The sequence below is a fragment of the Prinia subflava genome, chromosome 12 (assembly GCF_021018805.1).
Source record: "Prinia subflava isolate CZ2003 ecotype Zambia chromosome 12, Cam_Psub_1.2, whole genome shotgun sequence".
In the NCBI taxonomy this organism is placed as follows: Eukaryota; Metazoa; Chordata; class Aves; order Passeriformes; family Cisticolidae; genus Prinia; species Prinia subflava.
Genome location: NC_086258.1, coordinates 21,482,192 through 21,623,387, shown reverse-complemented (window position 1 = coordinate 21,623,387; position 141,196 = coordinate 21,482,192). Strand labels below are relative to the sequence as shown.

General features: G+C 52.7%; 1 protein-coding gene across 1 annotated transcript; it reads right to left on the bottom strand.

Annotated features, from left to right (window-relative positions):
- Positions 1 to 29,397: 29,397 nt before the first annotated feature.
- Positions 29,398 to 133,670, bottom strand: LOC134557152 (uncharacterized). Its single transcript, XM_063409844.1, has 4 exons — positions 133,349 to 133,670; positions 30,349 to 30,546; positions 30,022 to 30,084; positions 29,398 to 29,703 (listed from the first exon to the last, which is right to left on the bottom strand). The coding sequence occupies exons 1-4, from the start codon at positions 133,668 to 133,670 to the stop codon at positions 29,603 to 29,605; spliced, it is 684 nt and encodes a 227-aa protein (XP_063265914.1). The 3' UTR covers positions 29,398 to 29,602.
- Between the last annotated feature and the right edge of the window lie 7,526 nt (positions 133,671 to 141,196).

The following is a 141,196-nucleotide window of genomic DNA, read 5'->3' as shown; positions in this document are numbered from 1 at the left end:
GCAGATGGAGGGAGGACAGAGAGCTAGCTGCTTGACAGGTGGCCTGGCTGCAAGCAAAGGTCAGGAGGAGAAACTCACCGGCAGGGCAAAGACTCCTGTGTTGTCCCCATGGGAGGTGTACACAGCCTGCAGTGGCCAGGGGCTCAGCACTGCGCCGAGGATCTGCAGCGCCAGCTCCGCAGTCCCGCTCGAGGTCATGATGGCCCTCCACATGGCGGCGGCAGCTCTGCGGGGTCACAGCTCTGTCTCAGGGAGGTCTCGGCCACAGCACCGTGGCCTGGGCAGCTGCAGGGGCCCGCTCTGGCCGTCAGCCCTGCCTGTGCCACTGCCCCCGGCTGGCAGCACCCAGCCAGCCCAGCTTGGTACAGGCCCCGAAAGGGCAGCGAGGGAGCGTGGCAGCAGGCTCAGGGGCTGACATGGCAGCACGGGAAAACACAGGAGCCAGAGAACCCTGCAAGTCTCTGCCTGTGTGGCCGTCAGCAGGGACAGGCTCTCGAAGGGTGGCAGGGCCCGTCAACCCTAAGGCCTCAAAGCAGCTGGGGCTGCTCTACCTGTCACACGATGGGGCCCAACGCAAGAGAGTCATCAGCACGCTGCAGGGATATTCCTTGGTCAGCTTCACAAGGGACTTGTCCAGCCTGTGCTCAGCAGACTCATTGGCCGTGAGCCAGCGGTGGATGAAGCTCACCATGCCTGGCACCTGCAGAAGGCCCAGGGAGACTTGGAGAGCTGCCAGAGCAGCCATTTGCCCAGCCTGCCCTGACAAGGGCTTCCCTTGCCACCACCTTGGGCTGGGCCTCAAAGGCTGAGGGAGCCCAGCAGAGGCAGCCTGAGGTGTCACACGATTTGTGGGGCAATCAAGGCCTGGCCACAGGCTGCTTACTTGTTTTGCATTGGACACACCCTTGTCCACAAGCAAATCCAGCAGGCCAGCACTGGTGTCGGCATCCAAGAGGTGAAAGTGTGCCGAGAGCCCAGTGCCCACACCAGTGGCGTCTTCCTGGCCAAGGCACACGAGGAATTCACAGATCATCTGCAGGAGAAGGGCAGCAAGAGAGGGAGAGTCCATGGAGTGCTGCAAGCGCGGTGCTGGGCTGGGCAGGGACAGCAGGCCCAGCGCAGGTGGGGGTGGCTGCAGGTACCTGCGCTGCCCTGCGGAAGCGGCCACGGGCAGGGTGCTGCTGTTGTGTGCGGTCCCTCCCTGCATCTGGTAAAGAGCGAGCGCAGCCAGAGCTGAGGGGCCATGGGAGAGGCCAGAGAACACAGCCCAGCCCTGCACTCCCCAGGCAGGGACAGCCCCGCGGGATGGCCCGGGGATGGAGCCCAGCTGCCAGAGGGTCCAGCCCCAGCCTCTCTTCTGCCCTATCCATGGGCAGGTGGGATGGGGCGGGATGGGGCAAGGTTGGCTCTAGGCACCAGCCCTTCTGGCCCAGCTCTGCCACTCACCTTCGTGCAGCAGCTGGAAGTGCTCCAGCTCCTGAGGCTGCTGTGCTGAGGTAGCTGCAGCCTCCTCCTCCTTCAGCCCGGCCAGCACAATGCGGGGTTTCTGCTCCATGTCACTCTTTGGAGTTGGGACTGTTGGCAGGAGAGATGCTTCAGCAAAGCTCCATAGCAGCAAGTGCTGCAATTGTGCCTTGAAGGCACCTCCAAGAGAGAAGCCTTGGCAAGGCTACAGGACAGCAAGTCTTGCAGTCTCTCCTGGAGGCCACCGGCCACAGGGATGCCTTTGGAAATGCTCGGGCTCACCAAGTCGTGCAGCCTGGCCTCGAGGTCACCTGCACAGGGAACGCCTTGCAAGAGCTGCGGCTCAGCGAGGAACGAGTTGCCTGTGTGGGGGCTCCTCACAGCGCTGCTCTGTCCCGTGCTGTCCCACTGCGTGCACCAAGCACTGTGGCGTGGCCGTGTCAACGCCAGCACCTATGTGCCGACGCGTCACAAAGGGTCACGGTTCTACGCTCCGCGCCCACGTGTCACAAAGAGCGCTAGGACACACCCTGCCCTGGGGACACGCTCAGCCCACCCAAACTGCCCCAGCTTGCAAAGAAGTTCTTTTCAGGCTAGAACTACGTAAACAAAGGACGGTGAACAAAAAGAAGAAAGCTTGTTTATGTTGCAAAGTGTGAGCAAGTGAAAAACTGACCCTTCCTATTGTACAGAAACTAGAGAGCTGACTCCTTCTTATGAACAAGTAGAAGGCTTTCAAAAAACTCAGAAAAAGCAGGGCAACGCCAAGGGCAACTTTAGGAATGGCTCAAACAACAAAGCACATGCTCCTCTGCTCTGCCTGCTCAGGGCAGCAGAAGGAGCCCCCAGGGCTGCTGGTGCAGCTGCAGCAGGAAGGTCACAAGGACCTTCCAGAGATGCTGCCACGGCCTCTTTGGGCCATGTGCCGGGGTTGGGTGGCCCTCCTACACACAGGGCTGTGACACAGACACGAGGGCGTGTGCCCCAGGGCACCAATGCTGCTCTGAGCCATGGGGCCAGGGAGCACGGACATCAAGAGGCGTGGCAGAGTCCCTGCCAAAGCAGAGCTGCCACCCCCCAAGCCCTGCCAGTGCTGGTGCCCCTGTCCTGCCACACACACCTGTGCCCCTGGGGACTTCTCTGCCACACAGCAGCCAAAGCCAACTTGGTGCACTCGGGCCTGTGCTCCTTTCTGCACGAGCACCTGCAGCAATTGGTGGCAACACTCGGTGTGTGTCACATGTTGCTCCTTCCTGGAAGGATTTTGGTGTGGCACTGCTCATCTGCAGCGCAAACCCACCAGCCACTCTTGACTTCCACAGGACAAGGAGATTCTTACAGAGATAGTGTTTCCTTCTGTTCCAAGTTTTCCTTCTGATACAAGTTTCCTTCTGTTCTTCTGCCTGTTTTTCTTGCTTTCTGCACAGAAACATCAGCCCGGTGTCTGATGCCCAGTGCTGTGGCTGCTGCCAGGCTGGCTGCGGCCAGCAGCTCATGTCCAAACACAAGCGGGTGCCTGCGGGGCAAGGGAATGGACAGGCACGAGCAGCGATCTTCCCTGGCAAAGGTGGCAGGAAGGTGGGCAGGTGCAGAAGATGGGGAGAACTCTGGCATGAGAGAACCTGCTGTGTGTCTCTGATGATGGTGCCAGCAGCGTGAAGGAACAGCCAAGACAAGTGCTGGAAGCAGACATCTCCTGCCACTTGCTGCTGCACCAAGGGCATGGAACACACTTGTTCGCACGGCTCCACAAGGCTTGATCCAGGAACAAGAGAGGGCCTGCATTGGTAGGGAATGGCCTTCAACAAGACCAGAGCAGAATGGTCGTATGAGCAGAGCCTCAGCTTGTGACCTGGGCCATGTGTTCAGCAGACACCAGAGTGCTTCCTTCCCTCCGTCCCTGAACCTCAGCCACACGAGTGCTGCTTTTCTTCAGCATCTGCTGCTTGTCCCTTTGTTCTCAGCAAGTCTAGGGTTTAGAGGCTCCTAGGGCTTTTGTTTCAGGTGTCTGACTGGAGGAGAGTGTCAGCTGCTGCAGCTCAGGCCTTGTGTGCCACCGCAGTAAGGATGGCAGCAATGCTGCTGCCTTGGGCCACACAAGTGTGGAAGGTGAGTTTGCCTTCAAGCACAGCCATTGAAGACACTCAGGGGGACAGGCTGCAGCCAAAGCAGCCAAACGTTGCTGTGAGGCTGGCAAGTGCCGAGAAAGCCACGGTGAGCGCTTTTTCTGACACCTTCTGCCAACCTGAGTAAAATGGTGCCCATAGCATGCCCTCTTTTGGCATCATCTCAGCTGGTGTGGATGCCTTGCTGAGGAGGCACAGCCTTCAGGCTCCCGTTGTTGCCATGCACACTCTGGTGCTTTTTCTCTGGTGTGCAGAGCCACGTGGACAGCAGCGACTCGGCAGGCCAGCTCAGTGAGACGTTGCCCTTGCCATGGTGGCAGCAGCTGTGTGGGCCCTGAGCTCTGTGCCAGGGGGCTCTGGGCCACACAGCACCGGGGCCTGGGCAGCTGTGGGGAGCCCGGCTGAGCAGCAGCCCTGCCTCTGCCCACTGGCCCTGGCCAGCAGCAGCCAGTGGCCGTGCCCCAGCAGGGCCTGCTTGCCCTCCCTGTCCCTAGCCAAAGCAGCCTGGGCACCTCGGGGATGTCCCCACCGTCCCGCTGAGGCTCAGCCTCCAGGCCTTCTGCCGCAGGCATGAGAGGTGCGTCGGGGAAGCGCCAGAGCAGCCGTGTGGCACAAAGAATGTGGCTGTCTGGGGGCTGTTCATGGCTTCTGCCACCCAATTGCTCAGGCCTTCCCACCAGCCCATCCAAGTACAGTCCTCCTGTCCCGGCATAGGCTCCCGCCACTCAGCACCACGTGCATCCCCCTCGCGCCTTCCCACTGCCTCCTCCTGTCAGCCCTCGGCAGCCCCGCATCCCCTCGTGGCCTCCCTCCGTCCTGTCCCCTCCAGGCCTCCCCCAGGCCTGCCTGGCTGCTGAAGGAGCTCCAGAGGAGCCCGATCAAGAGGCAGCCAAGAGCCCTCAGCAATCCAGCCAGCAACACACGGCCACGACACAGATGGCGCTTCCAGGCTGGCACAGGGCTGGTGGCCATCTGCAGGGACCCCTCTCAGGGATCCCTGCTGCAGGGTCGGCCTCTGCCCACCCGCTCTGCCGCAAGCCTTAAGGCTTCAGCGCAAGCACCAAAGGCCAAGGGCTTTTTGGACGCTTTCCCTTCCACACCGCATGCTTGGGCACCTTGCTGAGCACAAGCACCCTTTTTCCTCCCTTCCCTGTGCGTCTGAAAACTCTGGGCACCAAAAGAAAACTCCTGCATCTCTGTGTGTGACAACAACAATTTAACAATCCTAACACAGAAGAATTGAACAAGCCGAACATTGAACAATTTAACAATCCTAACAATATAACAATTTTGCAATATAAAAATATATCAAAATAACAATATAATAATAGAACAATAAACGAATTAAAAAAACCAATAGAGCAACAGAAAAAAAGAACAATAGAACAACAATATAACACTATAACAATACAGCACTATAACAGTATAACATCAAAACACTATAACACAATACTATAACACTATAACAGTATAACAGTATAACAGTATAACAGTATAACAGTATAACTGTATAACAATATAACAATATAACACTATAACACTATAACACAATACTATAACACTATAACATTATAACAGTATAACACTATAACAGTATAACAGTATACCTGTAAAACAATATAACAATATAACACTATAACAGTATAACATTATAGCACTATAACACTATAACACTATAACACTATAACTATATAAAAATATAAGACTATAACAGTATAACAGTAAACCAGTATAACAATATAACAATGTAAGTGGTGTGAAGGAAGAGCTGTCAGAGGAGAGGTGTTCTCTGTAGGTGCAGGTGGCTCCAGCAGATGCAGCCTCCCGCATCAGTTGTGCAGTGCGCTGCAGCAGGAGAAGCAGGCACAGAAGGAAGGCCATGACCTCCAGAGGTGCTGGTGTTGATTTTGCATCCTCTGGAGTTAGGAGGAGGGAATGTTGTGCACAGCTGAGAGGATGTGGAATGTTTGAAGTGCCAGGCATGAGATGGCAGGGCTGGGGTCCTGTGCCATGTCCTGAAGGGCTGGAAGAGAGAGAAACAGAGCCACAATGAGAGCCTGCATCTGGGGGCGCTTGGGGAGACCCTCCTGACACGTCCATCCCACCCAGGACCCTCTTGACACATCCATGCCACCCAGCCTTGCCATGGCCTGGAGGAAGCAGGAGACAACGAGGAGCAGCTGCAAGGTGATCACAGCATGCCCTCCAACAAGAATCAGCTGGCCACCAATCTCCCACAGGCCCCTGAACTGTGTCAAGTGCTGTGAACGGGGAGCAGAGCCCTCGGCAGGCGGGGCAGGGGCCGCAGCTGCCAGCGGCAGCCCCTGCTGGTCTCACTCACCCCGCCAGATGATGTGGAGCTCTTGGTGCTGCTGCTGCTGAGTCAGGTACCTGCCGGCCATGCCTGCAAAGACAGAGCGTGTCTGGGCCCCAGCGGCACAGCTGCCCCACCACGGGCGCTGCCAGCGCTGCGGCCACACGGCCTCCTGGCCCGGCAGGGCTCGGCCGGGCCCTGCCGCATGCTGCCGCCCAGGGGCGGGCACGGCTGCGGGAGGGCGGCAGCAGCCCCGAGGACAGGCGCTGCGCCCGGAGCCTGCTGCAGGGGCAGCGAGCGGGGCTGGGGCCCAGCTGCCCCCGGCGGGCCGAGGAAGGAAGGCTCGTGCCTCACCGATGAACCTGACGGCCGCCTCTCGCAGGGGCTCCTGTGGGCTGCTCACGTACGACACGGCCAGGTGCAGGTGGTCCGGCACTCGGCTCCTGTGCTCTGCCAGCTGCAGAGAGCGGCACAAGGGCAGGGTTGGCGCGGGCTGTGGCCCTTGTGTGGGCGCCCGCGGAGCCCTGTGCTGCTTCCCCTGCCCGCACGGCCCTGAGGCCCGGGCAGCAGCCGCTGGCGCCGGGCTGTGGAGGGCGCAGAGGGCCCGGGGAGCAGCGCTGCTGCCCCGCAGCAGAGCCCAGCTGAGCTGGGGCTCCATCGGCACCCGGCTCGGGGCCACAGGAGCCTGGCCAAGAGCCTGCACAGCCCAGGCAAAGGAGCGGCGTGTGGGGCACAGGCCAGTGCCGCTGGCTGCAGCACCTGCCAGGGGCCACCGCTGCCAGCCCCGCAGACCGGGCATCGTGGGCTTCTCCAGGCTGGGGCTGGGGCTGGGGCTTGCGGGCTGTCCTTACCAGGCACTCGGCAAGCCTCCACATCTGATCTGTCTTCAGCAGGTGCTTGAGATCCCTCCTGTTCAGGAATCTCACAGCAGCAAGCAGCGTTTGCCGAGAGGCCTGCAGGGCAGCAGAGAGGCAGCCATGGCACCGCAGCCCGGGCCACAGGACCCGCGTCCCTGTGCCAAGGCCAGCAGGAGGCTGGAGCCCGTCAGGTGCCAGGCTGCTGGGGGAGAGTCGAGCCCCCTCCCACGGGGACACAGCGCCCACGAGTCCTCACCTTTGCCACAGGCCCGTTCTCATCATGGCAATGGAAAAAGAGTGGCAGCAGGCTCTGGCTCACAGGCCTCTTCAGGGCCTTCTTTCCCTTTGCCGCTACCAGCTTCATCACCTCCTCCAAGAGCTGAATGGAGAGCAGCTGCACAAGGCTCTTCTCCTGTTGGAAAGGAAGCAAAAGCCCTCCACATCAGCTGCTCCAGGCCCCCCTGTGTACACGCCCCCAAGTCCATGGGGCACCACACCTGCGGGCAGCAGCCAGTGCCCGTGGCTGGTGGCACAGAGCCTTACGTGGTCAAAGAGTTGCCACAGCGCCTCAGCCATGTGCAGGGCAATAGGGCCGGATATTTTGAGGTCCTTGTGCGAGAGCAGAAAGCCCAGGACGACAAGGGTCATCTCAACGATGTCTTCCTTCACATGCCACAGCAGGTGCCCAAGGCTTTCTGTCAGGCTCCTCAGTCTTTTGCTCTGTGTGGAACACAAGGCTGGTGTCCAGCTGGGCAAGCCCACGCTGCTGCTGCAGGGCCCCGAGGCCGAAGGCCTGCCCCAGGGCACTCAGGCAGCTGAGCAGCGACGCACGAGAGCTGGCAGCAGCTGCCACAGCTGCCAAAGCCCAGGCAAGCCCAAGGGGCTGCTTTCCCCAGCCCCACGCTGCCAGCACAGCTTCAGCTGCTGCCTCCTTCTCACCATCCAGGGGTCTTTGCTGAGTCCCACGAGGCCTCTGAGCACCAGGCGACGCATCTGCGTGGACTTGCTCTGCAGGTGCCTTGGCATGATCTCCAGGATGTTTTCCCGGCATCCTTTCAATTGCAGGCACTCCAGGACCTGAAAGGCACAGAGCAGTGGCAGGGGTGCCCGGCTGGCAGGAGCTGAGAAGTGCACAAGGCAGTTGTGCACCGTCCCAGGCAGCTGCAGCTGTGAGAGGGCAGAGAGGTGGGAGGCCGGGGGAGCGCCCGGCCGGGTGGCCCTGAAGCTTGGCCCTGAGCCAGGTGTGAGCCCAGTGCCTCCAGAGGCAGGGAGATGCAGATGGAGGGAGGACAGAGAGCTAGCTGCTTGACAGGTGGCCTGGCTGCAAGCAAAGGTCAGGAGGAGAAACTCACCGGCAGGGCAAAGACTCCTGTGTTGTCCCCATGGGAGGTGTACACAGCCTGCAGTGGCCAGGGGCTCAGCACTGCGCCGAGGATCTGCAGCGCCAGCTCCGCAGTCCCGCTCGAGGTCATGATGGCCCTCCACATGGCGGCGGCAGCTCTGCGGGGTCACAGCTCTGTCTCAGAGAGGTCTCGGCCACAGCACCGTGGCCTGGGCAGCTGCAGGGGCCCGCTCTGGCCGTCAGCCCTGCCTGTGCCACTGCCCCCGGCTGGCAGCACCCAGCCAGCCCAGCTTGGTACAGGCCCCGAAAGGGCAGCGAGGGAGCGTGGCAGCAGGCTCAGGGGCTGACATGGCAGCACGGGAAAACACAGGAGCCAGAGAACCCTGCAAGTCTCTGCCTGTGTGGCCGTCAGCAGGGACAGGCTCTCGAAGGGTGGCAGGGCCCGTCAACCCTAAGGCCTCAAAGCAGCTGGGGCTGCTCTACCTGTCACACGATGGGGCCCAACGCAAGAGAGTCATCAGCACGCTGCAGGGATATTCCTTGGTCAGCTTCACAAGGGACTTGTCCAGCCTGTGCTCAGCAGACTCATTGGCCGTGAGCCAGCGGTGGATGAAGCTCACCATGCCTGGCACCTGCAGAAGGCCCAGGGAGACTTGGAGAGCTGCCAGAGCAGCCATTTGCCCAGCCTGCCCTGACAAGGGCTTCCCTTGCCACCACCTTGGGCTGGGCCTCAAAGGCTGAGGGAGCCCAGCAGAGGCAGCCTGAGGTGTCACACGATTTGTGGGGCAATCAAGGCCTGGCCACAGGCTGCTTACTTGTTTTGCATTGGACACACCCTTGTCCACAAGCAAATCCAGCAGGCCAGCACTGGTGTCGGCATCCAAGAGGTGAAAGTGTGCCGAGAGCCCAGTGCCCACACCAGTGGCGTCTTCCTGGCCAAGGCACACGAGGAATTCACAGATCATCTGCAGGAGAAGGGCAGCAAGAGAGGGAGAGTCCATGGAGTGCTGCAAGCGCGGTGCTGGGCTGGGCAGGGACAGCAGGCCCAGCGCAGGTGGGGGTGGCTGCAGGTACCTGCGCTGCCCTGCGGAAGCGGCCACGGGCAGGGTGCTGCTGTTGTGTGCGGTCCCTCCCTGCATCTGGTAAAGAGCGAGCGCAGCCAGAGCTGAGGGGCCATGGGAGAGGCCAGAGAACACAGCCCAGCCCTGCACTCCCCAGGCAGGGACAGCCCCGCGGGATGGCCCGGGGATGGAGCCCAGCTGCCAGAGGGTCCAGCCCCAGCCTCTCTTCTGCCCTATCCATGGGCAGGTGGGATGGGGCGGGATGGGGCAAGGTTGGCTCTAGGCACCAGCCCTTCTGGCCCAGCTCTGCCACTCACCTTCGTGCAGCAGCTGGAAGTGCTCCAGCTCCTGAGGCTGCTGTGCTGAGGTAGCTGCAGCCTCCTCCTCCTTCAGCCCGGCCAGCACAATGCGGGGTTTCTGCTCCATGTCACTCTTTGGAGTTGGGACTGTTGGCAGGAGAGATGCTTCAGCAAAGCTCCATAGCAGCAAGTGCTGCAATTGTGCCTTGAAGGCACCTCCAAGAGAGAAGCCTTGGCAAGGCTACAGGACAGCAAGTCTTGCAGTCTCTCCTGGAGGCCACCGGCCACAGGGATGCCTTTGGAAATGCTCGGGCTCACCAAGTCGTGCAGCCTGGCCTCGAGGTCACCTGCACAGGGAACGCCTTGCAAGAGCTGCGGCTCAGCGAGGAACGAGTTGCCTGTGTGGGGGCTCCTCACAGCGCTGCTCTGTCCCGTGCTGTCCCACTGCGTGCACCAAGCACTGTGGCGTGGCCGTGTCAACGCCAGCACCTATGTGCCGACGCGTCACAAAGGGTCACGGTTCTACGCTCCGCGCCCACGTGTCACAAAGAGCGCTAGGACACACCCTGCCCTGGGGACACGCTCAGCCCACCCAAACTGCCCCAGCTTGCAAAGAAGTTCTTTTCAGGCTAGAACTACGTAAACAAAGGACCGTGAACAAAAAGAAGAAAGCTTGTTTATGTTGCAAAGTGTGAGCAAGTGAAAAACTGACCCTTCCTATTGTACAGAAACTAGAGAGCTGACTCCTTCTTATGAACAAGTAGAAGGCTTTCAAAAAACTCAGAAAAAGCAGGGCAACGCCAAGGGCAACTTTAGGAATGGCTCAAACAACAAAGCACATGCTCCTCTGCTCTGCCTGCTCAGGGCAGCAGAAGGAGCCCCCAGGGCTGCTGGTGCAGCTGCAGCAGGAAGGTCACAAGGACCTTCCAGAGATGCTGCCACGGCCTCTTTGGGCCATGTGCCGGGGTTGGGTGGCCCTCCTACACACAGGGCTGTGACACAGACACGAGGGCGTGTGCCCCAGGGCACCAATGCTGCTCTGAGCCATGGGGCCAGGGAGCACGGACATCAAGAGGCGTGGCAGAGTCCCTGCCAAAGCAGAGCTGCCAACCCTCAAGCCCTGCCAGTGCTGGTGCCCCTGTCCTGCCACACACACCTGTGCCCCTGGGGACTTCTCTGCCACACAGCAGCCAAAGCCAACTTGGTGCACTCGGGCCTGTGCTCCTTTCTGCACGAGCACCTGCAGCAATTGGTGGCAACACTCGGTGTGTGTCACATGTTGCTCCTTCCTGGAAGGATTTTGGTGTGGCACTGCTCATCTGCAGCGCAAACCCACCAGCCACTCTTGACTTCCACAGGACAAGGAGATTCCTACAGAGATAGTGTTTCCTTCTGTTCCAAGTTTTCCTTCTGATACAAGTTTCCTTCTGTTCTTCTGCCTGTTTTTCTTGCTTTCTGCACAGAAACATCAGCCCGGTGTCTGATGCCCAGTGCTGTGGCTGCTGCCAGGCTGGCTGTGGCCAGCAGCTCATGTCCAAACACAAGCGGGTGCCTGCGGGGCAAGGGAATGGACAGGCACGAGCAGCGATCTTCCCTGGCAAAGGTGGCAGGAAGGTGGGCAGGTGCAGAAGATGGGGAGAACTCTGGCATGAGAGAACCTGCTGTGTGTCTCTGATGATGGTGCCAGCAGCGTGAAGGAACAGCCAAGACAAGTGCTGGAAGCAGACATCTCCTGCCACTTGCTGCTGCACCAAGGGCATGGAACACACTTGTTCGCACGGCTCCACAAGGCTTGATCCAGGAACAAGAGAGGGCCTGCATTGGTAGGGAATGGCCTTCAACAAGACCAGAGCAGAATGGTCGTATGAGCAGAGCCTCAGCTTGTGACCTGGGCCATGTGTTCAGCAGACACCAGAGTGCTTCCTTCCCTCCGTCCCTGAACCTCAGCCACACGAGTGCTGCTTTTCTTCAGCATCTGCTGCTTGTCCCTTTGTTCTCAGCAAGTCTAGGGTTTAGAGGCTCCTAGGGCTTTTGTTTCAGGTGTCTGACTGGAGGAGAGTGTCAGCTGCTGCAGCTCAGGCCTTGTGTGCCACCGCAGTAAGGATGGCAGCAATGCTGCTGCCTTGGGCCACACAAGTGTGGAAGGTGAGTTTGCCTTCAAGCACAGCCATTGAAGACACTCAGGGGGACAGGCTGCAGCCAAAGCAGCCAAACGTTGCTGTGAGGCTGGCAAGTGCCGAGAAAGCCACGGTGAGCGCTTTTTCTGACACCTTCTGCCAACCTGAGTAAAATGGTGCCCATAGCATGCCCTCTTTTGGCATCATCTCAGCTGGTGTGGATGCCTTGCTGAGGAGGCACAGCCTTCAGGCTCCCGTTGTTGCCATGCACACTCTGGTGCTTTTTCTCTGGTGTGCAGAGCCACGTGGACAGCAGCGACTCGGCAGGCCAGCTCAGTGAGACGTTGCCCTTGCCATGGTGGCAGCAGCTGTGTGGGCCCTGAGCTCTGTGCCAGGGGGCTCTGGGCCACACAGCACCGGGGCCTGGGCAGCTGTGGGGAGCCCGGCTGAGCAGCAGCCCTGCCTCTGCCCACTGGCCCTGGCCAGCAGCAGCCAGTGGCCGTGCCCCAGCAGGGCCTGCTTGCCCTCCCTGTCCCTAGCCAAAGCAGCCTGGGCACCTCGGGGATGTCCCCACCGTCCCGCTGAGGCTCAGCCTCCAGGCCTTCTGCCGCAGGCATGAGAGGTGCGTCGGGGAAGCGACAGAGCAGCCGTGTGGCACAAAGAATGTGGCTGTCTGGGGGCTGTTCATGGCTTCTGCCACCCAATTGCTCAGGCCTTCCCACCAGCCCATCCAAGTACAGTCCTCCTGTCCCGGCATAGGCTCCCGCCACTCAGCACCACGTGCATCCCCCTCGCGCCTTCCCACTGCCTCCTCCTGTCAGCCCTCGGCAGCCCCGCATCCCCTCGTGGCCTCCCTCCATCCTGTCCCCTCCAGGCCTCCCCCAGGCCTGCCTGGCTGCTGAAGGAGCTCCAGAGGAGCCCGATCAAGAGGCAGCCAAGAGCCCTCAGCAATCCAGCCAGCAACACACGGCCACGACACAGATGGCGCTTCCAGGCTGGCACAGGGCTGGTGGCCATCTGCAGGGACCCCTCTCAGGGATCCCTGCTGCAGGGTCGGCCTCTGCCCACCCGCTCTGCCGCAAGCCTTAAGGCTTCAGCGCAAGCACCAAAGGCCAAGGGCTTTTTGGACGCTTTCCCTTCCACACCGCATGCTTGGGCACCTTGCTGAGCACAAGCACCCTTTTTCCTCCCTTCCCTGTGCGTCTGAAAACTCTGGGCACCAAAAGAAAACTCCTGCATCTCTGTGTGTGACAACAACAATTTAACAATCCTAACACAGAAGAATTGAACAAGCCGAACATTGAACAATTTAACAATCCTAACAATATAACAATTTTGCAATATAAAAATATATCAAAATAACAATATAATAATAGAACAATAAACCAATAAACAAATTAAAAAAACCAATAGAGCAATAGAAAAAAAAGAACAATAGAACAACATTATAACACTATAACAATACAGCACTATAACAGTATAACATCAAAACACTATAACACAATACTATAACACTATAACAGTATAACACTATAACAGTATAACAGTATAACTGTATAACAATATAACAATATAACACTATAACACTATAACACTATAACACAATACTATAACACTATAACATTATAACAGTATAACACTATAACAGTATAACAGTATACCTGTAAAACAATATAACAATATAACACTATAACAGTATAACATTATAGCACTATAACACTATAACTATATAAAAATATAAGACTATAACAGTATAACAGTAAACCAGTATAACAATATAACAATGTAAGTGGTGTGAAGGAAGAGCTGTCAGAGGAGAGGTGTTCTCTGTAGGTGCAGGTGGCTCCAGCAGATGCAGCCTCCCGCATCAGTTGTGCAGTGCGCTGCAGCAGGAGAAGCAGGCACAGAGGGAAGGCCATGACCTCCAGAGGTGCTGGTGTTGATTTTGCATCCTCTGGAGTTAGGAGGAGGGAATGTTGTGCACAGCTGAGAGGATGTGGAATGTTTGAAGTGCCAGGCATGAGATGGCAGGGCTGGGGTCCTGTGCCATGTCCTGAAGGGCTGGAAGAGAGAGAAACAGAGCCACAATGAGAGCCTGCATCTGGGGGCGCCTGGGGAGACCCTCCTGACACGTCCATCCCACCCAGGACCCTCCTGACACATCCATGCCACCCAGCCTTGCCATGGCCTGGAGGAAGCAGGAGACAACGAGGAGCAGCTGCAAGGTGATCACAGCATGCCCTCCAACAAGAATCAGCGGGCCACCAATCTCCCACAGGCCCCTGAACTGTGTCAAGTGCTGTGAACGGGGAGCAGAGCCCTCGGCAGGCGGGGCAGGGGCCGCAGCTGCCAGCGGCAGCCCCTGCTGGTCTCACTCACCCCGCCAGATGATGTGGAGCTCTTGGTGCTGCTGCTGCTGAGTCAGGTACCTGCCGGCCATGCCTGCAAAGACAGAGCGTGTCTGGGCCCCAGCGGCACAGCTGCCCCACCACGGGCGCTGCCAGCGCTGCAGCCACACGGCCTCCTGGCCCGGCAGGGCTCGGCCGGGCCCTGCCGCATGCTGCCGCCCAGGGGCGGGCACGGCTGCGGGAGGGCGGCAGCAGCCCCGAGGACAGGCGCTGCGCCCAGAGCCTGCTGCATAGGCAGCGAGCGGGGCTGGGGCCCAGCTGCCCCCGGCGGGCCGGGGAAGGAAGGCTCGTGCCTCACCGATGAACCTGACGGCCGCCTCTCGCAGGGGCTCCTGTGGGCTGCTCACGTAAGACACGGCCAGGTGCAGGTGGTCCGGCACTCGGCTCCTGTGCTCTGCCAGCTGCAGAGAGCGGCACAAGGGCAGGGTTGGCGCGGGCTGTGGCCCTTGTGTGGGCCCTCGCGGAGCCCTGCGCTGCTTCCCCTGCCCGCACGGCCCTGAGGCCCGGGCAGCAGCCGCTGGCGCCGGGCTGGGGAGGGTGCACAGGGCCCGGGGAGCGGCGCTGCTGCCCCGCAGCAGAGCCCAGCTGGGCTGGGGCTCCATCGGCACCCGGCTCGGGGCCACAGGAGCCTGGCCAAGAGCCTGCACAGCCCAGGCAAAGGAGCGGCGTGTGGGGCACAGGCCAGTGCCGCTGGCTGCAGCACCGGCCAGGGGCCACCTCTGCCAGCCCCGCAGACCAAGCATCGTGGGCTTCTCCAAGCTGGGGCTGGGGCTGGGGCTTGCGGGCTGTCCTTACCAGGCACTCGGCAAGCCTCCACATCTGATCTGTCTTCAGCAGGTGCTTGAGATCCCTCCTGTTCAGGAATCTCACAGCAGCAAGCAGCGTTTGCCGAGAGGCCTGCAGGGCAGCAGAGAGGCAGCCATGGCACCGCAGCCCGGGCCACAGGACCCGCGTCCCTGTGCCAAGGCCAGCAGGAGGCTGGAGCCCGTCAGGTGCCAGGCTGCTGGGGGAGAGTCGAGCCCCCTCCCACGGGGACACAGCGCCCACGAGTCCTCACCTTTGCCACAGGCCCGTTCTCATCATGGCAATGGAAAAAGAGTGGCAGCAGGCTCTGGCTCACAGGCCTCTTCAGGGCCTTCTTTCCCTTTGCCGCTACCAGCTTCATCACCTCCTCCAAGAGCTGAATGGAGAGCAGCTGCACAAGGCTCTTCTCCTGTTGGAAAGGAAGCAAAAGCCCTCCACATCAGCTGCTCCAGGCCCCCCTGTGTACACGCCCCCAAGTCCATGGGGCACCACACCTGCGGGCAGCAGCCAGTGCCCGTGGCTGGTGGCACAGAGCCTTACGTGGTCAAAGAGTTGCCACAGCGCCTCAGCCATGTGCAGGGCAATAGGGCCGGATATTTTGAGGTCCTTGTGCGAGAGCAGAAAGCCCAGGACGACAAGGGTCATCTCAACGATGTCTTCCTTCACATGCCACAGCAGGTGCCCAAGGCTTTCTGTCAGGCTCCTCAGTCTTTTGCTCTGTGTGGAACACAAGGCTGGTGTCCAGCTGGGCAAGCCCACGCTGCTGCTGCAGGGCCCCGAGGCCGAAGGCCTGCCCCAGGGCACTCAGGCAGCTGAGCAGCGACGCACGAGAGCTGGCAGCAGCTGCCACAGCTGCCAAAGCCCAGGCAAGCCCAAGGGGCTGCTTTCCCCAGCCCCACGCTGCCAGCACAGCTTCAGCTGCTGCCTCCTTCTCACCATCCAGGGGTCTTTGCTGAGTCCCACGAGGCCTCTGAGCACCAGGCGACGCATCTGCGTGGACTTGCTCTGCAGGTGCCTTGGCATGATCTCCAGGATGTTTTCCCGGCATCCTTTCAATTGCAGGCACTCCAGGACCTGAAAGGCACAGAGCAGTGGCAGGGGTGCCCGGCTGGCAGGAGCTGAGAAGTGCACAAGGCAGTTGTGCACCGTCCCAGGCAGCTGCAGCTGTGAGAGGGCAGAGAGGTGGGAGGCCGGGGGAGCGCCCGGCCGGGTGGCCCTGAAGCTTGGCCCTGAGCCAGGTGTGAGCCCAGTGTCTCCAGAGGCAGGGAGATGCAGATGGAGGGAGGACAGAGAGCTAGCTGCTTGACAGGTGGCCTGGCTGCAAGCAAAGGTCAGGAGGAGAAACTCACCGGCAGGGCAAAGACTCCTGTGTTGTCCCCATGGGAGGTGTACACAGCCTGCAGTGGCCAGGGGCTCAGCACTGCGCCGAGGATCTGCAGCGCCAGCTCCGCAGTCCCGCTCGAGGTCATGATGGCCCTCCACATGGCGGCGGCAGCTCTGCGGGGTCACAGCTCTGTCTCAGGGAGGTCTCGGCCACAGCACCGTGGCCTGGGCAGCTGCAGGGGCCCGCTCTGGCCGTCAGCCCTGCCTGTGCCACTGCCCCCGGCTGGCAGCACCCAGCCAGCCCAGCTTGGTACAGGCCCCGAAAGGGCAGCGAGGGAGCGTGGCAGCAGGCTCAGGGGCTGACATGGCAGCACGGGAAAACACAGGAGCCAGAGAACCCTGCAAGTCTCTGCCTGTGTGGCCGTCAGCAGGGACAGGCTCTCGAAGGGTGGCAGGGCCCGTCAACCCTAAGGCCTCAAAGCAGCTGGGGCTGCTCTACCTGTCACACGATGGGGCCCAACGCAAGAGAGTCATCAGCACGCTGCAGGGATATTCCTTGGTCAGCTTCACAAGGGACTTGTCCAGCCTGTGCTCAGCAGACTCATTGGCCGTGAGCCAGCGGTGGATGAAGCTCACCATGCCTGGCACCTGCAGAAGGCCCAGGGAGACTTGGAGAGCTGCCAGAGCAGCCATTTGCCCAGCCTGCCCTGACAAGGGCTTCCCTTGCCACCACCTTGGGCTGGGCCTCAAAGGCTGAGGGAGCCCAGCAGAGGCAGCCTGAGGTGTCACACGATTTGTGGGGCAATCAAGGCCTGGCCACAGGCTGCTTACTTGTTTTGCATTGGACACACCCTTGTCCACAAGCAAATCCAGCAGGCCAGCACTGGTGTCGGCATCCAAGAGGTGAAAGTGTGCCGAGAGCCCAGTGCCCACACCAGTGGCGTCTTCCTGGCCAAGGCACACGAGGAATTCACAGATCATCTGCAGGAGAAGGGCAGCAAGAGAGGGAGAGTCCATGGAGTGCTGCAAGCGCGGTGCTGGGCTGGGCAGGGACAGCAGGCCCAGCGCAGGTGGGGGTGGCTGCAGGTACCTGCGCTGCCCTGCGGAAGCGGCCACGGGCAGGGTGCTGCTGTTGTGTGCGGTCCCTCCCTGCATCTGGTAAAGAGCGAGCGCAGCCAGAGCTGAGGGGCCATGGGAGAGGCCAGAGAACACAGCCCAGCCCTGCACTCCCCAGGCAGGGACAGCCCCGCGGGATGGCCCGGGGATGGAGCCCAGCTGCCAGAGGGTCCAGCCCCAGCCTCTCTTCTGCCCTATCCATGGGCAGGTGGGATGGGGCGGGATGGGGCAAGGTTGGCTCTAGGCACCAGCCCTTCTGGCCCAGCTCTGCCACTCACCTTCGTGCAGCAGCTGGAAGTGCTCCAGCTCCTGAGGCTGCTGTGCTGAGGTAGCTGCAGCCTCCTCCTCCTTCAGCCCGGCCAGCACAATGCGGGGTTTCTGCTCCATGTCACTCTTTGGAGTTGGGACTGTTGGCAGGAGAGATGCTTCAGCAAAGCTCCATAGCAGCAAGTGCTGCAATTGTGCCTTGAAGGCACCTCCAAGAGAGAAGCCTTGGCAAGGCTACAGGACAGCAAGTCTTGCAGTCTCTCCTGGAGGCCACCGGCCACAGGGATGCCTTTGGAAATGCTCGGGCTCACCAAGTCGTGCAGCCTGGCCTCGAGGTCACCTGCACAGGGAACGCCTTGCAAGAGCTGCGGCTCAGCGAGGAACGAGTTGCCTGTGTGGGGGCTCCTCACAGCGCTGCTCTGTCCCGTGCTGTCCCACTGCGTGCACCAAGCACTGTGGCGTGGCCGTGTCAACGCCAGCACCTATGTGCCGACGCGTCACAAAGGGTCACGGTTCTACGCTCCGCGCCCACGTGTCACAAAGAGCGCTAGGACACACCCTGCCCTGGGGACACGCTCAGCCCACCCAAACTGCCCCAGCTTGCAAAGAAGTTCTTTTCAGGCTAGAACTACGTAAACAAAGGACGGTGAACAAAAAGAAGAAAGCTTGTTTATGTTGCAAAGTGTGAGCAAGTGAAAAACTGACCCTTCCTATTGTACAGAAACTAGAGAGCTGACTCCTTCTTATGAACAAGTAGAAGGCTTTCAAAAAACTCAGAAAAAGCAGGGCAACGCCAAGGGCAACTTTAGGAATGGCTCAAACAACAAAGCACATGCTCCTCTGCTCTGCCTGCTCAGGGCAGCAGAAGGAGCCCCCAGGGCTGCTGGTGCAGCTGCAGCAGGAAGGTCACAAGGACCTTCCAGAGATGCTGCCACGGCCTCTTTGGGCCATGTGCCGGGGTTGGGTGGCCCTCCTACACACAGGGCTGTGACACAGACACGAGGGCGTGTGCCCCAGGGCACCAATGCTGCTCTGAGCCATGGGGCCAGGGAGCACGGACATCAAGAGGCGTGGCAGAGTCCCTGCCAAAGCAGAGCTGCCACCCCCCAAGCCCTGCCAGTGCTGGTGCCCCTGTCCTGCCACACACACCTGTGCCCCTGGGGACTTCTCTGCCACACAGCAGCCAAAGCCAACTTGGTGCACTCGGGCCTGTGCTCCTTTCTGCACGAGCACCTGCAGCAATTGGTGGCAACACTCGGTGTGTGTCACATGTTGCTCCTTCCTGGAAGGATTTTGGTGTGGCACTGCTCATCTGCAGCGCAAACCCACCAGCCACTCTTGACTTCCACAGGACAAGGAGATTCTTACAGAGATAGTGTTTCCTTCTGTTCCAAGTTTTCCTTCTGATACAAGTTTCCTTCTGTTCTTCTGCCTGTTTTTCTTGCTTTCTGCACAGAAACATCAGCCCGGTGTCTGATGCCCAGTGCTGTGGCTGCTGCCAGGCTGGCTGCGGCCAGCAGCTCATGTCCAAACACAAGCGGGTGCCTGCGGGGCAAGGGAATGGACAGGCACGAGCAGCGATCTTCCCTGGCAAAGGTGGCAGGAAGGTGGGCAGGTGCAGAAGATGGGGAGAACTCTGGCATGAGAGAACCTGCTGTGTGTCTCTGATGATGGTGCCAGCAGCGTGAAGGAACAGCCAAGACAAGTGCTGGAAGCAGACATCTCCTGCCACTTGCTGCTGCACCAAGGGCATGGAACACACTTGTTCGCACGGCTCCACAAGGCTTGATCCAGGAACAAGAGAGGGCCTGCATTGGTAGGGAATGGCCTTCAACAAGACCAGAGCAGAATGGTCGTATGAGCAGAGCCTCAGCTTGTGACCTGGGCCATGTGTTCAGCAGACACCAGAGTGCTTCCTTCCCTCCGTCCCTGAACCTCAGCCACACGAGTGCTGCTTTTCTTCAGCATCTGCTGCTTGTCCCTTTGTTCTCAGCAAGTCTAGGGTTTAGAGGCTCCTAGGGCTTTTGTTTCAGGTGTCTGACTGGAGGAGAGTGTCAGCTGCTGCAGCTCAGGCCTTGTGTGCCACCGCAGTAAGGATGGCAGCAATGCTGCTGCCTTGGGCCACACAAGTGTGGAAGGTGAGTTTGCCTTCAAGCACAGCCATTGAAGACACTCAGGGGGACAGGCTGCAGCCAAAGCAGCCAAACGTTGCTGTGAGGCTGGCAAGTGCCGAGAAAGCCACGGTGAGCGCTTTTTCTGACACCTTCTGCCAACCTGAGTAAAATGGTGCCCATAGCATGCCCTCTTTTGGCATCATCTCAGCTGGTGTGGATGCCTTGCTGAGGAGGCACAGCCTTCAGGCTCCCGTTGTTGCCATGCACACTCTGGTGCTTTTTCTCTGGTGTGCAGAGCCACGTGGACAGCAGCGACTCGGCAGGCCAGCTCAGTGAGACGTTGCCCTTGCCATGGTGGCAGCAGCTGTGTGGGCCCTGAGCTCTGTGCCAGGGGGCTCTGGGCCACACAGCACCGGGGCCTGGGCAGCTGTGGGGAGCCCGGCTGAGCAGCAGCCCTGCCTCTGCCCACTGGCCCTGGCCAGCAGCAGCCAGTGGCCGTGCCCCAGCAGGGCCTGCTTGCCCTCCCTGTCCCTAGCCAAAGCAGCCTGGGCACCTCGGGGATGTCCCCACCGTCCCGCTGAGGCTCAGCCTCCAGGCCTTCTGCCGCAGGCATGAGAGGTGCGTCGGGGAAGCGCCAGAGCAGCCGTGTGGCACAAAGAATGTGGCTGTCTGGGGGCTGTTCATGGCTTCTGCCACCCAATTGCTCAGGCCTTCCCACCAGCCCATCCAAGTACAGTCCTCCTGTCCCGGCATAGGCTCCCGCCACTCAGCACCACGTGCATCCCCCTCGCGCCTTCCCACTGCCTCCTCCTGTCAGCCCTCGGCAGCCCCGCATCCCCTCGTGGCCTCCCTCCGTCCTGTCCCCTCCAGGCCTCCCCCAGGCCTGCCTGGCTGCTGAAGGAGCTCCAGAGGAGCCCGATCAAGAGGCAGCCAAGAGCCCTCAGCAATCCAGCCAGCAACACACGGCCACGACACAGATGGCGCTTCCAGGCTGGCACAGGGCTGGTGGCCATCTGCAGGGACCCCTCTCAGGGATCCCTGCTGCAGGGTCGGCCTCTGCCCACCCGCTCTGCCGCAAGCCTTAAGGCTTCAGCGCAAGCACCAAAGGCCAAGGGCTTTTTGGACGCTTTCCCTTCCACACCGCATGCTTGGGCACCTTGCTGAGCACAAGCACCCTTTTTCCTCCCTTCCCTGTGCGTCTGAAAACTCTGGGCACCAAAAGAAAACTCCTGCATCTCTGTGTGTGACAACAACAATTTAACAATCCTAACACAGAAGAATTGAACAAGCCGAACATTGAACAATTTAACAATCCTAACAATATAACAATTTTGCAATATAAAAATATATCAAAATAACAATATAATAATAGAACAATAAACGAATTAAAAAAACCAATAGAGCAACAGAAAAAAAGAACAATAGAACAACAATATAACACTATAACAATACAGCACTATAACAGTATAACATCAAAACACTATAACACAATACTATAACACTATAACAGTATAACACTATAACAGTATAACAGTATAACAGTATAACTGTATAACAATATAACAATATAACACTATAACACTATAACACAATACTATAACACTATAACATTATAACAGTATAACACTATAACAGTATAACAGTATACCTGTAAAACAATATAACAATATAACACTATAACAGTATAACATTATAGCACTATAACACTATAACACTATAACACTATAACTATATAAAAATATAAGACTATAACAGTATAACAGTAAACCAGTATAACAATATAACAATGTAAGTGGTGTGAAGGAAGAGCTGTCAGAGGAGAGGTGTTCTCTGTAGGTGCAGGTGGCTCCAGCAGATGCAGCCTCCCGCATCAGTTGTGCAGTGCGCTGCAGCAGGAGAAGCAGGCACAGAAGGAAGGCCATGACCTCCAGAGGTGCTGGTGTTGATTTTGCATCCTCTGGAGTTAGGAGGAGGGAATGTTGTGCACAGCTGAGAGGATGTGGAATGTTTGAAGTGCCAGGCATGAGATGGCAGGGCTGGGGTCCTGTGCCATGTCCTGAAGGGCTGGAAGAGAGAGAAACAGAGCCACAATGAGAGCCTGCATCTGGGGGCGCTTGGGGAGACCCTCCTGACACGTCCATCCCACCCAGGACCCTCTTGACACATCCATGCCACCCAGCCTTGCCATGGCCTGGAGGAAGCAGGAGACAACGAGGAGCAGCTGCAAGGTGATCACAGCATGCCCTCCAACAAGAATCAGCTGGCCACCAATCTCCCACAGGCCCCTGAACTGTGTCAAGTGCTGTGAACGGGGAGCAGAGCCCTCGGCAGGCGGGGCAGGGGCCGCAGCTGCCAGCGGCAGCCCCTGCTGGTCTCACTCACCCCGCCAGATGATGTGGAGCTCTTGGTGCTGCTGCTGCTGAGTCAGGTACCTGCCGGCCATGCCTGCAAAGACAGAGCGTGTCTGGGCCCCAGCGGCACAGCTGCCCCACCACGGGCGCTGCCAGCGCTGCGGCCACACGGCCTCCTGGCCCGGCAGGGCTCGGCCGGGCCCTGCCGCATGCTGCCGCCCAGGGGCGGGCACGGCTGCGGGAGGGCGGCAGCAGCCCCGAGGACAGGCGCTGCGCCCGGAGCCTGCTGCAGGGGCAGCGAGCGGGGCTGGGGCCCAGCTGCCCCCGGCGGGCCGAGGAAGGAAGGCTCGTGCCTCACCGATGAACCTGACGGCCGCCTCTCGCAGGGGCTCCTGTGGGCTGCTCACGTACGACACGGCCAGGTGCAGGTGGTCCGGCACTCGGCTCCTGTGCTCTGCCAGCTGCAGAGAGCGGCACAAGGGCAGGGTTGGCGCGGGCTGTGGCCCTTGTGTGGGCGCCCGCGGAGCCCTGTGCTGCTTCCCCTGCCCGCACGGCCCTGAGGCCCGGGCAGCAGCCGCTGGCGCCGGGCTGTGGAGGGCGCAGAGGGCCCGGGGAGCAGCGCTGCTGCCCCGCAGCAGAGCCCAGCTGAGCTGGGGCTCCATCGGCACCCGGCTCGGGGCCACAGGAGCCTGGCCAAGAGCCTGCACAGCCCAGGCAAAGGAGCGGCGTGTGGGGCACAGGCCAGTGCCGCTGGCTGCAGCACCTGCCAGGGGCCACCGCTGCCAGCCCCGCAGACCGGGCATCGTGGGCTTCTCCAGGCTGGGGCTGGGGCTGGGGCTTGCGGGCTGTCCTTACCAGGCACTCGGCAAGCCTCCACATCTGATCTGTCTTCAGCAGGTGCTTGAGATCCCTCCTGTTCAGGAATCTCACAGCAGCAAGCAGCGTTTGCCGAGAGGCCTGCAGGGCAGCAGAGAGGCAGCCATGGCACCGCAGCCCGGGCCACAGGACCCGCGTCCCTGTGCCAAGGCCAGCAGGAGGCTGGAGCCCGTCAGGTGCCAGGCTGCTGGGGGAGAGTCGAGCCCCCTCCCACGGGGACACAGCGCCCACGAGTCCTCACCTTTGCCACAGGCCCGTTCTCATCATGGCAATGGAAAAAGAGTGGCAGCAGGCTCTGGCTCACAGGCCTCTTCAGGGCCTTCTTTCCCTTTGCCGCTACCAGCTTCATCACCTCCTCCAAGAGCTGAATGGAGAGCAGCTGCACAAGGCTCTTCTCCTGTTGGAAAGGAAGCAAAAGCCCTCCACATCAGCTGCTCCAGGCCCCCCTGTGTACACGCCCCCAAGTCCATGGGGCACCACACCTGCGGGCAGCAGCCAGTGCCCGTGGCTGGTGGCACAGAGCCTTACGTGGTCAAAGAGTTGCCACAGCGCCTCAGCCATGTGCAGGGCAATAGGGCCGGATATTTTGAGGTCCTTGTGCGAGAGCAGAAAGCCCAGGACGACAAGGGTCATCTCAACGATGTCTTCCTTCACATGCCACAGCAGGTGCCCAAGGCTTTCTGTCAGGCTCCTCAGTCTTTTGCTCTGTGTGGAACACAAGGCTGGTGTCCAGCTGGGCAAGCCCACGCTGCTGCTGCAGGGCCCCGAGGCCGAAGGCCTGCCCCAGGGCACTCAGGCAGCTGAGCAGCGACGCACGAGAGCTGGCAGCAGCTGCCACAGCTGCCAAAGCCCAGGCAAGCCCAAGGGGCTGCTTTCCCCAGCCCCACGCTGCCAGCACAGCTTCAGCTGCTGCCTCCTTCTCACCATCCAGGGGTCTTTGCTGAGTCCCACGAGGCCTCTGAGCACCAGGCGACGCATCTGCGTGGACTTGCTCTGCAGGTGCCTTGGCATGATCTCCAGGATGTTTTCCCGGCATCCTTTCAATTGCAGGCACTCCAGGACCTGAAAGGCACAGAGCAGTGGCAGGGGTGCCCGGCTGGCAGGAGCTGAGAAGTGCACAAGGCAGTTGTGCACCGTCCCAGGCAGCTGCAGCTGTGAGAGGGCAGAGAGGTGGGAGGCCGGGGGAGCGCCCGGCCGGGTGGCCCTGAAGCTTGGCCCTGAGCCAGGTGTGAGCCCAGTGCCTCCAGAGGCAGGGAGATGCAGATGGAGGGAGGACAGAGAGCTAGCTGCTTGACAGGTGGCCTGGCTGCAAGCAAAGGTCAGGAGGAGAAACTCACCGGCAGGGCAAAGACTCCTGTGTTGTCCCCATGGGAGGTGTACACAGCCTGCAGTGGCCAGGGGCTCAGCACTGCGCCGAGGATCTGCAGCGCCAGCTCCGCAGTCCCGCTCGAGGTCATGATGGCCCTCCACATGGCGGCGGCAGCTCTGCGGGGTCACAGCTCTGTCTCAGAGAGGTCTCGGCCACAGCACCGTGGCCTGGGCAGCTGCAGGGGCCCGCTCTGGCCGTCAGCCCTGCCTGTGCCACTGCCCCCGGCTGGCAGCACCCAGCCAGCCCAGCTTGGTACAGGCCCCGAAAGGGCAGCGAGGGAGCGTGGCAGCAGGCTCAGGGGCTGACATGGCAGCACGGGAAAACACAGGAGCCAGAGAACCCTGCAAGTCTCTGCCTGTGTGGCCGTCAGCAGGGACAGGCTCTCGAAGGGTGGCAGGGCCCGTCAACCCTAAGGCCTCAAAGCAGCTGGGGCTGCTCTACCTGTCACACGATGGGGCCCAACGCAAGAGAGTCATCAGCACGCTGCAGGGATATTCCTTGGTCAGCTTCACAAGGGACTTGTCCAGCCTGTGCTCAGCAGACTCATTGGCCGTGAGCCAGCGGTGGATGAAGCTCACCATGCCTGGCACCTGCAGAAGGCCCAGGGAGACTTGGAGAGCTGCCAGAGCAGCCATTTGCCCAGCCTGCCCTGACAAGGGCTTCCCTTGCCACCACCTTGGGCTGGGCCTCAAAGGCTGAGGGAGCCCAGCAGAGGCAGCCTGAGGTGTCACACGATTTGTGGGGCAATCAAGGCCTGGCCACAGGCTGCTTACTTGTTTTGCATTGGACACACCCTTGTCCACAAGCAAATCCAGCAGGCCAGCACTGGTGTCGGCATCCAAGAGGTGAAAGTGTGCCGAGAGCCCAGTGCCCACACCAGTGGCGTCTTCCTGGCCAAGGCACACGAGGAATTCACAGATCATCTGCAGGAGAAGGGCAGCAAGAGAGGGAGAGTCCATGGAGTGCTGCAAGCGCGGTGCTGGGCTGGGCAGGGACAGCAGGCCCAGCGCAGGTGGGGGTGGCTGCAGGTACCTGCGCTGCCCTGCGGAAGCGGCCACGGGCAGGGTGCTGCTGTTGTGTGCGGTCCCTCCCTGCATCTGGTAAAGAGCGAGCGCAGCCAGAGCTGAGGGGCCATGGGAGAGGCCAGAGAACACAGCCCAGCCCTGCACTCCCCAGGCAGGGACAGCCCCGCGGGATGGCCCGGGGATGGAGCCCAGCTGCCAGAGGGTCCAGCCCCAGCCTCTCTTCTGCCCTATCCATGGGCAGGTGGGATGGGGCGGGATGGGGCAAGGTTGGCTCTAGGCACCAGCCCTTCTGGCCCAGCTCTGCCACTCACCTTCGTGCAGCAGCTGGAAGTGCTCCAGCTCCTGAGGCTGCTGTGCTGAGGTAGCTGCAGCCTCCTCCTCCTTCAGCCCGGCCAGCACAATGCGGGGTTTCTGCTCCATGTCACTCTTTGGAGTTGGGACTGTTGGCAGGAGAGATGCTTCAGCAAAGCTCCATAGCAGCAAGTGCTGCAATTGTGCCTTGAAGGCACCTCCAAGAGAGAAGCCTTGGCAAGGCTACAGGACAGCAAGTCTTGCAGTCTCTCCTGGAGGCCACCGGCCACAGGGATGCCTTTGGAAATGCTCGGGCTCACCAAGTCGTGCAGCCTGGCCTCGAGGTCACCTGCACAGGGAACGCCTTGCAAGAGCTGCGGCTCAGCGAGGAACGAGTTGCCTGTGTGGGGGCTCCTCACAGCGCTGCTCTGTCCCGTGCTGTCCCACTGCGTGCACCAAGCACTGTGGCGTGGCCGTGTCAACGCCAGCACCTATGTGCCGACGCGTCACAAAGGGTCACGGTTCTACGCTCCGCGCCCACGTGTCACAAAGAGCGCTAGGACACACCCTGCCCTGGGGACACGCTCAGCCCACCCAAACTGCCCCAGCTTGCAAAGAAGTTCTTTTCAGGCTAGAACTACGTAAACAAAGGACGGTGAACAAAAAGAAGAAAGCTTGTTTATGTTGCAAAGTGTGAGCAAGTGAAAAACTGACCCTTCCTATTGTACAGAAACTAGAGAGCTGACTCCTTCTTATGAACAAGTAGAAGGCTTTCAAAAAACTCAGAAAAAGCAGGGCAACGCCAAGGGCAACTTTAGGAATGGCTCAAACAACAAAGCACATGCTCCTCTGCTCTGCCTGCTCAGGGCAGCAGAAGGAGCCCCCAGGGCTGCTGGTGCAGCTGCAGCAGGAAGGTCACAAGGACCTTCCAGAGATGCTGCCACGGCCTCTTTGGGCCATGTGCCGGGGTTGGGTGGCCCTCCTACACACAGGGCTGTGACACAGACACGAGGGCGTGTGCCCCAGGGCACCAATGCTGCTCTGAGCCATGGGGCCAGGGAGCACGGACATCAAGAGGCGTGGCAGAGTCCCTGCCAAAGCAGAGCTGCCACCCCCCAAGCCCTGCCAGTGCTGGTGCCCCTGTCCTGCCACACACACCTGTGCCCCTGGGGACTTCTCTGCCACACAGCAGCCAAAGCCAACTTGGTGCACTCGGGCCTGTGCTCCTTTCTGCACGAGCACCTGCAGCAATTGGTGGCAACACTCGGTGTCTGTCACATGTTGCTCCTTCCTGGAAGGATTTTGGTGTGGCACTGCTCATCTGCAGCGCAAACCCACCAGCCACTCTTGACTTCCACAGGACAAGGAGATTCTTACAGAGATAGTGTTTCCTTCTGTTCCAAGTTTTCCTTCTGATACAAGTTTCCTTCTGTTCTTCTGCCTGTTTTTCTTGCTTTCTGCACAGAAACATCAGCCCGGTGTCTGATGCCCAGTGCTGTGGCTGCTGCCAGGCTGGCTGTGGCCAGCAGCTCATGTCCAAACACAAGCGGGTGCCTGCGGGGCAAGGGAATGGACAGGCACGAGCAGCGATCTTCCCTGGCAAAGGTGGCAGGAAGGTGGGCAGGTGCAGAAGATGGGGAGAACTCTGGCATGAGAGAACCTGCTGTGTGTCTCTGATGATGGTGCCAGCAGCGTGAAGGAACAGCCAAGACAAGTGCTGGAAGCAGACATCTCCTGCCACTTGCTGCTGCACCAAGGGCATGGAACACACTTGTTCGCACGGCTCCACAAGGCTTGATCCAGGAACAAGAGAGGGCCTGCATTGGTAGGGAATGGCCTTCAACAAGACCAGAGCAGAATGGTCGTATGAGCAGAGCCTCAGCTTGTGACCTGGGCCATGTGTTCAGCAGACACCAGAGTGCTTCCTTCCCTCCGTCCCTGAACCTCAGCCACACGAGTGCTGCTTTTCTTCAGCATCTGCTGCTTGTCCCTTTGTTCTCAGCAAGTCTAGGGTTTAGAGGCTCCTAGGGCTTTTGTTTCAGGTGTCTGACTGGAGGAGAGTGTCAGCTGCTGCAGCTCAGGCCTTGTGTGCCACCGCAGTAAGGATGGCAGCAATGCTGCTGCCTTGGGCCACACAAGTGTGGAAGGTGAGTTTGCCTTCAAGCACAGCCATTGAAGACACTCAGGGGGACAGGCTGCAGCCAAAGCAGCCAAACGTTGCTGTGAGGCTGGCAAGTGCCGAGAAAGCCACGGTGACCGCTTTTTCTGACACCTTCTGCCAACCTGTTTAAAATGGTGCCCATAGCATGCCCTCTTTTGGCATCATCTCAGCTGGTGTGGATGCCTTGCTGAGGAGGCACAGCCTTCAGGCTCCCGTTGTTGCCATGCACACTCTGGTGCTTTTTCTCTGGTGTGCAGAGCCACGTGGACAGCACCGACTCGGCAGGCCAGCTCAGTGAGACGTTGCCCTTGCCATGGTGGCAGCAGCTGTGTGGGCCCTGAGCTCTGTGCCAGGGGGCTCTGGGCCACACAGCACCGGGGCCTGGGCAGCTGTGGGGAGCCCGGCTGAGCAGCAGCCCTGCCTCTGCCCACTGGCCCTGGCCAGCAGCAGCCAGTGGCCGTGCCCCAGCAGGGCCTGCTTGCCCTCCCTGTCCCTAGCCAAAGCAGCCTGGGCACCTCGGGGATGTCCCCACCGTCCCGCTGAGGCTCAGCCTCCAGGCCTTCTGCCGCAGGCATGAGAGGTGCGTCGGGGAAGCGCCAGAGCAGCCGTGTGGCAGAAAGAATGTGGCTGTCTGGGGGCTGTTCATGGCTTCTGCCACCCGATTGCTCAGGCCTTCCCACCAGCCCATCCAAGTACAGTCCTCCTGTCCCGGCATAGGCTCCCGCCACTCAGCACCACGTGCATCCCCCTCGCGCCTTCCCACTGCCTCCTCCTGTCAGCCCTCGGCAGCCCCGCATCCCCTCGTGGCCTCCCTCCGTCCTGTCCCCTCCAGGCCTCCCCCAGGCCTGCCTGGCTGCTGAACGAGCTCCAGAGGAGCCCGATCAAGAGGCAGCCAAGAGCCCTCAGCAATCCAGCCAGCAACACACGGCCACGACACAGATGGCGCTTCCAGGCTGGCACAGGGCTGGTGGCCATCTGCAGGGACCCCTCTCAGGGATCCCTGCTGCAGGGTCGGCCTCTGCCCACCCGCTCTGCCGCAAGCCTTAAGGCTTCAGCGCAAGCACCAAAGGCCAAGGGCTTTTTGGACGCTTTCCCTTCCACACCGCATGCTTGGGCACCTTGCTGAGCACAAGCACCCTTTTTCCTCCCTTCCCTGTGCGTCTGAAAACTCTGGGCACCAAAAGAAAACTCCTGCATCTCTGTGTGTGACAACAACAATTTAACAATCCTAACACAGAAGAATTGAACAAGCCGAACATTGAACAATTTAACAATCCTAACAATATAACAATTTTGCAATATAAAAATATATCAAAATAACAATATAATAATAGAACAATAAACGAATTAAAAAAACCAATAGAGCAACAGAAAAAAAGAACAATAGAACAACAATATAACACTATAACAATACAGCACTATAACAGTATAACATCAAAACACTATAACACAATACTATAACACTATAACAGTATAACACTATAACAGTATAACAGTATAACAGTATAACTGTATAACAATATAACAATATAACACTATAACACTATAACACAATACTATAACACTATAACATTATAACAGTATAACACTATAACAGTATAACAGTATACCTGTAAAACAATATAACAATATAACACTATAACAGTATAACATTATAGCACTATAACACTATAACACTATAACTATATAAAAATATAAGACTATAACAGTATAACAGTAAACCAGTATAACAATATAACAATGTAAGTGGTGTGAAGGAAGAGCTGTCAGAGGAGAGGTGTTCTCTGTAGGTGCAGGTGGCTCCAGCAGATGCAGCCTCCCGCATCAGTTGTGCAGTGCGCTGCAGCAGGAGAAGCAGGCACAGAGGGAAGGCCATGACCTCCAGAGGTGCTGGTGTTGATTTTGCATCCTCTGGAGTTAGGAGGAGGGAATGTTGTGCACAGCTGAGAGGATGTGGAATGTTTGAAGTGCCAGGCATGAGATGGCAGGGCTGGGGTCCTGTGCCATGTCCTGAAGGGCTGGAAGAGAGAGAAACAGAGCCACAATGAGAGCCTGCATCTGGGGGCGCCTGGGGAGACCCTCCTGACACGTCCATCCCACCCAGGACCCTCCTGACACATCCATGCCACCCAGCCTTGCCATGGCCTGGAGGAAGCAGGAGACAACAAGGAGCAGCTGCAAGGTGATCACAGCATGCCCTCCAACAAGAATCAGCTGGCCACCAATCTCCCACAGGCCCCTGAACTGTGTCAAGTGCTGTGAACGGGGAGCAGAGCCCTCGGCAGGCGGGGCAGGGGCCGCAGCTGCCAGCGGCAGCCCCTGCTGGTCTCACTCACCCCGCCAGATGATGTGGAGCTCTTGGTGCTGCTGCTGCTGAGTCAGGTACCTGCCGGCCATGCCTGCAAAGACAGAGCGTGTCTGGGCCCCAGCGGCACAGCTGCCCCACCACGGGCGCTGCCAGCGCTGCGGCCACACGGCCTCCTGGCCCGGCAGGGCTCGGCCGGGCCCTGCCGCATGCTGCCGCCCAGGGGCGGGCACGGCTGCGGGAGGGCGGCAGCAGCCCCGAGGACAGGCGCTGCGCCCGGAGCCTGCTGCAGGGGCAGCGAGCGGGGCTGGGGCCCAGCTGCCCCCGGCGGGCCGAGGAAGGAAGGCTCGTGCCTCACCGATGAACCTGACGGCCGCCTCTCGCAGGGGCTCCTGTGGGCTGCTCACGTACGACACGGCCAGGTGCAGGTGGTCCGGCACTCGGCTCCTGTGCTCTGCCAGCTGCAGAGAGCGGCACAAGGGCAGGGTTGGCGCGGGCTGTGGCCCTTGTGTGGGCGCCCGGGGAGCCCTGCGCTGCTTCCCCTGCCCGCACGGCCCTGAGGCCCGGGCAGCAGCCGCTGGCGCCGGGCTGTGGAGGGCGCAGAGGGCCCGGGGAGCAGCGCTGCTGCCCCGCAGCAGAGCCCAGCTGGGCAGGGGCTCCATCGGCACCCGGCTCGGGGCCACAGGAGCCTGGCCAAGAGCCTGCACAGCCCAGGCAAAGGAGCGGCGTGTGGGGCACAGGCCAGTGCCGCTGGCTGCAGCACCTGCCAGGGGCCACCGCTGCCAGCCCCGCAGACCGGGCATCGTGGGCTTCTCCAGGCTGGGGCTGGGGCTGGGGCTTGCGGGCTGTCCTTACCAGGCACTCGGCAAGCCTCCACATCTGATCTGTCTTCAGCAGGTGCTTGAGATCCCTCCTGTTCAGGAATCTCACAGCAGCAAGCAGCGTTTGCCGAGAGGCCTGCAGGGCAGCAGAGAGGCAGCCATGGCACCGCAGCCCGGGCCACAGGACCCGCGTCCCTGTGCCAAGGCCAGCAGGAGGCTGGAGCCCGTCAGGTGCCAGGCTGCTGGGGGAGAGTCGAGCCCCCTCCCACGGGGACACAGCGCCCACGAGTCCTCACCTTTGCCACAGGCCCGTTCTCATCATGGCAATGGAAAAAGAGTGGCAGCAGGCTCTGGCTCACAGGCCTCTTCAGGGCCTTCTTTCCCTTTGCCGCTACCAGCTTCATCACCTCCTCCAAGAGCTGAATGGAGAGCAGCTGCACAAGGCTCTTCTCCTGTTGGAAAGGAAGCAAAAGCCCTCCACATCAGCTGCTCCAGGCCCCCCTGTGTACACGCCCCCAAGTCCATGGGGCACCACACCTGCGGGCAGCAGCCAGTGCCCGTGGCTGGTGGCACAGAGCCTTACGTGGTCAAAGAGTTGCCACAGCGCCTCAGCCATGTGCAGGGCAATAGGGCCGGATATTTTGAGGTCCTTGTGCGAGAGCAGAAAGCCCAGGACGACAAGGGTCATCTCAACGATGTCTTCCTTCACATGCCACAGCAGGTGCCCAAGGCTTTCTGTCAGGCTCCTCAGTCTTTTGCTCTGTGTGGAACACAAGGCTGGTGTCCAGCTGGGCAAGCCCACGCTGCTGCTGCAGGGCCCCGAGGCCGAAGGCCTGCCCCAGGGCACTCAGGCAGCTGAGCAGCGACGCACGAGAGCTGGCAGCAGCTGCCACAGCTGCCAAAGCCCAGGCAAGCCCAAGGGGCTGCTTTCCCCAGCCCCACGCTGCCAGCACAGCTTCAGCTGCTGCCTCCTTCTCACCATCCAGGGGTCTTTGCTGAGTCCCACGAGGCCTCTGAGCACCAGGCGACGCATCTGCGTGGACTTGCTCTGCAGGTGCCTTGGCATGATCTCCAGGATGTTTTCCCGGCATCCTTTCAATTGCAGGCACTCCAGGACCTGAAAGGCACAGAGCAGTGGCAGGGGTGCCCGGCTGGCAGGAGCTGAGAAGTGCACAAGGCAGTTGTGCACCGTCCCAGGCAGCTGCAGCTGTGAGAGGGCAGAGAGGTGGGAGGCCGGGGGAGCGCCCGGCCGGGTGGCCCTGAAGCTTGGCCCTGAGCCAGGTGTGAGCCCAGTGTCTCCAGAGGCAGGGAGATGTAGATGGAGGGAGGACAGAGAGCTAGCTGCTTGACAGGTGGCCTGGCTGCAAGCAAAGGTCAGGAGGAGAAACTCACCGGCAGGGCAAAGACTCCTGTGTTGTCCCCATGGGAGGTGTACACAGCCTGCAGTGGCCAGGGGCTCAGCACTGCGCCGAGGATCTGCAGCGCCAGCTCCGCAGTCCCGCTCGAGGTCATGATGGCCCTCCACATGGCGGCGGCAGCTCTGCGGGGTCACAGCTCTGTCTCAGGGAGGTCTCGGCCACAGCACCGTGGCCTGGGCAGCTGCAGGGGCCCGCTCTGGCCGTCAGCCCTGCCTGTGCCACTGCCCCCGGCTGGCAGCACCCAGCCAGCCCAGCTTGGTACAGGCCCCGAAAGGGCAGCGAGGGAGCGTGGCAGCAGGCTCAGGGGCTGACATGGCAGCACGGGAAAACACAGGAGCCAGAGAACCCTGCAAGTCTCTGCCTGTGTGGCCGTCAGCAGGGACAGGCTCTCGAAGGGTGGCAGGGCCCGTCAACCCTAAGGCCTCAAAGCAGCTGGGGCTGCTCTACCTGCCACACGATGGGGCCCAACGCAAGAGAGTCATCAGCACGCTGCAGGGATATTCCTTGGTCAGCTTCACAAGGGACTTGTCCAGCCTGTGCTCAGCAGACTCATTGGCCGTGAGCCAGCGGTGGATGAAGCTCACCATGCCTGGCACCTGCAGAAGGCCCAGGGAGACTTGGAGAGCTGCCAGAGCAGCCATTTGCCCAGCCTGCCCTGACAAGGGCTTCCCTTGCCACCACCTTGGGCTGGGCCTCAAAGGCTGAGGGAGCCCAGCAGAGGCAGCCTGAGGTGTCACACGATTTGTGGGGCAATCAAGGCCTGGCCACAGGCTGCTTACTTGTTTTGCATTGGACACGCCCTTGTCCACAAGCAAATCCAGCAGGCCAGCACTGGTGTCGGCATCCAAGAGGTGAAAGTGTGCCGAGAGCCCAGTGCCCACACCAGTGGCGTCTTCCTGGCCAAGGCACACGAGGAATTCACAGATCATCTGCAGGAGAAGGGCAGCAAGAGAGGGAGAGTCCATGGAGTGCTGCAAGCGCGGTGCTGGGCTGGGCAGGGACAGCAGGCCCAGCGCAGGTGGGGGTGGCTGCAGGTACCTGCGCTGCCCTGCGGAAGCGGCCACGGGCAGGGTGCTGCTGTTGTGTGCGGTCCCTCCCTGCATCTGGTAAAGAGCGAGCGCAGCCAGAGCTGAGGGGCCATGGGAGAGGCCAGAGAACACAGCCCAGCCCTGCACTCCCCAGGCAGGGACAGCCCCGTGGGATGGCCCGGGGATGGAGCCCAGCTGCCAGGGGGTCCAGCCCCAGCCTCTCTTCTGCCCTATCCATGGGCAGGTGGGATGGGGCGGGATGGGGCAAGGTTGGCTCTAGGCACCAGCCCTTCTGGCCCAGCTCTGCCACTCACCTTCGTGCAGCAGCTGGAAGTGCTCCAGCTCCTGAGGCTGCTGTGCTGAGGTAGCTGCAGCCTCCTCCTCCTTCAGCCCGGCCAGCACAATGCGGGGTTTCTGCTCCATGTCACTCTTTGGAGTTGGGACTGTTGGCAGGAGAGATGCTTCAGCAAAGCTCCATAGCAGCAAGTGCTGCAATTGTGCCTTGAAGGCACCTCCAAGAGAGAAGCCTTGGCAAGGCTACAGGACAGCAAGTCTTGCAGTCTCTCCTGGAGGCCACCGGCCACAGGGATGCCTTTGGAAATGCTCGGGCTCACCAAGTCGTGCAGCCTGGCCTCGAGGTCACCTGCACAGGGAACGCCTTGCAAGAGCTGCGGCTCAGCGAGGAACGAGTTGCCTGTGTGGGGGCTCCTCACAGCGCTGCTCTGTCCCGTGCTGTCCCACTGCGTGCACCAAGCACTGTGGCGTGGCCGTGTCAACGCCAGCACCTATGTGCCGACGCGTCACAAAGGGTCACGGTTCTACGCTCCGCGCCCACGTGTCACAAAGAGCGCTAGGACACACCCTGCCCTGGGGACACGCCCAGCCCACCCAAACTGCCCCAGCTTGCAAAGAAGTTCTTTTCAGGCTAGAACTACATAAACAAAGGACGGTGAACAAAAAGAAGAAAGCTTGTTTATGTTGCAAAGTGTGAGCAAGTGAAAAACTGACCCTTCCTATTGTAGAGAAACTAGAGAGCTGACTCCTTCTTATGAACAAGTAGAAGGCTTTCAAAAAACTCAGAAAAAGCAGGGCAACGCCAAGGGCAACTTTAGGAATGGCTCAAACAACAAAGCACATGCTCCTCTGCTCTGCCTGCTCAGGGCAGCAGAAGGAGCCCCCAGGGCTGCTGGTGCAGCTGCAGCAGGAAGGGCACAAGGACCTTCCAGAGATGCTGCCACGGCCTCTTTGGGCCATGTGCCGGGGTTGGGTGGCCCTCCTACACACAGGGCTGTGACACAGACACGAGGGCGTGTGCCCCAGGGCACCAATGCTGCTCTGAGCCATGGGGCCAGGGAGCACGGACATCAAGAGGCGTGGCAGAGTCCCTGCCAAAGCAGAGCTGCCACCCCCCAAGCCCTGCCAGTGCTGGTGCCCCTGTCCTGCCACACACACCTGTGCCCCTGGGGACTTCTCTGCCACACAGCAGCCAAAGCCAACTTGGTGCACTCGGGCCTGTGCTCCTTTCTGCACAAGCACCTGCAGCAATTGGTGGCAACACTCGGTGTGTGTCACATGTTGCTCCTTCCTGGAAGGATTTTGGTGTGGCACTGCTCATCTGCAGCGCAAACCCACCAGCCACTCTTGACTTCCACAGGACAAGGAGATTCTTACAGAGATAGTGTTTCCTTCTGTTCCAAGTTTTCCTTCTGATACAAGTTTCCTTCTGTTCTTCTGCCTGTTTTTCTTGCTTTCTGCACAGAAACATCAGCCCGGTGTCTGATGCCCAGTGCTGTGGCTGCTGCCAGGCTGGCTGTGGCCAGCAGCTCATGTCCAAACACAAGCGGGTGCCTGCGGGGCAAGGGAATGGACAGGCACGAGCAGCGATCTTCCCTGGCAAAGGTGGCAGGAAGGTGGGCAGGTGCAGAAGATGGGGAGAACTCTGGCATGAGAGAACCTGCTGTGTGTCTCTGATGATGGTGCCAGCAGCGTGAAGGAACAGCCAAGACAAGTGCTGGAAGCAGACATCTCCTGCCACTTGCTGCTGCACCAAGGGCATGGAACACACTTGTTCGCACGGCTCCACAAGGCTTGATCCAGGAACAAGAGAGGGCCTGCATTGGTAGGGAATGGCCTTCAACAAGACCAGAGCAGAATGGTCGTATGAGCAGAGCCTCAGCTTGTGACCTGGGCCATGTGTTCAGCAGACACCAGAGTGCTTCCTTCCCTCCGTCCCTGAACCTCAGCCACACGAGTGCTGCTTTTCTTCAGCATCTGCTGCTTGTCCCTTTGTTCTCAGCAAGTCTAGGGTTTAGAGGTTCATACTCTTGTTTTTTAAGGTGTCTGATTGATAACACTCTGGTCCCACTGAGTACTCTATCAGACCTCCATGTGCTCCTTCTGCTCCGTGTCCTCTGCCCTCCCCATTCCACGACCAGTGACCCAGAGATAGTGGCTCTGGCAAAAGAAGCCAGGCCTGGGACACATTCGGTGCCCGGGGAGCTGAACCTCCACATCCCACATGTGGCTTCCTGCTTACACTGGAGGACAGGAGAACAAAGACCTGCTTCTTGAATTTTTTCCAGCAGTGACATCTGTTACCAGCCCAGGAACCCACCTTGCTCAAGGGACCACAGTGTGGCACCACTGTGGGCAGCTGTGCTTGCTCAGTGCGTTCCTGGGGGGGGACACAACCCTTAGGACTCATCAATCATAATTTAATTCTTGCTCAGTAACTTAGAAAATGTTTTTCAGGCTGCTGGTGTGACTTCACCCACAGTGAGGATGATGTTGTGTGTGGTGACAATTCCAGCAGGTACCATGGTCTGGTGAGGTCAGTGACCCTGTGTGTTGTCCCTTAGTGTCCAGGACACAAGGACAGGCCAAGGTTATAATTCCCAGAGCACTTTCCCAGCTCCTGAGGCAGACTCTAGGCTTTGTTCCACTCTGGGCTTCCAGCACAGCTGCATTTCTTGCCCAGATGAGATTAGCTGTCAGTGAAGAAGATCCCATCATGCTCCAAGAGCAGAGCTGTCTGCTGGAATGCTCATCCCAGCAATCTCAGGCTCAGAATTTGATATGACAAAGTTCAAATTAGCTGTCTTGTTCCTTCCCACAAGTGCCACGGTGCATGAAGTTCTGCCTGTGTTCATCCAGATCCACTGGTAGATCTCTCTGTCAAAAAGTCTAACTTTTGAGAAGAATCCTTTGGGATGAAAGGCACTGAATAATATCATTATTATGTATCTGATCCTGAAATTAAAATCAGGTGCTCCAACACTTTGGGGAATTTTCTGTGTTGTCCTTTGAAGAATCATCTCCAGGGCAAATCCTTCTCTAGTTGAAATCTAGGATTTTACACATGAATGCTGCCCTTTGCTGGGGGAAGGAATGTCTAGGAAATGGACCTTGAAGCAATAAGTAAATGCAGCATTTTCTCCTGGCGTGCAGCTGCTGAAGCAGTGAAAGACAGAGAAATATGAAGGACAGGCTGCTGTAACATATGAGCTCTGTCAACAAAAGAAATGTCATGTCAGCCTTGGATGAACACCCTCATATCAACAGCGGACATTGGATTGACTCAGCCGGTGTCAGGATGTCCTATTAAGAGATGGATGACTTCAGAGGGAGAATTTCTCAATCCATTTATATGAAGAATTTGCCTCTAAATTCAAAAGGAGGTTCTCAGCAGAATTGCTTTAAAATTTATAACCCAGCATCTGTATCTCTTTTGTTTCCCTGGTGAGGCAGAGGCAGGAAGGTGAAATATTCCCAGAGTGTGTCTGGACCTCTCTCTCCTGCCCAGACCCTCCACATTCCCTGCTCTGGGACCCATAACTCTTCTCTCTCCCTGTTCCTGGCACTCCCTCTGCTTCAGCCAATATAATCCAGTGCTGATCATAATTCACCTTATGGATTTGGGCTCCACACTGCTCTGGTCAGAGGCTTTGGGAGATGCCTTTTGTCCTGAAAGCTGCAGTCAGGAGAAATTAATTTGCACTGGCAGGCTGGGAAGGAGGGCGGGGAAGTGCCATCTCTCTCTGACCCCTTGGATTTTCACACGTGCTCTTTATTTTTTGCAAGACCCCAGGCCACCAGATTGGTGTTCCACTCTTCCACTGGTGAAATTCAGCAGCGACTAAAGGAAACAGGCTGAGTTCAAATGGCATCAAAACACCTAAACTTAGGCACCAGTGGCATTCCTCTATCCTTATTTAAATCCCTTGAGAGCTGGGCTTGGAGCAATCCTGGAGATCCCCTCTGGGGTAGGTGAGCATGGTGAGGCGATCCCACAGAGCTGTGTGGAGGCTCATTCCTGCCTGGTGCTCACAACATCTCCCACCTGGACAGGAGAGGCCCCAGGGAGTGCAGGGAGACCTTGGTTGCGTTCGTTCTGGGGATGGCAACATGGGAGCCTCTCCATGAGGAGCAGGTGATGCTGGCTTGGTTTAAGGACAGGCAACTCCAGGCAAGGAGACAAAATAACATCTTGGGAAAGTCCAGTTCTCCAGAAAACAAAAGCAGGATTCCATCGTGGGCTCCATCACAAAATGCCTCCAAGTCTGAGCACAGAAACCACAGCAGAAGTGAGTTGTAATTACAAGTGCACCTGCAATTCCAAGCAAACCTCATTCACCCAGAGTAAAGCAATTTGGGACCCCAAACCTTGAAGTGGCTGCACTCTGCCTATTAGTCCTGATCAAATACTATTTTCTGAATAATACATTTAGTGAGTCATCATATTTGTTAAACGATTAAACAAAGAATTCCAACAACAACATCTCTCACCTGGACAGGAGAGGCCCCAGGGAGTGCAGGGAGACCTTGGTTGGTGTCCTTGGGATGGCCTGGGGTGGCTGCACTCCCTGATGTTCCTCTCTGTGGGATAATTTGTGCTCCCTGGGCTCCCTCACCAGCTGAATGCAGCTCACAGTGGTGGGAAGGAGAGGAGACAAGAGGCACACCTGGGCTTTTGACCTTCCCAGTGAACATTCCAAGTGCTTGTGAGTGGAACCACTCCAAAGGGCAGCTCTTGTCCCTCTAAGCTCCTTTCCCAGCAGGCACTCCCAGACCATTCATTCCCATTCCCTTTTTTACCAGCTGCAACCTCAGCACAACCTGCTGTGGGATCAGCAGGCCCTGCTCTTGTGGTCACATCACATCAGACAATTTCCCTGACTTTCCTTCTTTCTGAGAAATCACATGGTCTGAACTGAGCTGCACTTCCACAGCCTTGGGAAACTTCTGGTGTGGGTGATTTTCCAGCAAATGCTGGGCACTGCCTCCTCCTGGGTTTCTTTTATGGGTTTACCCAAACCCCGGTGCCTCTGACCTGTGTGGTGCCTTTTCATCCAGAAGTGGCTTTAAACAGAGCTGGCCAAAATCCCCCTCAGCAGCAGCAAGGCTTTGTGAGTTTGTCAGATGTTCAGTTTCTCAATGGCTGCTTAATATTTCAGTTTAACTGGTTTTAAGTCAGAATTAGGAGTCATGAACACAGCTCATTCATCTGCATAATCTCTAGATTGTTATTCCTGTGTTGGAAACTGAAAGCTTCTGCTGTCAGTGCTGTCAGAGCTGATGGTTCTCCCCTGAGTGAAGAGTGCTGTAAGGAATTCATGGACCACTGCCCTTATCATCAGTGGTATCCCAACAAAAACAGAGGAAAAGCTAAAGGGACATCCCATGGTCTGGTTTGGGCCCAGGCAGGGATGGTCACCTGTGTGATGTGGGACGAGGGACATCCATAAATTCATGGCTGTGGCAGATGCTGCACAGATCTCAGGGTACCTCTTACAGCTCCTTCCTGTCTGGGCTGTTTCCAGCTGGCTGCAAACTTGGAGCTTTTTGTTTCATTTTCAGGGGGAAAAAATGTGCTTTTTAAATGCTTGTATGGAAAACACTCCTCTTTCCCTCTGCTCCTTGGGCTCTGTTTGTTCTCTTCCCAGTGCCTCATGTCAAGGAAGAGGGAAATGCTTCATTTCACAACCCTGTGAGCTGAGACTGGGCAGATGTGTGACTAAACCTGCCCCAGGACACAGCTGCTGTCCTCAGCCAGATCTTGTCACACTTTGGCATTTCTCAGTCTTGTTTTGCTGCTCACGATGAAGGCAGCCCCTCCTGGGAGCTGGGAAACACCACGGGCCTGGTTCCTCCCCCTGCTGTGCCTCACACAGGCTGGGTAAGGGGCTGTGACAGGTACAGCCCAGTGCCACCCCTTGGGAGGGCAGCTGGGGGCACAGCTGGCACAGCCAGTGCCTCCCCGCTGCCCCTGCTCCTGCACAATGAGATGTTCACTGCCTGCTTGGTTCTGCCCCAGCTCCTTGTCACTGACCTGGGCACTGCTCACTGCCACAGGTGTCCCTCCTGTCCTGTGCTCCTGCTGGGAGGGGCTGTAACAGTGAGGAGGATGTCCAGACACACCTGTAAGGGTTAAAAGGATGGCCAGGAACACCTGTAAGGGTTAAAAGGATGTCCAGGCACACCTGTAAAGCTTCCAGCCTCCCACGCTCTGGTTGAGCATGAGGTTTACTCACTTCAAGGGGCAGTGGGGTGGGGAGGGCTGGCACTTCATGGAACAATCATGGGATGGTTTGGGTTGGAGGGAACCTTAAAGTCCCATCCCATCTCATCCCATCCCCACCTTCCACTCTCCCAGGCTGCTCCAACCCCCATCCAGCCTGATCTTGGACACTTCCAGGGGTCCAGGGGCAGCCACAGCTGCTCTGCTTGCTCTGTTGTTCATGACTACACAGGAACTTGTCACAGCATCCACCACCCCAAAAGCTCTCCTGGGGCCTGGGGGCTGTTTTGGGGCTGGGAGGCTGCTGGTAAAGCAGAGGGGTGGCAGGGGATGGGGTCCTGGATGTGTCACCACGCTGTCCCTCCTGCTCCCAGCACATTGCCTGGGTTTGGGGACTCCTCTCCTGCACCAGAGATGTTTTTGGGGTGTGTTCCCACAGGGAAAGGAGAAGCTGGAGCTGCTGCAGGTCAGAGGATGGGGTTTTGTTGCTGTTCAGCTGCTCCTTGTGTTGGTAGAGAAGCATCGAGGGAGTGCCAGGATAGCTCTGGGCAGGGGGTGGGGTGGGCACTGGGCCCCTCTGTCCAGCCTCTCCCATTTTTCCCTCTTTTCCCCAAGGATCTGACTGTGGAGTGCAGGAAGGAAGCGCAGGCAGCAGCTACACAAGTGAAATAAAATGAAAAATAAGGCCCCAGAAAGACTGATGGCAATTAATGTGTGTTGGAAGTTATGAACTGCAGATCACTGTCACGCTGGAGCACCTGGGAGAATCTGTGGCTGGCACAACAAAGGGATAAAAAAAGCATAAATTTTGATGAACATAAAGAAATCAATCTGTTCTGAATTTGGGAAGAAGCGGGGTGAATAGTACATGAGGAGGATGAATTATTTTCCAGCCGTTTGACAGGGAAGGATGATATTAAACAATATTTGTCATCAGGGAAAATATTTATATTACAAGCATAGAAAACCTGTGCTGAGGAGCCTAGAAAGGGCTGGCTCCCCTGGGGAGATCCCTGAGGGTCAGAGGGCTGTTAAAGCCCTGCCAAAATCCTGAGGGGCTTGGGAGTTTGACCCCAGTCATGGGAACACTGGAGGAGCTGAGATGGGATTCTGTCAAATTGGGACTATATTTAACACAAGTCAACAACCTCAGAGAAAGTAGGTCCCATCTGACTAACCTGAGCTTTTCTATTTTTAATGATATGCAAAATAGATTGGTAATGATATTTACAGAGGGGTGGTAAAATATTTCATAACGCTGGGATGGCAAAACTGTTCATTGCAGGATAGATAAAGCTGAGGGAATGAGGGATCCAGCACCTTCTGCAATGGCAAAAACATTGATTTTTCCTCATATAACCAAACAACCCGGGCTGAGCACAGAGCTGCTCCTTTCAGAGCCTATTTACCTACATAATTTCAGTTTGGAGTTACTTGTACCTTTCTTTAATACCTGGTTTGTAGAAATATCAAAAATTATTTTGCATTTCCTCCGCAGTATTTGTCTCCTTCCCTGGAATCCAATCCTCCTTTATCATGGGCATATTTCCCCTCATTTCTGCCTTCTCTTCATCTCCCAGTTTTCTTGCTTTCTGCTGTGTCCTTAACAGTAGAATTTTTGTTTGAGAGGCCCAGGGCAGCATTCCTCTGAGAGATTTCCAGGTCTGCAGTGCAAATATTTACATCTGAGCTGGGCCAGGTTCCCTTTCTAGCTGCAGGTGTTTGATGCACATCCTCTCATCCTGGGGTGAGTGTCTGTGCTGGGGCAGCTCAGTCGTGCTCCACAAGGCTCTGCTCCCTCCTGCCTGCTGAGGAACTCCAGGATAACAAGCTCACATGTTATTTCCTACAACAAATCCCACGCTCTGGAAAGGAAACAGCCCTGAAAAGAGGATTTGCATCCAAAAAAAATCGCCAAATTATCCACACAAGATTTGGGTTTACCTCCCAGTGTCCTGCAGCAAAAATGATTTTCTGATTGTCTGGTCTGGATTTGAGATCTCTGCAGTCTGGCTGGGCTTTCTGATCCGTGGGTCTTGCACTTGGAGGTGCAGTGGGAAGTCCCAGTCCCTGCTCAGAGCTGGAATGGGAATAAAGACTGAACACCATTGCATTGATGCCTTCAGTTTTGTCTTCCCTGTATTTCAGACTCTGTGCTGCCCAGGGGTGCAGCTCTGAGCTCACACTCAGGCTCACTCAGCTCTGCACACAGCAGGGACACAAAACAAATCCTTTTCCTGCTGCACACCAAGGACAGCTGGGACAAGTGTTCAGGGCAAAAAGCACAAACAAGGGTGGCTGAAGGGAGGAACAAGAAGGATGGGACTGCATCACCTGCAGCTGGAATGGGACAATGAAACCCCAAAATGCAAATGGACCAAAACTTACCAAAGTGTGAGACCTTGTGACAGTTTGTCCATTTTGTGTCCGTTTTGTGACCATTTTGGGTCCACCTTGGATGTAGCCCTGACCAGGCTCTTGTCCTGCACAAGGTGTACCCTTAAAAGCCTTTCAATGAATCTCTGCTTTTTTCTGTAGCTCTGTCCAGTCTCTGTTCCAGCTCAGCCTTCCCAAGGCACCAGCACCCTGGCCTGATCCCTGGGCACTGTTAGAGCCTGCAAGGTTCTTGAATAGAATTTTGTTCCTTCCTTCCTTCTTTCTGTTTTGGGATTTTCATTCCTTCAGGACTTTGCAAAATGATCGTGGTTTTTTTTTTAATTTCATTTTTTTTATTTTTTCCCCCAGGTATTGTGTCTCTGTTCAAAAGCTGACACTGTCCATGTTGTTCTTTGCAAAAAAAAAATAAATGATATATAAAAAGAATCCTTTCTTTAGCTTCTCACAGGCTTCTCAAGCTGTTTGTTGTTGTCCTGTCCTTGGAATATCCTCTCTTGCTTTTCCTCTGCACACTCCTTGCATTTTGACAGCTCAGTCACCTGCAGCTTCCTTGCCTTTCCCTCAAAGTCCATCCAACAATCTCACTCTGTCTTACCACCAGGAAACTGCTGTGGATTTTGTAAATTGAAGTGAAATCCACTTTTCTGGGGCTGGATCCCTGCTGGGATTCCCTCAAGTTCTGAACCCCACAGAACTGGGCCTCACTCTGGAGTCTGCTCCTCCTCGTTCTCCAGTCCCTCAGTGGTATTTTTATCTTGCACTCTGCTCTTCTCCATTTGTTTGTTAATTTTCCAAGTAACTGCACTGACCTTCACGAAAGACAAACTTTCCCTGAAATTATTCCAATTATTTGCCACCTTCCTGGAAAGCCTCAGCTGTGCCTGCACCCTGAGCTTCTCCCTGAGCTCTTCTCTCTCCATCCCTTCCCTACTCTGTTTATTTTGTGGGCACTTTCTCCTTTTCTACTTTGATTTTGCCCTTTTATACTTTGATTTTCCCCTTCTCCACTTTTTTTTCTTTTTCTACTTTTATTTTTTCCTTTCCACTTTGTTTTTTTCCTTTTCTACTTTGATTTTCTCCTTTTCTACTTTGATTTTGCCTTTTTATACTTCAATTTACCCCTTTTCTACCGTTTTTCCTTTTCTACTTTGATTTTTTTTCCTTTTCTACTTTGATTTTTTCCTTTTTACTTTGATTTTCTTCTTTTTCACTTTGATTTTTTCCTTTTCTACTTTGACTTTTCCTTTTCTCTTTTCCTTCCCATGTCATGGTGGGGCTTGGGTGATGATTAAAACCTTGATTCAAACAGGAGAAGGAGAAATTTGTGGGGGAATGAGAAATTCCTCGTGGGCTGAAGATGCTCTGATGGAACAGGAGGTCTGAGCTTCCCAGATTTCTCTCTGCAGCAGAGAAAAATCAAATCCTTTGCAGTGAGAAGCTCTGGAGGCCCCTGATTCAAGGATAATCATTATTTCCCTCCTCAATTTTTCCTTCCTCCTCTGTAACTTTTAGGAGGTGTGAGTAAAAACCATCAGAATCTCTTCCACTCCGTAGCACTGCCATGATACAAACATTTTATGAGTGTATATTTAAGCAGTTACAGAGCTTAACATGAATTTATTGAGATTTTTTATTTTGGAAATTTGTTTCTTACCCAGTTATGCATTTTTAATTGAGAATTTGTCTCAAGCTCGCTTGAATACCAATTAAAATTCAATCAAAATGCACTAAACTAGCATTGTTAAATGGACTTTAAATTAAGTATGTGCAGGGAAAAGTCTATCTAAACTCGGTCTGCATGAAAAAATTATCCAAAAATCACTAGTTTGAGCCAGAACCCCCTCCACTGCTGCTTCTGGTGGGCCTGGGATGGGGCTGAAGGGTCTGCACATCCCAGAGGATTCCTAAAATCCTTTCATGCGAGAGGCTGACTCAAGGCAGGGCTTTGTGTTTCCCAGAAAACTGGGGATGGGGTGTTCTCCAGGTTTGGAATTGTCAGCTGGGTCAAACAAAATTCTGGCCAGCAGCACCTCAGCACAGCCCCAAAGCTGAAATGAGAACAACTCTGCTCCAGTGGCTCAACCTGCAGGAACTGGATTTTAGGGAGTTGGGAGGAATGAGAGGAAATTAATTTGGTTCAGAATTCCTGAGCTCTGCCAGCAGAGTTTCCCCTGCACAAAAATCCCAGTGCTTTCACCTAAACTTGTTCATGAAAGGCTGGAGATGTGGTCCTGAGAGGATTTATTTCTTGGGACCCTCCATTTTCCACGTTATTTGGGAGTTGAAAAGGAAGGAAAAATTCTGAAGGAGATACCAAGATATCCTATTGGATAATTCTGGTGCTTAATTAGATGTTAATGGCTTTTCCTCAGTGCAGCAACCTGTGCTCTTTATCAAATGAGAAGCCTCTTGCAAGAGGTTAATTTCGGAATATCTTGTAATAAAGACGAATATTTGTGTAATAAAATTGGTGTGTCTGTGTCCTGTGAGAGAAATACTCAGTGTGGGACTTCAGCAAGGTCACTTGATGCTGCAAGTGCTGCTAAAATAGGAATTCATCCCTGTGTAAACATTAGTTATATTAATTGGGGAATTAGTTATCTGCCAGTGCTTAAGCAAGTCTCCTACCGAACTCAGAGAGAGCAGAGAGACATCTGAAAAGATAATTGAGATGAGACAATGCCTTCTTTAAAGATCATTCACCATTTAAACTTCGTTAAATAATTAATTAGGCTCCGAAAGATCATTCTGAGAGCTGGTGAACTCTGCATGGAACAGGAGGACCTAATTTAAGGCAGAGCATCAAACATCTGCTCAGATCTTACAGAAGTGAAGGTAGAGCTCAGAAAACAGCAGGAACATGGAAAAAAGCCCATTTTAATGAAACTCCAAAAATTTCTTGCAGAAACACCTCCAGGAATGATGGGGAGGCAATGAAAACAGTGACAGGAGGCGTTTCTAGCACCTGTTTTGGAGCTGTACCCCCATGCCATGCCATGCCATGCCATGCCATGCCATGCCATGCCATGCCATGCCATGCCATGCCATGCCATGCCATGCCATGCCATGCCATGCCATGCCATGCCATGCCATGCCATGCCATGCCATGCCATGCCATGCCATGCCATCCCATCCCATCCCATCCCATCCCATTCCATCCCATCCCATGGATCCCTCTGGATCCATCAGTGCTCTCTGCTGGATTCCTGCAGGATAAGGATCACCAAAACCTGGGATTGTGGTGACTGAATGGATTTGTCAATGAGAGCAGTTTGCTCATGGCCTCTCACAGTGGAGCTTTGAATATCTTGGAGCCTCTTCCAGAACCTAAAGGAGTTTGCAGAGAGCTGGAGAGGGACTTTGGACAAGGGCATGGAGTGGTAGGAAATGGTTTTAAACTGAAAGAGAATAGATTTAAATTAAATATTTGGAAAAATTGTTCCCTGTGAGGGTGGTGAGGCCCTCCCCGGGGGATGCTGGTGAGGAGTAGGGTGGTGGAAGGCTGTGCCCTAATGAGGAGCAGTTTGTGGTGGCTGATAAGAACTATTTTACAGCAGAACATAATCTACTGTAACACTTTATTATGCCTAATGCAAGGGGAGAGTAAACAGGGCTGCCGAGAATTAAAATCAATCGCATTCTCCTCTCCACAGCGATATCAGCTCGTCAGTAATTACTTGTTTGTTGTCTTCATTGTGAATCCCAACAATTCCAAGGTTGTTAATGCTCCAAGAGAGAAAATGAAATTACATATTCAATTTATTCTGCACGGAAACAAATTACCAGGAAGAAAAGGGGATTTATTTGCATTCCTGCGGTGGAGCCGGTGCCATCCTGTGGGATGGAGCTGCCTCCTTGCCGGCTCCCTGGGACTGGGAATCTCCTCCCAGCCCCACCAGTGAGAGCCTCATTGGTGCCCAGCTTGCCAGAGCTGCCTAGAGCCCCATCTCTTGTCCCTTTTCGGGGGGCAGGAGCAGTTTGGGGTTCCCTGCAGGGACACCTGGTGACGCTGTGTTGCTTTCGATATGAGGCAATGGCGACCTGGTTTCAAAGAGTCAGCACGGCAGCTCGACGTCCTCGAGCTACTCGGTCTATCTACACGCTGACACTAATGTGGTGGACGGCAAATGGCGGTTTATTGTATTACATATGGGGTTAAATAGTCTAAAGGGTCTTCTACTATGTCAGTGGGAGGGCAAAGGATCTAAAGGTCAGTGGTTGGTGGGAAGCTAATGGGGCTAGGAGGGGCCACTACCGAAGGGACGGGGGGAGGGTCCTTATCTTCTCGTGACATCACGTGATCTTCCGAGCGCCTGTCCCTAGCTATCACCCACACGCTGGAGTGCTGGCGTGGGGACACCAACCCACACGTGACTTGTGCTGCCCAGAGCAGCCCAGACCTCTGTCCCTGGGATCACCTCCTCAGCAGCACTGGCTGCTTGTCCGTGTCAGCAAACATTGGGGGACCCAGGGAGAAGGGAGAGCGTTCCTGCACTCAAGTGTTTGACTTGGCTTAAGCTCTTTACTCCAGGAAATGCTTCTCTTCATGCAGTTAATTTCTACAATGCTTAGATTTATCTTTCTGCAAGTCTGACTTAAATATTAATGTTGCCTTGCATTTCTGGTGCTTTTTATGTGCTCAGTTTCAATATAGGGCTGGAAGAAAAAGTAGTTGGGAGGCAGGGGTTGCTTTTAACATCCTTGAGGTGCTAAGATATAATAAATCATTGGCTGGACCTGCTTCCACTCAAAACCAGGCTGAGTTTCACCTCCTGGAGCAAGGTCCAGCCTCAGCGAGCCTCTCTCATGGTCTGGTGAGCAGAGCAGGACAGGACAGCTCAGCTGATGAGGACAGGGAGCTTTAACAGCACCTCTGGTGATTAAATATGGATGGCACTCCAGCTGGGATGTGACTGGGTGAGATACCCAGGGAGGAGGTTCCAGAGGGAAGGTCGTTGTTTGGTGCCCAGGAGCAGAGGTGGTTTGTGACGAGGCTCAGGACAGCTCTGAACCCATTTGGCAGGAAAAGAACAGTCAGAGACAGGGACAGGGACACGGATTCCTCTGGGAATGGGGTGTCCTGCAGCTGGGGGAGGGGGCTGGGGCAGCACGTGGGGCAGAGGGATGAGACTGGGGAATGAACTCATCACTGAGCACTGCAGGTGGGGTGGGGTGGGATGGGATGGGATCCATGGGATGGAATGGTTCAGGATCACAAAGGCACAAAGGATACAAGGTTCAGGATCCACGCTGGCACAAAGGCTGTTCTGGGCAGGCCTATCAGGGTGGGAGGGCTGTGGGTCTGTGCAGGGGAAAGGCTGACACTCTGCCTGTCCCCAGATCCTGCAGGGCCTTGGCTGCAGTGCCATGGCACTGGTGGCCAGCTGTGCCAGCCAAGCTGCTTCCAGTGGGGAGAAAAGCTGGCACTGATGGCAGATGTGCCCAATCCTGCTAAAAGCCACCCTCAGCCCCTTTGGCAGGGCTGCAGATCCAGGACCTGCCCCTGTCCTTCAGATTTCGGGATCCTTGTGTTGCTCTTCATGCCCCTCGGGCTGTGTGATCAGTGGCAGCTGATGATCCATCCACTCCAGAGCCTCCTGGAGTGCCCACAGGGATTCAGGAACCAGCCTGAGGTTTCAGGGGCTGTTCAAGCAAAGCAGCTGCACCATGTTGAGCCTGCTCCAGGCCCAGGGAAAATGATAAAGAGGCAACATTTGCCAGGAAAGAATGCAGAACTAAGTGGGGAAAATACATTTTAATGAAATGCTAATACTGTTCCTGGCATCTAGGAGAGAATTAAAAGCATAAATAAATAAATGGAAGCCAGGAGTGAGCGTTTAGAACCAGATTTGAAGTTTTGCTTAAAGGGACAGGGCCAGCTGATGAGGGCCTGAGTTTCTCCACATTCCTGAGCACTCCTTCTATCCTGGTTGAGTTTAGAGGGCTCCAAAGTTTGACTTTCAAGCCTGATTCAAGTTTTTGGAGGATTACTCAAGCAGAGGAAGTGCCAGTGCACACAACTCCTCAGCCTCAGCAGGGCTGGTTGTGCTCCCCAGCTCCACAGCACTCCCAGGGGAGCTTGGCAGGCACCAGGGATGGATCCATTGGCCCCATTCTCTGTTTTAGGCCTATTAAACCTCCCTGACAGTGCTGGCTCACACCACCCTGCCTGTGCCCCGGGGTTGGGCCACAGCTCAGCCCCACAGAAGGGGCAGCAGGATGCTCCTTTCCCCACAGATAAATCCTGACCCCATGGATTGCTCAAGTCCCATGGATGCTCCTGTCCCCGTGGATTGATCCTGTTCCCATAGATTGCTCCTCTCCCCGTAGATTACTCCTGGCCCCACAGATTGCTCCCTGTTGCCAGACAAGGCCAGAAACCCTCTGCTGCAGCCTTGCAGGCCATGCAGAGAGCCAGAAGTGCTGATTTCTCTGCGTGGCTCCTGTGCAAATGTTTTGCCTCTCCTGCCCTGATTCAGCACTTCTGCAAAGCCCACAAGGAGCCTGTGGGGAACTTCAGGCCCGAATAACTTTGCAAGTGTTATTTTCCTGAGCAACATTATTTTCGTTAAAGACTACCCTGTGAGCATAAAAATCTCTCATAATGATTTCCCTGTCAGCTGCTTCTTTTCAAGACCTTTTTCTCCTTCCTAGAAATGCATGACACACTATGGAAATTATGTAAAGCTCCTGCTCTCCGTGGCTATGAATAGTGTTTTCTGCTCTGTATTGGTTTATATTTGGGTTTGATAATCACACTCATATTTTAAGTTTAACCAAGGCACAATTTCTCTAACAAGGGCAGCAAACAAAGCAAGGGGTTTAAGCAGAGCAAACAAGTGCAGAAGTGGATCCTTTACTTTCGTAATGCTCCCCTGCTTCAAATTATTCCCTGCGCGTTCCATTTAGACAACGGATACAAATGATTTGTAGGAGTTTTCCACCCCCAAAACATAATAACACAGCAGGGCTGTGCTGCTCCCAGCTCCATTCCTGCTCATTTCAGAGCAACTCCACGCTTTTTTTGTGGCAGCCCAGCCCATTTGTTCTTTATTAAAAAGAAAATTAGCATGAAAGCCAAGCTCTCACTTAATGGGCTCCGACGCTGCCTTGCTGATGCTTTTTGTAAACCAACCCCGGCCTCTGCTGTAATTCTGCTTTCCCAAATGGAAGAGGAAATGGAAATGAAGTGAAATTTTCTCCCTGTGAGCAAGGAGAAAAGCAGGGAAGTGTGCTTGGAGTGTGTGCTGTTAGTTCTGGGCATGGCACGGCTCCCAGAGCTCACTGAACAGGGATGGAGCAAGAGATGGGCCTGGAAAGTGGCCTCTTGCAGGCTCTGCCCTTCCTGCTGAGGTTTTGGGATTTTATGTGTGTTCAGGGAGAATTGGGAAGCAATTCAGAAGGGGTGTGCCACGAAAATGGCCCTTCTCTGGCAAACCCCCCTTCAGCTCCAGTAAATCTGGAGGTATCCATGAGCCTGGGCTGAAGGGTCCTTGCACTGAGTCACCTGGAAAGGAAAACTTCAGGGCAAAGTTTTCCTTTCTGGAAAGGCAAAAACTGGCCAAGGAAAGCAGGGCAGCAGTTCTGGAGCTAAAGCACCAAGTATCCTGATCACCTGCGGTTATTTCATATGGAAAATGGCTTGGGATGCTCAAGAATCCCATGGGATTTATCTCCCTGCAAGTCCCAGCTTTGCCCTGAACACTGAGAAACCATCACAGAACATCCCCAAATGGGAGGGATCCACAGGGATCAGCAATTCCAGCTCCTGGCCCTGCACAGAACAGTCCCAAGGAGCCCACCCTGGGTCTGAGAATGGGAATGATCATTATTTTTTAATCCTAAATATCTTCTACACAAGGCTTCTAGAACAGAGAATTACTGCCCACTTTGAACAGTCTGGACATTTTTTTCCTGGGAATTCAAGTTCTAGAAGGAACTGCCTTGTGAAAGAGCAACAGTTTAATGAACAACTACTTTTGTCAAGTTAGTTTTTCTTTCTATTTTTTCCATAAGGAAATTCAGACTCTGAGAAAGAACTTTGAATTTCCTTGGCCAAAGTTGAAAGCCAAATGTGATTTGGTTGGGCTTTTTTGGATGGTTTTGGTCAAAAAGTGACCACTTACCTTCATTATCAATGAAATTTCCATCTGGGCTTTGGGAGGACTCACTCATTTTGGAGATACTTTCCAAGGATGAATCTCTCAGGACCTAATTCCAGATATTGATGCTGACAGAAGACAAAGTGTTTGGAGCAGTCAACTGCGTCTGCTGCTTTCTGCTTGGGTTCTCAGCCTGGTCAGATAAATCCCTTCAGAAGTCAGTGCCCAGACAGACTGTCTGTCTCCCTCTTGTCTGGACACAAAGTTGACAGAAGAGCTTTGAAAACCCATTTTGGGAAGTCTGATGGAGCCATTCCTGATTTTTCCTGTCTGGTTTAAGGGCAGCCCTTCTCCTTGGGATGAGACCTTGGAGCTCAAGTGTGACAACTGCTGTGCCCTGGGCTCAGGGTGTTGGCCTGACCTCTGCCAAGTGCTGAGCTCTGGCTGGGTGGCACTGGATGATCTTTAAGGTCCCTTCCAGCCCAAACCATCCTGGGATTCTGGGATGCCCTGGGGTGACTTTAAGATCTTTGCTTGTATTCTCAATTGTCCTAAAGCAGGACAGGGGTTCCCTAGGAGGAGCCAGCAGCTGCTCCAATGGTTGTGTTAATGACAGCAGTGTCACCAGTCCCTACCTAATGTTGCATAAATGTTTTTGGTGTCTCACTGTGGGGTTTGCAGAGGGCTGGGGGTACTCCAGTGGAGGGGTTGGGTAGGTGGGGACAGTGACACTTCCTGCAGGTGCCAGCTCTGCCCAGGGCACTCAGCAGGTGACAGGGACACCTGAACTCTGAGCTGTGCCAGGGGGACTTCCCTGTTCCAGCCCCAAATCTGCTGCTGCAGGCATGGCAAGAGCATGGAGAGAGGAAGATGGAAGTCCTGGGTGGTTTAATCTCCCTTTGGGGCTGGAGCCCTTGCAGTTGGTTCTGTGGGAGTACACAGGGCACACCAGAGGTGAAATCCCTGCAAGAACGTCCCCTTTGGGACCCTGAGCAAGGGGAGGTGGTGAGCAATCCGTGGTGTGTGTGGTGAGGTGAGCTGAGGCAGCACCCCAGGAAATCCAGGGCTGTGGAAATTCCAGGCTTCCCTTTACTGTGTGGGCTCCCAGCACTGCACCCTCAGCAGGAGAAGGGCTCTGCTGGATTTCAACTGCTACCCACCTGGCCAGAATGTCCCAGAAAGCCTTTGAGGGTGGCCCAGCCAACATCAGAGAGCTGCTGACATTTCTAACGCACACAAAGGTCCCCCCTGCCCTCGCGTTTCTGCAGGGCTCAGGTCTGACCTGTGCTTCTGCCTCAGCCCTGGCTGTTACAGCAGCTCGGGCTGGGCAAACGTTCAGCAGCTGCCTGGCTCTCATTATTTACTGACTGCAAGCCAAAGGGCACAAAATGTTCCTCTATTCCTTCACAACAGGCAGGGGAGCTCCTGCCTGCTCTCAGAGTGAAGGATGTGATCACCAAACCTATTTCCCCTCATTATTTCCCTGAGTTTTGTGCTGCAGCAGATGGATCTTCATTAGGCTGATTGCAACTTTTAGGGTGAAGCTGCTTTCATTGTTAAAAAAGCTTTTGCAGTAACCCCGGCTGTTTTATTGAGATTTACAGGAAAATGGCTGAGAAATACAATGTCAAAATAAAGATGCCTTTAACCAGATAATGGGAAAGCATTTCCCTCTCCTGAAAGGTCGTGCACAGGAAGTGGGAAATGGAGCTCAAGTGGCTCTGGGTTAGGCTGAGTGCCTGGGTAGGGACAGGGAGGATAAATCACAGACAGGCACCTCTGGAAGGAACCCAAAGCCCTCCCCAGCAAATCCCATTTACCAGGTTTATTCTCAGGATAGAACCCCCAGAAATTCCAGGCTGTGTGCTGACGGACAGGCAACTCTGGAGACTGGAATAGCACCTGGAAAATGTCTGTAGGAGGTTACAGGCAAGCCTGGCTGAGCAGGAGGAGGGAGAGCTGCTTTCCTTCACACTCTGGGCTCCCCATTTCACCTGGACTCCTCCTGGCAGGGGTTTGGTGTCTCCTGAAGGAAGGTGGAGCAGGTGATGGAGGGGTGGTGTGGGGTGCTGAAGGCTCCAGAGCAGCTCAGCCTCCCCTAAGCCCCTGCTCAAAGTGAAACACAGCCCTGCCCTGGTGCCTGGCAGGGAGCAGGGTCAGGCTGGGGTTGCCCTGCCCTCCTGAGGGCACAGAGGAGAATGTGTCTCCCTTTCTCCTGGGAGGTTTATCTTTTTATCATTTGATCCTTTGCAGGAGCACAGGCTGAGCTGATGGGGGGACACAGGGGAGTGGCCACAGCACAGGACCCAAATCCTGCTTCCCCAAAAGGACAAGGCAGAGTTACAGGAATAGAGAATTCTGCTTGGAGGGTCCTCAAAGCCCACTCAGTGCCACCCCTGCCATGGCAGGGACACCTCCCACTGTCCCAGGCTACTCCAAGCCCTGTCCAGCCTGGCCTTGGGCACTGCCAGGGATCCAGGGGCAGCCACAGCTGCTCTGGGCACCTGTGCCAGGGCCTGCCCACCCTGCCAGGGAAGTCCGACATGGTTTATCCATGTCTTGACAGGGATTTTCCTGCAGAAAAACTGGGAAAGCTGCTGGAGAAGTTTATCTTCAGTGCACTTTGTAATCTACAGAGTTCTATTTTTATCTGGTCTGGGTTCAACATTTCTGCTCAACTCTTTTGATGCAAGGACTGGATTCAGAACCATCAGCTGTGCATGGAACGATCCAGAGGATTCCTGCCTCAAGGTCACCCTCATCTAATAAAATCCTTCCTTATATCTAAATCTCTCCTCTTTTAGACATTGTAGTGATTTTAAGTTTGCTTGTTTCTGTTTTTTTAAAATTATGTGTAGTGGTTTGAGTGTTTCCCAAAATTATTTATTTTCTTTTGCTGTGAGGTAGGCTTAGGGCTCTTCTCCTGGAATTCTCCTGCAGCACTGGCTGTGGAGACACTGAATGTGCCCTGCTCCAGGCATTCTGCTTTGGAAATCCATGGATCTGCCCTGCCAGGAGAGCAGAGCTGGGAGTTCTCTCCTCCAGGCAGGGCTGGCCTTGGCCATTCCCTGAAGGAGCGAGGCAGGGCAGCCTGTGTCCCAGTAATTGCTGAGAGCCCAACCAGGGCCCTGCTGTGCTCTCCATCCCTCCCTGAGCTGCCTTGGGTTGTGTTTCATTCAGGAGCCTTTGGCAGCCTTGTTATTTTGTGCTCTGCATGTGTCACTCTCTATAAGCTGGATCTGCTCCATGGTGAGATAGACACTGATAAATGCTGTAATCACATGGGGCTGTCTGAGCAAAGATATTTGAAACCACTTTTTTTCCTCCTTTTTATTTCCCCCCCTTTTTTTTCGCCTCTTGGTGTCACATCTTGTACTGTTTTAGCTTTCTCTGGAAACATCTGCTGAGGGAAAAACAAGGGGGAATGAGGATGGTTTGCAAGTCACACATGGCTCTGAGGACAGAGACTATGAGGGCAAAGATTCTCTGTAGAAAACTGTCCTGGAGTTGGGAAATTCCCATCCTGAAGGACATCCCTGAGGTCTGCAGACCTGGGCCTCATGGACACTTTTTTAGGAGCTGTTTCCCAGGACAAGGGGAATGGGTTCAGACTGACAGAGGGGGAATTCAAGTGGGATATTGGGCAGGAATTGTTCCCTGGGAGGGTGGGCAGGCCCCGGCACAGGGTGCCCAGAGCAGCTGTGGCTGCCCCTGGATCCCTGGCAGTGCCCAAGGCCAGGCTGGATGGGGCTTGGAGCAGCCTGGGACAGTGGAAGGTGTCCCTGCCATGGCAGGGGTGGCACTGGGTGGGCATTAAGGTCCCTCCCAATCCCAAACCATTCCAGGATTTTATGATTTCTGCTCTCTGCTTCATTTGTGTCTCTCCTGCCAGAGTTTTCTCAAGGCAAAACATTTCAGATCATGGGAAGCAAGGATTTGAATCACCTGCTCAGACAAATCCTGGTCCACTCAGGCATCTGAAGCCCCCATTGTGCCCTGGTGTGACACTGGGAAGAGACACTGCTGGGGGAGCCCTTCACAACCAAAGATCTGGGTAGGGGGGACCCTTCTGGGCAGCTTCCCACAGGTTTAACATCAGATATTGTAAATATCTGTTATTCTCATGCCTTTCCATAATCCCAGCCAAGCCTCTCCACTGGAGTGATGAGGATTTCTGGAAGCAGGTCCTTTTCACTCCTTTGGGTGAGTTGTTTATCGAACTCAGCATCTCTCAGCCTCTGCAGGGAGGCAGAGATCCTTCAAATCCTTCAAACTCAGCCCCTACTCCTCCCTGAGCTGCCGTCTCTTCAGCATGGCAACAATGGTTTTCTCCATGATTTGGTTGCCTCCACAATCCTGTTGCCTCTTCAGGACCCCTTCTCTCTGTTATTCCTTGTCTGCACATTCTCTTTGCTGCTTTTTGCCCCCTCAGGAAGAAAGGAAAGCTTTGAACAGGGTGCTGACTAAATAATTCTGGGTCTTGTGCCTTTGCCTGCTTTGTTTTGATCCCACTGCAGGGAAGGATCAAAAGGGAGCAGGTTTTCTCCTGGTAGATGACAGAACAAGGCTGAAGGAGCAGGGAGTGCTGCCTCAGAGGCACAGCCTCGCTGGGGGAGCTGTAAACATCCCTTTCAACTCCCGAAGCAAGAAAGGTGCTGCCACCTCCTTATGCCCTGTGATCTGTGGCAGCCCCGTGTGGGGTGGTGCCAGCAGGGATGGAGTTCTCAGTGAGACACTAATTTTGAAGCTTTGAGAAAAGCTAAGGTTACAGTTAACAATGGATGTTGCTGATTTAGCTGAAATGAATAGATAAGCTTTGCTGAAATCAGTTAAAAGTTAGAGGATGGTTAAAAGAAACTGGATTTAAGATAAGTTACCCCGGATTTAATAACTCATTGCTTGTCAAACAGAGAAACTAATCAATACAACACCAGACCTCCTGTTTCCAGAAACCCACTGAAATAGTCCTGGAAAACAGGAAACAGGGAGTGCTACCATCCATTAATCACATCTGCATTGAAAAGGTTGAAAGTTTAGAACGAGGAAGACTCGTTTTACTTCCTCCTTTTGGTGACCACTCCTCACAAAAGGACCCCCGACCCATTTCAGGGAACAAACTCCGAATGCTTAATCCCCTTTGTGTCAATTAGCATTTGAAGAGGAGAGGAAGAAGTGACAGGGCTATGAATATGCATTTGTATTTTGTGTATTCAACATTTTTGTAAATAAAAGGCTTTGTAATTACCTGTGATCTTTGCAGTGCTCATTGGGGAGCTATCCCACGTGCCAATAACCATACACTTTCTAACTTTAACTGTTAGAGAGTCCTTTGTCCGTCACAGTTGGATATTGATATTAGATCGATATTCATATTTTAATAAATCATCAGGAAATGGGGAGCAGGCCAGGAGCCATGTCCAGCTGTGTCCTGACCATCCTGCAGAGGGAAAACCCCCCAGGCAGGACTTTCCTGGTGTCCAAACCTCAGCCCAGCAGTCACAAAGATCCAGGCTCACCACAGAGAGCTCTGGAGAAACCCCAGGCAAAACAACCCCAACAAAAACCCCAACTCCTGACCCATTGGTGCTGCTGGATGCCTCACAGATTAGAAAAAATGTTCAAAAAATAATATTTTCTCAGTAAAACCAATCCAGGTGATTTTTTCTTTCACAGTGTTCAGCACCTTCAAATCACCTGTTGGAGGATTTTTTTCTTAGAGAAGTTTTTTACACTTTTAAGCAGCCCAAAATGCTTCTTTTTTCCCCAACCTTTTTGCAATTTTTTGCTTCCACTGCTCTATTTTCCTGCAAAATTTTGCCAGCGCTGGCAGACTGGCAGAACTGTGCAGTTTCAAAGCTCTCTTGTCACTCTGCCACCACAAAACAGCCAGGATCTGGAAAAGGCAAAAGGGGGGAAAATATGGAAATACTCCCTGCTAGCAGAGTAAATGGGGGATGAAAAGATTAAAAAAAAAAAAAAAAAAAAAAAAAAAAAAAAAAAAAAAAGCAGCTTCAAAGAAATGTAGAATTAAAAATAAATCTACCAATCCTGTTCATTTTGGGGAAATTTTGCACTGCAAAATCTGGTTTTCAGCCTCAGGGGTGTTCTCCAGCAGATCAGAGCCCTGTGCAGCTCCTTTGCAGCTGGGCTCCTCTGCGGGTTTGGCAGCAGGGAAAAAATATTTGCTTGAGGAGTTTCTTGATGCCTCGGTGTGCAAATGGTGCCTGCAGTGACTGCAGGTGCCACTGCAACCTCTGGAAAGGAGAAGGAACAATTCCATCTCCCTGGCAGCTTTTGGAGTGGCTTGCTGTGGGTTTTTTTTTTTTCGTCTTTCTGGAGTTTTTCTATTTGAGGCTGAAATCTGAAATTGTTGCTCATCGAGATCGTGGAAGTGTCCTAGGCTGGACAAGGGCTTGGAGCAACCTGGGATGGAGGAGGTGTCCCTGCCCCTGGAACTGGATGAACTTTAAGGTCCTTTCCCAAAGCATCCTGGAATTCTGTGATTATAAATCTTTATTTAGGGGAAGAGGGTGCACTCAGGACACATAAAGATCCCATTCAGCCCCTGGTGACCTTGAGGCAGGAACCCTCTGGATCATTCCATGCACAGCTGATGGTTCTGAATCCAGTCCTTGCGTCAAAAGAGTTGAGCAGAAATGTTGAACCCAGACCAGATAAAAATAGAACTCTGTAGATTACAAAGTCCACTGAAGATAAACTTCTCCAGCAGCTTTCCCAGTTTTTCTGCAGGAAAATCCCTGTCAAGACATGGATAAACCATGTTGGACTTCCCTGGCAGGGTGGGCAGGCCCTGGCACAGGTGCCCAGATCAGCTGTGGCTGCCCCTGGATCCCTGGCAGTGCCCAAGGCCAGGTTGGACAGGGCTTGGAGCAGCCTGGGACAGTGGGAGGTGTCCCTGCCATGGCAGGGGTGGCACTGGATGAGATTTGAGGTCCCTTCCAGCCCAAACCAAAGAGTGACAGCTTATCCTGCTTCCTGCTGCCTTGGTGCCACCCTAAAGGGATTTTTTCCTTTGTCCCTTTGAGCCAGGGCTGCCTCCCCCACAGCCCAGGGGAGCCCAGGAGCTGCCAGGGCTGTGCCCTGTCCCCAGGCCTGATCCCACAGGTCTGTGCAGATCCAATAAATCTGTGTGGATCCCACACATCTGTGCAGATCCTATAAATTAGTGGAGACCCCCTGAATCTGTGCAGCTCCTGCTGTTTGTCCCTCCCTGCCTGCCAGGTGAGTGGGACAGTTCCCAACAGCCTGGGGGTCCTTTCCTTGCCTCCCCCAGCTCCTTGGGAATCCAGGGCTGAAGGAATCACCTTCCCTTGCTTGGCTCAAGTGCATTGACACATCCCCCTCTAAAATAATAATAATAATAATAATAATAATAATAATAATAATAATAATAATAATAATAATGCATCACTTCAGCCCTGAGCTTTCTGTAACTCCTCAGGATGCTACTCCAGAGCCCTTTTTGGTGGCAAATCCCTCTGTAAAGCCCCCCCTTGTTCACCCAGCCATGGGAACAGGGAAAAATTGTGATGAGAGCATCAGCCTGACTGCAGCAGATCGTGCTCCTTCTGCAAGGGGTTGTCTCCTGTTTTGTTTGAAATTAAAACAATGCTTCACCTTGCTAATTTGTCATTTAGGCTCATGTGAAAATAGTCTGGGGAATAGCTGGCTTGCTCCAGTGGGAAATTGAATAAATTTGAGTTGAATCATGGAGTGTTACTTACAGAATAACAGTAAATGGAGTGTGTGGGTTATTGTTAAACAAGAGCAGAGCTCCTGAAATGAGGTTAAAAGGAATTCTGTCAAGGGTCTGGTGAGCAGCTGGTTCCCTGGCAAAGGAGAAAACTCTTCCAGAGGAATTAATGGGGAAAATTTATCAATTATTGATGGGAAATAAGCCCTGCAAGCCCAGCAATATTAATAAGGAGATGCAAAAAAATACAGACAAGTCTCCAGAGCGAGAGCAATCAGAGAAACTCCAGCTTCTGGGAATATTGGCAAGACTTAAAATCTGTGGGAACTCTCCCCATCCTTCCTGGTCCTTGAGGTCCCCATGAGGACCAGATTTTGTGGGGAGTCAACAGCACAGGATGAGAGGGACAACAAGAACCTGTGGGAGCTGAGGAGGTCTGAGAGCATGGCCAGAGCCTTGGGAAGGCAAACAGGGATTCCTGGAGCTGTGGACACAGCCCCTGGAATGTGGTCACACTGCACTGGGAGGGGAGAGAAGGGAACAGGGAAGGGTTCCCTGCTCTCCCCTGCAGCCTGTGTGTGCCTGCCCCATAAATCAGCCATGAGGTTTCGAGGCCGTGCAGCACTTGGGATGTGAGCAGACTTCAAAGGCCTTCCAGGAGTTTTCCAAGAAGATTTTACAGGTTTTTCTTCAGCCTGAGGCACAGCTCAAAGCCAGCCCTGCCTGCCAAGGCTGCAGGGAAGGGGGCAGAGCTGGCAGTGACAGCAGAGTTTGGGTGACAGGGTGGCACCCATGGGAGAGCCATTCCCTGCAGGCAGTGCCAGCACCAGCAGGAGACCGTGGGGCACTCCCTCGGGAGAAATTCCATGGATACTGCCAGGAATGCCACAGTGGGAGCCTGCTGCACCCCTCCAGCTTTGGAGACATGTGAGGGGACAGAGCAGGGGACAGGGACAGCCCCCTCAGGCCCCACACAGGTCCTTCTGCACGTGGAGCAGGGAGAGAGGGGGGCACTGCAGGTCCTGTGGCTCAGGGCTGGAGTCCTGTAAAGCAGCCCTAATTCCTGGAAAAATAATGAAGGGAAGTAGTACCTGGAAAATATGTGGAGGTGAGGAATGGCCAGCCGTGATCACCAGAGACAGACTGGGAAAAGCCCCTTTAATTGCCTTCAGAGCCTGAGTGCAAAGGCAAGAGATCATTCCTGCTCTGGTACAGCAGCACTTTTAACTCTCCTGGTCCTAAAATCTCCATGAACAAACTCAAGGAATATGGGAGAGATGAATGGACCAGATGGGGATGCAGAGCTGGGCAGCCAAGCAGGATCACACAGCAGAACCAGGAATTTTCCTGCCTCTGGCAGCTGATCCATGAGGCCTTCCCTGGGCCTGGGGCTATTCAGAACCCCCCATCCATGAGCTGGGCTGTAGAACAAAAGATGATCCTGTCCCTTGCATTTGGTCAAGGGCTAGAAAGGACTTTAAATGACCTTGAGACTGTGAAAAGATTAAAAAAAAATCTCTAATCCAGAATTCAGTAAGGACAATGGAAAACCCAGCTTTGAGATCCAGCTGGGGATGGAAAGAGGATCACACAAGGGTGAGAGGGGATCACACAAGGGTGAGAGGGGATCACACAAGCCAGCAGTGCAGGTGGGCACTGCCCTGGCTGTGTGCAGGGCTCAGGATGCCAGGATGAGACCTGCTGGGACCCTGCCCAGTCTGGGCTGGGATCAGCTGGGACACTGTGCCCAGTTTGGGCTGGGATCACCTGGGACACCCTGCCCAGTCTGGGCTGGTCCCAGGGTCCCAGGGGCTGCAGGACAGAGAGGTGACCCTGCCCCTTGTGGCTCCTTTCCGAGGGTGATTCCCCATGATCTGCCAGGGAATTCTGCCCCAGCTGAGCTGCCCTTTTTTCGGAGGGAGGCTCTGGGTGTTTCCTGCTCTGCCAGGGGCTCTCCAGGCTGGCACCCTCGGGACAGAGTGAGCCCTGAGCTGTTTGCAGCTCCCACGGACACTGATGGTGTTTCCTCACTGTGCAGTCCAAGCATGGCCAGGCTGCTCCAGGAGTGACAGGGAACACGACTTCCCGCCCCTCCCACGTGTGCCTGCAGTGCCATTCACACTCAGAGTGCTCACTGAGCTGTTGCTGATGGCTTTAGCTGGAATCTGTGTAACTCCTGCTTTCCTGTCCTGTCTCATTCCCGCTGAGAGCTGAGTTTGTTCCTTCATGCCACATTTGCTGTTCCAAGGGGCATCCCAGGTAATGCTGCCCTTTCACTGCCTGGATAAATGTGGAACCACTTCTCCTGCCCCCAGCATTGCCTTCAGGTTAACACCATGCTGAAGGCCCTGGGATAAGTGTGGGAATCATTTAAGGGGCCACAGAGGTGGCTGGACAGGTTGGTTCCTCTGAAATAGAGCTGGCCACAATCTGCAAGGGAAAAAAAACATTTCCTTCCCTCATTCCCTCCTGACTGTGAACAAGCCTTGGGCTGAATCTTCCCTAAAAATTGTTCTTCTGGGTTTTAGCACAACTAGAACAAAAATATATTCTAGGCAGTAGAAATTGTGCAGAAATTGCTCCACAGATGCTTTAGGCCTGGAAGGCAGGGTTAGGTAGAGCTCTGTGGAATTGCATTTTATTGGAATGGTATGCTCAGGTTAGGTAGAGCTGCTCACCTGCTCTGGGGTGGGGCCACCCTGAAGCACAGCTCCCCATTTATGGCACCTTGGGGATTCCAGGACAGGGCTGGAAGGGGTCAAGAGGGAAAAGGTTGTGCTCTCCCACCTCTCCATGTGAAAGCTCTCTGCAGCCAGAGACCCAGAACAACCCCTTCATCGTTGGGATTTCCTTTCCCAATTCGTTTTAACTGCAAACATCAGTGATCTTCTTAGGCTTTGAAGCTCAGGAAGAATCATCTTCCAGTGGATCTGTGGCTCTCCTGTCCCTTCCCAGCATCCACAGCACCACAGACCAAGTGGCCAAAGGGTGTGGCTGAACTCATCCTTCTCCAGCAAGGTGCAAAGAGAAGGGAGTGGGAAGCTGGACACCCCCCCAGGGCTGTCAGTGTCATGGGCAGGGTGTGACCTGCCCAGGGAGGTGGTGGAGTCACCATCCCTGGATGTGTTTAAAGAAAGACTGGATGTGGCACTAGTGCCATGGATTAGTTCAGGTGTTAGGGCTGGGTTGGACTTGATGACCTTGGAGGTCTCTTCCAACCTGGTGATTGTGTGATTGTGTGATTCTCTGTGATTCTGTGTGATTCTGTGTGATTCTGTGTGATTCTGTGTGATTCTGTGTGATTCTGTGTGATTCTGTTTTTCTGTGTGATTCTGTGATTCTGTGACTGACTCCAAGCCCTGCAGCAGCAGATGGAGCAGGGCATCATCCAGCTAAGCTCAGCAGAGCCCAGCTCAGCAAAGCCCAGCTCACATCCTGGGCTCCAGGTGGATCCCAGCAGCTCCAGGAGCCGGTGCCAGTGCCCTGAAGGCAGGGCTCAGCCAGCTGAGCAGGCAGCTCCTGCCCTTTGGGATGCCCTGGGACATCCTGCTGCTCCTCCAGCTGCCTCTCCAGAGCAGCAGCTTCCTGCACAGGCTGTGCCCTGTCTGCCAGCCTGGGCTTCCCATCCTGCCCACTCCAGGATTCCTGAAAAGGCACCAAAGCCCTGTGGGAACCGAGCACCTCAATGACCCTGCCACAGCACGGGGGAATCAGTTACCACTGCAGGCAAGCAGATGTTTTGCTCTGAAGGGCCTCCTGGTCACAAATGTTGATCCTGTATCTTATCTGGCCTTTTTACGCTGCTCAGTTTTACCAGCAGAGCTCCTCAAGGGTGCTCATGACTCCTTGTTTTCCTTGAACATCCTGGGAGCAGCCTGAAGGCAGCTGAGTGCTGGGGAGGGGAAGCTAAAATCAGCACCTTTCCTCTCCTGTGACCTTGGAGGTCTCATTGAACCTCTCTGGGTCCTGGCAGGGAGGATGGAGGTGAAGAAATGCAGGACTTGCCCGGCCCAGGTGCTTGAAGTGCTGCAGAGGGAGAGAACGGTGAGCTGTGGGAGCAATCCAGGTGGCAAGCAGAGGGTTCACCTCTTCTCTGCTGCTCTGGGCAGGGGTTTTGTTCCTGAGATGTTCAGATCAGCAGGAAGGGCCAGGAAAGCCTCACTGCAGCTGCAGCAAACCCTGATCCCCCTGGTGCTCCATTCCAGCATCAGCCTGGTGCTGAGCAGACACTTGCAGCAACTTTTCCTCCCTCGAAGGAAGAAACCACAAGCAGACTCCAAAGCTGTATGGAAATGACAGCCAGAACTCTCTGAACTCTCATTTGGGAGCTCATTTACTTTCTGCTGATGCTGCAGCAGAACCCCCCTCCCACAGGCAGAGGCTTCAGTTCTGTCAGGTTGAGTGACCTCTCAAGTCTCAGAGAAATATAAATATTGTATAAAACCTTGCTCAGAGCCCAGAATTGTGAGGCACACAGCAGCCTGGGAATGAACAGAGTGTGTGTGTGAGATGGCCCAGGGCAGTGGCTGAGGCTGGGTCTTGGAGGGGCACAGAAAGTGGGAAAATCAAAGAGGGAACAGGAGAATAGAACAAAATGTTTGTGCAGAACAACCAGGTGTGAATAAACATCTCCATGAGACTCTGAAGTGCACAGAGAGGAGGTGGATTGCCTGCACCATGTGCAGTGCCAAGATTATTTGCATTTCGCTGTCTTCTAGGAAATGTTATCACTTTACTGGTTATCTCTTCCTAAAAGGACACCTCATTTACTGTTTGAAGAGTTCTGAAATTACCCTGCTCCTAAAAGGCTGCGCTGTTGCTGCCATATCCACCTCAGCTGCCACTCCTGGGGCTGAAAGGTTTTGTTTTGTGCCTCAAAACTTCAGTGGGGGAGCCAAGCCCAAAGCTGGAGCACTTCTGGAATTGATCTGCACAGCACCTGAGATACAGACAGGAGTGGAATCAAAGAACCCTAGAATCAGGAAATCATGGAATGCCTTGGGTTGGAAGTGGCCTTAAAGTGCCAATCCAGTTCCAATCCCCCCGCCCCCAATGGGCAGGAACACCTCCCACTGAAACACCCAGAAAAATGATGGAAATTTTTCCAGTGAATCCCTGGCAGCTCTCAGCCAGCTAACCCAGGCTGGCACTGCAGCCCAGAGGCTCAGGTACCCCCAGCCTGGCTCGGAGCTCCAGATGTGCCCTTGGAGCTCCAGATGTGCCCTTGGAGCAGCTGGGCTGCGCAGCCCCTGTGGAGAGCCTCCCCTCTAGCCCAGGCTGGAACAGGAACCTGCCACCATCACTTCCCACCTCCCTGCTCGTTAACACCGGCGCATTTCCCCTTGTCTGGTGAGTAATGTCCCTCCAAAGTGACCTTGACAGATGACACAGAGCCTGCAGCAGAGCATCCGCTCAGGGCACCGGGGGGTGGAAATGCAGAGCTTCATTAGGCAGTCAATCAATTAAAGCAGCTCAGAGCAGCAGCCCAGGTGAGGGTGGTGATGGCAGCAGGCTCCCCGAGCAGGCTCTGGCTCTGGCACGATGCTGAGCCTGCCTCAGAATCCCGGATTTTTCAGCACAGTCACCCCCAGAGCAGCTGCCCCTCCAGAGGGAAGCTGGGCAGCAGGAGAAGCCTGAAGGTGGGCATCTGTCACTATAGGACACAAACAAAAGATGAAAGACTAAAAATATTTCAGAGGGCAAAAGGCATAAAAAAGGCTTTAATTGTCTAATTTTATGAGGTGTTCCGACACAGACTTAACACGATTGGTGAACAAGACTGACACCTCCCCAATCCCATTGGTCAAACTAGAGGAACAGCCAAAATGTTTTTTCTCTGAGAAGCAGAAAGGCAAACACCACCTGGAGAAGATTGTTTTGGGAAAGGTTGGTTGTTTTGGCAAGATGGTTTTGGGAAGAAGCTTTCCTAAGAAACTTTTCCCTTGGGAAAGGAGTTAGCAGCTACCAGCAGGTTCAAATCTCTCAGGCCCAAAAATATCAGGCCCACAGACATTTAAGAGATGTCCTGACCTGGAGCTGTCCCCACTGATGTTTTCAGCCATGAAGAGCAGGACTGAGCCCCTCACTGTGAGATCCTGACTGGTGCCTCCACTCTGCAGCACCCACTGCTGTGTTTGGGAGGTTGGTGCTGATACCTGGGCCTGCCTCCCTCCTCTTCCTGAGTCAAGATTTTAAAGAGTTAAGATTTTAGCCAAGGGATAGGAGTAATTTATATTGATTAAGATGTAAGTTAGTGTTGCAATTAGACACAAAAATAAAGATGCTTGACTGCAGCAGTTAGAAGACATTAGAAGGCTTTATTGCAATTCCTTTCAGCCTTTTTATAACATACTGTGCTAAAAAAGCACATTATTGGTCCACAGGATGGACACCTCTCTCCATTGGTCAAGTAACACAAACAACACCTGGGAGAGAGGTTGTTACGGGAAAGGAGTATTGTTTGTCCAGAAATGTTATGGGAAGTTATTTACACAAAGCTGCCTGGGAAAGGAGAAACTGCTGAAGGCTTTCTCTTGGGAAAGCCAGCAAACTGTCAGGCTTCAGAAAATTTGGCCCACAAGTTAGAAAAAACAAAGATGAGTTAATAATTACTAGATGCTTATGCTAGAACACAGGTGATGTTTTACTTGCTTTTATGTGCCTGTCTTAGTTGTGTTTGTAGAAGGAAATGAGATAGATGGACCATCAGGAGAACAACTGAAAACCAATGGAACCCTGACAGCACCAGGACCCAAAAATAACTGGAAGCAAAGTGGGGGAGATTGAATTGTGCCAAGAGGTTACAAAAGCCTGCCAGAAGAAAGGTCACTGCGAGGAAGACATCTCTGACTTCATCCTTCATGACCACCGACCCAATTCAAGGAACACCCACCCAGTTTGAGTGAAGAATTGCACAGGCATGAAGAACTCTGGCCTCATTTTAATACAGAGCAGGGATGAGAGGTGCAGGGATTATGCAAATGTATAAACGTTTTGAGTATGTAAGACTTTGGTAGATAAACACAGGGCAAAGAGCCTTGTAATCAGCAGACACAACTTTAGGAGGTGACTCCCATGCCAGTCAATATAAAAATAAAACATAAAACACACCACTTTCTACCTAGTTAGAGGGTCTTTGTCAGTGATCTTACTGGTTTTTCACCTTTCTTTCCCCTGCCCTTTCCCAGGGCTGGCGAGCCCCCACAGCCCTGTGTCCCAGTTGTGTGCAGGAGGATCTCAGCCCCCCTGGCAGTGCAGATCTGCAGGGTCTGCACCACCCCAGGCTCTTTGTGGGCTCCCCGAGCCTGCCCAGGGCCCTCTCAAGGATGGAGTTTGCAGTAATAACAAACACAAACTCAGGCTCAGGGCAGTTTGCCAAATGCCACTTTCTCCCCTCTGAGAAACCGGGCAAAGTGTGGGCACTGAATCTTTACCAAGCCCTGGCTCTCCCTGCTCAGCCTTCTGCACCCTGCTCTGAAGGCAGCAATGTGCCAGCTTTGGTTTTATTGCTCTCCCTTCCTGTTCTCCCATCTGGAGAGTCTGTTCTTTGCTGGTCTGTCAGGAAGAAATGAAGATGAGGCAGAAATGAGTTTGTTTTGTTTTTACACTCAACTTTTTGGACACAGATGTCACAAGGCACTTACTTTTCTCTTGTATTACTTAAACCTTCCCCATCCTCCTGAGTCAGGAAGTTCAGTGTCTGCTGAAGCTCTCCAACCCTTTGGGATGGAGCAGAGGCCAGCTTGCAGCAGGATGGGGCAGAATAAGACATTTTGGTTGAGAAACTTCCGGATTTCCAGTGTGCCCCTATTGTTGTTAGACATATAGAATGACATATCGAGTAATAAAAGTTTCAGAAGGCTCAGAAGTCCCTTTATTATGGCCACATGCTGTCTTTTATAAAGTTTTTACAAACTCCAAGGCCAACTTCTAATTGGTCAATAGCTTTCTTGTTAATTATTCTATTGGTTAGTAAAAGACATTTTACTTGTCTATCAAATCTCTCTAGTCTCAGATTGTTTACGTATTTTCTTTACTGATTCTCATGGGACAAATCCCTTGTTGTTAAAGGTGCATTTATTTTTCACCCTCAGAATAGATTGTTGTGTTAAAGGAACATCTTAAAACAGCTTCATATGGGAACTTATAAATTGTTTGTTAGCTACACTTAGAAGAAATGGCAGGCCAGCTTTTTACCCTATTCCTACATGCCCCGAGTGGGTTTTGTGGCTGATCCTGCCTGACTTGAGAATCCCACAGCAGCCAATCCTGCTTCCTGTCCCAATAACTTATCCACTTACTCTGTCAATCAACCAGAATATTGCCAAGAAGGGGCCTGAAAAATGTCCCTCTTTTTAAAAAAGGGGGGTAAAATGAAGAAGCAGGAGAACGTTTGTGTGCCAGCTGTGGAATTTCACTGCTCGTGGCTGTCACACGGCTGCTTAAGGAGTTATTAATCCCATTAAACACGGAATAAAGACAGGATCTGCCGAAGGATATGAGCCGCTAATAAACTGTAATAACTAATTACATTTATTTTCGCTTCATTTGAAATTGTCCCAGACACTTCATGGTGCCAGCCCCTCTGTGCCTGCAGGGTGCCGGGCAGAGCCCAGATTGCAGCCCCGGAGCGCTGGGAATGCCCCCAGTGCCCGTCACCTGCTGAGGCTTCCCCAAATTAACTGCAAATGGATGTTCCAGCCCTTCGAGATTCCTCTGTCTCATGGAAAAGGAGCCTTGGAAGTGTGAGGGAACAGCTCTGGGATGCAGGGGGACCGACTGGATTTAAGGAAGTCCCTCCTGGCAGCAGCAGAAGGACCCGACGTGCTCCTGGTTTGTCAGGAGGATTCAGAGCCCCCACGGAACACTTGGGAGCCTTCCCTGCCTTAGGGCTGGAGAAATCCTAGGCAGCACCTGTCCCTGCTGCCCCCAGCCCTTCTGGAGCGGTTATTTAATGACAAACCTCTGGAACTCCCCCCCAGAGGTGGGAAGAAAGGATCTACCCCTGCTGCCAGGGCCTCCAGTGCTCCAGCACATTGTATTTCCTGGCCACCCTCTTGAGGAACCTCCTTCCCACACATCCACTGGCCCTGGAGCTCGGCTGGAGCTGTGCTGGGGCAGTTTTGTGCCTGCCCTGGTTCTGGCATGGTTTGTGCATCCTGTGCTGCTCATGGACCTCCCTGCACTGACCCTGCAGCGGTTCCTGTCCCTCTGAACTTCCCTGGAGATCCCTGGAATGCTGCCTGAGCCCGGGACCTGCTCTGCTCACCTTGCCTGGCACTGTGCCCTCCCACCCAGGACACCCGGGGCACCGTCCTCCTGTCCTGTGCCACTCCTGCCTCCCAGATTATCCCTGGTGGGACAGCCCCATTCCTGCCACACACAGGCTGCAACCTCTGCACATATTGTATTTAAGTGCTGGATTCCACATCCTTGTGGCTCCCTTGCAACCCAGAATATTCCATGAGTCTCTATTCCACTTGCAGATAGCTTTGGGCTCCAGGAAACTTCTGGAAAAAAAACTTGCCTGAGCAATCAGCGCCCTCCAAGATTCCTGACATGGCTTTTCCTTGGTGAACATGGAATATGGAATGTGGAATATGGAATGTGGAATGTGGATTGTGGAATGTGGAATGTGGAATGTGGATTGTGGAATGTGGAATGTGGAATGTGGAATGTGGAATGTGGAGCCATCCTTGGCATGGGGGACGAGGGGAATCTCCCAGGGGCTGGGGAGTCTCTGAGCACGGTGCCTGGATCCCTTCTGGTGACACAAGGGACATCAGCATTCCCGTTTGACCTGGCAATACTCCAGCCCATGGCTGTTGGTTTGTGTGTCAGTGAGTTCATACTGGGTTTTCTCCAGGGCTGCTCTCTGTGACAGTGCTCTGCTCTGCCACGTCCCCATGGTGACACGGGGACAGCTGGGGCTGCTGACAGCTTGGCAGGTCCCACCTCCAGTCCAGGTTTGGAGGGATCCTGTGACATTTCTGCTGTGCTTTCCCCTGTCACACAGCATTAACTCCCTGCAAGCCCTCAGCTGTGTGTTGTGTCTAAAAGGGGAGAGAGGAAAGAACATCAGCTCTGGCAAGATTCTTGGGAAATCATCACAAGACAGGCCAAGAAATATTTCGAGGAACAACTTGCTAACTGTACAAGAAATACCAAGATATCCTTCTGAAACACAGCTGCAGCAGCAGGAACGCTGCCAGAGAGGCTCCAAGGCCAGTAAATGAGAGAGGCATGAAAGGAAAAGCTCAAGGAAGATAAGGTTGGAGCAGAAAATCCAGCTGAATTCTTCACATTGATGTTTGCTGGGGAGGAACTGAGGAAAATTCTGTCAGTGGAACTTTTCTTTATGGGTGGAGAATTGGAGGAACTGTCTCAAATTAATGGAAAGAGCACTTTGATATCCTCGCTGGGGTTTGGAAGTGGTAGGCTCAGGAATAACTATGATAAAAGTAAAGGATTGGGGATGGCATTTATCAGGGCAGGGGCTGCCTTGCACACCCATTAGTGCTCTTTAAAGGAGGAACGGAGCTTTTGCAGGAGGGTGACTCGATTGAAGCAATGGATTATCCAAAAACTTGCAGCAGGATCAGGTGCAGAACCGGAAAAGCAGAGGGAACAGCATGAAGGACGTTCCAAAGTCCACTGTGATCTCCACAGGGGGAAGATGGAACTGAAGGGAGCTGTTCCATCAGAAAAAAAATCCCCTTTTTTTTCAGTTCCATCAGAAAAAAATATCCTGGGAGATACAATAACAATCTGTAAGACTGTAAGTGGCACCAAACAGATGACAAGGGCATGAATAACCTGGTTTTTATAACCCCAAGCCAAGAAGGAATAATTTGTAGTACAGCAAGTTAGGGGGAAAAGAAAAAGGTGCATTTCCCATTCAACTTCTAATTAATTAAAGTGTTGAACTGTTTGCTGCAAAGTGTTTTGGGTTCTGAAATGATGCATGGATTCATGAAGCAATTAAAAACCTGTTAAATAATAATTTATAACCTCTTATTCAAAACCTGCCTGAATTACAGACTTACAGCAAAGAGGGGGACAGGAACTCTGGTCCTTCCTTCCTTCCTTCCTTCCTTCCTTCCTTCCTTCCTTCCTTCCTTCCTTCCTTCCTTCCTTCCTTCCTTCCTTCCTTCCTTCCTTCCTTCCTTCCTTCCTTCCTTCCTTCCTTCCTTCCTTCCTTCCTTCCTTCCTTCCTTCCTTCCTTCCTTCCTTCCTTCCTTCCTTCCTTCCTTCCTTCCTTCCTTCCTTCCTTCCTTCCTTCCTTCCTTCCTTCCTTCCTTCCTTCCTTCCTTCCTTCCTTCCTTCCTTCCTTCCTTCCTTCCTTCCTTCCTTCCTTCCTTCCTTCCTTCCTTCCTCCCTCCCTCCCTCCCTCCCTCCCTCCCTCCCCCAGGATTTCAGAAACCATTTTCACTGGTCAGTGACAGATCCATCTGCAATTCTCCCTTTTCAGCCCTTGTTCATTACCTTAAACAAACCAGTATTTCCTAAATCCCGACTCTCAGCAGCAGATCTCCCACCAGTGTCCAACTGCTCTTCAAACCCAGCTTTGTGAAATCAGGCATGGACGAGGGGCCAACCTCAGATTTCATTAAGCTGAGGTGGAAATGAGGATTTGGCACCTCAGATGGGGTAAAAGAGGAATCATTTCTCACCCACTCCATTGCTGGGAAAGCCCTACAAAGTCAGAAAAGAGGCAGAATTCAGAGCTGGGATAAAAATGTGCAGATTTGGGGATATCAGGGGCAAGAGACAACGGGGTCCTTGTGCCCTTTGCATCCCCCAGACTCCATCAGAGGTGCTCTGCCAGCTCAGCTTTGGCAGGATTGGGTAACTGTTATTTCACATTCAGGAACTTAATTTGCTGTGTGTGCATTTCTAAAAAAAAAAAAAATCTAAAAAAAACCCCTAAATTTCTTGTGTGTAAGGGTGGAACGTTTCATTAAAATCAATCTCTGGTACAAAGGGTTTGAAACAAGCCGTGGGTGGGATGTGCCAGGAGTCAATTCTTGCCCTTTGTTGGTGGCTACAGAGCAGGGAGTGGTGGCTTTGGTGTGTGACAGGGACAATTCACCACCAGGATTATGAAAACCCCTCCAGGAACAACTCGTCAGGGGAGGTTTTACAGATCTGGAAAGCTCAAAAAGCGGAGCTCAGTGAGAGCTGGGAGTTTTTCCCCAGGGAAATTTCTAAGTGAGACAAAATTGTCATTTGCTCTGCATTTAACTTTCCAGGCAGCAGCTTGAAACCAACCCAGGATTATCTTTTTTTTTTTTTTTTTTTTTTTTTTACCAGCTCTCTTTCCAAACTGAAAAGTTCCGTTTTTTTGCGCTGCCTCCTCCGTGTTCCCCTCTGTGCGAAAGCCACAGAAACAACAGAAAAACAGAGGGAGCAGCTGAAGAAATAACATAACAACATTTTCCCTCGTAAAAAGGAAGCTTCCCAATAAATCCTCAGCCCATTTGCACAGTGGAGAGCCTGTTGCTCTCCTCCTGCAAGAAATATTTCTTCACACTGGCATGGGCACAGAAACTCGAGGCAAACACTCTCATTTTCCAGTTGAAAAAAAATGGACCTCTCCAGTTTAGGATTTGGAGAAAAAGAGAAAACCCAAGAAATATTTTGCTTGGCTTCTTCCCACCAGTGTTTTCACATTGAAATACAGAGAATGGAAATTTTCATTTGTCACAGCTTCTGAAGAAATTGTTTTATAACAAATCTCCCAGAGCTGAGCAACGATAACAAACCCCCAGAAGTCATTTCACACAAATCAAATCTCATCTGTGCGAGGAGCTGGGGTGGCAGCACCAGAGGAGACTCCAGCAGAGGATGCCTTTGAAAACAAAACAAAACCCAACAGAACAAAGCAAAATAAAGCGCTGAGAACTTGCTGCTGATGTTGGAGGCCAGGAGGGGCTGGGACTCACCCTCCTCACCCCAGGGCCAGCTGAGTTTGTTGGGTCAGATGCCAGAGTGGAGCCCAAGAAAAGCTCACCTATCCTTCATTGCTTCACAGGGAAAACTGGACATTCCACAGGCGTGATCCAAAAGTTCACCCTGGCAGAAATGCAGAGATCAAATCCACAGCAGTATACAGAGGTATGTGTAGTTATAAAATACTTATTTTAAAAAATACATATATTTTAATACATGTTTAAAATAACCTTGTAAATTTGCAGCAAATCCAGGCATGACAGTAGAAAATGGGATTATGCTACACAGGATTTGTGGGAAATAATTCTGCTTTGTGTTTGCAATAGCCCACAGCAGAGGAACAAAATATGAGGGTTTTCTTTTTGGGATTTAGTTTCCATTCCTTGTGAAGGTCTCGCTCCTGGTAATTTTTTCCCCTGAGGATTGTCCCACAGCCACCTTCCTGGGCTGCTCTCCCCACCTGGCCCAGGAATGTGATCAGAGCAGGCTCCACAGATCCCATCCTGTGGAATTAATGCTCTGGCACAGAAAAAAATAAAAAAACCAATTTTTGGGAGTCAGCTCTGGTGAACCCTGAGGGAGTCCAAGTGCAGCTTTGGGTCAGATTCCCCCATCTGAGCAAGGACTGAAGTCAGACCCTGAGCCTGGCCAGCCCAGTCCCTGCCAGTGCAGAGCCCCCAGCAGGGAGCAAATCTGACAGAACCAGAGGACACAGCCTCAAGCTGCACCAAGGAAAATACAGGCTGGACATTAGGAAAAAGGGTTTCACAGAAAGAATAATAAATGATGGAATGATCTGCCCAGGGAGGTGGTGGAGTCACCATCCCTGGATGTGGTTAAAGACAGACTGGATGTGGCACTGGTGCCATGGTTTAGTTGAGGTGTTAGGGCTGGGTTGGACTCGGTGACCTTGGAGGTCTCTTCCAGCCTGGTGATTCCGGGATTCTGTGATTCTGTGTGATTCTGTGATTCTGTGACTCTGTATGATTCTGTGATTCTGTAATTCTGTGATTCTCTGGGATTCTGTGATTCTGTGATTCTCTGTGATTCTGTGAAATCATCTCAGCAGCAGGAGATTCATGCCTGGAGCCCTCCCTGAAGGCACAGGGAGCTGAGGAGTCCTGGCTGCTGGGAGCTGCTCCATTCTCAGACAGCAGGAGCACAAGGTGAGCTGGGGCTGGTTCCCAAAGCACTGAACTTCCTCAGTGCTATCAGATCAGGAATCTGATCACACCACGCTATCGAGCTGCCCAGCTCTGGCTCTGCAACCACTCTGCCTCACAAGCTCTGTCACTGCACTGAGCCAGAGTAATGAACTTGTCACAAAATGCATTTACCTGAGGCAGCAGGGACTAAACCCTTGGGACCCAAGTGAGTCACAGCCCTGAACCCAGCGGAGAAGGGGCACAGCCCTCGGTGTAACAGAGCCCTCCTTGCAGTCCTCTGAGAATTACCATCCTTGGCTAAGGGGCTAAAAGAGAAATACAGCCCCTTTCCAGCTGGGGATGGGATGTGGGTCAGCAGGAGGGGGGTTGTGATGGTTTTTTGGCTTCTTTTTTTCTTTGTTAAGGTTGGGATAAAGACACGGGAAATGAGGGACTGAGTTCAGACTTGGTGGTTTATTATATCTTATGTAAGTATTATTATGTATTATTGACCCAATAATAACCACTCAAGGCCCTGCAATGAGGACCTTCCTCATCTAATCACAGAAAACCCCCTAAACCCATGAAGAAGAAGGAAGAAGGAAGAAGAAGGAAGAAGAAGGAAGAAGAAGGAAGAAGAAGGAAGAAGAAGGAAGAAGAAGGAAGAAGAAGGTGAAGAAGGTGAAGAAGTGTGGGCCTGATATTTTTGGGCCTTAGAGATTTTAGCCTGCTGGTAGTTGGTAATTCTTTTCTAAAGGGAAAAGTTTCTTAGGAAAGCTTCTTCCCAAAACAGTCTTGGCAAAACAACTATCCTTTCCCAAAACAATCTTTTTCTAGGTGATGTTTGGTGTTTGCCTTTCTGGTTCTCAGAGAAAAACATTTTGGCTGTGTCTGTAGTTTGACCAATGGGACTGGAGAGGTGTCAGTCCTGTTCACGAATTGTGTTAAGTCTGTATTGGAACACCTTATAAAATTAGACAATTAAAGCCTTTTTATGCCTTTTGCCTTCTGAAATATTTGGAGTCTTTTATCTTTTGTTTGTGTCCTATAGCAACAGAAGAAGGACTTAGACAACACCCCAAATCCTCCATCTTAACTCACACATATCACTATATACTAAAATCTGAAATCTAAATTTCTGGCATTTCAACAGGAGGCGATTGAGGCTGCCGGGTTGATTGGGCTGCCTCTCTGCATTTAGAAATGAGAACCCTGAGCCACGGCAAGGGGATAAATCTCTCCCTGTGCCAGCTCTCTCTGCATCCGCAGGGCTGCAGCCGAGCTCGGGGCTGAGCCAGGCACAGCCAGCACCAGCAGCTCCCTCAAGGACAGCCCTGGCCTGGGGCTCTGCTGTGGCCAGCTGGGCACTGCCCTGCCCTGCCTGGGCAGGGGAAGGGCACAGGAGCAGGAGGGGTTTGCAGCTGAGAGCGGCTTGGTGCCATGCCAGGGAGAATGTCACAGACCAGACTGTCCTGGAGAACAGAGCAGGGCTGGGGCTCTGCCAGGGCTGGGGGCTGATGCCTTGGGAAGGCTGAGCTGGAACAGAGACTGGACAGAACTGGAGAATAAAGCAGAGATTTATTGAAAGGCCTTTAGGGTACACCTTGGGCAGGACAAGAGCCTGGCCAGGGCTACACCCAAAGGTGGACCCAAAATGGGCACAAAATGGACACAAAATGGTCATAAAAAATGGCTGGCTGGTCACAGGGTCTTACATTTTTATAAGTTTTGGTCCATTTGCATATTGGGGTTTAATTGTCCCATTCCAGCTCCAGGTGATGCAGTCCCATCCTTCTTGTTCCTCCCTTCAGCCACCCTTGTTTGTGCTTTTGGGCTGAACACTTGTCCCAGCTGTCCTTGGTGTGCAGCAGGAAAAGGATTTGTTTTGTGTCCCTGCTGTGTGCAGAGCTGAGTGACCCTGAGTGTGAGCTCAGAGCTGCACCCTGGGCAGCACAAAGTCTGAAATACAGGGAAGAGAAAACTGAAGGCATCAGGGCAGGGCAGGCATCAGCACTGAGCAGCTGCAGGGTGCACAGGGGGTCAGAGCCATGGCACAGCCCCTTCCTGTCCCATGGAATCCAGGCTGGCACCTCATCTGCCCTGGCAGCAGGGGCTGGCTCAGGGAGATGGGGCCACAGGCTATGCCCACATCACTGCTCAGATCTGAAATCTTTTCAGCTTTCCACCCTCAAGGGGCCATGAATGGAAGTGTGGATAAAGCTCCTGTGACACAGGTGGAGGGGAGCTGTGCCCAAAGGGAAAATCCAAACTATTTCTGTGCCTGACAGGGAGTGACAGCAGCCTTGGGCTCATGGGCTGGGCTCCCTGGAAAGGCCAGTGGACCTGGATGGCTCCAGATCCTGCTCTGGTGCATCCCTGTGAGGGGCAGTGGCAGCCCAGAAGTTCGGAAGTGCCAGGGTCTGAGCCCTCTGTTCCTCAGTGTGGGTCATTACCAGGGCTGGTACCACCCCAGCCAGTCACAGCTCAGGTGTCCCTGGAGCTGAGATCCTCTCTCCTCTCCTCTCCTCTCCTCTCCTCTCCTCTCCTCTCCTCTCCTCTCCTCTCCTCTCCTCTCCTCTCCTCTCCTCTCCTCTCCTCTCCTCTCCGAACCTCTCCGAACCTCTCCGAACCTCTCCGAACCTCTCCGAACCTCTCCTCTCCTCTCCGAACCTCTCCTCTCCGAACCTCTCCTCTCCGAACCTCTCCGAACCTCTCCGAACCTCTCCGAACCTCTCACAGGGGGTGGCACCAGCTTGGCTCTGCACCTTCCCTGTGCCAGGGACACCCCCAGGTGCCACCACTCCTCCTGAAGCACTGGGGAGCTCAAGGATTCCAGAGGGCAGGGGAGGGATGAGATCCAGGGAAGCTTGAGGATGTGCTGGTCCAAGAGATCAGGACCCAGCACATTAAACAGGGGAGGGCTGAGTGCTAAAAGCAGCAGGGATAATGCAAATTCTTGTGCTGTAAGGTCTGGCTGCCTCCCACCTGGTTGAACGGTTTAGGAATTGGCCCATAAAGAGAATCCTGCCCTCCCGAGTGTGTGGTGGGTGTAATTTTGGACTCTGAGGGATGCTTACAGCATCTGTGGCTTTAGAGTCTTGCTTGAGTACAGAAAACCTGTGCCCAGAATAAAAACTGCAGTCCTTAAAGCTGTGCAATGGGGACAGGCTCTGAGAGCTGACCTGTCCCACTCCCCAGGCTTTGGGACACTGCTCTGCTGTCACTGCTCTGCTTAGGACACAACGGTGGGAAGGGAGAATTTCAATTCCAGCAGCAGGAAAACCAGCAGCACCTGGGGAAACGAGCTGTCAGTGAGAGGGGGGGAATGCAGGGCAGGAGTCGGGACCTGTGCCCCTGCAGCCCGAGGACTCCAGGCTCTGCAGCGATGCCAGCAGAGCTGCTGGGCTCCGCCGCTCCCAGAAATGAACGTCCTGTGACTCGCACTGAGACACTTTCCCTGGCTCCTCTTAGCTCCTCACTGCACGAACAGTTCGGATGTGTTCTGGCTGCTGTCGGCACCCTGGAGGTGAGGAGAGAGAGGGAATTGCCCCGGCTGGGATTTCCCTGCTCCCGCTGCCCCTGGCACACGGCAGCGCTGCCGGGAGCATCCCGGGCACGGATGGAGCCGGAGGGGGAATGGGAACTCCAGCTCTGAGGAAAACCCACCTTTCCCCTCGCCCCGCCTGCCCTGAGCGCTCCGCGGGCTGGGGGAATGATGAGGACAATAAAACGCGATGCTCCATTACCCCGCAGAGGAGTTGCTGTAATTCCAGCCCACGGTCCCCGTGTCCCGTGGATTGGCACAGTGGGCATTGCACTCGCTGGGAAGAGGATTAGGGAAGCGCAGGAGGCGGAGGGGCAGCTTTTATTTAATCTAATGGTTGTTCTACCCGATTTCCCGCAGGCTCTTTTGATTTGCAGTGAGCAAGCAGCGGAGATCAGCTGGGTTTTTAAAGCCTTGCTGACACAACTCCTGATAAATAAAGATGAGCTTCCACGAGCGAGTATTCTCAGGGAAAAAAAGGATTTGTACCTTGGGATCTTCTGGCCAGGGGCACGGGAGCGGGGAGAGTGTGGCAGGGAGGAATTAATATGCAGAGCCTGGAACTGAGTATTTCCTACCATAATAAGCATCAGGAAAAATGTGGAGAGCAGCAGAAAATCAGTTTAAAATGCAGACCCAGAAAGGATGGGAGTCCTCACTCCGGGGTTGATGTCCCTTGGGGACACAGGGCTGTTTGGTGGCTTCTTGCTCCTCCTGTGTCACCAGGGGAACACCAGGGAGGGCCCTGCTGCAGAGGGACACAAGTTCAGCCTGCCAACGTCACTGGCTCCCTTGGGATGTTCCCAGCAGCACAAGGGGAGGCTTGGAAGAGCTCCTGGGGGAGGATTTCACCATGAGGTGACCACGCCCAAGGCAGGTGGCAGTGTCCAGGCATCTCAGGGACATCACCTGCCCAGGGCTGGACACCCTGCTCTGTGGTTTGGGGTGTAAATGCAGATTCCTCCAGCCCAGGGGGAAGTGATGTCCAGGCAGAACTGCTGATGTGCCAAGGGGTGATTCCAAGGCACCATGCTGAGCACCTGCTGGTTCCCCCCTCAGGCAGGGCAGGAGGGAGTGACCCAGGGGGATTCAGGGCTGGATGCTGGCTGGGGAATTCCTCTGCTCTAGGCTGGTCCCCGGCCGGGTTTTCAGCTTCCCCCAAAGCCTGGTGTGTCCTTCTCCCAGAAGTGGCTCTGTTGTTCATCTCCCCCAAAGGATGACAGGTCCTGAAGGGCACTGGCAGGGCCATTTCCAGGGGAAGGGACAGGTCCCTTGGAAAGCTCTCAGGCCAGGCAGGAAGGATCTGGCTGTGCCCATTGGTCTGATATCCATGGCCCTGGCACACAAGTGCGATGACAGAAAGCCACTCTGTCCCTGCTGCTGCTGAGCCATGGACAGGGAAGGGTCTGGAGCAGCAGTCTGGGGACTGTGTCACATCTGGAAACCCCAGCTCACAAGAGAGGCCGCTCATGACTCATTAAGCAACACCTCTGAGCCACCCCATTCCCCTCCCACAGCAGTTCAGCCTCTCAGTGAGCACCACTCCTCTGCCACAGCAGTGAGTGGGACCAGGGATCCCCACCCAGGGCCTCAGGCACAGCCGAGCTGGGAACCCATGGGGCAGCCACGGATTCAATTGCTTTGGCATCCTAGGATGTGTTTCGTAATTACAAGTCTGCTTTGAAGTGTCCTTCAAGGGCCAAGGGAACCATATCTGATTTATGAAATAATATCTTTGCCTTTTCTAAAGTAAATATTTGGTGTCGGCTAAGGTTAACTCTGATTCATATCTTGCTGCGGGGTGAGTTCTGTAATAATGTCCCTGTGTTTGTGATAACAGACAACAGCTTTGCTATAAACGATGGAATTCAAGTACCAACCAGTGTTGCAGTGGAGAATCCCAAAGGAGAGGAGCCAGGGAAGTGGCTCCTGTTTATTACTGCTGGAACATTAGCAGCAGCTGGGTTAGGTCACCTAAAGACTTCTGTGCTGGATGCTTTCTGTCTGGCCATAACTTTCCAAAGCTCTGCAATTTTCTGCTTGTCATCACTGTTTCTTTATGTGTGATCCTGCCTGATTCATTTCTTTTTTTCTCACAGAGAATATCTTAGGAGAAAACTCCTGCATCCCCTTGGCTAAACCAGGTGTGATTGACCTTCCCTGGTCAGCAGAGCATTGCTGTCCCACACTGAGCCATTTGCCTGCTCCCAGGAATTCCAGGATCATTTAGGCTGGGAAAGCCCTCACAGACCACTGAGTCCAGGCTGTCCCACCTTGTCCCCAGCCCTGAGTGTCACCTGAGTGTCATCTCCAGCCCTTTCTTGGACACCTCCAGGGATGGGCCCTCCAAACCTCCCTGGGCAGCCCCTTCCAAGGCCTGAGTTCCCTTTCCAGGAGGAATTCCTCCTGACTCCACCCTGCCCCTCCCTTGGCCCAGCCTGAGGCCGTTCCCTCTCCTCCTATCCCTGTTCCCTGGGAGCACAGCCCGAACCCCCTGGCTGTCCCCTCCTGTCAGGAGCTGTGCAGAGCCAGGAGTTCCCCCTGAGCCTCCTTTGCTCCAGGCTGAGCCCCTTTCCCAGCTCCCTCAGCCTCACTCCAGCCCCTTCCCAGCTCTATTCCCTTCCCTGGAGTCCCCTCAGTGTCCTTCCTGTCCTGAGTGTCCCAGAGCTGTCCCCAGCACTGGAGGTGCCTCAGTCACTCCTCGTGTGTCCCCTCCAGACCCTTCACCACCTTCATGTCCCTCCTTTGGACAAGTCACCAGCTTTGTCACCAGTTTGTTCAGCTGTCCCAGAGCTCAGGAGCAGCGAGGTCCTGGCAGGGTTGAGGGCCAGTAAAGGCTGGAATAGGATAGACTGGAATGACCCCAGGGGAATGATCACAGATGTGTGCCTGGGAATCACACAGAGCTTGGATTCACTCATGGAGACCTTCACGATGGGAAGAGCATGGACTGCGCTCTGCTGCCCCTCACACATTCCTCTTCCTTTTTATTCTTCTGTGATAATTCCTACATCTTTTCCTCATTGGAAATGTCTCCAATTTTGAGCTTGTTCTGGGAGCAAAAGGAGCACATGGCTCCAGCAGAGTTTGATCTGAGGAAGAAGGAGCCTGGTGGCTGCTGAACAGAGGTGAATTCCTTCTGGCTGTGCCTGCAGAACAGCAATGTCCAGCTCTGTAGCCATGTCCCTCATCAGGTGAACCCCAAAGTGCTCCACAGCCACTGTCAGGGGTAGAAGAGCCCTCTGTAAGTTAATTTTAAGTGCATCATTCCTCTAAATTTCCCACGGCAGCTGCAACCTGCACCTCATTTTTCATGTCTGGGCTTGGCCCAGAGCAGAGGGCCTTGTCTCCATGAGGAAGTGTGGAATTGGACAGGGTATTTTTGAATTATGGTGATCTGGGGAAACATTCAGCATTTCACTTCCTTGGAAGCCTGCAGTAAAGCTTTGATGCTGTTGTTGCTTATTTATCAGGAGAATGCCTTGAAGCAAAGAGTCCAACTTGTAGTCACTTATCTTCAGGAATAACTCACACCAGAGATGGTTTTGCCCTGTTAAAATTGATGGACTTGGTGCTGGCTTAGAGGATCCACGCAGCAAGCTGGAAATGCAAACAGACATAGGCTGGATGAACATCTGGCTGAGCTGTTCCTTGTGACTGAGCTAATTAACACAGCCTGGCCCTCTCTCCCCATCTGCATCCCAGGGAAGCTCAGGCCTTGCTTGGAAGGTTGGAATTGCCTCAGAGCTGGTGGTCCAGGCTGTGCCACCATCCAGTCAAGGGAGGCAGCAAACAGCTCCTGCAGCCTGCCAAGGGAGGTCCCAGCATCTCCTGGAGGAGGGGACATGCTGCAGCTCTGAGGAGAGGGTGGAGAGGGCTGGAATGTGGGATGGATAGTCCTGCTGAAAAGGAGAACACTGTCAGAAACATTGACCTTGCCAGGACAGTCATACAATGGTTTTCAAAAAATAAAACCCCTGTGGAGGCTCATTCTTCTCCTCTCTCACCCTCCTGAAGCTGAGCTCCCAAGTGGCCCTGCTCCTGTGAGAGCCACAAATGGGCACAAAACCACAGGGGTTTGTGCCCCCCGGGGCTGTGGGGTGCTCAGGCTGCTCTTCCTTCCCCCAGCAGCTGCGAGCTTCAAGGATTGTCCCCAGACCCCAGGGCTCTGGAGGAAAGCTTTGCTCCAGCCTGGATGATGCAGCAGCAGGAGCTCTGCTCCCGGGCCACTCTCACGGTGGCAGTCACGAGGGGCTGTCAGTGTCCCGTTCCTCAGAGGGACATTCCAGTGACAAGCAAATCCCAGATTCCAGCTGCCTCGCCCAGCAGAGCAGGATGTCTGCAATATCAGCCCTGGAACATTGACTCATCAGGGCATTTTTGGGGTTTTTATCTTTTTCCAAGGGGAAAAAAAAAAAAAAAACCAACCAAAAAAACAAGCAGAAATTCTGCTTTGTGCTCTGTCACAAGGAGAGGGATGGGATGAAAGGTAATTGGATCCTGTTGCTTCCTAAACAGCTAAATATTTACATATAGGCTGGGCTATTAATCACGGCCCCATATGGCAGCAAAGCTTTGTGAGCACTCCTGGGAGAGCTGCTGGGAGCAGTGTGTTTGTCTCCCAAATGCCTCCCTGACAGCTCCACTTTCATCACAATCAGCTGTGACACCATAATTACAGATTTGGGGAGGTTTGCAGCCTCCCTGTGATGGATTGTTTGATACACACAATTTAGAAGATAGATGTTCTTATTTAAATCAGCTCCCTCGCCAGAGAAGTGGCAGCACAGGGAACAAAGGGGAGCAGCCCGGGGCTGTGCCAGTGGCCAGGGATGCCTTGGAGTGGCCACTAAGAACAGAGGCTAGACAGAATTAAAGAGAATAAAGTGGGTATTTATTGAAGGCCTTCAATAGATGCACTTTGGGTAGACAAAAGCCTGGCAGAGGCTACACCTAATGGGCACGATGGTCACGAGTTTTTCAGACAGATATAAATTTGGTCTATTTGTATATCAGGGGTTAATTCTCCAGTTCAAATTTCAAGTAATTAAATCATGTACCCCGAGTTTGCCCCCCCCAATTCACTGTTGTTTACATTTTTTGGGGCCTGAGACAATAAGGTGTCCCTGGATCCTCAGGCCTGGAGAGGGATTGCTGTGTCTGAATGAAACGGGAGAACAGCAGCAGGCAGGCTGTGGGGTTTAGAGTTATACACTAAAGGAGTACAGGATCTGAAAAATATAAACCCTAAATCCTTGGGCACCACCAGGATGAGCCCCCTGGGTTCCTTGCAGCCCCCTCTCCTCCTGGCCAGGTCCTGGCAGGTGTATAAAGGTACTGCTGTGTATACCTGTGTACTCTGTGTGTTCAACCTCTGTCCCCTCCTTGCTGGTGACACCACCACTGACTCCTCCAGCTGCTCCCAGGGTTTGGTTCCCTGGAAAGCCTTGTGTGAAGAGGGGAGGGAGAAGGTCCTGGCTGCTGTGGCTATCGCTGGCCAGGACTGCTCTCAGCCACACTGGCACTGAGCTGCAGCTCAGCTTGCCCTTCCCCAGGGCCAGTAAATCCCAGGGAGACACAGGCTGGATGAGATTTTTTTTCCATTTATTTTGTGTTTTCCAGCTGCCAGTTCTATGGATCTACAACACTCAGCATCCAGTTCATGTGGCAGGTCTTTTTTATGGTCTTTTTTATGGCCTCTTTTGTAGATCCCAGGGGCTCTTCCTGGCTCTTCCTGCCCTGTTCCGTGCTGGTCTGTATTTACAGCATCTCTCTTTTGCTAAGTGCATGGGAATGGGAGGGAAGGGAACACAGGGGATGGGGATCACACCAGGAGGATGGAGCTTTGCCAAAGAGCTGCTGGAGAGATCTTCATTCTGCTTTGGTCAGCATCTGCAAAGCCTGCAGCTTATCACAAGTGGCTCTGTCTTCTGAAAAGAGCTGCTTGAACAAAACCAAAATACAATTATTTTTATTTTATTTTATTTTATATTATTTTATATTTATTTTAACATTTATTTTAATTTATTTGATATTTAATAATTGATTTTATTATATTTATAGTTATTGTAGTTTTATTAATTTTAATTATTTATTTATTTATTTATTTATTTAATATTTTACTCATTTTGCCTTTATACTTGCATATTTTAATATTTAGTATATTAGTATTTTATTAATATATATTATCATATAGGATATTAGTATATTAGTACATTATTATTATCTACAGTATTATTATATTGTAATATTTAGTATTATATTCCTTTTTTATCTGGGAAACCTGAGCTTTTTTCTCCCAAACCTTTCTGCTTTTACTGAGGTCACCTCCTCACCCCTCCTGCTCCTGCCAGGCAGGAGCTTTTCCATGTCCACGCAGAACTTTGGGTGTTCTGGCAACATTTTGAAGATCGTGGTCCCACCTTCCCCATTGCTGCAGCCCCGGGTGACTCCTTCTGATATGGAGGATGTTTATGAACATGAAAATACAGGATTTTAGGAGCAGCTGTTGGTGATTTTGTAAAAGTAAAGAGACAGCTTGTACTGAGCACACATAGAAGATTTGCTGTTAAGCTTGGCTGTGAGGTAGTTACTAGGTAGAAGTCATACAGGTAAGGTGTATAATGTCGAAAGTCAGCAAAGCAGGACCTGGGTATTTGTCAAAAATCCATAAAGCAGAACTCTGTGGCTTGAATCCAGCAAAATCCAGGTCCTGATCTTTGGCAAGAGCAAAGTGACCTGAAAAATACCCAAACATCCACTGTACCTGCCCAGAAGGGAAAATCAGCCTGAGGAAGACACTGACCTTCCTCCCAAGAGCCCAACTCACACTGTCAGGAGGGTGGCAGATAATTGAAATAAAGGGAGAGAAGGTGGGGAATGGGCAGGTGGGGACGTGTGGGATCCATGTGTATTTAAATTGGGAGGTGTGGGTTTGTGGGATCAATGATGAACATTTAAACCTGGCAGGTGTGGGTTTGTGGGATCAGGGTGTGTTCAAACCTGGCAGGTGTGGGTTTGTGGAATCTATGATGTGTATTTAAACCTGGCAGGTGTGGGTTTGTGGGGTCAGTGTGTATTTAAACCTGGCAGGTGTGGGTCTGTGGGGTCAGTGTGTGTTTAAACCTGGACCTTGTTCTGACCAGGTACACACAGTTTGGAGAACATATCCCCCTGTGTATCCCAGCTGGAAATAAAACACACCTGCTTTATAATTTCTAACTGTAAAGCCCTTATTCTACACTTCACTTCAGCCCTCACTTCCACATCCCCAAATCCAGTGGCTGCAGCACAGCTCCTTTGGATTTGCACCATCTCAGAGCACAGGAAGGAATGCAAGTGAAGCCCAAAGTCAGTTCATGATGATTTCTCCACAGCTCTTACAGAATTGCTTTGGTAATTAGATGTTCAGGTAGCCCCTGGCTGTGCACAGACATGGAAATGGGGTTTCTAACGTTACCTGGAGGTCTCAAATGTGGCTGTCAATTAGGAGGATTTCCAAAGTGCTTCACTCTCTCTAAATGTCAGAGATGCTCAGAAATGACCTCTCAGTGCCCTAAGTGTCAGTTTGCAGTTGTGGGGGGCAATTTGGAAACCTGAATAAATATTATCTGTAAGAAAATTATGTGTATGTGTGCTAAAGAGGATTTTTACCTTGATGCATTAATCTGAGGCAAGAAGAAGTATTCACCACTTCCACTAAGGAACAGAATTTTATGGCAAATAGACTTTCCCAGGCTGAACTTTGCAATAGGCTTTGAGCTCAATTTATCTTCTAGATGGCAAAATTTAGCTTGTTTTGCTGTAAAAAGTGCAGGTGAGACAACAACAAAAATAGGGTTGGTTTTTCCTTTTTTTTTTTTCCTTTAGAAACCTCAAGACAAATATGATTTAGTGGTGGTGATATTTGCTCTTGACAGAGCTAATGCTTTGGTAGCCTTTCCCTTGACCCCTGTAGATGGCAGAGCCAGGAATATTTAAAATGTGATTTATGATGTGTTCTGTGCGACTTTCCCAGATGGAGCTCAGAGACGGATTTGGGGAGAAAAATTCCTCATTGGAGGCCTCCCGTGCCCTGTCCTGAGCAGGGCAGGGACTCTTTGCAGTAAAGGACAGAGGATTTCTCAAGCGGGATGGGAAAATAGGAACCTGTTGTGTTTTATTTTCTTTTTGCTGGAGTCGGGATTAAATGAGCAAGAGGGCAGCAGGCAGAGCCAGGAGCTGTGTTCAGAGCCCAGCAAAGACCTTCAGCTGCACTTCAGCTCCTGCCTTTGCCTCCTGGCTCCTGAGTGCCCTTGGACTCTCTGCCTGAGGCTTCTCTCCATAAAACAGGGGTGGTATCAATCCCTGGCCACGGTGCTGTGTCAGGAGGACAAACCTCCTGGTGATTGTGAAGTGTTCAGGTCACTTCACACAGGCAGCAGATATTCTGCCTTTCTGCATCTTGGACAAACACGGGGCCTGAACGTGCCCTGAAGGCTCCCCACACCCCCTGAGCTGACTCATCCCTGCCCAGCCCCTGCTTCCCCAGAATTATTCCAAGAAAGGTTTCTTCTCTTGGGTTGGAAGCAGTGGAGTAAATTTTTTAAAAGCACATTGCTTTATTGCTTGCTGGACAGATTATTCCCAACATCACGGCTTGGGCTTGGAAAGAGTCCATAATGTTTGAGGGCAATAAAACAGAGAGCTGAGGCACAGGATTTATGGCCATGAGCTAATGAAGTGCAGGGATGAATGTTCAGTGTGAGCCTGCTCCCTGCACCTCTCAGCAGCTCCCAGTGCCCTCCCCAGCTCCTTGCAGGGGGTTTGGATGCTCCAGGAGCCCTGAGCCTCCCTGGTAATAGCCAGCATTTTCATTTAATCAAAACAGCTTCAGCCACAGCAAAAAGCAGCCAAGACAGGGGAGAAATTGCTCCATGAGAAAACAGTAATGCCACGAAGAGGGAAAGCTTATCCAAACTCAGGGGAAATAGGGGTGGCTGTTATTTGTTACATTGGTGAAAGATGAGAGCATTGCAGGGAGAGGTTGAGCAGCTCCACTCACTCTGTGCATCCCAGGAAGGTGCTGCAGCCCCAAATCCAGGCCTGGGAGCTCTGCAGGAGATGGAAAACGTGGTGCGGGGCATGGGGAGGGTCCAGAGGAGTTCCTGGGAGCTTGACCAGGCTGAGCTGGGCACTAGCAATGCCATGCCTTGATTTGGGAATCCTCTGACCTCCATGGCCATGGAGGTTCCCTGCCTGTCCCTGGGGTTATCCTGGTGGGGCTGCTGCCAGAAGGGAGAGGAGGTATCCCTGCCTCCATTAGGAACCAACCTCACCCTCAGCAAGTGGAGATGGAATTCCCAGCAGCTCAGGTGGAGCTTTGTGCCCTCCCCTCCCTTTTCCTGAGTAGGCCTCATCCAGCTTTTGTGCTTGAATGGAAACCCTGGTGAGGTCTGAGCGAGGTTTCCTGGGTGGGAGAGGGATCCCACCATGCCCAGCAGCCCCCCTGGATAAGCAACACCTTCCCCACCCTTCCCAAACCACGAGGGAGCAGAGGATCCCTGTGACAATCCTGTGCCCTGTGCTCTGGGATGGCCCTGCTGGAGCAGGGAGGTGGTACCAGGTAGGATCTGCTGTGGTCCCATCCATCCTGACCCACGCTGGGATTCTGGGATTTTCCCCACTCATCCCTGGGCACAGCTGTACTGCTTTGTGTTGTGGTTCACCTCTTTTTGTGTGTCCACTACAGAAAAATCCAAGGAGCTGCAATCACAGCAGTTAAACACTCACGTGAAGCTTGTCCTTATCCCTTCCCCTGCTCCCAGAGCTCCCCAGTAACTCTCATTCCCAGTGGATTGCCTCTGGCAAGACCGAGGCAGTGGAAGCCAGGTGTGCTTCCCCCTGGCCAAGGACACTTGTCCATCTGGGGACACTGGGGTGGCACCTGGCCAGGGATGCAGCAAAGCTGAGGAACGAGTGACCTTGGCTGCTGATTTGCCTCTCTTGTGGAGGGCAGGGCTGGCACTGGAGCATCTTCTCCCTCGCTGGAGGTGGAGAGAGCTGAGCTGAGACTTCCCAAAGTGCTGGAATTACACCTTCCTCATATGATCCTTCACATTCCAGAGAGGTTTAACAGCCAGTGTGGCCTGTTTGTGTGTGCAAACACATTCCAAAAAGCTGAAAAGCCTCTTGAGTGCCTTAGAAATGTGGTTCACCTTAATTTTGGCTGTCAGGAATGCTTACATCAACAGAGAGGCAGGTTCTTGGTGCTGCTTTCACTGGAACTCCCTTCAGGCCATGAACTGCCCTGGACACCTCTCCAGGTTAGGCTCAGCCCAGGGACACTCCCAACCCTTGTGTTTGGCTGGAAATGAAATGCAGGAGAGAGCAATTGATGGACAGCTGCTGGGAACCTCTCAAGGCCACTTGGAGCTTTCTGCAGGAAAAGCCTGGAGAGATTTAACTGGTTCTGTCTGGCTCTGCAGGGAGGGTTACGTTCCTGTGCTGTCCAGAGGCACAGAGCTCTGGGGATGCTGTCACACAGACTTGTCACACACTTGGGGGCTGCCCTGGATTTTGAGCTCCCCTAGAAGCATTGCAGTAACGAGTTCCTGCAGTCCAGAGGGGTTGGCTGAGGGTGCTTTTGGTTCACTCACCTCAGAGTGACGCTCAACTTTTGCACCCAGGGTCTCCTTCCCTCCTCAACTGTGCCAGGGGTAAAAATCCTCTTGCAAAAGACCCCAAAGGACTCTGTTCTTCCAGAACACCCTCTCCCTCTCTTGGAAGCCTCACCTGAAACCAGACCCCTCTTCCTGCTGCACTGAAATCCTTTGAGAAGACAAGGCAAGCCCCCAAATCAGTGTCCTTGGAGAGAACATCTTCCCAGATGTGTTTGGGGGCAGGTGTGGGCAGACCTTCCCAGCACATCTCTTTGACCCCTCATTTCCATCAGGAATTGGGCACGTGGTGCAAGGACAGCCCAGGGGCCAAATCCCTGCTGGTGAATCCCTTCTCCTGCCCATCCCAGCCTCCAGATTCCAGCTGTGCCAGCCCATGGAGCCTGGCACAACCTTGGGATGGGCATGAGCTTCTCCCTGGGGCTGGGAGGAGCCCGATCTTTGTGGGACATTTCCTGGGAGTGGGGGACCTTTTTAGGGAATTCGGGTTCAGGTTGTCCCTTGGCCCCAGCACAGAGGACAGAACCAGGGCAGAGCTGTCTCTTCCCAGCTGGGAGCAGAAGGCAGTGAATGAAACCACTCAGCTCATCCACCTGGGCAGGTGCTGGCTGCCAGCTGAGCACTTCAGGTGTTGCTGGGTGTGCCTGTACCTGTGCAGAGAGAGGCTAAATCCCCCTGATGCCTTTTGGGACTACTTAAAAACAGAGGCCAGACAAATTTACAGGTATAAAAAGCAGTTCTGTTTATTGAAGGGCCTTCAGGTACATTTTGGGCAGATGAAGCCCTCCAGGGGCTACACCCAAAATGGACCACAAGTCATGGGTTTTCACACTTTTATAAGTTTGGTCCATTTGTATATTGGAGGTTCATATTCCAATTACAGCTTCAGGTAATGAGGTCATTTAGCCCAAGTTTGCTCCCGCACCTCACTTTTGTTTACATCTCTCAGGGCTTGGAGCAGTGAGGTGTCCTTGATTCCCAGGCCTGGAGAGGAATTGTCTGACCAAAATGGGAAAGCAGCAGCTCACACTGTGTGTGGAGTTTAGCGTTATACACTAAATAATTACAGGATTACAAACAGATGAAAAATATACAAGATAAATCCTAAGGCATCTCCCTGCCCCACTGAGGTTTCTCTGGGGGCATCCCTGGGCTGCCCCTGAGCTGCTCTCCCGGCTGCAGCACCAGCCCTACCCCTCTTTATTTGATTTATTCCAAGTTTGGCACCAGCCCAGGCAAAGCTGGTGACAAAGGAGTCCTGGAGCAAGCACACAGCTCTGTGATGCCAACGACTGGGTTTGCTCTTTGATCTGTTGGCTCCAAGGGGAAGGGAAGGACTCTCACATCTCGTTCAGTGCTTTATTCACACACATGTAATTAGGATCTCCTGGATCTACAGCTGGGCCTGCCTTTAGTTAGAGACATCTCTGCACCAGGAGTGCTGGCACCAGCAGATAATGGAGCTGCCTCTGTGCACTGCCAGGAGACAAACCCGACCCCGGGAAAAGACAATTTCCCTGGAGTGAGCTGTGCCCCCTGCCTTGGCACGCACTGCTCTGTGCTCCACAGGGCTGGTGGGAAGGAGGGGAAAGCCACCCCTGTGTCCTGGGGTGCTGGCCAGGTTCACAGGGCCAGAGAGGGGCTGTGCCCACGTGGGGGGCTCTGAGAGCCCCTTTAGAGCTCAGCTCGTGGTGGGGTGGCCAAGGCTCTGGCTGGGACCTTCAGGGACGCAATCAGAGGCCCACAGAGGTTCGGGGAAGGCTCACCTTGGGGCAGTGACCACACAGACAGGGCTCAAGCCACCCTGCACTATGTCCAAACTGAGGCTGAGCCCCACAGGAGGAGGGTAAATCCTAAATCCTTTCTCCTCCCATCCTGTGCTGTTGCATCCTCTGTCAGCCTCAGCTTTAGAGCCTCTCTGAGCCTGGTTCTGAAACACGGGAGGAGGAGCAGATCCTGCACAAAGGATGGGGCACTGATGTTGTCTGTGGGCCACACACTCTTTGATTTAAATCCAGCTCTGTGAGCTGCTCACACTCTCAGATCTGGGGAAGAGAATAAGGCAGGCAATAAAGGAAGCTGCCACTTGGGAACTCTTCTCTTTTTTGTTATTTTTCCATTATCTCATCCGTGAGGGAGAATTGTTCTGTGCCAGAAGAGCCGAATCTCCTGGGTGGGGAGATGGTGGAGCTCTAAGGTATTCACCTGCTGGTGAGAGCGAGGAAAAGATTGTGTTCTCAGTGAAGAGCAGCTCTTCTTTTTTAGTGTGCAGAGGGGCTTGGCTGCTCTGTGCTGCATCCAGAGGATCCCTGGGCTAGCCCTGAGCTGGGGTAGGACAGGCAGGAGGAGAGGGGATGAGGCAGCACCAGCAACACCAGCAGGAGCTGGGAGGAGCAGGGAGCAGCACACAGGAACAGAATCCCAGAATCCTGGAGGCTGGAAAAAGCTTTTGGGATCATCCAGTCCAACCCCACCCCAGCCCCACCATGTTCACCACTAAACCCTCTGCTCAAGTGCCACATACACACATTTCTTGAACCCTTCCAGGGATGGTGACCCCACCCTGGGCAGGAGAAAGGGTGACCTGGGCTGTGCAGGATTCTGAACTGAGAGCAAGGCTGGGAAAGGGCCCCTCTCCACCTTCCCACCACTGAGGGGGTTGCTTGGGCCATTGCCAGGGAGCTGTTCCTTTCCACTGAACAGAACTTCTGGGATTCAAGTTCGTTTTGCTGTTTGTTTTTGTTCTCTAATTTATATTCAGATGAGACAGAGCTCAGCGCTCAAGGAGCATTTTTGTTTTGTTTGTGAGTTGCATTTTTGTTTTGTTTGTGAGTTGTTAAGGAAATTGTGTGGACAGATCCATCCCAAGCCCCTGGTTTAACAGGAATGCTGCTCCTTTGGCTCAGGAATGGGCTCTCCTCAATCAGCTCTGTTGATATTTCACCCCTCTGGCCACTGAATCTCCTATTTTAGTCAGCAGAGAAAACTCATTTCAGCTTCACCTCTACAGCTTCCCTCAGGAATTTGCCACAGGCTGGGATGAAGGGCACTTCTCTCTCCCAAAGGAATATTGGAGGGGCTCAAAGACACGGATTTAAGTGGGAACCCTCAGCTCATACTCCCTCCAGACAAAGAAGAGGTGACAGATTTAGCAGGAGAAAGAATTCCTCACTAACAGCACAAATATATCCTTGGTTCTGGTGGCAAAGGCACCAAACAGCTGCAGCCAATTATTGAGGGGGCAAAAAAGTAAATCTAAGGCTAAATTAAAAATAAAGAAATTAATACAATTTAATGAGTTTTAACTCCACAGAAAGTTGAAGAAGGATGGGATATTTTGATTTTGGACTCATTGCAAACAACAAAGTGGTTTGACAGGAGATGCTAAATTTCCCAGAAGACCACTCTTTAATTAATTTAAAATCATAAACCAATTAACATATTTAATACTAAACGCCCATACAATTAATTTGGCACTCGGAGAAGATGTGTGGTATTTAGGGAAAGGAAAAGCAAAGCCAGATTTCTCAGAGAGAAATAAGTTGATTTATTTAAGCACAAAATTCACAAAGAGAAGGATGAATACCCCTTCAGGTGAAAAACTCAGCTCTTCTTCCATACATTTCCCTTTTTCAGTCTGAACCCATTCCCCTTGTCCTGTCACTTCAGTTCCTGCTAAGGTTTCTCTCCCATTTCCCTCCCATTTCCAGCCCCTGGCAGGGGCTCTGAGGTCTCCACACAACCTTCTCCTCTCCAGGCTGGACAATCCCAGCTCTCCCAGCCTGGCTCCACAGGGGAGCTGCTCCAGCCCCTCTATCCAGGTTGTTCCAGCACATCCTCACACCCAGGTGGATGTTTCCAAGTGAGGAAAAGGGTTTCAGTTCACCTCTGAACATATGAGGAAGATGAGCTGGAAAGTTCTGTGCCCTTCTTGCTGTGGCTGGCTCAGTGCCAGCACAGGGCACCTGTTGGATCTTTGGGGTGTTTCTCAAAGCCTGTGGCTGTTTCTATTGGGCAGCAACCCAAATCACCCCTCCTTGATCGTTGTATGCTTAAGGAGGAGCACAGAGGTGCTCAGGGCGTTTTGGGGTGCCTTGGCCAGGTGTAAGGACTGCACCTGTGCACTGTTGTAATTGGACATGAAACAAAGATGCTTGACTCCAGCAGGCAGAAGAACATCAGAAGGCTTTATTACCAATTCCTTTCAGCCTTTCTATTACATGCTGTGCTAAAAAGGCACATTATTGGTCCACAGGATGGACACCTCTCTCCATTGGTTCAGTAACACAAACAACACCTGGGAGCGAGGTTGTTATGGGAAAGGCATATTGTTTGTCCAGAAATGTTATGGGAAGAAAAGTTATTTACACAGAGCTGCCTGAGAAAGAAGAAACTGCTGAAAACTTTCTCTTGGGTAAGCTAACAAACTCTCAGACTTCAGAAAATCGGACCCACAGCGCACAGCTTCTGTTTTGTTTTTGTATCATTTGTTATTTTATAATTTATCAAAACCTTTCATTTTTCAAAGCACACACGATCAGCCATCTCACAATTATCCTGAACCATTCTGAGAAGTGCTGGACACACTCAAAACTTGATACACCTTCGTGGGGCTTATAACACGCTGGCCACCCCGCAGCCTGTGTCACCAGGTCTCGTCCCAACTCACTCTTGTCCTTCCTGTGCTGGGGACACCAGAACTGAGCACTGTTCCAGGTGGGGTCTGCCCAGAGACAGAATCCCCTCCCTGGCCCTGCTGCCCACACTCCTCTGGGTACAACCCAGGGCATGGTTGGATTTCTGGGCTGTGTCCTTTCCCCCAGGATTTGTGCCCAAACAGCTCGGAAGTTTTCTGGGAACTGATAAACTTCCTCTGACTGTGGAGCTGAAGGAAAAGACATCCAGGTAAGAGAACTCTCGTGTCTGGGTCTCACCTCCTGTCTGGTTGCAGGTGGCTCTCCCTGGAAACCCTGTGGATAATTTGTGTTCATCTTCCTCTCTCTTCCTTTGATGGACAAGGGTTTATTTTCTTATTTTCCAGCCTGAGTGGGGAGAAATGGAAGATGCCTGGAGCAACAATTTTCCAGGCCATTAGGAAGCCAATCAGAGAGGGGCTGAATCTTGGGGTGATGTTTTTCACTGGCATCAGAGAAGGAGGGCATGGTCTGTCCTATTCAAGCAGTTCAAAGAATTCTTCACACGGAGGAAGGAGCACCAAGTTTAAGGATTGGGAGAAAAATAAGGAGAAGATCAAATAAACTTTCAAACCTGGCTGTGTGTGATCTCAGAAGCCTTCTGACAATAACATGTTATTCCTCATCATTACTGAAAGGCAGAATTAAAACTGCTTTAGTGCTTAAAAGGGCTTTTCTGGACTGCAGCACGCCAGCATTTCTCCTACATGGAGGGGGAAACTGGGAATTTCTGGGTTTCTAACAGTTTGGAAGACAAAGAAAAGCTCCCCCAGGGACAGTTTATCTGAAATTCCCGCTGGGAGCAATCCCCAGCCCAGCCCTGGGTGAGCACAGCCATCATTTCTGAGCACATCCCTAGGCTGGGCTCTGCCTTGAGCTTGAAATTCTTCTAAGCTGGGGCTTAATGGGAGCTTTTTGTGATGTTTTAGAATTCTCAGGTTTTAGGAGGCTGAGGACAGTGAGCACAAAAGGGTTTTTAAGCAAAAAGGGAACTTGTGAATAGCCCTGGTAACAGAGGCCATGTCCTGAGTGTCTGGGGTACGGGAGAGCTGTGGGTCAGACAATCATGGAATTATGGAATATCCTGAGTAGGAGGGGCCCCAGAGGGATGGGATCAACACCAGACATCCCTCACAGGGCCTTGTTTAGCCTGTCCAGGACTCAGGGCACTGCAGGAGCCAGCAGAGAAAAAGCCTGACTGCTGCTACAGCCACTTCTCCCTTGCTACTGTTTGTTTCTTTGGGAATTGCCTCACTTACTGGAAATAATTTAAAATTTTGTACACAAAAACTAATCAAGGACCCAAATTATCTCCTTTTTAAGCATGGGAAGAAATGCAGAATCAGCCTGAAATCATCTTGAAAATAATAAAGGCAGATTCAGTGGCAGACTAAAAAGCAGAGCAAGTACAGCTGTGAGCTGGTCTAGGTTTATCTCAACTGAAAAGCAGACAAAAGGTATTGGTCTAGCTCAGATTTAATTTTTTAAACTAACGCTTGGTTGCATAGAGATTGGGGAAATAATGAATATTCTGCTTCAGCTGCTGCACCAAAAAATTCAGAAGCAAAATGGCACATGTCACATTGAAACAAGACTGGTGCTGCCTCTTTGTAAGTGGGATGAAGACTCCCTTTAAAAACACTATTTTTAGTCAACTAAAATTTGCCATTGACATGAAGTGAAATGTTGTCTCCTTTTCAGAACTTGGCCCTCCTGCTCAGTGTTTTTCCTTCAGTGGGAGTTGGGGGAGATTTTGGAGCATTTTTTGCCACTTTCAAAAGGATTTTGCTCCCGAGAATTTTGGGTTTCTTGTGCTTCCACTTCTTGTTAAAACAAGACCAATAAAGTCTGACCATATTTTAGGGTGATTTGGGCCAGGGTGACCCCAGTCCCCCTGTGACACCACCTCTGTGCCCACCCCAGCCCAGGACAGCACCAGACATTCCCAGCAGGAGCTCCAGGCTGGGAAGTTCCGTTCCCTTCCCAAAGGTCCATCCTGACCCTCTGGGGCCTGGCTGGGACGGAGTGTCCTGACAGGACCCCCCTGTGTCCAGCCCTGGAGGGAGCTGGTGACAAATGGAGCTCTGTGATGTGCCAATTGTCTGAATGATGTGTCCTTCCCCCAGAATGCAGCACATAATCACTGCAATTACACATGGCAATCATTAATAATTGCATTTCCCTTCAATCAATTTTTACTAAAATATAGCTTTTGTGCCAGATTCCAGTTAATTTTTTCCCATAGATGTGTCTCAGGCCTTGGCAATATTCCTGTGGGAAGATCAATCAGAACCCAGGACAAGATGACATGCTACACTTCTGGGGGGATCCAAGTTTTAATTAATTGTTATTCATAAACTAATTATTGGATTTACAAATGAGTTCTTGGGAAATTCATTAGCCCTTGGAAGCCGTGTGTCAGCCATTTGCAGCAGGATGTGAGTTTGCTTTTCTTCAGGAGATGGAAATCCGTGCCTTGAAATGCAAAAAGGGTTCTTTTTTCCTGGAGCTCTGTGCCCCTGGCCAAGGTCATCCTGATGCCTTGGGAAGGCTGAGCTGGAACAGAGACTGGACAGAGCTAAGAGAATAAAGTAGAGATTTATGGGAAGGCCTTTAGGGTACACCTTGGGCAGGACAAGAGCCTGGCCAGGGCTACACCCAAGGTGGAGCCAAAATGGTCACAAAGTGGACACAAAATGGACAAATGGTGACAAGGTCTCACACTTTGATAAGTTTTGGTCCATTTGCATATTGGGGTTTCATTGTCCAGTTACAGCCAGGAGGTTTATGTTGGATTTCAGGGAAAGGTTCTTCCCCCAGAGGGTGCTGGCACTGCCCAGGCTCCCCAGGGAATGGGCACAGCCCCAGAGCTCCAGGAGTGCTTGGACAGCTCTGCCAGGGGTGCCCAGGGTGGGGTTGTTGGGGGGTCTGGGCAGGGACAGGAGCTGCAGTGATGATCCCTTTGGTCCTTTACATCAGGAGATCCCGTGATTCTGGGAATAGAAGGACAGCCCACTCCTCTCCCTAAAGACAACTCTGAATTCTATTTTTTATTGTTCCTTCATCATTTTACCTTTTTTACCGCCTCTTTCTGCCTTCCAAGATTTTTCCCTCGCTGCTGCAAAGTGCCAGCTATGCAGGCTGGACAAAACCATGGCACTTTCATCAAGGAAAAGAGGGAAGAAATGCTGATTGCAGGTTGATTTGGGCCCTGGGTCCCTGTGCCAGTGCCTCTGGAGTGGGAGGAGGCTGCACGGGTGCTCCTTGCAGTGAAACATTGCAGCCCTGTTCTTTTTAGCAGCCTGTCCGCAGTCAGGGGCATTAATTGTTTTCAAATATCTGAGATGTCTCAGTTGTTCTTGCCCGAGGTGATGGGGAATTCTATTAAATCCTGTCAATTCTATTAAATCTTCCAGTTCCAATCCGGCACTAATGCAGAGATGCCTCTGACTTGTGGTTTGGAACTGAGAGGGTTCGAAGGTGCAGCTGCCCGAAACCCTGGAAAAAGGGGAGTCTTTAAAGTACATTTATCTCCTTGCCACATCACCTTTCAACCTGGCACATTTGGGAATTCAAAATGTGCTGGGATGAATGTTTTGAATGGAGCTTTTCAGAGCCCTTCCAGGCAGAACCAGAGCTGTAGGAGTCAAAGGTTGTGTTACAGGGAAAAATCCCAGCTCAAATTAAAATCAAAAGTTGCTTTCAGTGCTCTCAAAGTGGATGAAAAATGTCCTTGTTTATCCTACTGGAGTCTGCAGAAGCAGCAGAAATCCGTGTGCACTGCAAGCCCCTGTGATTTGTCAGCTCTCCCAGAGCCCAGCACTTAATGGATGGGAAAGCAGAGCTGGCATTTCTAATCCCGTGCCCTGGATGTTCAGAAGAGGAAAATGTTGGCTTTGGAGCCTCTGGGAATGAACTGGGGTCCGGGCACTCTCTGCTGTCAGGGAATCCCTGCTCTGTGTGTGGCCCATCCTGGCAGTCCCACATTTCCTTGCCAGGTGCTGGATGTGCAGGAGGAAAAGGGGAAATGCTCAATGTGCTTCCCTGAGAGAAGCCTGAAGCCCTGTCCAGAACAGGAAAGTGTCAGAAACTAAACAGAACCTTAATTCTCCACCTTCCTTTATCTTGGGCTTTTAACTCTCTCTTTTACTTTCTTTTTATTTTTTTTTTTCTCAGCTGAAATTATTTACTGACTCACAGAAATCTCTGAAACTGCATTTTTTAAGCGCATGCACTATTTGTCAGGGGGAAAATAAAAAAAAAAGAAAGCCACAAAACCAAAGCAAAACCCCACCCAGCTGCTGGTCTCACATTCTGCTTTCAGCCCTACCTGGAGCTGCCTGCTCTGGGACAGCCACCACAGACAGCACAGCCTTTTTGGGGGGTTAATGTCACACATGTCTTCTGCGGCCAAGTCCCTGAACTATCTGAAGGCTGGATTTTACCCTCTGATCGACTCCCAGGTCATGGGGATGGTTTTTAATCCCTGTTTGGCATTGATGGGTGCACCTGAAGAGTGGGATCAGGAGCTCCTGGTGACCCCAGGCCATTCCCATCCCTCTGAGCTTGACACCGAGCCCCTCTGATGGATGCAGACTCCGAGGGAGATGCAGAGGATGCTCTGGTCCTGCTGGTGACCCGAGGAAGATGCTGCCCACTCACACCTCCCAAATTCATCAAACAAGGGGGAGCAGGGGCCACAAACCCTGGGGACAGCCAGGGCAGGGCTGGCAGGAGCAGAGACAGGGTGTGGTGGCACTTCTGTTGGAAAAGCCTCCCCAAAAGGAGGGAATAAAGCCCTTTTTTAGAGGGAAAACCTTCCGAGGAGCTGCTGAAGGCTCTTGGTCTGTTCAGCTGGAGCAGAGGAGGCTGAGGGGAGACTCATCCCTGTCACAACTGAGGGGAAGAGCAGGGGCAGGGTGGGGGATTGATGCCTTCAGTTTTCTCTTCCCTGTATTTCAGACTCTGTGCTGCCCAGGGTGCAGCTCTGAGCTCACACTCAGGGTCACTCAGCTCTGCACACAGCAGGGACACAAAACAAATCCTTTTCCTGCTGGAGACAGGGAGGGCTGAGGGGAGACTCATCCCTGCCATAACTTCTGGTGAGGGGAAGAGCAGGGACAGGTTCTGAGCTCTACTCAGTGTGACAGGGACAAACCTAAGGAATGGCCTGAAGTGGTGTCAGGGCAGGATTAGGGTGGATTTTGGGGAAAGGTTCTTCCCTCAGAGGGTGCTGGCACTGCCCAGGCTCCCCGGGGAATGGGCACAGTCCCAGAGCTCCAGGAGCCTTTGGACAGCACTGCCAGGGATGCCCAGGGTGGGGATTTGCTGGGGATTTTTGGGGTGTCTGTGCAGGGCCAGGAGCTGCACTGGTGATCCCTGTGGGTCCCTCCCAGCTCAGGAGATTCCATGAAAACAGCCTTCAAAATGGGAGTGCAGGGAGGGACCCTGCCCTGTGTGGCTCCTTTAGCCTGAATTTGTGAATATTCTCAAGCTGCAGTTGATTCCCACCCATCCCTCACACACCTGAGGGTAAAGCTGCCTGCAGAAACACATTCCTGTCCCAGGGCAGGCAGGGAGGAGCCCTGTGCTGGATGTCCAAACCCTGCAGCCCCCCCACAGCCAGAGCCTCTCCTGCCATGAGTGAGGAATGATCGATGAGCAGAGAGAGAACCAGCAGGGAACAGTCCTGCACCCTCTGCTGATGCCTTGAGCTCCCTCAGAGGTGCTGTGAGACTGCATCACCCCTCCCTGCTCCATGAATCCACCCGGGGGAAGGAATGACAGCACCTAAAATGGGCTTTTTCCCCCCCATACCTGACCTCAGATCAGCAACACCCAGTGAACAACCCCTGCTCTGCTTTGACCAAAGCCAGCCCTGCTGTGGTTGAGCCCCAGGGAAGGTGCAGGGGTGGTGGGAAGAAGCCTCTTGTTGCTTTAACAAGAACAATACTCTGAAAGCAGCAGCTCTGCTCTGAAAGTCATCGAGGACACACCAAGCTGGGACCCTGCAATGGCTTTTTTTATTTTTATAAACACCTGGCCCAGTGTTAGCAGCGTTTTGGAAGAGAACTCCAGGAACAGAAAGAGTCAGGACACATTGCAGATGAAAGGAGCAGAATTTCAGGGGATGGATGGAAATACTTATGCAAATGAAGCTTTCAAGCCCGTCAAGAAACTCACCACGACACTCATTTATTACTTTATTAAGACAGCAGATGGCAAGCTGCTAATGAATGTGGAAGCCATGGAGGATTTTTATAAACAAACAGAAGGAGGAGGCTGGGAGGGAGGAACAGCTGAGTTTGGCCCCAGAGCCAGGCCCAGGAAAAGCCAGGTAAAAACCCCAAAGGCTCTGGGGAGGGCAGGGGGCTGCAGGGGCTGGGGGCTGAGGGGGTTTGGTGGTGGCACTTCCCAAAAAAGGCTGCTGGGGTGATGTGATCAGTGGGAGGGGAAGGCTGAGGGAGGAGAGGCAGTGCAGAGTGCAGGGCTGTGAGCCAGCTCACCCTCCCAGGGCACACCGAGGGGTTTAGGGCCAGGGAGCACAGAAAAGGTTCAGCCACAGTTGCAAACAGCCTCAGGCAGCTCTGCCCTGTGCCCAGCCCAGGCTGAGCAATGACACAGACACCAAAGCCACTGCAAGTGTCCCAAAGCCACCTCACAGGACAGGGACGTGTCCCCAAAGCCACCTCACAGGACAGGGAGGTGTCCCCAAAACCACTTTAAGGACAGAGAGGTGTCCCCAAAGCCACTTTAAGGACAGAGAGGTGTCCCAAAGCCACCTCACAGGACAGGGAGATGTCCCAAAGCCACCTCAGAGGACAGAGAGATATTCCCAAACCCACCTTAAGGACAGAGACATGTCCCAAAACCACCTCACAGCACAGGGAGATGTCCCAAAGCCACCTCACAGGACAAAGATGTGTCCCCAAAGTCACCTCAGAGGACAGAGAGATGTCCCCAAAGCAACCTTAATGACAGAGCGGTGTCCCCAAAGCCACCTCAGAGGACAGAGAGGTGTCCCCGAAGCCACCTCAGCTCTGCTGGCCCCAGGGCTCCTCTCCATGCAGGGGCCCCCCTGCAGCACTCCAGCCCCACAGCAGGACAGGGATTGCTCCTCAGCTTGGCCACGCCCTGCAGTTCTTCACTGCAACCACCTAAAGGCACATTAAACACCACCCCTGTGTAAGCAAAACCCCAAATCCTCTGAGGATCCTCAGCTCCTGGCCTGCAATGCAGATTTCCCTCATTTGACCACTTCTCTGCTGGTTCCATCCCAGCTCTCCTGGCCAGTTTACCCGTGGATGTCATGCAGACCGAGAGGCACTAAAAGTCTCCATGGAAATTTGCCATAAATCTTCATCCTGGAGAGGATGGGCTGTAAAACCTTCAGCAAAATGAGTCTTCTCCTTTCCCACTAAAAACCAGAATCAGGCCATCGAATCCAGGTCTTATTTAGGGACAACCCCAGGGAAGGCTAGATGGCTTTAAAGCAAATATAATTTGGGATCTGTAATAAGTATAACAGGAATATGGATAAAAATATGGATAGAAAATCAAAATCCTGAAGGAAAAGAGCACTCCACACATTTCAGAGCACACCCTTCCCCAGTGCCAGGGCATCTTTAAGCCCTCTGTGACAGCTCCAGTGCTCAGAAGCACCAAGGGAGGCTTTATCTGATTTTTGTCTGCTCTTCTTTGTCACCAGGCAGGTGAAGACAAAGCATTTCTTGTGGTAGCACATGAGATGCAAATAAAACAAAGATCAGCATTAGCAACACAAAGAGCTGAAAGCCACAGGCTACAGGAGCCACAGGACACTTAAAGATGGAGATTCTGTGGAGAATAATCCTTAGTTCAAGAGAAAAATCACTACAGTGTTGGTAGCTAGAAATCACCCTCAGAGCTCTCTAGCAGAATTCCAGACAGGAAAACAGAGACCTGTAGCACATCAGCAGCCCCTTGGGAATGCCAAAAATGCAGATTTGCTGGAGAAATGTGAGTCATGTTGGTGAGAAACCTCTAAAGGGCAAGGCAGGGAATCACCTCTACAGGGCATCAGTGACTCAAACCTGCAAAGGGCATAGAATAAACAGGAATAAACAAGAATAAAAGGGATTGAGAGGAACCTTTCCTTCTAAGCTGTTGGCTTGGAGAGAGAGCACAGTGGCAGAAGCTCCTCAGGAATAAATGTGACACATTTCTGTCTAATAAATGTATGTGACACGTGGCAGGGATGGAGGTGGTGGCCAAGGTTTGTCCCCAGTGCTTGGAGACCTCCAGGCACACTCAGGGCATGGAAAGGAGCTGGGAAAGGGCCTGGAGCAGCTGATGCAGAGGTTGCTGATGCTCCTGGAGCCAGGAGGGATCCAGGAGGGAGCAGGGAGCTGGCTCAGGAACCTGCACCTACAAATCAGGGAAAATCAAAAGCAATTCCATAACCAATCCTGGAGGAACTGGGGGATGCAGCCAGGCTGGGAGGGGAGAAGGCTTTCATGCACTCTGATGAGCTGATCTGACATCTCCTTGCTCGAGCTGACACTTATTACTGGAAATCTAAGCTTGTTTTCTTGCCATTGGCCAGGTCTCCCTCATAATTTCTCAGATTTCTCCCTGTCAGGTCACTTTAGAATTTCTCTGAAATAAAGACAGCCTTGTAAATAAATGGAGGCCAAGATGCCTCCCTGGGAGATGAGACAAGACCTGTCAGGAGGAGAAGTGAGGATCTGGAGCAGAGTCAACAAGAAGCACGTCTTTTGTTGCAATTGCTAACTAAGTGTAATTAACTTCCTGATGAGGTGCAGGATCTTAAGGACTGATTGGAGTTATAGACTAATCATTATTCATGAGAAATCAACAGACACTACTTACAGGGAGCTGAATGCTTAAAAAAAATCAACTGTAAAATCTCACTGGGGCAAACACATCCCTGCTCCAAGGCTGTGGATGAGCTCCTGGGTGGATTCCTCCTGGCCAGGGTGTGTGGGCAGAGGAGAGGAACCAGCTCCCCTCAGTCTGGATCCCTGAGTGAGGCTCCAGAGGGACAGGGCTTCAGCCCATTCCAGAACTGTGTTTCATCAGTGACCCCCTTCACCAAGAGAACACCTACCCTGTGTGGCACTCCAGGATTCTGGGGTTTCATCCCAGGCAGGAGAGTGGTCCTGGCTCAGAGCCCACAGCCAGACTCACCCGAGGCAGCAGTGCCTGCTCAGTGCAGGAAAACACCCAAAGCTGAGTTCATCCTCCAGCAGCAGCAGCTCCCCTTTCTGCCCAGAAGGAACCAGCCTGGACTGTTCCTTGGCTGGGCTACAACTCCCCTGGCACTGGCAGAGGAGTTTTTTGCCCTCCATGCTACGCAGATTCTCACATCTCTGTGTCTACAGAACTGTGGCATTGTTAGGAATTCCCCACGTTCGTCCTTAATTAGAGCATCACAAATGAAAGGCTAATCAGCAGCAGCATCCAGAGTCTCCAGGGCTCCTGCAGTGCTGAGCAGATCCAGGGGAGCTGTCGCTGTCCGTGCTGGGTCCTTGCAGGAAGTTCTGTCTGATTGCTCCTGAGCTGCTCCTTTTGGGCAGGGTCTAATGGGAGCACTGGGCAGTGCCTGAGTTTCCTGGCAGTCAGCCTGGCAGGCCCTCTGGCAGCTCCAGGTGTTCACAGCAAGTGTCAGCTGGAAAAGGAAATCATCAATTTGGGACTGACCTAACAACGCAGGCAGGGCTTTTCTGGCCCTTGTGCCGCTCACCCCGGGAAATGAGTCAGCACAGGAGAAGGAATTGCTTCTTGTACACAACACCTGGGCTTGGTCCTTTGGAAATTAGCTGTTCCCATGGATTCCCAGCCCCCAGGAGCTCCCTGCATCTCTGTGACTCATCACAGTGAGAGAAGGTGAGTTTCTCTCTCCAAGTCCTGCAGCAGCTCCCTGGAAATGCTTCTGGAGGGTTTGAACAGCCCTGGAGGCAAGGGGGGATTGTGCCAGTCTGAAGAAATACAACCCAGGATGTTGTATATTTGTACAACCCAGTTCTGGGTGTTTGGGCAGGTCTGTGGAAGTTCTACCTCTGGATGTGTCCACTGGACACTCCCATGCTCCTGCAGAAGGGAACAGGTAGGAGGTGTGAGGAAGGAACTCTGCAAATCAGCTCCAAGGCTCTGTCCAAATATCCACAATTGGTCTGTCCCGCTCCTGGCATCATCTAAAACTTCCTCCTCCTCCCATTCCCTCCTTCTCCTCTCTTTCCTGCCATGTTTGTTGTGTCCAAGATGACACCAGAGAGAACTGTGCTGGAAACAAAGCCCACCCTTGCCCTGCCGTGGCAGTGACACCTCCTGTCCTAGAGCAGGGACAGCCCCACCCCAGCACTGCCCCCTGCATCCCCCTCTTCCCTCACAGAACAGCTGAAGATGTTCAATTCCTGCCCCAGGACCCACCAGAAAGAGCTGAATCCACCTGGGAAATAGCTAAATAGTCATCTCACGCCCCATTTGGAAGGAGGAAGGTAAATGGAGGTGTGGTGACACTAAATGTATAAAATAAATGTGTTCAGTTTTGCCAAGTGGCTTGGTAATGAAACGGGAACCCAAACAAACAGGAGATTCAATTCCAGTCCCATCATATTTTGCAGAAATGTATTGAACTGGCATTTTTATAAACTGAGAGATGCCTCTGTTACCAGAAGGGATCAGCAGGTGTAGAAGCAGGTGTGTATAATGAGAATGAAATTGTGGGAATGTGAAGTTTATGAACAAAACAAAATGAAAAGCCAAGGAAAGCAATGCTCACTTCTTTCCTTCCTGAGGCATCTTTGAGGCTGGTATTGAATCCCAGAATCCCAGATTGGTTTGGGTTTGGAAGAGACCTTAAATCCAATCCACCCAGTGCCAGCCCTGCCATGGCAGGGACACCTCCCACTGCCCAGACTGCTCCAAGCCCTGTCCAGTGGGCACTGCCAGGGATCCAGGGGCAGCCACAGCTGCTCTGGGCACCCCATGCCAGGGTGTGCCCACCTCACAGGGAGGAATTCCTGCCCAATATTCCAACCTAAACCTGTTCTCTGTCAGTTTGAAGCCATTCCCTCTTGTCCTGTCTGTCCTGGCCCTCGACTCTCTCTGTTGCATGGAACATTTCCAAAAAGTGCTCACAAAGCTGGGATTTAATCTCTCTCTTTCTGTGGGATTGATACAATTCCATACCTCCTTTCAGACTTCTCCTGTTTTCACAGTCTTGGCTTTGCAGCGGGCAAGGATTGGGATTTTAAGAGAGATGTGACCACTGGGGGATGTCTTAAAACATGATTTATTTCCTCAGGCTCAAGAAAGGTGGGAGCGTCTTCACTGCATTCACCAGGAGTTTGTGACCAGTGGTCCCAAGACCACAGGCTGCAAGGGGTTTTAAAGGTTAATTAGCCAATAAAATACTGCCACAAAGAATGTTTTTACTTTCACACCAATCCCTAATTAATTTGTGTCACACATCTTGCCTCAATGCAGACCTTTTTAACTGATCAAATAATGACACACAAACTTACAGAACTACACCTTAAAAGTTCTCATTACCTTTATAACTATTTTATTGCTTAAGCTTTAAAACTTTCTACTACTTAGCTTAATATGTTTCTATTTAAGCTACAAGCCCATGTTCTTGCTCATGGTCTCCAGATCTGGAAGCCTTTTCCAAGGTCTAAGGGTCTAAGGTCAAACCCTGTATTCTAGATTCTATTAATTTCTGTGTTTGAGCCTGCATGCACAAGATTTTGAGACGTTTCTGTGCCTGGAATTGCTACAGGCAGGGATGTCCCACTGCATGTAAGGGGCAGGATAAACCCCCCGGGCAGCAGGGAATAAATCAATAGGATGGGACAGGGCAAGGGCAGGGGTGGAGGTAATTGGACCATCAGAAACCTGGAAGTGACACAGGCAGATCTCCCAGAGGAGTCAGCCAAGAGCAGCCCATGGCTGGGGTTACAAACGAGCTCCTGGAAATGGAGAGAACAGAGTTATCACTCTCTGATAGGAAGAGCTGAGCCTTTGTCAGAGCAGATAATTGGGATGTTCAATGGCTCCATGGAAGTCCTGCCCCCCCTAATTGCTGCAGCACCTGCGTTCCCTGGCTGCCACAGAGCTCCAAACCTTCAAGGAGATAAAACAAATAGAAAAGGCTGAAGGTTTCCTGGCTTGCAGGCAGCTGCTTTGTTCAGCTTCCTCGGGAAACTGTGCAGGGACAGCTTGGAGCCATCCTAGCAAGGCCACCTGGCGACTGCCACGCTGTGGGGAGCAGGCAGGGCCCCGCTGGGCGCTGCAGAAGGAGCTGGAGGTGGGATGTCTCTTCTTGCAGCTGGCCAAGGAAGCAGTTCCCGAGGCAGGACCCTCCCTGTTTTCCACTGGACTGGAATGTTCTCCCTCAGCCTGCTCTGTGTTCCCACAGGGACTGACTGGGAAGAAAAGCAGCAACCCCCAGACCCTGAAAGCCTCCCCAGGTGTCTCAGAGCAGTTTGGGAAGCCCAGGGCTCCTGAAATTCCGTGCAGCTTTGCAGAGATCTGATGGGTGCAAGCTGCCAGCAAAAATCATCCTGGTTTAATGAGTTACCTTCATTTCCTTGAACTTTATTTGCCATAATCCTCTGATGAGTTCCTTCTCAGCAGGATGAGGGTTGCAGGCAGTGTTGAGCTCTTGGCTCATCTTGTAAGTGAAATAAAATACGAGCTGAAGGTGTGGACAGCGTGGGTCAGCTCATGGGAAGGAGAATTTCTGTCCCCATGGAGAGTGCCAGTGCCACCAGTGCCTCCCAGAAGATCCATCCCAGTGGGAGGGAGGCTCTGGAGCTCTGCCCTTTCCCCTGTTCAGGGTCACTGAGGGGGGTTCTGGCCAAGGATGGGACTGAGGAGGAGCTTGTGAAGCACCAAGCAGCTCCTGGTGGGACCTGCTCTGGGTTCAGGCCTGAGGGACTGCTCTGCTGCTGCCCCAGGGTCACCTGGACAACCCAGGACACCCTGGGAGGCTCCAGCCCTCAGAAATGTGCCTCCAGTTAAACAGGGAGCAGGGTTAGTGCTGGTTTCAGCCTTCAAGGCATTCCCATGTATCCGACAGATGCTGAATCCAGCATCCCAGGCATGTCCAGCTCAAGATTCCCTCGGGCTTTCAGCCTTTCCTGAAGCCCTTTCTCTTCCAGCCTTTCCAGGATCCCCAGGATGTGCCAAGCACAGCCCCCTCTCCACACCCACACATGGGCTGGCTTTTCATTTCAGGCTGTGCTAATCCTCAGCTCTTCCTGCAGTCATGCAGAGTTCAGAAATATTTTATCTATCAGCGGATTGGACTTCAAAATTTAACCTTTTTGTAACTTGAAAGGTGTCTCCTTGAGGTGACACTTCCACACAGATGTGGCTGGCTCAGTGCAGGGGTATTCTTCCAACTTGTCAGCCTTTTCCACTTCTATCAGCTCTCATTTATAGGAATTTATGTGTCAGATCATCAAGGGAGACCTGGTGGGTTCTTTCTTTTTGTTCCAATTAATTGCACTTTATGGAGGGGTTTCTTAAATTTACACAATGGCTTTGGATGGAGTTTTAGGCCTCTGTTTGCATCAGGTGAATCCAAGGAGATAAAACCCAAACTAATCTGGGCAAGACTATTAAACTATTTATTAATTATTTTCTCCACCAGTTCTGGCTTTTTTTCCATGGAAAGGCTCTTCTGAGAACACCTGAGCTTAGAAGATCTCCCTGGCCCAATTGATGCAGTGACCAGCCCAGTGCTTGGACGGGCCTTGGGCTATCCCAAATCCACTGCAAATATCCCAAATCATCTACAAATATCCCAAATCTACTGTAAATATCCCAAATGTACTGCAAAATATCCCAAATCTCCTCTAGCAGTGCCTGCCAGAGCCTCTCCAGTGCTGGTAGAGGTCACTCCCTGGTCAGACACAGCCTGAGGAACAGCTGGGGAATAAAGAAAATGCAGAGAGGATGCAAAGAGCCCGTCAGGAGAGAGCTCAGAAATGAAGGAATGAGCCCAGCTTGGGAGCTGCCAGCTCTTTCTTTCCTCCCTGCCTGTGTGGGGCTCAGGCAGAGTCAAATGTGGCTCCTGGCCTGGGAATTCAGTGGGATGGAGCAGGATCACAAAATCTCCAGGCTGGAAGAGACCTCCAGGATCATCAAGTCCAACCCAGCCCTAACCTCAACTAAACCATGGCACCAGTGCCACATCCAGTCTTTCTTAAACACATCCAGGGATGGTGAATCCACCACCTCCCTGGGCAGACCATTCCAACACTTTATTACCTTTTCTGTAAAAAACTTTTTCCTGAGGGAAGGGACACGGTGACTCTTTGGAGCAGCTGAAGGTGTGACAGCTCTCGGGGAGGAGCCAAGAGTGGCCCCCAGGTTTCTCAGCCACCCCTGCATCCCTGGGGAATCAGCCTTGGAGCCCATTTGCTGGGAATTTCCCCTCCAGGCATGTTGGGAAAGATGAAACAGGAAAGCCTTATTGATATGATTGCTTGGCAAAAGATTTTGAGGATATGAAACCTGTAAGTGAAATGAAATAAAGGCAAGTTTTGATGTATAAGATGCCAAGCCAGTCATACTGAAAAACTGGAAAGACAATTGTTGAGTGGGCTGAGGGGAAGGTCCCTGTTGATTGGCCAACAGAAGGGATGCTTCTGCAAGCTGAAGAGTCCAAAGGTTGGAGGGACCCTGCCAATGCGGCAAGGAAGAAAAAAATAGGTGACTAGAAAGGAGCTTTAGTGTTTAAAATGTAACACAGTATGGTAATGGATGACTTCTAATAGGCTGTATGTAGATTCTATAGGATTTGTGTCTTTTACCGGTTGCATGTTGTAAATTAGCATACTCAGCACAGAAAAGATAAAATGTATTGTAACCAGAACTCAGGGGTCTCTCAAGCTCATGCTTGCAGTTGTGACTGGCAGCTTTAAGCTGGCTCTTCTTACCCACGCCCCAAGACTGCTGTAATTCCATCTATGCAATAAAACAGCAGCTTTATTAAGAGCTGCCTGGGAGTCCTGCATCTCATCCAGGCTCCTGTGCAGGCACAGCTCTGGACCTGCTGCCCCTCCCAGGAGCACCCCTGAAAGTTCTGCCCGGCACCGCCTCTGTCGCGGCTGCGTTGGGAACGGCTGAACGAGCGATGTGCAGACTCCAATCCTCTTGGAGGGCATCTAGCAAAGTTCATTTAGAAATCACATCTTTTATAGACTGCTCAGACACACCACGGGTCATTCAATCAATGCCCCTCACCATCATTGGGTGATTAGAAATGGCACCCTTTTGTTATTTTGCAAATAACGACAAGTGCAAAACACCAGGCGCAGGATTGTTTTGAATTCTTACTGAACTTTCTCACAGCTCCTCAGACCAGTGTAAGGGAAAGTGATTTGACTTTCTCTCTCACTGCCTTCTAGCTGTGTGATGCTTGAACATCTCTCTCTGACCAGACTGTCAGCATCCACACACTCCCACCTGCTGAAGGCTCTCTGTCTGCAGGGTAAGGAAAGGTTTGACTGAAAATCAGCCCAAGGCCTCCATCCTGACCGACTTTCTGGAACAAAGGGAGCGAGGGGGATCCCCGGAGTGGCTGCAGAGAGCTGGGATGAGCAGGGGACAGCCCAGGAATGGCCAAGGAATCAGAGCAGTGTTGCACGGTGCTGGACTTGCCCTGGGCTGGCAACAGCAAAGGAACTTTTGGTCCTCTGGGACTTCACTGCAGGTCCCCGAGCTGTCTTTGCAGAGGGAGAGGGGACAAGGGGCTTCTTCCAGGGCTTCTGTGGCTCTCCATGTCTTGTATTTGTGCTTCTCAACCCTGGCTCAAGCCTCTGCCTCAAGCCTCAAGCTTCACCCCCTCTTCTTCCCACTGCCTTCATTCCTCTGAGAGTATTGGGTGTCATCACCTCGCTCATGGATAAAGCTCCTCCCGGGCAGCCAGGGGACAGGGGAAGGTGTCACTGAGGGGCTGTGAGGTTGTGTCACCCTCCCTCTCTCTGCTCCTGTGAAAGAGGCTGGGACGCCCTGATGTTCAGCTTTGTGTTTTACTCCTGAAGGACATTCCCACGTCAAGGCAGAGCGTTTGTGCTTCCAGAAACAGCCTTGGTCTGGTCTCTCTGCTCCCTCAGTCTTTGCAGAGCTTGCTGGGTTCCTGCAGGTTCCATTTTATTTCTTAGACATTTCTAAGCAGAAGTGGTTTTTTGTGGGTTTTTTTTGTTTTTTGTGTTTTTTTTTGGTTTTTTTGGGTCTCTTTGCGAAGGAGAATTCTGAGAGCTGAGGGCTGCCTTGGCATAAGGAGTCTTCCCACATCTCCTGGCTTGTTTCCCTCCTCTGTCTTGGTGAGGCAGAGGGAAGGAGTTGCCTGGTTGGGAGTGCTGGGTTGACAGTTGGCCTCAGTGAAGAATGAGAAGTGTTTTCCAACCCTGACGATTCCATGACTCTAAGCAGGGAGCCTGGAGGAGCCTATCTCCCTCCTGGCTCTCTGGGATGCTCTGCAGGCTTGGATGTGGAAAAACCCAGAAACAACAGCCTGGTTTGGGTAATTTCAGCCTGAATCCAGACGAAGGAGGTCAGCAAAACCAGGGAATTGTCTGGGAATGGGTCACTCTTACACTGATGGATTATTACACTGCTCAGCAGCACACTCCATGGAGCTGTGCTGACCTCCAGTCACAGTGCTGGGGCTCAGCATGGACCAGAGACCATTCCCAAGGAGCTTTTTCCTGTGGGATTCAGTGGCAGCCTGTGAGGCTGGGGAGGCCCTGACAGTGCCCAAGGCCAGGCTGGACAGGGCTTGGAGCAGCCTGGGACAGTGGAAGGTGTCCCTGCCATGGCAGGGGGTGGCACTGGGTGATTCTTAAGTTCTGTCCCAACCTAAACCATGCTGGGACTCTGGATCTCTGGAAGATGACTCCTAATGGCTGCACAGGCCAGAAATGAGCAGCAGAGTCACTGAACACGTGGATCTGTCCCCAGTCCTGGAGTGAGCAGAGACCAGGGGATTCCCCTTGGATTCCCTTAGACTTGGATGCCAGGATTTTTTTTTTTTTTTTAATGCAGACAAGCACATAAAAATGCAAATAAGCATCCGGTAGGATTTTTAAAAGCACATAATCCCTGATAATTTTGTGGCAGGGAGGTGCATGAATACAGATAAGGATCTGAAGGCAGGTTCCAGGCATTTACAGAACCAATCCCAAGGGATGCCTCCCTGCTCTCTGAGATACCTACAGAGCTTTTTCTGCCCTGGAAGCAGTTTAAACACCAGTCTCTGCTGGTCCTCAGAGATGCTGCTGGGTTTCCCAAGGACTCCTGGCACAGAGAAATCCCGAAGTTTCTGTAGAGTAGCATTCTCTGTGACTGCTACAAGGATTGTGGCTCTGCCAGAGGCACAGTAACAGCTGAAAGCATTGGCTTTGGAATATTCAAATGACATGCAAAATGCATGCAGAAGCATTACTCATTAATTAATCTAAATAATTGACTATTTCAGAATTGTGTCTGATCTCCTCCTGCAGCTGCCTCGTTTGCTGGACCATTGTTCTGTGGACATCCATGGGAAAGATTTGGGGACTGCACAAAATATTGAGCATTTGACTGTGGCAAGAGTAAATACACTTTTTATCCAAGTCCTCCAGAAACAATTAATTAACATTATAGCCTCCAAAAAGGGAGCTCTCCATAAATCACTGTCATTAAACCAACCTGCTTGGGCCTCTGCAACACAAAAAAAAATAGTTGTTTTATGTGCACAGACATAGCTGAGGCTTCTATCCCTGGATGATCAAAGAGGGATTGAACAAATACATTCCTTGGGAAAAAAAGAGCTTGCAGGCAGTTTACACTCCAGCGAGACTTGGAGTGCATGTTTTCCATGCTAACAGAGAGAATGTCTTCATCCTCAGTGAGATTCTGTCTGCAGCGGGTGATTTGTGAGTGTCCCACTCTGCTTGGGAGGGAGGGAGGGAGGGCTGGCTCCAGGGCTCCCTCTGCTCCATAGGATCTGTAGAATCTATAGGATCTGTAGGATCTGTAGGATCTATAGGATCTGTAGGATCTATAGGATCTGTAGGATCTGCCTGAGGTTTGATCCTGCCCACAGCCACGTTACAGGGCCATACCTGGGTTGGGTACAACCCCCAGGCTCCATCCAGGCTGGGATGAGCAGATAGAGCAGCACCTTGTGGGGGCTGAGGGGGAGAGCTGGACCTGCCCCAGGCAGACCCCCCCTGCCCTGGGCTGAGCCCCAGGGTGGGCAGCAGGGAGGGAGGAAGATTCTCCCCCTGTGCTCAGGTGAGAGCCCACCTGCAGAGCTGCCCCAAAGCAGCACGGGCAGGACCTGGAGCTGCTGCAGAGAGCCCAGAGGAGGCTCCAGGATGAGCAGGGGGAGGGAGCAGCTCTGCTGGGAGGAAAGGCTGGGAGAACTGGGATTGCTCACCTGGAGAGAAGAAGCTTTGGGATGACCTCACTGTGATCTTCCAGGACCTGAAGGAGCTGCAGGAAAGATGGGGAGAGACAACTGACAAGGGATGGGGGGACAGGACACAGGGAATGGATTCAGACTGACACAGGGCAGGGCTGGATGGGATATTGGGAAGGCATTCCTCCCTGGGATGATGGGCAGGCCCTGGCACAGGGTGCCCAGAGCAGCTGTGGCTGCTCCTGGATCCCTGGCAGTGCCCAAGCCCAGGCTGGACAGGGCTGGGAGCAGCCTGGGACAGTGGAAGGTGTCCCTGCCATGGCAGGGGTGGCACTGGGTGGGTTTAAGTCCTTTCCAGTCCAAACCAATCAAAATCAGGGAATCCTGTGATTCCCTGATGAAGTGCATCCTGTTGAAGCTCATTTTGCTCTCTGATTTGTAGGTTGTCTCCCAGTTTTGTTTTGGCAATTTAAGTCTCTGAGAGGACTTTAAACACTAAAAGCCTAAGATGAACAAAGAATAGCAATTCCATCAATGAGACTGAGCCATGCAGGGTGAGAAACTCCCAGGGCCTGATGTGATTTGCACAGGTTGGGGAGTTTGCTCGGCCTCCTAGTCATGAAATCACAGATTTGACCTAAAAAGTTTGTTTCCCTCTTAGTTTTGTTGTTCTTTCTTGTTATCAGAAGAATGGCACTGACCGGGAGGAAGGTTAAATGTTCATTATTTTCTTCTCATACCAATTTTTTTTCTCCTCCTTTTTTATCACTTTACCCTTTGTGATGGTATAATTTTCTTCCTTGCTTTGCAAGTGCGGCCAGATGGAGAGTGTGGATAGGATTCATGGGAAAATGGAGAGTTTGGATATAATTTATGAGAAAATGGAGAGTTTGGATATGATTTATGTGGAAATGAGCCTATCAGAGTTTGTTACCTGGTGATACCAGAGCTCTCCTTGATTGCAGACAAAATCCAGTCTGTTTTAAAAGCAGTGATCCCAAGGACAGCTCTTCCCAATAACCTGGAGGGCGACACAAGTAAGGAAATGATCTCAGGTCCAGTGCACCCAATGGTGGGAAGAGGTTCCCAACTGTGGTCATTCAGACAACAAAAAAGGAAAAATATTTTCTTCCAAGAAACAACTCCCAGCAAAGGAAGAGACTGTGATTTCTGAAGAGCTTCCATATGTATTTTAAACTCGGCTTTGGGAATCCAGCCATCTGTCCAAATATTGAAATTCCTCAGCCGTTTCAAGTGGGCGTTCATCAAGCAAAAACATCCAAGGGAGCTCCCACGCCTGCTGTGTTCCTGGGCTTGGGCCACAGCCAAACACCATTGACACAAATTTCTTGCTTTTGCATCTTTTTTTTTTTTTTTTTTTTTTTTTTCCTGCAGATCGTCTCGGAGTGGGAGCAAAATGGAGCTGTCAGTGTGGCAGGGTGATGTGTCCTGTGGAGCCACTGCAGGCGAGGACAGCATCATCCATGTGCCCATGGAGACGGAGAGAAGGAACATTCCCAGTCACACAGAGGCTCCCTACTCCCTGCCACATCCCTCCAGGAAGGTTGTGGACAACCTGAGGAGGGTCTGGTCACACAGGCAAGGCCTGCTCTGCACTACTTCGCTGCATTTTCTTTCATACTTTGCCTGAAAAAGTTCTTTCTTTTTTTTCATTTTGCTTTTCTCTTCCTAGTCTGGCTGTCATTTCAAGGCAAAGAAAAATAATAAAAGTAGGGGAAGGGGAAAAGTCAGCCCACAGCCCTCTAAGAGAGGGCTCAGCAGTGCAAGAACAAAATGCTCTCCTGGCAGCTTCAGAAAGGATCCTTCTGCTCTGGAAAGGTCACTCCCCTCCCAGCTGGAGCTGAGCTTTCAAAGCCATGAGTGTGGAAGATGCAGATTTCCACAGGTTCTGACCCAGAAACGGAGCCAGTGCTTTTCCAGGCTGATCCAAAGTGCTGTGAGCAGGGATTGCAGGATATAGAGGGCCTGGAAGGAGGATGGTGGAGATGAGTTTGGCACTGCTGTGGTGGGGAAGGGACTGGCTGTGCCCAGGAGAAGGAGCTGCAGGTCTGGAGGGGAGTCGTGGCTCCTGCACACACAGAAGGCAAAGGATGAACGAGATCCAGGCCTGGCAGGACTTCTGTCAGTGGTGAGATGTCAACCAGCTCCAGAATCCAGGATTTGTGTTCTCCCTCAATCCCGTGGCCCCCAGCCCTTCAGAACCCTTCAAATGTCCCAGGTCCTGGTGTGGAAGACCTGTCCCAGGCATGGGGACCCTCACCTGCCTCGAGTTCCCCAGGAATGGCTGCTGGGCCTGGCACAGCCAGGAGAGGGTGGGCAGACCTTGGGGCTTGCACTCAAGTCTTTGGATTGCCAGGATCTGGGATTTCAGGAGATGCTTTGGGTCAAAGTCACAGAGAATGGTTTGGTAGAATGTAGAGGATAAATAAGTGAGGAAATCAAGGCTGGGACCTTCAGAGCTCCTGTTCTTTGTACAAGCCTGGATCTGAGTTATCCACACTGTCAGCTGTTAGGCTTTTCCAATATTTTTGACCAAAAAACCTGGCAAAAGGCCAAAGGATTAGTGAGAAGCAGAGCAGAGTGTGGCAAGCCTGAGAAGTTTCCTTGGTAAAGGAGCAGGCCAGGAGTTCCTGGTGACACATCAGGCAGGAGGGAAATCATCCAATTAGAAGGAATGTTCATCCATGCTCTGTTCAACCCAGGAGGCCACCAGCTGGGGTTTTCCAGGTGTTTTGTCCCAGGGAGATCACTCCACTTAATCTCAGCAGTTTGCCTGGCACTGATGAACTGGCCTCCTGGAAGACATTCCCACACTGAAGCCAGAATGGAACTCCTGTTCTTTCCCGCTTTTCTCTGCCCACCAGGACTCATTCTTCTTGCCCTCCACCTCGATATTTGGCTTCGTTTGTTTCATTCATAAACTCAAAATAAAAAGCTCTTCCTTTTTTTTTTTTTCTTTTTTTTCTTTTTTTTTCTAATCCGAGGATTTGTGAAGTTCATAACATGTTAAATCTCTCTCTAATCTCATAAATATAAATGACAATATTGTGATGAGCCAAAGAGGTGCAGACAAAGCAGGATCATTAAATCTGAGACTTTTAATGGATAATACAGTCCTTCATCTGAGACTGATGAGGAGAACTCTGCTTTCTGTATTTTCCCTCTCATGGAGAATTGGGGATGAGAAAAATGAAATACCTTCAATGCTGCTTTTGTGCAGTTCCTAACACCCAGAACTGCTTAGGGGACTGCACATTCCTAAATTTTTGGCAAGGTCTGACTGGGACATGCTGGAAAACCAGCCAGTGAGATGTTATGGTCCCAGCTGTGAGGAACAGCTGGATCTGGCTGGAGTGGGTTTCACCCACTGCTTTAGGCAGTGTTTGGGAAGCCTCTTCACACCAGTGTTTCTCTGTCTTCCCTCTTTTTAATAAGGGAAATCTACCCTGAAGCAGGACACCCAGGGAAGGTGTGTGCCAGTCCTTGGAAGTTTCAGGGTCCAGAGAGGACCTGATGTGCTGCTGAAGATTGTCCTGCTGTGAGAGGAAGAATGGGCTGGAGACACCCAGAGATCCTTTTCCTGGAATTGCAGAATATCCCCAGTCAGAAGGGACCCACAAAGGTCCTTGAGTCCAGCTCCCAGCCAGGACACCCCAACAGTCCCACCCTGTGCCTTTTCCATGAGCTTTCTCTGAGAACAAGCCAAGAACCCCTCAAACACCACCATCCCACAGCCCTCTGGACTCTCCTGGAGCAGAAGCTGAAACGGATGGAGGTATCAGCCCATAATTCATTGCCTGGAGCCTCCCCCTCTCCAGCTTCATGCCCAAGGTGCCTCTGGCTCTGGGGCACACCTGAGGTGACTGCAGCCACCTCATCCCTCCTTGGCCTCCTGCCTTGGATGTTCCTGGCAAGTCCCTGACAGGAGTTGCAGTGAGGGGGTGCCGGTCTCTTCTCCCAGTGAGAGGATGAGAGGAAATGGCCTCAAGTTGAGTCAGGGAAGGTTTAGATTGGACATGAGGGGAAATTCCTGCATGGTGAGGGATGTCAGGCATTGGAATGGGCTGCCCAGGGCAGTTCTAGTCACCATGCCTGGAAGTGTTCAAAGAACGACTTGAGGACATGGGTTGGAGGTGAATGTAGTGGTGGGTGGATGGTCGGGTGTGATGACCCTAAAGTTCCATTCCAGCCTCAACAATTCCACAGTTCTGTGACTGTGAGCAAGGTTTGTCCCATGTCCCACACCCAGCCTGGCTCAGGTGAGGACCTGCAGAGCTGGGGCTTGAATTCTGCTTCTGCAAGGAGTGGGGGAACCTGCAGAGCCCAGAGCTGGGTGCAGGATGTTCCTCTGGAGTCAGCTGGGAGCACCTGGAGGAGCCCAGTGCCATCACTTTATGGAGCTCAGGCTTTGGTGGTTTAGGACTGAGCTGTTCTTTCTTAACTTCCTTTAGAGAAGGAGGAGAAGGAGAAAGGAGAAAGAAAAGGATGAAGAGCAATCCAAATGATCTTCCCTCTGTCTGTGGACAGTGCAATGAGCACTCACCTGGTTCTGTGCTGGATCTCTCATTGTATTTTAGCAGAGAAACTGCTCCTCCTCTGCTCATTTTAGGGACTTCTGAAGAGCCACTTGCCCCACCCTGACAGGCAGGGGCACATGGAGCAGGCCCAGGATTAGGGATTCAAGGGAGAAGACCCTTGAACCCATGAGAAACCCATAAGAAACCCATTTCAGTCCAGTGTTTGTGGGCTGAAATCCGGCTGAGCTGTGACTTCATCCACAGAAATACTTCACGGGACAATTGCTATGTGGAATAAATTGCTGGGATCCTTTCCCGTCTAATTCCACCCCAGCCCACGGTGGGATGCTCAGGGTAATCAGGATCAAACATGGCAAAGCTGTCTGACAGCATCAAAGGCAATGTTTGATGGCCAGAAATCCATCCCTGAGCAGACAGCTGTGCACTGAAGCAGCCATGAGATGATATTCATCCCTCACAGAGTGGGCTCTGAAATCCCCCTCCTCCTCCTCCTGTACAAACACAGAATTTGCATTGATTTAGGAAGTCTTGCAGCCTTTGAAATTGCACGTTAATTAAAAATGCTCTGTTCACAGAAGAACGGGGAAGGTTTGAGCAGGAATGGCCACAGATCCTGTTTCAATTACAGCTCCAGCTGCAGAGACTCGGGGGTGTCCCTGTGGGCACTGTCAGCCCTCTGGAGCATTCCTGGGAAAGGCAGGAAAATGCTGACACTGCACTGGGATCACCCCAGACCGCCCCTGTGCTCAGCAGAGCTGCCTTCAGTGTCACAGGCACGGAATGGGCTGCATTGGGAGGGACCTGGAAGTTACGTGTCACTTTTCATCCCAGTTTTTAATGCTGATACATCTCCTTTGAAACAATAGATCCACGAATGACCTTTCAGAGCCCTGCCCTTCCTCCTTCCCTGATGGCACCCTTTGGATGGGGTCAGGAGGGAATCTCCAGGCTCTTACCCTTCCTGAGACATTCCTGTCACAGCCATTTCCACTTTCCCAGTGCAAAACCATCCCAAAGCATCTCAGTGCCTGTTCTCTGTAATTGCTGTTCCTCTCGTTCCTGCAGTCTCTTTCCTAGGAAGCCTTCACCTGCTTCTTTTGTGATTTCCAAGTATTATAAATGAGGACATTTATTTCACATTGCAGGCAAACTTGTTTGGAGTAGCAACAATCATAAGAATAGGCAGCAGCTGTGAAAGACATTTTATTTTTCCTTCTGAATAGCAAAAGTTTCTCATTTACCTTCCAGACACTCTGGGAACACACTGCTCTGGAATTAAATACATGTTACTAGCAAAGAATCAGCGGGTGAAAGAAGGGATTGCTTGAAAATCCATTTCACTGCTTCCCCGCAAAATAAAGACTTGGGAAATGTTGCAGACAACTCCTCTGTGGTGCCTAGATTGGAATCAGCCTCTCCAATGCCACGGGGAGTTTCTCACCAGAAGAAAACCCTGCCTGCTCCTGACCTTTGTGAGCTGACTCAAACACGACCTGATTCTTGTGGAAGAGTCACTCCTGTCATGCCTGGGGGAGAGGTGGCACTGCAGCAAGGGAAGGCTGGCAGGGACCTGGAGTGTGGGAAATGGATTGGTAGAGAATTTTCAGAGCCTGACAGAAAGCTCACATAGTACTGTACATCTGTGTGTAAACTGAGCTGATCCTCAGAGCCCAGGAGAGCTGCCTGGCCTGGGCTGGGCTGGGAACACTTCAAACTCTGGCCTAAACCAGCTCCTGTCTCTGGAAACTGCCTTGCACTTGCTGCCTTTCATCTCGGGGCTCGTTGCCCTTGTTAACACCTTGCTCACTTCCCCTGGCAAGCAGCACACCAGGAGCATTCCCAGGGCAGGGCTGAGCTGTTCTGGAGTGGGGCTGACATCAAAGGGCCCCCTGGAAGGACTCTTCCCCATCTGCAAGAGGGTTTGGGATCACAGTGCTGCACTCGGAACGGTGCTGAGGGCAAAGGAAACACTTCTAACACGGAGAGGAGAGAATTTATTGTACCTGATTTGGTAGAAGTGAAGCCTCAGTGAAGGCTTTGGGTGCAGGGGGAGCAAATATTTCCTGTGGCAAAGTGGCAGGTGGACATCAGAAAACTGGGATCCAGGACAGGGATGGGATGCAGGACATGGATGGGATCCAGGACGTGGATGGGATGCAGGACAGGGATGGGATGCAGAACAGGGATGGGATGCAGGATGTGGATGTGCTGTGAACTGGGCCAGTCCCACTGAAAATGCTTTGCTGTGGTGGAACTGGGAACTCATGGACACCAGGACACCCTGGGGGGGGGGGGGGGGGGGGGCGGGGGTGAGGATATTTGGTTACACCTGGATGCTAAATCTGCATCAAGCCTTTTTTCTTTGTCTTTCTGTTTCCAGAGGCCTTCAGAGAGGGATTGTGCTGATGCTGGAAAGGAGGAAGAGTCCTCTCTCTCTGTGAAGTTCTGTATTGATTGAAGGATTTAATCTTGACTTTTTAGATGTTTATTTTTGCCTGTTGTAATAAATTCTAATTAAAATCTCTTTGTGGATTTTTCATCGGGTGGCTCTGTCGTTTGGGTCTCAGGGTGCTTTGTATTTCCTGATATTTAATCACTTCTGCTCACAGGCAGTTTTCCCTTTAAGCTCACCTTCACAATTGGCTGTGCTGCTCACAAAAATACAAGTTTATTAAACAAGCTGGGAGATCAGGGGACCAAAGAAACCCTGCAGCTGCTGGCTCTCAATTTCCAAGTGTACATTACCCAGAGCAGCTCACTGGAGATGCAGAGGGGGAGACTCGTCCCTGTCTGCTCAGGAGCACAGAAATGGAACCCTCAAAGCACACAGGCTCAGCAGAACTGGGGGCACTGGAGTCCAGGATATCTGGAATTGTCCCCTGGCTCCCCTGTTCCAGCTGTGGGATCCTGCAAAGCCTTGGCTGAGGAGCTCAGGGCTTGCACAGGGGTTGTGCTGGAGACACATCCAGAAAGGGAGATTCAGAATGGAAATAAACTTGGCAGGTTTTGATTGAGGGAGGAGATGGGGACAGAAATCAGCTCATTGCCCTGATGTCACACCAGACTGAGCTTTGCTGTGGCACCAGGCAGGGCTCTCTTCATTCTCTAAGCTCTGCCTGGAAAAAAAACAAACAAACAGAATCTGGGTTTAATTTTGGCCTGGAAACCAGTTTGACCACCCCCCACACACAGAGCCACTTCAGGAGCTCATCACCAGGGTAGAGATGCCTGGGTTCCAGCACACATCCTGCTTCCTCTGGTCCCAACAGAATAAGCATTTCCTCAGCTTGCCTTGGGGCAACTCAGAGCAATCTGGGGAAGATTTAAAAACCCAGCACAGGGACAGGTGTGGCACTGAGGGACAGATCATCACTGGTCCCCTGGTTCTGGAGGAGGAGAGAGGCTTGGAGCTCTGCTGATGTTCTGCACCTTCTGCTTGATCCCAGAGCTGCTCCTGACCTTGCCTCTTTGCATTTCTCAGATTGTTTGGTTTATTTTCACTCCCTTTCCCACCCCCAGCTTGGCAGAACCATCGATTCCACGTTTGCATTTTCTCCACAGGATGAAAACCTTTTTTATTCACGAACCATCTGGGCTTTGTTAGGCTTTGTTGAGCAAAGCTTGGATCTGGAGCTGCAGACTCCTCAGCCTTCCCCAGCACACGCAGGCAGCACCCAGCCCTTGCTGACAGCCCCAGCAGATCCCAGATTATTTGCCAAGGGATTATTCATCCAATATGCCCATTATTCATGGAGCAATTTTCCCATTATTCACCGCGTTCTGCTGGCCCACCAGCTGCATCCCAAACCTGGCAGCTCCCACTGCTCTACAGCGAGCAAAAAAATGATCCCATCCCCACAAATCCACCCGTGGAGGGGTCTGACCCTCTGGACACCCCTCTGGAATCTCAGGCTACAGGGACTGTTGGGACAGCCCTGCTCAAGGCATGTGCTCAGCTCTGTGCTCAGCAGTGCTGCTGAAAATCCCAGGAATTCTGTTCCAGGTGCTCCCAGGGCCTCACATTTTGGGTTACCCAGGCTCAGCTCAGGGTCCAGCTCTGACAGCAGAAATCCTTGGTGTTGGGACCCCATGGGGGGTAAGCTCTCCATTTTTGTCATGGAAGCAAAAAATCCCATCCCAGGTGCTCCATGTCATCCCTTCCCCACACTATTCCTGGATATCAAACCTAACCTGGTTGCTGGGTGAAAACACTTTTCTGGCAGTGGTTATTTTTTATTTTTTTACCTCTTAATTCTCAGATTCATCTCTTGATTCATGCCGAAGCACAATTATCATGCAGCTAATGAAATAAGTAATATTTTCTCATTCCAAGAAATCTCGTTAAGCTAATTAGCAGGCTTCTCTGGCAGCCCAGATTGGTTTTACACTGTTAAATGTGTGGGGGGTTTATTTCTTTGCTTGTCCAGGCCCTTCCCTCCACGTGTGAGGAAGGAGAAAGCAAGGAGCTGTGCCCTCCTGGGAGTGGGGATGGGCAGGGGGGCAGTGTCCCCGTGTTTAATGTGACACCCTGAAGGGACACAGCTGGTGTCACTTTTCCAGCTCCCTGCTGTCCCTCCAGTCCCCTTTCCCGAGGTTCTGCTCCCTCTGCAGGAATTTTGCTCTCTGCAGGAAGGGGCTGTTTGTGCCTGTCCTTCCCCATGGGTCTGTGCTCAAACCAGCATCCGATGAGGTGAAGTTGTGTTTTTCAACCATGCAAACCTCTGTCTAGACACCCTCGTTTCTGTTTGATTAGAATTCAGCTGGGAGCAGTTCCTGACACAGTGACATTAAATCAAACAGAAAAAAAAAACCCCACCTGGATGCTGCTCCCTCCATCTCTGTAAATCAAAGCCAGGAAATCAATCCTGGGAATCCTCATGGGGGGCTCTGACATCCTGAAATTTCACTTGGAGCCTCACAAGGACGAGTTTGCAAAGGCGGGTGCAGGACCCCAAGAGTTTCAGGTCTTTTTGTCTTGGTTTGGAAAGACAGGTATCTGTCAGGGAAAACTGGAGTTTCCCTTGGAATGGAGAATGTAAAAACCCCTCCCTCCAAATTATTACAATTTTGCAATAAGGAACTTTCAGGCAAAAATGCGGGAATAGGAGTAACAGTTCTTTACCAGGAATATTAAAAATGCAATTCAGTAATATAAAAAATCCAAGAAAACAAACAAACAAACAAACAAACAAACAAGAGTCCTAGAAAACCCTGATGGGTCGTGGAAGAGATAAGGAACATTGCTCCCCTGGTTTTAACAACTGGCCCATTAACAGAAGGCATCCACCCCCCTCCCCCCTGGAGTTACGAGAGATAAAGGAAAAAAAAATCTCCCCAACTGGTTTCAACAGATGAAATAGAGTACACTTTTTTTTTTGGTTACATAACCCAAGACACTTTTATTCCAGTAAGTTCCAGCTGTGTGGAGTGCTTGAGGTGAGCACAGCACTGAAGTTTGATTTGGCAGAGCAAATCCAGGGGTTAAATCTGACTCTAACAAAACCCCAACACCTGCTGAGCTGCTGGGTGCGCTGGGATCCTGCCCAGGTACACGGGATGTGTGCACAGCAGTGGTTCTGTGCTTGGCAGGAGAGCTGGACCCATTTTGCCATCTCAAGTAAAGGAGGACGATCCCAGAAGGCACCTGCAGGAGGCTGAGCCTTCCCCTGGTGGCCCTGAGGGCTCTGGTGCCCCTGTGTCACCCACAGGGAAGGATCCAGGCCCAGATGAGCCCAGCCTGGGGCTGCTCAGGGCACAGCACAAACCACTTCCCACAATGTGAGAAATGGATTTGTAGAGAATTCCCAAAGCCTGACTGAACGCTCACACAGTCCTGTACGTCTGTGTGCAGACTCTGAGATGAGCTGTGCTGACTGAGAAAGGCCATGGGACAGGACAGACACTGCTGAGAGAGAAATGGAACTGGAAACAAGTTTCAGATGATGGCCTTGCAAACAGACCAGAGATTTTGGAGAATTAGAACTGTGAAAGATGCATTGTAGCAGGACTACGTGGGGTAAAATAATCGGTGATTGGTGTTAGAAGCGTCAGCAGCATTGTGTGGCAAAAGGCTGAAAAACATTTATAAGGTATTGTAACAAAGAAATAGTTTGGCTTCTGATAGAATGGTGTTGGGTTTTACATCTCTGGTGTCTCACCCCTCTATGAGATTGATAATGGAATAAAATCTTTAAAAACACCTCTCAACTGCCCCGTCTCTGTAGAGCTGGGTTTTTCCAACACCACAGCAGCCAAGCTTTGGGTTCCTGGGTCGCAGCTGCTTTTTAGCCTCTCAAACAAAAGTAAAAGCTGCATTTTCACTGATTCCTGGGAGATTTCACCAAAGACCTTCACAAACCTGCCAAGAGAAAAGATTTGAGACTCCACACTGGGAAAGATTACAGCTCCAGTTCCCTTCCTACGGCAGCCTGAATTTCCCTGTGTTGGTTCTCAATGATATCCATGCTCAGGATAACCTCCTGCTATTTTTCTGTGCCTGTTAATTATCACCTATCCCGCCCCTGACAATGCCAGAGCATCCTTTGCCAGATGACAATTATACCACTCCTAAAGCTGGAAAATGCCACCCTTGCCCATGGAAAAGATCAGCCCATTGGCTTCAAGTAAATTCCTGTTTTGTGGGGGCTGCAAAAATTTCCCTTTCTCCTGAAAACCCCACCAGTATCCTCAGAGGAGGAGATGGGGACTCGGTACAGAGCAGCTCCTGTCAGGCATTGAGCAGCAGAGAAATTCTGTTTGACAGGATTCTGAATTAATTTGATCCAAGGCACTTCAGTTTGAATAAAGAAATGAAATCATCTGATATAGGTCAAATATTCCCCCGTGAGCCCCAGGGAAAATGGAGTGTCTTTTCAGAAAAGTGAAAACAGGCATTGGAATCACATGAGCTCCTGGAAAAGTGTCTGACAGGAAATTCCTCGGCAGAAAATTATGGATTATCTATGGTTTATCTATGGCTTATCTGTGGTTTATTTATGGTTTTTCTGTGGTTTATTTATGGTTTATCTGGTTTATCTATGGTTTATCTACAGTTTATTTATGGTTTTTCTCTGGTTTATCTCTCATTTATATGGTTTATTTATGGTTTATCTATGATTTATCTATGATTTATCTGTGGTTTATCCATAGTTTATCTATGCTTTATCTGTGGCTCTCTGTGGTTTATTTTTGGTTTTATTATGGTTTATCGATGATTTATCTATTATTTATCTGTGGTTTATCCATAGTTTATCTATGGGTTATCTGTGGTTTACTTATGGTTCATCTATGGTTTATCTATAGTTTATTTATGCTTTATCTATGGTTTATTTGTGGGTTATCTGTGATTTATCTATGGGTTATCTGTGGTTTATCTATTGTTTATTTATAACAAAAAATCTATCATCTCTGGCTCTCTATGATTATTTATGGTTTTATTATGGATTATCTATGGTTTATCTATGATTTATTGGTGGCTCATCTATGGCTCTCTGTGGTTTATCTGTGGTTTATCTATGGTTTTATTATGGTTCTATGCTGGTTCCTCCGTGGTTTATCTGTGGTCCCTGTCTAGCTGTCCATGGTTCAGATGGAGCACCCTTCAGCCAAGCCCAGATCTGATGTGTCCCCACAGAATCCCTCTCCAGCTCCCTTTGGAGAGAGGTGTTCAAAGGCCAGAAGGTGCAAGAGCCAAAAAAAACCACCTGGAAGAATAACTTGCTAAAGGCACCCTAAACTGCTGATAAATCCCTTTTAATCATACAGAACAGAACATCTCCCAGAAAATGTAGCAAATGTAGAAAAGGGGAAGGGGAAGGGGAAGGGGAAGGGGAAGGGGAAGGGGAAGGGGAAGGGGAAGGGGAAGGGGAAGGGGAAGGGGAAGGGGAAGGGGAAGGGGAAGGGGAAGGGGAAGGGGAAGGGGAAGGGGAAGGGGAAGGTTCAGCATTAAAGGCACTCAGGGCTGTGCTCGCCCATCCTGACAGCAGAAAAAAACTGAGGAAAAAGTCAGGAATAAGCACTCTGTAATTCCTTTAAAAATTAGATGGCCCAGGCATGAGAAACTGCTGCTAAGGGTGCATGGGCTGCACTGCAGGCAGGCAGAGAGGTGATAATGAGGAACAGAATTAACAGAGAATTGATAATCCTGATCCAGCAGTGCAGAGCAATCCACTGGGGGATTCTGCAGGAATCAATGAATAATCGAACCAGGACTGGAATTTTGAAGGAACTTTTAACAAGCAGCTCCAGTGAAGCAGTGGGATAAGAGGGAAATCCCTTGCATGGACTAAAAACTCATTAGAAGAGGAAGCAATGGGCTGGAATAAATGAAAGGAGGTCCCAGGGACTTGGACTTTCAGAATATTCATGAAGGATGTGGAGAAGAGACTGGGCCATGAAGGGCTGTGGACTGCAGACACTTGGGAATAGCAAAGAAAATTTACTGGACAAGGATCTAATTGTAGGGAATGACTGTGCAGGGAAGTAGCATCTGGAATGCAAAGGCATGCTGAGGAAAAAGCAGTATTCACTTCCCAGGCTCCTTTGAATCACCTCCCACCCCAAGGACAGACAGCTCAGGGCTCTTTGCTGGGCTCTTCCTGCCAGCCCCGCTTGGAAGGAATCCTCTGCACAGATTTCATGTTGGAAAACCTCCCCCGTGTTGAGCCAGGAGGGTCCTGGGGACCAACGGGAGTGGCAGCGATTCCAAATGCCACGGAGCCCCTGCCAGGCTGCACCCCCACGGCACCCCCAGCCTGGCACAGCCCTGGGGCTGCCTGCTCTGTGCCAGGGCACTCTGCAGACACCTCTGAGCCCTCATGCAGCTGCACCTGTGCCTGATAACAGAGAGCAGGAGGCTGAGGGGAGCATTCACTTGGTCACGGTGTTTATGAGCATTATTTACAGCAGCCTGTGAGGAGACAGCACGTGTGACAGATGTGCAGGGCTCTCTGCTGTGCTTTGTCACCAGCAGAGCTGCTCTGGAATGATGATGAGCTGTTCCTGTGAGACAGCAGTGATCCCTGCTCGTCCCGGTGCCCGTTAACCTTTGGTGGCCTCGCCTGGGGTGCTCACAGGAGGCTGCACTGGCAGCCCTGTCCTTTTCCTGCAGTGAAGATGTGGTAATTAGTCCACAGTTACCTTCCTGCCCTGCTTTGGAGATGACATTTACTCCTGGAGTTTCTCTGGCTGCTGCTCTTTAGCGCTAATTAATTCTGCGCTGCCCACGAGGACTCTGCTCTGTGGCTGGGGAGCCTTGGCCACCCATGGAGCTCCTTCTCCTTCCACTCACCGAGGCACCAGTAATTGGCCTGACTCCCTCTGCCCCCTCCCGAAGATGTTTCTTCATTTGCACAGCTCGGAGGGATGGCAAATGTTAATGTGCAGTTGATGGAGCAAAGAATTTCCTGCAGGAAGCCGCTGATCCATGAGCTCGGTCAGGCAGCGGCCACTGGTGAGGGACACCGGGTCACACCCCCTGATCTGCCACGGACATGGCCAAAAACCCTCACTCCTGAGTGCCCCTAATTGCTGAACACACCACAGCACAGCAGTTGGAGTACTTGTCACATCCCAGTGGGAAAACGGAGGGGCTGGCAGGGAAATCCCTCCTGGCACAGGGCAGGCCCTGCCAAGAATCCCAAATCTTTGGAAGCCAAAGGGGGAGATTCTTCCAGAGCCTTTGGAGCTCTCTGCAGGGCTTGGTGCTGTTATCACATGCTGATAAAGAGCAGGGAAATCAAATTTCCAACGAGGGGAAATGAATGTTCTCCTGTACAGACACCTGAGCTCCCCCGGCAGCGCTGATTTTACTGCTGTGCCTGTGGCCTCTCACAAGTGTGTGCCTTACACTTTATAAATGCCATCAGCGCTATTTTATGGGGAAGGGGAGGAAATTCCCTCAGGTTTTGAGTGGTGGATGAGCAGAAGCACCCAGTAAATCAGCAGGGAGGAGGAGGAGGAGGCGAGTGTGGAGCAAACGCTGCAACAAATCTGCGGGGCTGTCACGGGGACTGTGTCTGAGTGACTGCAGGGACGTGGGTTTTGGGGGCTGCACCTTTAAATCTCCCCCAAAACTGCGGGATTCCAGCTCCAGGGGCCTGCAGAGTGTGGCCAGCCAGGAAGCAGCCAGAACTTCCCACAAAGGTGCTGCTGGAGGAGCCTTGGTGGCTTCTCCACTGCTGGAGAAGGGTTAGGATCAGGATTAAGGTTAGGATAAGGATTAAGGTTAGGATAAGGATTAAGGTTAGGGTTAAGATTAAGGTTAGGTTTAGGGTAAGAGTTAGGGTTGGTTAGGTTGAGTGTTAGGGTTAGGATTAGGGTTAGTGTTGGGGTTAGGATTAGTCTTAGAGCTAGGGTTATAGTTGGGTTTGGGATGAGCAGAGTTTTAGGCTCAGAATCCCAGTTAGGGAAGGGTTAGGATTAAGGTTATGGTTTGGGTTTGTGTTAGGGTTAGGATTAATGTCAGTGTTAGGTTTAGGTGGAGGATTAGGGTTATGTTTTGTTGGGTTTGCTGACCTGCTCATACCTTAAACCTGAATCCCCTCGCAGATGTCAGACTCCTTCTAACACGGAAGGAGCACTCATGGAACAGGATCAGGGGGCTGGAGTAGCCCTGGAGGGGATAATCCAGGAACCCCACACCCACAGACCCTGAACAGTTCTCAGAGACCACCTCTTCTTCCAGGATTTAGGACAAATCCATTACAAAAATGAGTATTTATGGTATAGGAAGGATTTAATCATCCAGGCCTGAATATCACATCAAAGCAGAGAAATGCCCAAGTGCTCTGCTTGACATTTGGGATTTCCTGTGAATTAAATGTAGTGAGACACATGATTTTAAGAGCTTGAAAATGGAATAGCTGAACCATGGAATGGGTTGGGTTTGGAAGGAACCTCAGAACACACCCAGTGCCACCCCTGCCATGGCAGGGACACCTCCCACTGTCCCAGGCTGCTCCAAGCCCTGTTCAGCCTGGCCTTGGGCACTGCCAGGGATCCAGAGGCAGCCACAGCTGCTCTGGGCACCCTGTGCCAGGGCCTGCCCACCCTTATAGGGATGGATTTCTTCCCAGTATCCAATCTAAATTTCTCCTCTTTCTGTCTAGACCCATTCCCCTTGTCCTGCCACTCCAGAGCCTTGACTAAAGTCCCTCTCCAGATCTCTTGGAGCCCCTTTAAGCCTTTTTAAGCCTTGAAAAAGGCTCTAAATGGACCCTGAGCCTTCTCTTCCCCAGCTGAACACCCCAGCTCTCCATCCCCACTGCAGACCAGTTCACTCCAGTGCTACCAGCCCTCTCCAGCACTGGGAGCAGCATCACCGTGCCATGCCAGGGCAGGGGGTAGCAGTGCCCAGCTAATGCTCCCCAAACCATGCCAGGCCCGTGGGTTTGTGCCCTGCAGGCAGGAGGAGATGGGCAGCTCCTTTGTGCTGCCTCCCGTGCTGCAGAGCCAGCCTGCAGCCATTCTTTTTACTGCTGATGCTGCTTCCTATGGAAACAATTTCATACTAATAAGCTCCATTTATAATAGTAAGGAATGGTTTGGTGGGATAATTGTCTCTAAATACCATTCATGGCTTTGTTGCTTTTCCTGCGTGTTGCTAATTATTCTGCATCTGAAATAGCACCCAGAGAAGGCACTGAATGCCACTGAATAGGGCTCTGAGCACTCCAATAGGATGAGGCAGGGTGTGATTAGCAATATCAAGACCCTAATCCAGCAGACAATGCCCTGCTCCCTGTGTCTGTACAAAATCACAGCCTTTGCAGAGGCTGGGGAAATGCAGCGTTCACTGAACCCCAGGGACCCTGCAGGGATGGAGGAGAAAGATCCTGTCACAGGAGCAGTGTTGGGAAAATCCCAGAATTCCAGAATCCCAGAATCCTGGAATGCCAGAATCCTGGAATCCCAGAACAGGTTTGGTGGGAAGGGACCTTAAATCCCATCCCACCCCTGCCATGGCAGGGACACCTTCCACTGTCCCAGTCTGCTCCAGCCTGGCCTTGGGCACTGCCAGGGATCCAGGGGCAGCCACAGCTGCTGTGGACACCTGTGCCAGGGGCTCACAGGGAAAGATTTCTCCCAAAAATTCAAGCTGAATTACCCCTCTTTCAGTCTGAAGCCATTCCCTGGGTCCTGTCACTCAGCTCCTGATGGAAGGTCCCTCCCCAGCTGCCTTGTAGCCCCTCTCAGGTCCTGGTGGCCAAGGGTGCAGTGGAAGAGCCCCTGCTCTGCCCACACCTGGGAAAGGCCCCTCCTGGGCTGCTCCTTTCAGGGACTGCACAGCTACAGCAGACCTCAAGCAGCAGGAGTTGAAATCCATGCCTGGCACATCCACCACAGCCAGAAGGGTGATCCCAACACTCCCTCAGAAGATTTGAGCTGGGCTTAATTTTTAAGACTCATCCAAGCTGAAAAAAAAACATTTGTCACTGGCTCTCACCAATTGAAGGAGCTGAGAAATCAGGTCCTGGCCCATCTTCAACGTGCCCTTCCTGGTGGGAAAGCTGATCCCCTGGATGTTGGAGCCATGGATCACTATGGTAACATTATAATTGACATTTCTGGGGGATTATGGAGTCTGAAAGTCATAAACTTAATGAAAGTATGTTTTTATTGCACTCCAACTTCATCTCTGATTAAATCAAATTTGCATAATGGAAAGTTATTACATTTCCACGTTTCTAATTTCCCTTCCACCCCCTTCCTTTTTGCTTCTTTTGCCAAGTGTGTCTCAGGTTTTGTTTGCAGCCAGGGCTCCGAAGGTCGCCTGAGCCACAGCTTGGGTGAAAAATGGTTTTAATAATTAGTGCCAGAGGAGCAAAGGAAGTGGACACTTTGTGGTGCTCTGAAAAGCCTCTCCTTTTTCTCCCCAGTCACGAGAGCACCTCTGGTATTAAGTGCTCCTTGCAGGAGAGAGGTGCTGCTGAAAGGTAATTTATCAAGGAGAGGCGAGGCGCTCTGCCCATCCCCAGCCTCACCTTTTGCACAGCATTTTAAGCAGCGAGTTTGTTTTTATTTTCAATAAACAGAGCTCCCAGCCCTGCCAGCAGGTGAATGATAACGTGTTCTCTGCTGCACTCAGGGATGGCCCTTCCTGAAGGCAGCTGAAAAAGGCTCTAAACTGACCCTTCCCTTCCCTTCCCTTCCCTTCCCTTCCCTTCCCTTCCCTTCCCTTCCCTTCCCTTCCCTTCCCTTCCCTTCCCTTCCCTTCCCTTCCCTTCCCTTCCCTTCCCTTCCCTTCCCTTCCCTTCCCTTCCCTTCCCTTCCCTTCCCTTCCCTTCCCTTCCCTTCCCTTCCCTTCCCTTCCCTTCCCTTCCCTTCCCTTCCCTTCCCTTCCCTTCCCTTCCCTTCCCTTCCCTTCCCTTCCCTTCCCTAACCTTCCCTAACCTTCCCTAACCTTCCCTTCCCTTCCCTAACCTTCCCTTCCCTTCCCTTCCCTTCCCTTCCCTTCCCTTCCCTTCCCTTCCCTTCCCTTCCCTTCCCTTCCCTTCCCTTCCCTTCCCTTCCCTTCCCTTCCCTTCCCTTCCCTTCCCTTCCCTTCCCTTCCCTTCCCTTCCCTTCCCTTCCCTTCCCTTCCCTTCCCTTCCCTTCCCTTCCCTTCCCTTCCCTTCCCTTCCCTTCCCTTCCCTTCCCTTCCCTTCCCTTCCCTTCCCTTCCCTTCCCTTCCCTTCCCTTCCCTTCCCTTCCCTTCCCTTCCCTTCCCTTCCCTTCCCTTCCCTAACCTTCCCTTCCCTAACCTTCCCTTCCCTTCCCTTCCCTTCCCTTCCCTTCCCTTCCCTTCCCTTCCCTTCCCTTCCCTTCCCTTCCCTTCCCTTCCCTTCCCTTCCCTTCCCTTCCCTTCCCTTCCCTTCCCTTCCCTTCCCTTCCCTTCCCTTCCCTTCCCTTCCCTTCCCTTCCCTTCCCTTCCCTTCCCTTCCCTTCCCTTCCCTTCCCTTCCCTTCCCTTCCCTTCCCTAACCTTCCCTAACCTTCCCTAACCTTCCCTAACCTTCCCTTCCCTAACCTTCCCTTCCCCTCCTCAGCCCTGCAGAAATGTTCCTGAGGGAATCTGGTGCAGTCCTGTGGGATTTTGGGGTGTCCTGGAGGGGTTGGGCACACACTTTGGCTATGATCAGCCTTTAGGATCTGCCCTTTTCCCCAAAAAGTCCTCCTCCAGGTGGTGTTTGCTCACCACAGAGGTGTGGGATGAGAGGGCTCCATTTTTAATCACCACCCCAGTGGAAATCACAGACCTTTAGGATCTGACAGTTCAGCTGGAACCCAGCCATGTATTTTTATATAGCTCAATGTATTTTTGTTATGCTCAGTAAAAAGAAAAGTTTGAGTTTTCTCTGGCTTGTTTGGATTTTTGTGTGGTTTTTAGTGGTTTTTTTTTTTTTTTTTTTTTTTGGTTAGAAACCTGACAGTATCTGCTAAAAAAATGCAGCTGAAAGTCCAATTTTCCTTTTCTTGTTGGCAAAATCTTGACAGGCCTTATCATGAAGCAATAAAAGCCACTCTCTGGGGATTAAGGGCAGTGGGGCTGGCACCACTAATGAAAATAAAACCACTAAATGAAAATAAGGCATTTCCAGTGTCCTGCTAGGATCATCAAATCCAGCTCCAGGCCCTGCATCCATGGCAGGAATGTTGTGTTGCAGGGAGGAGTGGGAAGGGAATATTCTGGGCACTACCAGAGGTGTGTCTGTTTGCCTCCAGGCAGAGAAGGTCCAGCTACAAAACACCAGCTCCTTGGAGAACACTCAACTCAATCCTTTTCTCTCACAGAAAGAAAAAAATGAAAGAAAGAGATTTCAGCTTTCTGTGAAATTTCCAGCCCCTGGTCCAAAGCACAGAAGAGCTGAAATTATTCAAAGAATGAGTCTCCAGTGTTCCTTGTCTTATCAAAATGAGGCCTTTTGTCTCCAGCCCGGGCTCAGAAATAGCAGAGTTGTGTGGATGAAACGCAGCAGAACGCTTCAGCCTCTGCCAGAGCCCTGACGTGGAAAATTTCAGCCCAAAGATCCAAGTCTGGCAGAGGAGGAGGGAGCTGAGGGCAGCTCTGAAATTCCCAGTCTTGCTGGTGTCCCTTGGAATATTGACATTCCCAGTCCAGTGCGTGCTGGAGGGCTGTGCTGCGTGGGGCCAGCCCTGGGTGATGCTTTGCCACGGGTGCAGGACAAATCCCAGCTCCATGGGAGATTTTGCAGGCTCTGAGGCCTGGACCCACCCAGCAGCTTTGCCACCAGCACTGTCCCCTTCCCTGTGCTCACCCCATGGGGACAAAGCCCCTTTTTGGGGGGCGAGGCCAGAGTCTGGTGGCAGAGGGCAGAAAGCCACAGGTGGGCAGGGCTGGCCGGCACACAGGGATGGGGATGCTCTGGAATTTAGGGAAAGGAGATTCCCACGTGTTCCCCCTGAGCCATGGAGCTGTCCTGGGCCTGCTCATGGCTGATTCTGACCCCTGCGAGCCTCCCCAGCTGGTGGTGCTGGGCCAGCCTGGCCACCAGTGTCACCTCCTGTGTGACAGAGGGACACTGTCCTGTCCTGGGCCAGCAGTGTCACCTCCTGTGTGACAGAGGGACACTGTCCTGTCCCGGGTCACCAGTGTCACCTCCTGTGTGACAGAGGGACACTGTCCTGTCCCGGGTCACCAGTGTCACCTCCTGTGCGACAGAGGGACACTGTCCTGTCCCAGGCCACCAGTGTCACCTCCTGTGCGACAGAGGGACACTGTCCTGTCCCGGGCCAGCAGTGTCACCTCCTGTGTGACAGAGGGACACTGTCCTGTCCCGGGTCACCAGTGTCACCTCCTGTGCAACAGAGGGACACTGTCCTGTCCCAGGGGTGACTCTCTTTGGAAGTAAAGGAGCTCAGCTGGCCAAGGCACCTTTGCAAGGACATCAAAGGGTGAAGTTACTGCTGAACAGGGCCTACAAAGAGAGGGAAATGTCCCTCACAAAGAGCAGGAAATGTCCATTACACACAGAGAAGGAAATGTTCCTCACAGGAACAGAAGGAAATGTCATTCACAAGAAGAGAAGGAAACATCCCTCACAGAGAAGGAAATATCCTTCACACAAAGAGCAGGAAATGTCCCTCACACAAAGAGAAGAAAATGTCCCTCACACACAGAGAAGGAAATATGCCTCACACACAGAGCAGGAAATGTCCCTCACACAGAGCAGAGCAGGCACTGTCCCTCCCAGAGCCGAGGCAAGGCATGGAATGTGTCTCAGCATGCTGGCAGCACAGCTGGTGATGTGGAAATGCTGTTGGTGATGTGGAAATGCTGTGCCTGGCTGCTGGGGAGGGGCTCAGTCACCCACAAGTGCCAGTGCCCAGGGCAGGCTGGCAGATGTGAGCAGCACCTTCCAGTGGTGGCTGCCGCAGCTCTGCTCCTGCTGAACACCCTCAGGGCTTGCAGTGACAGGAGCCATCCTCTGGAATGTGACAGGAGCTTTAGGGAAGTGGCACTGCACCCGAAGGAGTAAAGAAGGAAAAATCCAGGAAAGATAGAAGTTTAAAATGGCTATTTTCTTATTGTTAAATTGACACTTTTTAATCTCAGTGAGACACAAGCCATGGTTCTGGTGTCCTTCAGGAACAAGATCAGTTCTTCTGTGCTCTCCAGCACTGAGAATTCCTACCCACCATCGTGCTCAGTGCCTGGAAATGCCAGGAAAAATGAGTGAATCTCTGTGAGGAGACTTTGGTGAAGCCTGGACAACCACAACCCAGCCAGGAACAGGTTAAAGTCTGTGCAGCTGGTGGAATTCAGGTAAATCCTTTGTGTTAGCAAACAAGCTCTGGCAAATCCAGGTTCCTCCTGTGTGTTCTTAAACGATCCTTTAAGAGTTAAACAAAGCAGTGACTGCTGCCTTTTAAACACAAGTGACCTTTCTCGTGGTTCTTTTTCCCAGGTAAGTGTATTTTCATGTCATTTTAAAGTCTTTAAGGTTTGGGAAGTGAATATTTGGAGTGTGGGGTTTTAAAATATCTGTTGAGCAAAGCTCTAATATTGACCGGCGGCTGGATCAGCTCAGGCTGGGATTCCTTTCCTTGCTGCCAAAGCTGTGCAGGGTGCAGCTCCTTGTGCTGCACACCCGGGGCACATCCCAAGGAAGGGGCACCAGGAGGGAGCCCCTGGTCCTCCCCTCAGGGCACGAGGCCACCCTGAGCTGCTGCTGTGGGGCTTTTCATAGAGCATCAACCCCAGAACGGGTTGGTGGGAAGGGACACTAAAGATTGTCCTTAAAGCCATGTGCAGGGACACCTTCCACTGTCCCAGGCTGCTCCAAGTGTCCAGCCTGGCCTTGGGCACTGCCAGGGATCCAGGGACAGCCACAGCTGCTCTGGGAATTCCAGAGCAGGGCCTGCCCACCCTCCCAGGGAACAATTCCTGCCCAGTATCCCATCCAGCCCTGCCCTGTGTCAGTCTGAAGCCATTCCCTGGGTCCTGTCCCCCATCCCTTGTCAATAGTCCCTCTCCATGTTTCCTGTAGCTCCTTCAGGTCCTGGAAGATCACACTGAAGTCGCCCCAAAGCTTCTCCTCTCCAGGTGAACAATCCCAGCTCTCCCAGCCTTTCCTCCCAGCAGAGCTGCTCCCTTCCCCTGCTCATCCTGGAGCCTCCTCTGGGCTCTCTGCAGCAGCTCCAGGTCCTGCCCGTGCTGCTTTGGGGCAGCTCTGCAGGTGGGCTCTCACCTGAGCACAGGGGCAGAATCTCCCTCCCCCCCTGCTGCCCATGCTTTTCCCTCAGATTGAAATTCCTGTTTGTTAAAATCTCTGCTTGTGGCTCCATGCCCTGATTTCAATGAGAAGGAGATCCTGGTGCTGAGGAAGAGTGGCTGTGGAAGAGTTGTGACAAACCATCACCTCTGCCTTTCTGCGAGGGGAGGAGGTGCTGGGAGCAGGTGGGAGGGATGAGAGTCATGGGAGAGGGGCAGTGCAGGGCTGCCTGCTCTGGAATCCCCTCTGCCTTTGCTGCCATAGTCCAGGGATGAACTTCTGCCTCAGGATCTCTGAAAAGCTTTGGCCTCCTACTCAGGTGGCTCAGCGAGGGTGTCCCTGAGCAGGAGGGGCCTCCAGGAGGGCTCCTGACCCCTCTGGCTCAGTGTCCTCATCCCCCCAGGGTGGTTTTGCTCTGTTTGCAGCCCTCAGAGCGAGGGTTTGGAAGGACTCTCTTCAGCCCCCTCCCCTGCTGCTGTGGCTGTGCCTTCCTGGGCACATCCCACAGCCCCAGGAACAGGATGGAAGCACACCTGTGTGACTCCTGTGTGCTTCCAGCTGCTCCCTGAGGGAACAGGGCCATTCCTAAGGACACCAGCACCCACCAGGCCAGGGATGTGTGTCCCTGTGCGGGTGGCCAGAGCTGACAAGGAAACCCCCGCCGAGGTGGGACCCATGCCCAACCTCATCCTGTTGAGCCTGGAGAGGCTCCGGGACACCTGGATCACCCTGCCCCCAGGAGATGAAAGGCACAGAGTGTGTGAAGCTGCAGATAGGAGGGATGGAGAGGGAACAAACACCGGGAGCTTTAGCAGGAGGGGAGGCAGTAATCCCTTGGCTGCTTGACAGGGAGCTGTCGGTTTTGCAGCACACGATGTCTCCAGCCTGCAGAGGTGGATAGGATTGTCCCAAATAACCAGGTTTCCATCAGAAAAACCCCATTTCTCTGTCCTTTGGAAGAACGCCAGCCCAGGCACTCCTTGTAGAGGAAGAGCTGTTGCATTGCCCAGGGAGTTGAGCTGTGGGGTGGAGCAGATGCCTTTAAAGAAATAAATATTTCCAGATCTGCATGGGAGGCTGCTGATCCTTACCCAGATCCCCTGGGATGGAACACACTCTGGGGTGCAGGAAGATGGGGGAACTGGGGTTGAACACCCTCAAACTGGCAAAAAAAATCCCATTTAGACGAGCAGGCCCTGCTGTCTCTACCAGCTTCGACTGCTGGTGGGACTTGTTAGCAAAACTACTACAGAGCAGGGAAATAAACACACCTGGACACATCTACTGCATCGGGGCAGCATTTCCTGCTCTGCTGCACGTCGGGAGCTGCTCAGAAGAGAGAACCGGGAGGGTATCACTCCAAAAGAGTGACAGAGCACAGCGGGAAGAGAGCAGCAGTGGCTGCCTGTGACACATCCCCGGTCCCGCATTCGGGGTGCTCTGGGAGGGTCCCGCTCCCGCCGCGGAGTCTCCGGGGCAGAGCTGGGCGTGCCGCTGTCCCCGCGGTGTCCCCAGGGCAGGGACAGCAGCCCTCGGTGCCGGGAGCGGGCAGCGGCCGCTGCTCGGGGTCGCCTCCCGCCGCCCCCGGCCCGCCCCGGGGCCTGAGCCGGGGCCCTGCGCGGTCCCTGCGGAGTGCGGCGGGCCGGGATGCCCCAAACGGGCCGGTGCCGGACGGGTCCGGGCAGAGCAGGACGGTTCGGGTCGCTCTGAGCCGGTGGGTCCCTGCCGGTGCCAGTGGGTCAGTGCCGGTCGGTGCCGGTCCGAGCTGGTTGGTTCGGTCTCGTTCGGTCCCGGCCGTGCTGTTGGTCTGTGCCGGACGGTTCCGGTCGGTGCTGCACGGTGCCGGTCAGTGCGGGCCGTGCTGCTCGGTCCCGTTCGGTCCCGCTCGGTCCCGCTCGGTCCCGCTCGGTCCCGCTCGGTCCCGTTCGGTCCCGCTCGGTCCCGCTCGGTCCCGCTCGGTCCCGTTCGGTCCCGCTCGGTCCCGTTCGGTCCCATTCGGTTCCGCGGGCGGTGCGTTACTGCCCCCTAGTGGTGCTGGCCGCGGGCCGCCGCCTCCGGGCGCTGCTCCGGGACCGCCGGTGCCACCCCTGATCCCATTCCTGATCCCAGTCCATCACCCTGATCCCAACCGATATCACCCCAGTCACATCTCTGATCCCTACTAACCTCACCTGATCCCATCCCACTCTGATCCCAACCAATCCCATTCCCATCTCACCCAATCACACCCACTCCCATCCTGCTGCCACCTGTTCCCTCCAGATCCCTCCCACTCCCACTCAGTTTCTCCTGATCCCATCCCACTCTCACATGTTCTACTCTGCTCCCACCCAATCTCATCCCATTCCCAACCCATCCCACCCCACCCCACGTCATTCTGCTCCCACCCAGCTCTCAGCCTCTCCCATCTGGAATCTGCATTGTGTTCCTTCCTCCCAGGCCTGATGGTGGAAGGCCTCTGGAAGGGGAAGGAAGATCAGATCCATGCTGGGATTCATCCGTGGAGCAGAGCAGCTTTGCAGCTCCAGCTGTACCAAAATCCATCCCCATCACCAGTTTTTCCCTCTCCAAAGAGGAAATTTGGGAACAGCACCATTGGCTGGCCCTGCCCCTCCAAGTGACAGCCACAGTGCCATGGCCCTGCTCTGGGAACAAGGATTCCCACCCAGCTAGGACTGGGAGAGGAGAAATTGCTCTTATTTGGGAAATAACAGCTGAGCCAGGTTTCCAGCAGAGCATCAGGAATTCAGACTGCGATTTTCCTCCTCAAACCTGTCTGCTGAGAGAGATGGGAATGGGTCAGGACAATAAGTTTCATTCAGGAACGAGTGCTTCCTGGGATGAATGCATTCCGCAGGGATCCAGCGTGCTGCCAGCAGCTGGATGTGCTGCAGAGCCTGCTGAGAGCGGATGGGAAAGTGAAGGACCGGGAATGCAGCGAGGCTGGGAGCAGCCTTCCTGTCAGGAGAGGCACTTCCAGACAGAAACGAATGGGGAATGTTAAAATACACAGGGAAATCAAGCAGGAACCAGGAGGGGGTAGAAAATAGATCATGGAGCTCTGGAGGAACAGCTGGAGTAAATTAAGGCAGGTAATTGGAGCAGGATAAGGTGGGTGAGCAGCAAGGCTGGAAGGAGCTATTCTTAGTGCAGGCATTTACTCATCAGCACATGGAATCTTGCTCGGGGCTCGGGGCTGGGAATGGTTTTGTCACTTGGCTGGATCCTGTCATTATTCCAAGCCCATGGTGGCACCTGTCCAGAGCCTCTGGTGACACCTGTCCAGAGGTGTCCAGCTGTGTCCATGGCACCTCTCCAGAGCTGGGGTAGCCAGAGCTGCAGGGTGCAGGGAGGGGAGTGCAGGGTGGAATTGTGCAGCTCCCCCGGCTCAGGGGAGGGGACAGGGATGCTGTGCCCTGGGGGGATGGTTTGGCTTTGCTTTGGAGCCCAGAGAAGCAGGGGTTGATCCTTTTTTTACTGAGTCTGGTCCAGCCGCTGTTCCATCTCCCAGGAGCTGCCAAGGACTGTGACACAACATTGTCACCTGGGGACAGCCACCTTGAGAGCCAGGGGAGAGCTGGTGTCCCCCACAGGGCTGGGTGACCCGAGGGCCAGAGCTGGGAGGGGACAGGGCTGGAGGGGGAGCTGGAGCACCTTCTCCTGAGCAGGGGCAGCCACCACCCCTCCTGCCAGGGCCTGGGGTGTGCCCACGACTGGGCCCTGCTGTCCCCAGGTCATGCTGAGGAGGCAGCACTGCCTGAGCTTCATGATGGCAGCAATTTTTCCTAATGTTTCCCAGTGCTGGGAGTGCCATCCTGGGTGGGTCATTCCAAGGTGCAATGGCTCATTCTCATCCCCAGGCCATGGCAGGGGTGTAACAGCTCATTCCCGTCTCCCTGGTGCTCGTTATTGTGGCTACACTGAGGATTTGTTACTTGAGCTCAGAACATCCCTGTCAGTGTCTGTAACAAAATTCATCAGTTTCCTTCCTCCACGAGAAGCCACTGACTCAGAGGTAACAACCACTTAGGCCAGTTAAGTCTCCTCCATTTGATCTAAAATATCAATTAATACAAACGATTGGAATGCAATAACCGTGCTCCAAACCCTTCTTATCCCTCAGCTGAAGAAGAAAATCCCTGCAAACAATTTGTAGTAAATACCTTCATTAAACACTGAAGGGAGGCGGTTGGGATTACAACACGTCTGTAAACAAGGGAACAAACAGGCTGATCTAATCTCACAAAAGAACAAAGCAAGTGTCGAGAGGACCAGGCTGTGTGTGACTAATAAAGGGCTGATAAATAATAGCGGCAAGGACTAATTAATGGCAGCTGCTGAGGGCTGACAATGGGGATAGGGGTTGGGGGCAGCTGCTGGGGGCCCTGCCCTGTCCCTGGGCATGAGGGGACCTTCCCTGTGACAATCTGCTGTGCTCTAACAGAAACCCAGTGACCGCCCTACGAAGCACTGAGTGATGGGTGCCACTCACTGGGACATTCCGGGCCCAGAGGGAGGGGCTGTTACTGCCTGGTGGCACTGAGAGGGTCAAACTGAGCTGGCTGGGAGCTCTGCAGGGCATGTCTAACCCAGGGAGCTCAGGGAGGGGCAAATCCCACAGGCAGAGGCTCCTGAGTGACCAGCTGGGCTTTGGGTCTGCCCCTGAAAAGAGCAGAGGAGAGGGACACAAGTCACCTGTCCCTCCCCAGCCCTGGCTGGAAGGGACCTTAAAACTCATTTAGTTCCACCCCTGCCATGGCAGGGACACCTTCCACTGCCCCAGGCTGCTCCCAGCCCTGTCCAACCTGCCCTTGGGCACTGCCAGGGATCCAGGGGCAGCCACAGCTGCTCTGGGCACCCTGTGCCAGGGCCTCTGCATCCTCTCAGGGAACAATTCCTGTCCAATATCCAACCTAAATATCCCCTCTGTCAGTCTGAACCCAGCGCCTTGTCCTGTCACTGCAGTTCTTCATGAAGGGTCTCTCTCCCATTTCCCTGCAGCCCCTTCAGACCCTGCCAGGGGCTCTGAGGTCTCCTCACAACCTTTCCCTCTCCAGGCTGGACATTCCCAGCTCTCCCAGCCTCTCAGGATTCACAGGCTGGATGAAATTCTTGCCGGATGAAAATGTTTTGTTCTGCACTCAGCCAGAGCTGGATTTACCAAACTTTCTCCAGATCCCTGCTCCAGGCTCCAGATGTTTCCCAGCTCTCAGCTTGCTGTGCCCAGGCTGTCCCAGCAATATTCTGGTGTTACTGCTGCTTTTCAGCCTGTCCCAGGACACTCCTTTCTTCTGGGAGAAGGGAGCAGCTGCTGCTGGCAGGATTTGGAGCCACTTCCAGGAGATATTTGTGGGAGACCCAGTGCTGCCTCTAGGCATGGCCTGGAGGGTTCTCAGTGCCCACCTGGTTTTTCCTGAATTTTGCCCTGTTGGGACTCCAGCAGAGGTGGCTCACTATGACCTCAGCCTTGTCCTGCCATGTGTGGACAACATTTCTGGGGAGGCTTTCCTAGCAGAATCCTGAGCTGAAAGCAGAGCAGGGACATCTCCCAGGAGAAAAACAGGGCTCTGTGCCTCAGCATTGTCTGCCCTGTGCTCTGTTCCCTCAGTGTCTCATTTCCATACCAGGAGTTAGCAATCTAAGCTTCCCTAAACTGCATGGACCCCCTTTAACATTTGATGGAAGAGTAGGCCATGCTCTGTCTCCACAACGAAAAGTATCCCTTGTGGTAATTGAAGAGGAACAGAGCTAAGTGTGGATGGAAGTACAGAAGTGGCATTACACCACAAGGTTTGGTGCTTACATATAGGATGATGTGGAGAAACATTTCTCACTACTGATTGATCTTTTCCTGAGTAATCAATCAAATTGATCTTTTCCTGAATAATCCTGAGCTGAAAGCAGAGCAGAGACATCTCCCAGTGGAAAAAGAGGGCTCTGTCCCTCAGTGTTGGATTTTGCCTTTTTCTGACCCAGAGATGGGGCTCCTGAGAGGTGTTTTAAAGACTTTTATTCCATTTTCAGTCTTATGAGAAGGGTGAGTTGGTACAGATGTTATAATTCATGCCCTCACAATCAGAAGCCAAACTATTTCCTAATTACAAGACATTATAAGTGTTTTCTGCCCTATCAGCTTTTGCCACCCAATGCTGTTAATGCCTTAAAGCCAATCATCTAAAAATACCCCTCATGGGTCCTACTACAATGCATCTTTCATAGTTCTGTTTCTCCAAAACCTCTGGTCTGTTTGCAAGGCCATCATTTGAAACTTGTTTCCAGATTCATTTCTTCCTCAACAATATCCATCCTATTCCATGGAATTTCTAAGCAGCATTTTTTCTCAAAGTTTGCACACAGATCCATACTGTGCCAGCCTTCTGTCAGGCTGGGAGAATTCTCTCCATTTCCCACACCTCAGCACTGTCTCCCCTGTGCTCCTCTGCCCCCACCCAAACCTGTCTGGGGTGCAGCAGCAGAGCTGGCAGCAGGAGCTTTGCCAGGGATGCAGCAGGAACTGGTGTAGGGGTTTGAGCATCTACTAGAATTATTTATTCCTTGTTTCTGTTGCGAGATAGGGTCAGGAGAAAAGCAGAACCAGCACAACTGGGCAGCAGCAGCAGCAGCAGTGTGCATTTTCAGGATGCAAAGTTTAGAAAGAATTTTTTATTACACTTGTAAAGAGCTTGAGAAAAATCACAATGTAGTGTGTTTTAGAATTAATTCCCAGCAGTAACATCACCATTTAACAAAAAAGTCTACAAGATTAAGTCTTCTGCCACTGGAATGTGACAATGTCTGATGCAAACGCTTGGAGAATGAAGCGAATTTGTAAGTGAGCTTCAAAACTTCTGAAGCCCTCTGGAACCAAAAGCAGAACTGAAACACACAAGCTGAGGGCCAAGGCACACAAACTAAAGGTGCAAGAAAATAAGGTTTGGCACTGTGTGGATGTGCTGGCACACACCTGCCCCTCTCCACGTGTCCCTGCAGCCCGAGGGGCAGCGGCTGTGACAGCGCTGGGGACGGGCTGCTGGCAGCAAAGGAACTTGGGGAATCAAATTACAGCCTCTGCTGCGCCCCAGAGAATCCCTGAAAATTCAAGGCATCTCCTTAAAACATAAACAGGAAAATAAATGCAGGAGGGCAGGGGATGAGGCTGGGGCTGGCAGGAAAGGGGTGGAGGAGAAGTGTCCTGGCGGTTTAAGTGAGGACTTTGAACATCTATGATTTTGGTTGTTTTGCTGGAGAAAAATGAAGATCTAGAGACCATCATTATCCTGGGGTTCGTAAAGCTAGAAAAGACCTATTGCTTGTGCATCCTGAAAAATCCAGCTGGTTATTTTTGGGGGTGGGAAGGGAGCTTCATGCCTGCTCTTCCGAGAAGAGCAGAAACACATTGCCTGTGCTGATGGCATTTTGTCCCTGGAACTCATCCCACAGCTGATCACTCCATCACAGCAAAGATTTACTCCAATAGCTTTAGTGTTTTATAACATTTACCAACAGTCTCGCTCTGCTTGCTGAGAACTCGAGGTGTGGGCAGCGTCCCTCAGCACAGCTTGTCCCCCGAGTTCTGCTGTTCTCCCTCAAAAAGGATTTGTCAGCAGAGGTCAAAGCTTTTATTCCTGCAGGTGACAGAGTGGAAAAAAATGGGCAGGCCTGGGGGTGAAGAAGCCTTTTAGCTGCTCTGTCCTGAGCACGGGGTTTGTCAGGCCTGGAATCGTCTGGCGCTGACACCTGAGGGGCAAAGCTGAGCTCACCTGGGGTTTGCCTGACAGGCTCTTGTCCCCAGCCCCTGTCTGCTGTCACTAAAGAGCTCTCCCAGCCCAAGCAAATCCTCCTCCAAGGAGCTTGATGAAGGTGGTGTTTGCTCCCTGTAAGTCTGGCTGTGGGCTAACGCTGCTCAGAGAGGGAGGCCAGGGCCAGCAGGGCACAGGGACTGAGCCCAGTGCCACTGGGCTGAGCCCAGAGCAAGCAGAAAGGGACCCCTGGGTGAAGATCTGCAGGGTTCAGACCTCCAGCTCTCTGAGAAAAGGGGTCACAACACGGCTCTCAGGTGGTTCCTGCCCCTTTCAAAACCTCAATGTCCCCTCCTGTCACAGGGGAAAGGACACCCTGCAGCAAACCCCTGGATGTGCCTCTCCTGCCTCTGGAGCACAAAATCCCCTGGCACTGGGGAGGCCAGGACAGCCCCAGGCCCAAGAAAATCCTGAGAGTTTTCTACATAATCTAGCTGCAGTTTTTAGGGAAAGAGAAGGAGGAAAGCAGGGCTCTGCATGTGCAGGCTCCAGGCAGGCTGAGCTTCAGAGACCTCCTCAGGCAGGAGCTGCACTAGTGTCTGAGAGCCCTGGGGGTGGTATTTGGGGTGGATTTGTCTGACAGCCTTCTAAACCTGTCTATAATTCTTGTGACAATGAGTTCCCCACCAACGCAGTGTTCAATGGATGCTCCTGTTTGGAGCCTGCCATGCTGAGGTGGTTTTGTTTTCCTGCTGGCTTTCTATGACAGAGCAAACCTCAGGACACCTCGGAAAATTTCTGGGCCAAGCATGCACTTTCCTCCTGATGGATTCCCCACTTTCCTCCTGATGGATTCCCTTGGTCCTGGGGGTAAAGAAGTGGAGGGGAGAAAGATGAGCTGCTGTTGGACAGTCTGGGGTGGTATCTCAGTCCTCACTCACAGTGGGACCCCTGCAGAACATCAGCTGGAGCCTCATCTCAATCTCATCTCATTCCACCTTCTACCATGGGCAAAGACACCTTGCACTGTCCCAGGCTGCTCCAGCCTGGCCTTGGACACTTCCAGGGATCCAAGGACAGCCCCAGCTTCTCTGTGCCAGGGGCTCCCCATCCTGCCAGGGAACAATTCCTTCCCAGTCTCCCACCCATCCCTGCCCTCAGCCAGTAGGAAGCCATTCCCTGTGTCCTGTCCTTCCATCCCTTGTCCAAAGCCCCTCTCCAGCTCTCCTGGAGCCCCTTCAGGTCCTGGAATGTCCTGAAGGTCACCCTGGATCCTTCTTGTTCAATTTCCCTCTTGCTATAGGCCTGAGCAATTCAGTCAGGTTTTGTGGTCAAGTTTTGTGCTGCTTCTGAGCCCTCAGCATGTGGAGCAGGAGGAGGAGGAGGAGAGACAGGGACAGCAAACAGGGCTCTCCCCTGCCACACCCATGGATGTAACAGGCTGAGGGATATTCCAGTTCAGGGATTGCTCTGGCTCACATGTTTTCTTTCTGCCTGTTCTGTAATTGTATCAATGTGGGGAAAAAATGTAAATAGGAATTTTAATAAAAGTATAGCAATAAGTAGATCTAATCTCTAACCTTTTGAAATATGAAGAAGCTGCTTTATCTGCGAGGAAGCACAATCTCTCCCCAGCAGAGATGGGAATTTGTGGGAGTTAAATTAACTAAGGCAGTGCTCCCCTCTTGCTCGTTGAATGTAAACGAAGCATATTGAGGATTATTGCAAAGGGAGAATTAATAAAAACGGAGTGGGAAAGTTTCAGACCCAGGCATGTTTGCT

What these genes read in the sequence shown, in the direction of transcription:
- LOC134557152 (XM_063409844.1), bottom strand. Translation starts at nt 133,670, where the DNA reads ATGGGACCGAACGGGACCGAGCGGGACCGAACGGGACCGAGCGGGACC. An exon ending in GGCGGCCGTCAGGTTCATCG is followed by an intron (nt 30,085 to 30,348) that starts GTGAGGCACGAG and finishes CTGTCTTTGCAG; the next exon opens with GCATGGCCGGCAGGTACCTG. An exon ending in GCTCCACATCATCTGGCGGG is followed by an intron (nt 29,704 to 30,021) that starts GTGAGTGAGACC and finishes TCTCTCTTCCAG; the next exon opens with CCCTTCAGGACATGGCACAG.